Source organism: Heteronotia binoei, chromosome 21 (assembly GCF_032191835.1).
Source record: "Heteronotia binoei isolate CCM8104 ecotype False Entrance Well chromosome 21, APGP_CSIRO_Hbin_v1, whole genome shotgun sequence".
NCBI lineage: Eukaryota > Metazoa > Chordata > Lepidosauria > Squamata > Gekkonidae > Heteronotia > Heteronotia binoei.
In genome coordinates, this window is record NC_083243.1 from 168,445,791 (window position 1) to 168,567,686 (window position 121,896).

General features: G+C 44.8%; 2 protein-coding genes across 2 annotated transcripts; one reads left to right on the forward strand and one right to left on the reverse strand.

Annotated features, from left to right (window-relative positions):
- Positions 1–28,232: 28,232 nt before the first annotated feature.
- LOC132590086 (sphingomyelin phosphodiesterase 5-like) lies at positions 28,233–35,118 on the forward strand. The gene is made up of 7 exons (XM_060262933.1): positions 28,233–29,232; positions 31,406–31,478; positions 32,808–32,948; positions 33,048–33,137; positions 33,520–33,583; positions 33,939–34,089; positions 34,975–35,118. Exons 1-7 carry the CDS (start codon positions 28,264–28,266, stop codon positions 35,077–35,079), a joined length of 1,593 nt encoding a protein of 530 aa, XP_060118916.1. The 5' UTR covers positions 28,233–28,263; the 3' UTR covers positions 35,080–35,118.
- Positions 35,119–60,770: 25,652 nt separating this feature from the next.
- On the reverse strand, positions 60,771–120,702 carry LOC132589680 (membrane-spanning 4-domains subfamily A member 8-like). The gene is made up of 11 exons (XM_060262412.1): positions 120,475–120,702; positions 118,311–118,433; positions 99,390–99,446; positions 93,394–93,513; positions 87,420–87,533; positions 87,174–87,201; positions 79,003–79,232; positions 78,285–78,413; positions 69,498–69,554; positions 65,269–65,385; positions 60,771–60,896 (listed from the first exon to the last, which is right to left on the reverse strand). Exons 1-11 carry the CDS (start codon positions 120,700–120,702, stop codon positions 60,771–60,773), a joined length of 1,329 nt encoding a protein of 442 aa, XP_060118395.1.
- Positions 120,703–121,896: the final 1,194 nt, after the last annotated feature.

The following is a 121,896-nucleotide window of genomic DNA, read 5'->3' on the forward strand; positions in this document are numbered from 1 at the left end:
CATCTTTTCCTTCTTTACTTTAACACCTTTAAATAGTTTAGCATAGTATTTTAAAAATTCTCTCTTTATTCCTTCTTGATCTACCATCTCTCTTCCATAAGCCACAATTTTATTAATAATTTTACTTTCTCTCTTTTTCTTCAATTGCCAGGACAAATATTTTCCAGGTTTATTCGCTCCCTCGAAAGATTTCTGTTTTCATTTTTTCAAATTCCATTCCAATTCTTTATTTAACAGATGTCTCATTTGTGCTTGCAATATTGTAATCTCCCTTATAATTTTCTTTTTCTTTGGCCTTTTCCTTAATTCACCTTCTCTTTTCTTAATTTCATTTTGAATGTCCAACGTCTGTTTACCTTTTGCTCTCATCTTTATTATTCAATGTTATTAGTAATCCTCTCATTACTGCCTTGCAGGCATCCCATACCATCTGAAATTCTATCTCCTCTCTGTCATTTATTTGGAAGTACGCTTTGGTTTCATTTTCTAGAGATGTCACTATTTCTTTATTTTGTAGTAAATCTTCATTTAATCTATATCTTCTTGACTTTTTCGACAGTTTTGTAATCCACATTATTGGGTTATGAAAAGCTCCTATTTTAGGTAATATCTCTATTTTCTTTGTTATAAGCTCCAAATCTTTAGTACCCCACAACATGTCAATTCTAGAGAAACAGCTATGTCTAGCTGAAAAAAAGGTATAGTCTCATTCTTCAGGATTAAACTTCCTCCATATATCTTCCAAACTCTCTTGTTTAACCAATTCAAAAAAAGACTTTGGCAATTTCCCTTTATCATTTTTTTTTCTCCCCAGATCTATCTATCGTATTCTGAATTGTTCTGTTAAAGTCCCCCCATCAATAAAATTTGCTCATAGGTCACTTCATCAAGATGTTGTGTAATATTTTTAAAGAAAATGTCTTTAGCACCATTTGGAGCATAAAGTCCCAACAACAACTTTTTTTGGCATTCAAAGTAATTTCTACCGCTATATATCTTCCATCCTTATCTTTAAATACCAATTTCGGGTCTAATTCTTGTTTAATATAAAAGACTACTCCTCTCTTCTTCTGTTCAGCCAATGTAAAAAATTCTAATCCCAATTGTTTATTCCATAAAAATTTATAATCCCTTTGTCTAATATGCACTTCTTGCAAACATACTATATTACAATTTTGGTTTTTTATCCAATGAAACATTGCCTTTCTTTTTTGTGGTGAATTTAGTCCATTTACATTTCAAGATATCAATTTGTAATCCATCATGGTGCCAATTCTTTATTTTCTTCATAAAATCTACGCAGTTCCTGTGTATTTGCGATTGTAATCCTTTTCCCTTGAAGTTCAAAGCTCAAACCTTCAGGTATTATCCATCTGTACCTCATTCCATCGTCACATAGTTTTTCTGTCAATTTTTTATATGCCTTTCTGTCAGTTAACACTTGTCTTGGCAGTTCTTTCATAATTCTTACTCTACTGCCTCCCACTGTCATTGACTTTTCAAAATTTTTATTCATGATTTTTCCCACCATTTCTTTTGTCATAAATTTTATGACCACATCTCTTGGCAGATTATTCTTTTTTGCATAGAGTGAATTTACTCTATACATATAGTCATACATATTTCTATTCCCTTCAGGATCTTCCTCCAAAAATTCTGCAATTATTTTTATTATGTATTCTTTCAAGTCTGATTCTTCATCTTCAGGTACACCTCTCAGACGGATCTGAGTTTCCATCAGTTTGCAGTCATGAATTGTCACTTTTTCTTGTAATTTTAACAAGGTGGAGTCATGTGTTTTCACTCTCTCTTCCACTTCTTGTACTTTCTTTGTTATTACCACAGTGTCATTTCTGAGATTCTCTATTTCTTTTTTGAATTCTTTCTTTGAGTCCTTAATATCCTTTCTTATTTCTTTTTTAGATGCAGTTATCATTTCTTTCACCCCCTTCATTATCCTAGCTTCCATTCCTCTCAAGCTCTGTTTGTGATGACCCTACCTTCAGAGGTGAAGTGCATGGGTGACTATAGATAGAGTACTTTCTGTAGTGACACCTTGTGGTGAAACACCCTTCTCTTTGAGGTTTGCCTGGTACCTACTTTGTTTTTTTTTAGGTGTCAGGACAAAAAACATGCTTTTACCCTGGCTTTTAAACAGGAGTTTTTCTTACCATCATTTTATTGGCCTGTGTCTTGTTTTATGGATAGTTTTTATTCTGTTTATGCTCAATTCCTCGATTTTAATGGCTCATGATGTTGTGATGTTTTAATTGTAACCTGCCTTGAGCAGGACTCTGAAGCAACAGCACAGAAATATCCTATCTAAAGAAATCTTTCTTGCTTGGCCAGCTCACCTCATGTGTGTTAACATGCCATCAAGTCACTTCCAATTTATGGCAACCCTATGAATTAATGACCTCCAAAATGCATGATCATTGCTCAGACCTTGCAAACTGAGGGCTATGGCTTCCTTGAGTGAGTCAATCCATCTCATGAGTCTTCCTCTTTTTCTACTGCCATCAAGTATTCCTAACATTATTGTCTTCTCCAGGGAGTCTCGTCTTCTCATGATATGACCACAGTAGGATAAGTTCAGTTTAGTCATTTTAGCTACTAAGGAGAATTCAGGCTTGATTTGATCTAGAATCTACTTTTTTATCTTATTGATGGTCCATGGTAAGATGAGCTCATCAAAGGGTTTTTCAGAGCTTTTCTTGAGCAGGAAAGCACAGGAACACAGTTTTGGCTGACTTGGCATCAGGGGGTGTGGCCTAATATGTAAATACGTTCCTGCTGGGCTTTTCCCTACAAAAAAACCATGTGTGAAACAATGGTGACATCAGGGGTGTGGCCTAATATGCAAATGAGTTCCTGCTGGAGTTTTTCCTACAAAAAAAGCCCTGGGGTTTTCTCATACCTTAAAAACACTATGATGAGATCACCTTAGGACAAGAGTTATAGATTCTCCTGATTACCAATTCCAGCATTGTGGAAGCTTTGGTTGGACTACCTTCCTACACCTCAGGGTGACACCACACCAGTTTCACTAATCCAAATCCAAAGCAGTCTTTCTGAGGATTTAGCATACTAATTAAGGCTATTAGTTGGTAATAGAGATTGCCTGAGAACAGGCTGTCCTGAATCCTTTAAATCAAGAATCTCTTCCCCTTTTCTGCATATGTCTGTCTGTCCCCTCTCACAGGAGGAAGGGGCCCAATGGCACTCTGCACTTGCTCAGTGACATAGTTTGCTTAGCTCCTGTCCAAAGTTCCCTCTAAGCTGCAGAGTCTTGTGAGCAAAAATTCTACTTTGTGAACTACTGGCATGAAAGCTGTGAACTACTGCATAAATTAGTTTGCTCTGGGATCATTTTTTCTGAGCTAAGACAAAAATGTGTGAGCCAGAGGCTAAAAAACTGTGAACTAGCTCACACTAACTCAGCTTAGAGGGAACACTGGGCATGTCAGATCTCATTTTCTGATGTCAGTTGCAACAGCTGGAAAACATGGATCTTGGAAAATATCATCCACCGCCAGATTTGATAAGCAGTTGTTTCTAATATTCTGTGCAATAAAAATGGCCCATATATCAGAACATGTGTCCATTGTAAAAAGCTGATGGGAGACTGTATCTGAGGGGCAGTCCAACAGAAACAGCCTTGCCATTAGGATCTGGATAAAGCGGAAAACTTGTGTTCCAGAGTGAACCTTATATTAAATGTCCCGCACCCCATTCTCATGTTCTAAAAGCTGTCAGATGTTGAAATAATGCATAAAAGTTGTGAGCTACTGCATAAATTAGTTTGCTCTGGAACCATTTTTCCTGAGCTAAGACAAAAATGTGTGAGCCCGAGGCTAAAAAACTGAACTAGGGAAGTGGGACTTGCTCTGCCATGCCCTTAGAAGTCCATTTGCTTTCCAACTCCATTTTTGTCGTCAAATATCAAAACAGATCCAGTGGATGCTGTCACCTGCCAAAGACATTCAAGCTCTGAGGGACTGATTTGACTTTGTAGTGAATATCCCGGCAGGTAAAGTGATTCCTTGTTTCCACCTCACATGGCAACTGTGCGTTGTTTACCTTGCATTAAGCAAGCGGGACTGAATTTGACATGCCCTGGGAAATCTGATTGCTCCTTGCCCAGTTTTTGCAATTCATATCCTGATAACAAAATAGCTGATCAAACAGCTCAAAGGCACATGTTCTGAGGCATGGCTCAGATTTTTGCTGTTTACATCCTGCCAGGCAAAGTACCTACTTGCATAGCCCAAAGGCACTCTGTATAAGAGTCTTTGTTTCTTCAACACATGCCAGGTATGTAGTGAGTGCCCTCTTTAGGCATCATGCCCTCAAAGATCTGATTGCTCTGCACCCCATTTTTGTCGTTAATGCCAGCCAGGTGAGGTGACTGCTCCTCCTAAAGACATATGCTCTGAAGCAGTTACTTCATATTGTGGTAGCTGTGCAACATGAACCAGTATGTAGGGCTTACTGTGCATGCCTTGAAAGCACACCAAGTTTTTATAGCTAGTACTTAGCCAGATGATTGCTGTCAGCTGCCAAAGGCATTCTGCATGTGATCTGAAGCATTGTTTTCCACTGTGGGGAAACATGCACATCACACAGGTAAGCGTTTTGGTGACATCCGACAAGCAGTTCTTTTTGTTGATCAGTGCAACAAACAGCCACCCTCTATTAAGCAGGGGAGGGACGGTGGCTCAGTGGTAGAGCATCTGCTTGGGAAGCAGAGGGTCCCAGGTTCAATCCCCGGCATCTCCAACTAAAAGGGTCCAGGCAAATAGGTGTGAAAAACCTCAGCTTGAGACCCTGGAGAGCAGGGGAGGGATGGTGGCTCAGTGGTAGAGCATCTGCTTGGGAAGCAGAAGGTCCCAGGTTCAATCCCTGGCATCTCCAACTAAAAGGGTCCAGGCAAATAGGTGTGAAAAACCTCAGCTTGAGACCCTGGAGAGCAGGGGAGGGATGGTGGCTCAGTGGTAGAGCATCTGCTTGGGAAGCAGAAGGTCCCAGGTTCAATCCCTGGCATCTCCAACTAAAAGGGTCCAGGCAAATAGGTGTGAAAAACCTCAGCTTGAGACCCTGGAGAGCAGGGGAGGGACGGTGGCTCAGTGGTAGAGCATCTGCTTGGGAAGCAGAGGGTCCCAGGTTCAATCCCCGGCATCTCCAACTAAAAGGGTCCAGGCAAATAGGTGTGAAAAACCTCAGCTTGAGACCCTGGAGAGCAGGGGAGGGATGGTGGCTCAGTGGTAGAGCATCTGCTTGGGAAGCAGAAGGTCCCAGGTTCAATCCCTGGCATCTCCAACTAAGGGTCCAGGACAATAGGTGTAAAAAACCTCAGCTGAGACCCTGGAGAGCTGCTGCCAGTCTGAGAAGACAATACTGACTTTGATGGACCGAGAGTCTGATTCAGTATAAGGCAGCTTCATATGTTCATAATTCTTGACAGGTTACACTGAACAACAGAAAGCTCTCCCATGATACAAAAGCTGACAGGATTTTCCGACACAAGTACCAGTCCAGTTGGAATGGTCAGGCTGCACTTTGAGGAATCTGTGCCTTGGATAAAATGAACTCCGATATTCCTGCACGTTGCCTCTGGCTGCAAGTAGTTTAGCCTCTCGACCTCACATGTCAGTGTGCAAAGCCATTTCCTGTTCATTGTGTTCTGTTTCCTTTTGTACATTGAACTAGCAAGACAAAGTACATCTCACTTGAGCATCATTTCCTCTCACTTTCTTGTGAAGTGCGAAGTCCCTGTCTACCCAGCTGCACAGTACACTTGGCAGTGGTGCTGCCGGCACCTCTGGAGTCTGGAGCCAGCATGAAAGCTCATCAGGTGCTGCTCCCTAAAGCAGTTCAGTCAATGACAGGCACATGGGTCACTCAGAGCCACTTCTGGTGTAGTGATGTAACAGTTACTATTTAAAAAGATGGACTCCTCAAACAGGTATCCTGCCAGTATTGTTGGGGGCAGAAGGAGGAGGTGTATTTTGCAGACAGTGTAGAACTATTCAAGTTCAGCACAGAATGCCAAGTTTAAAGAAGCTCCCGTAACAGTTAATGAAGAAATAGCAACCAACCTGCAAAAAACAACTGACAGATGACAACTGGAATAGAATCTGGGATTCAGCAGGATTTTGATCCAAATGTTTTTTTTCAATTAGACTACAATCTTTAGAACTAATTAAAGGTAAAAGGTAGTCCCCTGTGCGAGCACCAGTCGTTTTCCAACTCTGGGGTGACGTTGCATCACAACGTTTTCACGGCAGACTTTTTTTTACGGGGTGGTTTGCCATTACCTTCCCCAGTCATTTACACTTTCCCCCCCAACAAGTTGGCGGCTCATTTTACCGACCTCAGAAGGATGGAAGGCTGAATCACCCTTGAGCTGGCTACCTGAACTCAGGTTCTGCCGGGATTGAACTCAGGAGCAGAGAGCTTGGACTGCAGTACTGCAGTCTGCAGCTTTACCACTCTGTGCCACGGGGCTCCTTTTAAAACTAACTACCAGATGGTATTTTTCTCCTTTAACAATGAACCTTATCAAATCCTCAAATACTAGATTATAATACAAAAACTGTGGGATGCAGGCAGACTATTTACATTGCTGATGGTCGTGCCCCTCATACAGGAATTTTGGCGACAAATTATAGAAAAAATTCAGACAATGTAATCATTAGAGATCCCTAGGGTTCCAGAGACCATATTACTAAATCATTGAATTACAAAAAATATGGATACATATTAAAAATATATGATTGTATTATTATCTATCACAGGGGTGGCCAACGGTAGCTCTCCAGATGTTTTTTGCCTACAACTCCCATCAGACCCAGCCACTGGCCATGCTGGCTGAGGCTGATGGGAGTTGTAGGCAAAAAACATCTGGAGAGCTACCGTTGGCTACTCCTGATCTATTACAAAGACTTGAAACTGTTGAAACTGTCATAAGACAAAATAAGTTTATTACCTTATAAACACTCACTATCAAAGGTATGCTAATTTATTATTATTATTTTCTGTTTAAAAATTGTTAGTATTGTTGGTAACTATTATTGTTATTGACAAAAAACAATAAAATTATAATTTTTTAAAAAAGAAAGAAATAGCAACCACAAACCGGCTCAGGGTGGAGGGACACCAGGGAAATAATCATTGACCCCACACTGCAAAAAAAACAAAAACAAGAAAAACAGCTCAAAATGTGCAAGATTAAGCATAACCCCAAGAAATATCATTGTCTCTGAGAAACCTGTGAGATGTAATGCCATGGAGCATGGGTGAAGCAAAGAATATGGCAAGATGCACAGGAAAATGCGTCCCCCCCAGCTTTACGTTATTTGATAGGATAATCAAATATAGCCTTGCGGCGGAACAGGCACCTGCCCTCAGTCCTGCTGCTGCCCCTACCCACCGCCTAGTGCAGGGGTCCTCAACCTTTTTAAATAGGGGGCCAGTTCACTGTCCCTCAGACTGTTGGAGGGCCGGACTGCCGTTACTGTACAAGGCCGCAGGCCGTCAGTTCTCCGTCTTCTGCATCTCTCTCCCTTCCCCACACCACACACCCTGGCCTGGGAACTCACCTCACCTTGGTATCACCTCACACTCTGTCTCCGCCGCCTCAGCCCAGTGCCGGAAGTGTGCGTTGCTAACGCAAGTTTAGGTCGAACGTCACTTCCGGTCTGATTTTGCCATAACCCGGCGGGCCGCATAAACGTCCTCAGCGGGCCGCATCTGGCCCGCGGGCCGTAGGTTGAGGACCCCTGGCCTAGTGGGTGTAACCTTTCCTCATTTCGCTGCCACCACTCACTGAATTTGTCACTGCCGTCGTAGAGGGACAGTGAAACCCCCCTGGCTGAATCTCCTTGTTTGGGGATGAAATCTCTAATCTTTGGGGTGGCCCTGGAGAGTTGGCAACCCAAAAACCAGGCCTCTCCTTTCTCTTCCCAGGTTTCCCTTTTCTTTCTTGGTAATGTGCAGAGTGGGGAAGACTAAGTGGTCAGAGCACTACTCCACTAGTTAACTCAAAAGAAACTATAAGGTCGTTTTCGCACTCACCTTAATCAGCAGCGACGACCCTCTTCACCGCGCAGGATCTGCGCGGATTTCGCACTAATTGCCGCGGAGCACCCAGAAGAGCCGGAAAGTCCCGGCGCTTTTGCGGCGCAAACGGAAACTGGTTTTTGGCGGTTTCCGTTTGCGCCGCAAAAGCGCCGGGACTTTCCGGCTCTTCTGGGTGCTCCGCGGCAATTAGTGCGAAATCCGCGCAGATCCTGCGCGGTGAAGAGGGTCGGTTTCCGTTTGCGCCGCAAAAGCGCTGGGACTTTCCGGCTCTTCTGGGTGCTCCGCGGCAATTAGTGCGAAATCCGCACAGATCCTGCACGGTGAAGAGGGTCGTCGCTGCTGATTAAGGTGAGTGCAAAAACGACCTTTGTCTTTATTCAAACTATTCATTATAAACAGGGAACACATAATGGATTTGGTAAGGCACACTACAAGGGAAAGCTTATACTGGGGACCAACAGGGCACAACTAAAACAGAAGAAAAATGCAGTTTTCTATCCCTACACACTTCCCTAACTACCTCTCTGCTTGGGAGGTTGCAGTGCAGGGCAGGGTCTCTTCTCCACTAGGCCTCCAGCTCCCCTTCACCTCTCTCTCTCTCTAGAGAGAGCAGGGAAACCTCCAGTCTACCCCCAGACTGGTTGCAGCTGAATGCCTTGGGGTTCCAACTCTGACTTGCAGGGTTGTCCACCTCTGTGGCTTGGCCACCCTGCACAGTCCTTTCATAGGAGGCTCTCCCACTCTCCAGTAGAACAAAGACTGCCTGCTTCCTGGTGGGATAGGAGCCTATATCCAACCCTTGCCCTGCCCCTTGGGGAAGAGCACTGAGGTCAGCTGGAAAAAACTTGTTGACCACCCCCGGACCGAAAGAGGTGAAGCTGCAATGCACCCGTAACCGGGCCTTCTCCTCTGTAGCCCCGAACCTATGGAACCAACTTCCAGAGGAAATGCGGGCCCTGCGGGACCTTGAACAATTCCGCAGGGCCTGCAAGACCTTCCTCTTCCGACTGGCTTTCGCTGACGAAGAAAGAAATTGCTAATGATTATCGCCATTATAAAAGCGCAACTAGCATTAGCACTTTTATCAATTTAATTAAGTGATTTTAAACTTATCAGAATTTTTAATGTTTAATGTTAATGTAACCTTGTCTTTTGTATAAGGGAAATTGAATGATGTTGTTAGCCGCCCTGAGCCTGCTCCGGCGGGGAGGGCGGGATATAAATAAAATTATCTAATCTAATCTAATCTAATCTTTTTCCCCGCACTTTTTAGGCCCAAGGGCTGCTGGGCCTTGTAGGTCAGAGGAGGACATTTTAACATCTAAAACAGGGGTGGGGAACCTCTGTCCCAAGGTGTGGCCCTCGGGGATTGCTGGGCCAAACTGAGCCATGTGGTAGCTTCCTTGGGGCCTGGCTGGCCAGTGAGAATCGTGGGGCGCAGCCGCGCTGTGCAGCAGCCTCCCCAGGGCCAGGCAGGGATCACAGGGCCCGGATGAACTGTGCGGCAGCCTCCCTGGGGCCTGGCTAGCCGGCCAGAATTGCTGCAGTTACTGGAAAAGTTACTGTCACAGTTCAGTTTGCACTTGATTATCCCAGATGGTGTGGCCTAATATGCTAATGAGTGTGTGACCTAATATGCTAATATTAGGTAGGGTTGCCAAGTCCAATTCAAGAAATATCTGGGGACTTTGGGGGTGGAGCCAGGAGACTTTGGGGGTGGAGCCAGGAGACATTAGGGGTGGAGCCAAGATCAAGGCTGTGACAAGCAGACTTGAACTCCAAAGGGAGTTCTGGCCCTCACATTTAAAGGGACGGCACACCTTTTCAATGCCTTCCTTCCATAGGAAATAATGAAGGATAGGGGCACCTTCTTTTGGGGCTCATAGAATTGGACCCCCTGGTCCAATCTTTTTGAAACTCGGGGGGTATTTTGGGGAGAGGCACTAGATGCTATACTGAAAAATTGGTGCCTCTACCCCAAAAAACAGCCCCCCCCAGAGCCCCAGATTCCCGCGGATCAATTCTCCATGATTTTCTATGGGAATAAATCTCCATAGGGAATAATAGAGTTCCCAGAAGACATTTCCCTCCCCTCCCCCCGCTTTCTGATGACCCTGAAGCGGGGGGAGGGCCTCCAAACCGGGGGATCCCCTGCCCCCACCTGGGGATTGGCAACCCTAATATTAGGGGATGTGGTCTAATATGCTACTGAGTTCCTGCTGGGCTTTTTCTACAAAAGAGCCCTGGACCTAGGCATTTGCCTAGGGCGGTGGGCCGGATCTATGTGTGTGTGTGTGCCAGATTAGGCTCTCCCCACATGACCAAATAGAAAAACAATTATTTGCATTAATTTTGCTGGCCTGAATCATTCGCCCTCAGCGGAGCACTGTTTTTTAAGTTGATAATTTTTTATGGCCCACAAATGATATTATAAATATCCATATGACCCTTGGCAGAAAAAAGGTTTCCCACCCCGATCTAAAGCTACAAAAAGCAGCCATTTTAAAACCAGCCAAGTGCCAGCACTTTAACCATATAGTTACAAGCCTCAACCTCTAATAATGAATTAAACATAAAACAAAGGTAGTGTTAATTATTTCAACATTTAAAAAAACATTGCCAAAGAGAAATAACTTCTTACTGGGGGCACCTTCCCAGGGGGTCCCGAAGATCAGAATTTTGTAAGTGAAACCTCTGAAATGTCCCTAATAAGATCTTTCCAAAACATCTTAAACTGAGAGCAACAGAACTGCCATTTCTTCCTTATTATCCAGAGCCCCAGTTAGCTTCAGACTCTCCTGGGCCACCTTTTACAAGGCTCCTGAGGCAGGGATAGAAGAGAGAGAATCTCTTGAGGAGCATGGGCCTGGAAATCACCTGCTCAGCAGCAAGGGTTTAATGCTGCTGGTTAGCTAGCCTTCTCCTGGAGGAACATCATCTTCCAGAGACAGTGAGGGAGTTGTGCTGGTGCTGATGCAGCCCGGTGTGTCCTGCAATGGCAAGGAAGAGACGGGGAGTGGAGTGGTGCATTCTCAGCTGGACGGCTGTGGGGGCATGGCCAGTGGAGCCCCTGCTCCAGCAGTGTGTGTGGATGTTGGGACAGCCTCTGGGAGGGAGAGCAGATGGAGGAGGAGCGACTGTGAGGAACTTCAGCACCATGGGGATTCCCCAGGTAGACACTTGGACTAGGAGAGGGAGAGGGTGGGGCAGTGGGAAACCTGGCCCCTTTAAACAAATGGGACCCGGGGGCAGATGGAACAGGGCGAGGGGTCAGAACCCTTTAAATGGGAGGCCAAATTACTGTCCTTGAAAGAAGGTGGGCTGGGGTGTTCCAAGCAGGGAAACAAGCCAGTCAAGACAAAAGAGATCAAAGGTGACTCTATCTCCTCCTTGGCCCACTCTGAGGCCAGCTAAAGTTCTCTGGGAAACAGGCATCATGATAGTAGAAGGGCAGTTGTCTGGGTCTGCATTTGGCTCCCTGGAGAAGAGGTGTCATGTTGGCAAAAGAGCAGTTGCCGGGTCTGCGGTGGCGGGAGGCTCACAAGTTGATGGGGAATGCAACAATGAATCCATTATGAGGCCCCATCCTTTGTGACTACCCACACTGCCCGGCTGGACAAGTTCCTGGCCCGTACTGAGTATCTATTCTTGGAGCTCCCCCACTGGGAAACCCAGGAAGCCTAAGGCTGTGAGTTCCAGAGAGAGGGAAACTCTCAGTTGCAGCTACTCCAGCAAATAAATTGACACAGGAGGTTCCTCCATGGGCCTGGTGTTGGATAATCCACAGCAAACTTGATATCCACCAGAATGCCATAATCTTGCTTGAAAATTTTGGGCCAAATAAGATAAAAACTATAGAAAAAGTTGTAAATAAGATAAATACTACAGAATAAGATACACAAGAAAGTGATTTCCTCAGAAATCCTATCATTTCCACTTAAAAGCCATCAGTCTTAAAAAAAGCAATGAAATGTTTGACACTGGCTAACGTGGACTGGCTTTGGGTAGATGAACTTATTCTTTATGCCTACACATCACTGAAATATTAGAGGACTGAGTTTGCATGACTGTTAAGTCAAGTAAGCAATTTGATGTGAGGATTTTGTGCCATTTCATGTGCAACCCATAAGAAGTGCCTGAGTACACTCTTGTCTTATCTTATTGCAAACTGCTTAGAATCAGAGGCTTTGGAATGTCAATTGGGCCCTTGCTGTGGGCTCACTCCTATGAATGAGTTGTAATATTTACTAGTCCTTTAAACATACTGAGTTTTTCACATTACCCTGTTATAATTTTCCTGCAATAAATGCTTTGTTAGGATAGTCAGTGTTGGTAGTTTCACCCTGACATTTCTTCTATCATGAAAACTTTGGGCAGCAGAACTCCACAACAGGTCAATTGGAGGGGAAAGGATGAGGCAGGTCCAAAGGCCTCAAGTCTTGGTGGGTGTTCTCCAGTCCTCAACAACGTCTGGTGGGCTCATTGCTACAGTGGAAGGCCCCATCAGACAAATGGAAGCAAGTGATCCCTTGCTTTGAAACCATCCCTCTGGGGGAGAAGGAACCCCATTTTCAAAAGAACCAGGAGGTCCAGGACCCTAGTATACATGTGGACAATAGGGCCACTATCATCACACATTTTGGGCTTCCAGGGAAGTCATCAGACGGTTTATCTCAGAACTGATGAAAACAGTTATGTCAGATATATGGGAATCAGGTCAGTATTTATATTTACAATGGTTACCCTCAGGGCTTTGTTTGTAGAAAAAGCCCAGCAAGAACTCTTTTGCATATTAGGCCACATCCCCTGATGCCAAGCCAGCCGGAACTGCATTCCCGTGTGTTCCTGCTCAAAAAAAGCCCTGGTTACCCTCCGTCAGACAGATGGGTTAGTGGAGGAATTCAATGAAACATGGAATCCATGCTGTGGAAAGTGACCTATGAGAAACCTACTCAGTGGGACCTCTTTCTGTTATTTGAGTGCATGAACCATCACCCCTCCTGTGCAGCCTCTACCAGCTCTGTACCCTTTGAGCTGTCACACAGGTGGAAGCCCTGAGGTCTTCTGGATTTGGTAGAAGCTTGGTGGGCGCCTCAGGGTTAGGAAGGGCTCCCACCCACAGAATATTATAATATTACTGTTACAGGAGCAGTTGGAGCATGCCTGAGTGGAAGTGAAATGCCACCTCTTGGAAGCTCAGAGCCTAGAAGTGTAAATATGATTGGGGATCACAGGCCTGCATGCTGGGAGCAGATGTTCTTCTATTGGTGAATAGACAGAAAGGGGGCTTATGACAGGGATCCTTCCCAGTCACACAGATTCTAGCTCCCCTTACTTATGTGGCCCATCACAATGGCAAAGGAACATCTTGCACATTAACGATTTTAAAAGATGGTATGATGGCTGTCAGTTGGCTGATGACCCCCCCCCCCAAAAAAAAAATCTCCCTGAGGGAGGGGGAGGACATGGTCAACCTCATGCCACATAGGGTTGCCAAGTCCAATTCAAGATATATCTGGGGACTTTGGGGGTGGAGCCAGGAGACATTGGGGGCGGAGCCAGGAGCAAGGGTGTGACAAGCATAATTGAACTCCAAGGGAGTTCTGGCCATCACATTTAATGGGACAGCACAGCTTTTAGAATGCCTTCCTTCCATAGAAAATAATGAAGGTTAGGGGCACCTTCTTTTGGGGCTCATAGAATTGGACCCCCTGATGCAATCCTTTTGAAACTTGGGAGGTATTTTGGGGAGAGGCACTAGATGCTATACTGAAAATTTGGCGCCTCTACCTCAAAAAAAAACAGCCTCCCCAGAGCCCCTGACACCCGCGGATCAATTCCCCATCATTCCCTGTGGGAATCGTTCATGGAAGTGCATAATGGCTGTGGGGGTGGGGCTTCCCCCGCCGGCCAGCTGGCTGGGGGAGGGGGGAAGCCTGTAAAACCAGGGGATCCCCCGCTGGGACCTGGGGTTTGGGAAGCCTAATGCCACAGCTGGCCTCTATCTGGAAGAGCACTGAGGTCTGGAGACAGTGAAGAAGTTGCACTGGTGCTGTTGCAGCCCAGCATCTCCTGCAGTGGTGGGGAGAGAGCTGGAGTGGGGTGCTCTCAGCTGAGTGGCTGCAGAGGTGCATTCAGTGATGCCCCTGCTCTGACAGTGGCCATGGCTGAAGAGGCTCAGTGAGTGTTGGTGCAGCACTGGGGGAGAGAGCTCACCCCGGACAGAAGCAGAGTGTCTGGGAGGACAGTTGGCCTGGTAGAAGGAGGGTAGAACAAATGGGCCTGGTAGAAGGAAGGTAAAATAAATGGGACTCATAGGCAGGTGGGATGGAGAGGAGGAGTCATAATGCTTTAATGGGAGGCTAACTCACCAGCTGGGGAAGAAGAGAGCTGGTGTGTTCCAAGTAAGGGAACAAGCCAGCCAGGGTGAAGGAGACTAGTTCCTCCTCAGCCTGTTCTGAGGCCAGCTAAAGGGTAAGAGGCATCCTGATGGCAGAAGGGCAGTCATCCAGGTCTGTGGGAGAACAGCCTCATACTTAAATTTCTGTTGCTACATTTTAGGCTTTCGTGTACAAAAGGAGATATGGCAGAGGCCTGAGATGGTAGGCAGTAATCTAAAGTTGATTGTACTGTTTTCAGAGTGTACTGGGTCTGCCTTCAGTTCCTGTCGCTCTGGACATTAGAAGCACAGAACTTCCAGAGATTTTTAAAGTATAATTCTCAGGTGGGTGGGGCGTGATTTGGATCAGGGCTGAAGTGTGTGGTGAGAGGGGCTTAAGCATCTGCCTGGTTGCTTTCTAGATCTAGAAAGGCCCCACTGAACCACCCTCATTGGAGAAACTTACATGTACTGATGAGGTACATGTACTTTTTGCTGGTAGGGATAACAGTGGCTCCTTGGAGCCTTTTCTGGTTGGGAAACTGATGCCGGGACCCTTTGCCCATGTAAGTTAAGTTCCAAGCACAGAAATCCCAGAGCACATAGATTCACTATACTGAGGCAGGTGCGGGGAACACAAGGTCTTAATAAAATGTGAAGCACCCTCAGGACTAGATAGGGTTGCCAAGTCCAATTCAAGAAATATCTGGGGACTTTGGGGGTGGAGCCAGGAGACATTGGGGGCGGAGCCAGGAACAAGGGTGTGACAAGCATAATTGAACTCCAAGGGAGTTCTGGCCATCACATTTAAAGGGACAGCACACCTTTTAAAATGCCTTCCTTCCATAGAAAATAATGAAGGATAGGGGCACCTTCTTTTGGGGCTCATAGAATTGGATCCCCTAGTCCAATCCTTTTGAAACTTGGGAGGTATTTTGGGGAGAGGCACTAGATATACTGAAAATTTGGCGCCTCTACCTCAAAAAACAGCCCCCTCCAGAGCCCCTGATATCCGCGGATCAATTCCCCATCATTCCCTATGGGAAGCGTTCATGGAGGTGCATAATGGCTGTGGGGGCGGGGCTTCCCCCGCCGGCCAGCTGGCTGGGGGAGGGGGGAAGCCTGTAAAACTGGGGGATCCCCTGCTGGGACCTGGGGATTGGGAAGCCTAGGACCAGACTACAGACATTTTAAATGAACAATTTTATAAATACAAAACAGAGGCAGGGTATAAAGTCACAAAGATACAATGCCAAATGTAGGTCACGATACAGTTACACTGTTGTACTCTCCCACCTCTACCCCAGCATCCTCATTCAGAAAAACTGGGAAAAATTGGCCAACATTTATTTCTTTTCTATTTATCTGGAACATTTGTTTTTTTTAATTACATTTTTATTACCATTTTTTTTTCAACAGACAAAACCAAACCAAACAAAAGAGACAGCAATATTTCCATACAGGGGACAGCACAATCTCTCCAGAAGCATAAAAACAAATACAAGATAAATTAGAAATAGTGCGGTGGTTGTAAGCAGGGTTTTTTTTTTGTAGTAGAAACTGCTTTGCATATTAGGCCACAAACCCCTGATGTAGCCAAACATCCAAGAGCTTACAGTAGGCCCTGTACTAAGAGCCCTGTAAACTCTTGGAGGATTGGCTACATCAGGGGTGTGTGGCTTAATATGCAAATCAGTTCCTGCTACAAAAAAAAGCCCTGGTTGTAAAGTAGATACTTACAACCAGTCACTATTTGAAACCAGCTTACAGTCCATAATTTCTAACACATGCCAGCAGCTCATTATTTTATTTCAACGTTCCTTAGATTTCTTAATCACAGATGGTTTTTAGTTGGAATTTTTTTTCATTCACATACAAAGAAGCTTTGCTGAAATTAATGGGGTTGTCTTTTGAGTAACTGCCACAAGTGTAGTTCCTCCCAGTTAGTTTGAGCTTAATTATTCTTGGCTTTGGCAATCCAATGGAAGGAGATGCCTTTGTACCCTGGAGAGCAACTTCTTTCCTTCTGATCATAAATTTCTCGCCTCCACCTACTTGCCAGTGCTCCAGCAAAAAAACATTGCCTGCCCCTCCCTCCTTCCTCTTGTGTTGGGCAGGCCCACAATTAGACTGGAAGCCTGGAGGCAACTTCTGGCATTTTTTAGCTGCTCATAAATTAATCTATAATAAGTCAAGAAGCTGCAGGAAGCAAGATGAGTAGCTGACAGAAATAAGAGGGTGCTTTGGAATCTGGATTCCTCTATAGAGCAGCTCAGGAATGCCTTTCCAAAGCTCTCTGGAAAATCAGGAGGATCATGATAGAGCATGATTAATGTCCTTACTATTTGGAGCACAGGACAAACTAATGGCAAACAGCTGGATCATTTGAGCCCAACTTTGCCTCTTCTTCTGAAGCCCCTGCAGAGTTATTCCCAGGAAGAATCCCTCTGAGGGCTACCATGTCAAAGGTGAGTGCTCTTTAAGGGGATAGCAGGGTCAGAAAAGAACCTGATGAGGAACCAGGGCTGCTGCCTTCACAGTTATATGGTGGCTTATCCCAGCCTCAGACAGGAGGAGGAAGGGAAATTCCTCTTTCCCTTTTTGACAGCTGTCACACCTCCAGGGACCCTGCTCTAACTAAATAAGCCAAGCTCAGAGCAAGAAGATGTCCATCACTTGGTTTCAGCCTGTAGGTGGCAGAGTGTGGATGCACCCAGCAAGAGGTTCTATCCTGATGTAGCCAGTGCAGCTGGAACTATAGGCATGGCTTCTCAAAGGAGGCTGATTCTCTGGGCGCGTCCTCAGTGTGGTTGGATATGAGGTAACACAGGCACATCTCCTTTCATTGTTCTTTTCTTTGTCCTCTTCGTTTTAATTCTGTTAATCAACTGCTGGTGTTTTTCTTTTTCAGAGACTGCAAAACCGTTTCACTTCCTTTGCTTCTTTTCTTCAAAGTTCATCTTCCCAGCTGATCAGCAAATTCTTGTTGCTCTTTGACATGCTTGAAAATGTTCTGCTTCTTTCCTGATTTCCAATTAGGTTTACGCTAACCCTCTGCCTTCAAGTGCTAGAACTTCTTGTTTGTGTCAGTTATAAAACCTGTGGTTATCCATTTACATATAATGTAATTGGGAAAAGGTGTGTTACTACAATATGTTCTCAAATTCATACGACAATGGTGTGCAGTAAGGACAAAGCAGTTGATTTCTCAGCAGTTTCACCAGTTCTGTACACGTCAGGAAAATGCTGGAGCACCTGACCAAAGTTCAGCCCAGAGTGGGGGTACGCTTGGATTCAACAGGCTTCAGCACACCCAGCTCCAGCTTGGAATTGTCTTCTCCCTGTTTAACAGCATTCGTGTCATATTTGTTTCGAAAGCATGTATGATGTTGGAATTGCTTTGCTTTTTTCTCATGTGAAATGGGCCACCTCGCTGACTCTGGAACTGCAGCTGAAGCATAGTGACATGACAGGTCTAGTTTCAGCCCAACATTGCTGTCACACTGTGGCACATCTACAAGAGAGGGGTTTTTCGGCTAACAGTGTGGTCCTTTTCTGCCTGTGCAGTAGACTGATACAGGTGATACCATTTGTGTACCAAGCTGCCTAGTGTGAGGAGAGTATACAGTTACAGACACAGCCCTATTTTTTGCCTGAGGTGTTGCGGGGGGGGGGGGGGGGTTCTGTGGAGAAGGTGAAGGATCCTACTAGAGGAGGTGACTGCAAGACATCTCCTGTTAAGAGCACTGTCCTAGAATGATGCACAGAAAAACCTGGTTCATCTTACAGAATCCAGGCATCTCTCTTCAGAGCACAGTCCTCAGAAGTCAGACTCCAAGGAGGCCAGGTAACAATGCTAAGTATCGTGACTGTGTGGGAAATGATTCATCCTGTTCACTTACAGGAAAGGAGAAGGCTGAGATGCTGTACTAAGTGAGTAGAATTATCAGTCTGTGGAAGGAAGGCAGCTTGTTGAGCTCCTCCCTCTGCTTGAGCAAGGCCAAACTGAGGGGATGTTAAGTGGCCTCCTCAGATAAGAAAGTTAGTATGAAAGATACAAATAAATCTCTTATTGTCATCTTCTAGCCATGCCTGTAGCCAGGCTCTGTTTCCTTTCAGTGTTTATTGATAAGAACTGTTGCTGTGAATGAGGGAGGGGAAGTGAACTGGGGAGGCAGAAAGTCTCTCACACTGATGTGGAAACCCCAGTACCAACTTGCTGCAGTTCAGGAAGAGGGGCTGGGGAATTCCAGATAGACTCAGGCAGGTCCAGTCTACCTGTTTTAAAGGTGGGTGGCCCCAGCCTACTTAGTTATTATTATCTTGGAATCTCATCCAAGATAGTAATCTGTGGAAATGATCATGTGATTGATATTGCTTGTGGCACAGAGTGTTACTCAGGATTATGATTGACTGATAGCAGTGCTGGTGGGTGTCAAGTTTCATCCTGAGTCAGAATTTCACTTTTGCTCCAAGTGGAGAAGGTCCAACAGCTGAGGGTCAGAGCCTTTTGAAAGACATATTCTGGATGTTCTTACAGCAGAAAAGTGAATTGCCAGGGGACTAGGGTTGCCAGCCTCCAGGAGAGACCTGGAGATCCCCTGGAATTACAGTTATCTCCAGATTTTAGAAGGAAGGTCCCCTGGAGAAAATTGCTATTTTGGAGAGTGGACTCTATGGCATTATACATCAACCCGCCCCCCTCCCCAAACTCTACCCCACTCTTCCCCACACATCTCCAGACATTTTACAACCCAGAACTGGCAACCATAGAGGGCACCTGATTTGGACTGAGATTACAGCCTCCTGTTGAGGAAATGTACATACAAATGATGGCTATGCGTAAGTTTCCCCAATAAGACAAATAGTGGCTCTCTAGAATGATTCTGGTTCAGGGAAATTACATGGGGGCAGGATTGAAATCTCTTCTCTCTCCATGCTTAAGTTCTGATCTGACTCAGACCCCTGCAGCCCCACCCACTGTCTAAAAACACTTGGCAGGTTGGGTAAACCTGCATTAACCACTACACCACTCTGCCAGCCTGCAAGGTAGGTTAGGCTGAGAGTGCGTGATTGGCCCAAGGTCACCCAGTAAGCTTACATGGCAGAGTGGGAGTCTGAACCTAGTTTCCCAGATCCTAGCATGACATTCTAACCCAGGAGTCCTCAGTCTTTCTGATCCCTTCCCTACACTTGAAACCACTGCTGAGATTCACTGTATTTATACAACTAATTAGTGGGGGGGATTCTGGAGCTTTTCTGAAAGAGGCATCTCCTCACATATCCTCCTCTTTTAAATAAATAAATAATAATAAAAGAACCAAAACATATAAAGTAACTTAAATGATGTACTCAGAAAATTAGTATTTACTTTAATGCAGTAGGTCTACATTTTCATAATGCCACATGTAGTGTATTTGAACGTCTATTAGGTGATTTCAGTTAACATATTGATTTTGTTCCTGATATAGCTTTTTGTCCATGATTTTGTTCCTGATATAGCTTTTTGTCCATCCATGTCCATATCCTCCCCTGTGAGGAACTGTTGAATAACTGATGCTTGTCTAGTTTCCTCTTGAAATGTGTAGCCATGTGCCTTCTATTTCATTTGGGTTTGTGCCCATCTGATATGATTATGCCTTATAACTGAGGCACGACCTCCTGGGCCACAGCAGCTTTTTATGATTGCTGCTTGCTTGTCATAAATATGAACACTGTAATTGTTATGTAGAGGTGGAGGTTCATTGTAACATTTTTCTATTTGGCCTGATATTTCCTCTTCTGTTTATGCACATCTGTTACCCCCTCCCTGGCAACCCACTGAGTAAGGCAGGCAGTATTGTCTTCAGTTCTTTGTTGTACAAAGTTCATCAGGAGATGGCCCATGTTTTAGTTAGGCTACTCTTTAATTCAGCATGGCCATAAAAGAATCGGTTCCGGACCCTGAAACCTTTTGTAGCATCTGTTTTATTACTTGGTTTCCTGTTTCCACAAGCCCATTATAATGTGGGAAGTGAGGAATTATTGTTGCCATCTCAAAAAAGCACTGGGGAGGAGGAGGAGAAGAGCATATCAGCCCGCCAGGTTGTTGCATCAGGCCCTAAAGACATTTTAAAATTACTTTAAAATGGCAGGGGTAACTATGGGTCAAAACCACGGATGCTGTCACATCTACTTTGGCCCATAATGCTCCCAAATTGCAAAACTGTCCCAACTAACTTCAAATCAATTAAACTGTTGGGCTGGGTCCAGACAGGGACAGCCCACAGGTGGATTAAAAATCAAGTCCAGATGCGAACATTTGGAGACAGTCCCACTCCCAAACTTACCCTGTCCTCCAACGTCCTTAAAGCGACTGAAAAAGCTACTACTTCCAAAGTGGTAACAAATTGCCACAGCACTTCCCTGCTGCCTTTCCTGGCCATCTGAATGACTGGGGAGCACCTGGGAAGCACCACTCAAGTGCTTGAACAGTCTGGGGAGGGATGGTGGCTCAGTAGTAGAACATCTGCTTGGTAAGCAGGAGGTCCCAGGTTCAATCCCCAGCATCTCCAACTAAAAAGGGTCCAGGCAAATAGGTGTGAAAAACCTCAGCTTGAGAGCCTGGAGAGCCACTGCCAGTCTGAGTAGACAATACTGACTTTGATGGACAGAGGGTCTGATTCAGTATAAGGCAGCTTCATATGGCCGCTGTTCCAGCATGTGCGCAGCCGTCCCTGTCCCGCCAGCGGGCCGAGCACCATCTGACTGCCCCGGGGGAACTGGAGGCTGCTGCCCCAAGCTGCTGGTCTGTACCCAGCCTTAAACTGTTTTATATTCCTTTTGAACTCTGACTGTAAATGTACCTCCCAAATTTCTCATTTTTACAACGGCTACCTTATTTTTCTAACACTTGCAGTACATATTTATAATCCCCCTCTGTTAATTGTAGGCTGTTGGAGACATCAAAAGATTCATGTCTGGCAACCGGGGCTCTTTTTGTAGCAGGAACTCCTTTGCATATTAGGCTGCACACCCCTGATGTAGCCAATCCTTCAAGAGCTTACAGTAGGCCCTGTAATAAGAGCCCTGCAAGCTCTTGGAGGATTGGCTACATCAGGGGTGTGTGGCCGAGTATGCAAAGGAGTTCCTGCTACAAAAAAACAAAAAAAGCCCTGCTGGCGACTGTAAGAAATAAAGCTAGGTTTTGTGTGTCTTCTGCATAAATGGTACATACTGCAAGAAATACAATGAAAAACAAGCAGGACTTGCATGGGGGATCTCATTTTCCCTCCCCCACTATTTCCTCTTTCCCTTCCCTGCAAGCCCCAATAGCCTCTTCGCTATTCTTTCTTCTTCTTATCCTTCCCACTCACCAGCCAACTTCCTTTTTTTCTAACCCCAGCTTCAGTTTTTTCCTAACCCCAACTTCAGTTTTTCCTTCTTGGAAGCCTCTTTCTGGGAAAATGCTGCATGGTTCCAGCCACTGAGCTAGGTCTAGGGTTGCCCAGTTTCTCATTATAGTGGAAGTTTGTTGCCCACTGGTGCTTCAGTGGGAGAAAATAGGGAGAGGGAAACGGGGGCATACACTGGTGTTGTGTCAGTGCATTGACATAACATTCCTTAATAACCAAAAGTGACCTATTGGGACACTCTAGGATTTGCAAGAATATGATGGTTTTACTATAAAAATGTAAAGGCAGTCCCCTGTGCAAGCACCAGTCGTTTTTGACTCTGGGGTGGCGTTGCTTTCACAACGTTTTCACGGCAGACTTTTTACGGGGTGGTTTGCCGTTGCCTTCCCCAGTCATCTACACTTTTCCTCCAGCAAGCTGGGTACTCATTTTACCAACCTCAGAAGGATGGAAGCTGAGTCGACCTGGAGCCGGCTACCTGAACCCAGCTTTCGCTGGGATCAAACTCAGGTCATGAGCTGAGGGCTCTGACTGCAGTACTGCAGTACCACTCTGCACCAAGGGGAGAATACTATGGAATATTGCTAATCTAGACCACACCATGATGGCACTTCCATCTGCAACCAGAAATTATGTCCGTGTGCCAGCATGACAATGGTGCATATGTTCCCAACCTCAAATGCTCCAAGGGGGTGCTAGCTACAGCGGGGACCAAAAATAGTTTACATATTTCCCCTCTCTTCCTTTTTATCCTCACAAAAACTCTGTGAGGTAGGTTTGAGTGTGTGAATGGCCCAAGGTCATGAGCACCATGGCAGAGAGGCAATTATTTGAATCTGGGGCTTCACGATCCTAGTCTGAAATTCTGATTTCCATTGACTTTTATGGGGTAATAAGGCCTCATTTTAGGCAGGAGCTCACAGGAGCAGAGCTCCGGAATCTCTAAATTTTATTGTGCTCTTTCTTTCTCTCCCTCCTCCCCCCACCATACTTGCTTCTGAGCTCCATTGTTCAACCCCCCCCCCCCCGCCCGTGAGAATTTTGTTGAACTCTAAGATTTGACAACATTTCTAATATTTTTCACCACACACAAAAAAGGGGGACTATAATCAAAACATATAAAACAAACAGATGAAAATCTTCATCATGCCACTGTGACCCCATAGGAGAAAGTAATTTAAAAAGTATGACGGGAGTAAGGTTTTATTATGACAATTATGATTCAGGAAGCATTTTAAGGTAGATGCTGAGCTGATATAATTTAGTTCACCTTCGTGTGATGTCAGGGGTGTGTGGCATATGCAAATGTGTTGTGCTAATGAGCTCCAGCACCTCTTTTTCTACTAAATGACCCCTGGGAGTAATTGACATTTATGAGGTAATACCAGGCATGGGTATTAAGCAATTTGGGTGGTAGCAATAGGGTTGCCAGCTCTGGGTTGGGAAATACCTGGAGATTCTGGGTGGAGCCTGAGGAGGGCACTTCAGTAGGGTATACTGCCATACAATCCACCTTCAAAAGCAAACATTTTCTCCAGGAGAACTGTTTTCTGTCACCTGGAGGTTAGTTGTACTCCCAGGAAATCTTCAGCTACCACCTGGAGATTGGCAACCCTAGGAAGCAAGTAGCCCTGTGGTTGCTGCCAGGCCTGGCCCCAATAAGTCCAGTCTAAGAACAAAACAGCTCTGGAAAGTGCACTGCCACTTCCTCTGCCCTTTACTCACAGAATACAAAGGTTAAATACACAGAATACAAAGGTTACTCTTGTGGTTGCCTAGTAACAGCCACTGAGGATGTTCATTTCTTAAAGCTATAGGCACTGCTTCTATTATTTTGGATTTTTAAACAACAACCCCCCGCCAATGTATATTTTTTAAGATGTCAGATTTTTTTTGGAAATCTGAGGTTTTTCTCAGGTTGGTGAAATATACGTCTTGCCTCTTCAGGCTGTCACCTCTAGATTTAAGTATCCACAGATGGGATCACATTGAGAATTAGATATATCCATGTTTGAATCTTTTACTTGTTTCATTATTCAGGCTGGTGTTTTGGAATGTTCAGTATAACACAGAGCACTCAGACAGTAAACTACAATTGGTATATTATACAGCTATTATTACACTAGCCCAAGCCAATAAACTGGAAAACGAAACAACGCAAAGGGAAACTTGTTGAGACCAGTTTTGATGAGGCCCTAAGTGATGAGCATCTCTTAAAGAAACAGCTCCTCACAGTTTTTCTCTATGTGTGGTGGTGGCAGTTCAGTTTTATAGGCAGTTTCTCTAGCATGGCTCTCACCCAGCACTCATCCAAGTCATAGCATAGAATCTGGTGCTCTTGCATAATATCTCCACTACTCCTGCCCCCAAGAAAAAATCAGTCACAATATGTGCCTAGTTTCAAACTCAGCGGGACCTCCAGGTATTTCAGTCATCCCTCCCAATTCTGTAACATCCAACTCTCCTTACAGCTGAGCTGATGCATACCAATATACACCCTGTGTTCTGCTCTTATTCAGCTTCTGAGCCTCACAATCCCCTGCTCTCAATCGAGTACTGCGGGTCTTCTCCCATCTCCCCCAGCATGATCCTGTCTGGTCTTGTATCTTTTTGCTTCTGGCCACTATGACCAGTCAGTGGATCCCCAAACTTATGGATCCTTTGACCCCAGCTAGGCATTCCAAACTCAGGTCCAAGAGATATATTCACAGTAGCTTCCATTCGGAGTTGAACCTGAAGGTTATTAAAAACCCAACTCTTCCAAGTCAGCCAATGGATCAGTCTTTGAATATATGCATATGTGTGACGAAGGTCCTGTGTTCTGGACTATAGGGAGCTTAGAGAGCAGCAGCCACATGGGTAAGTTACTCTAGGCACTCTTTCCACTCAAAGGAGGAAGTTTTACAGTTTTTGTTACTAAGTGCAGGTAGTATAACAAATATACAGAAAAAGTGAAAAAAAATACAGAAATACAGTTAAAACACTCCGTTGCTTACTATCTAACCCTCAAAAGTCTAAAAGCATTCCTTCTTCTGGGAAACGCTTTAGCCTCTGTCAGCACCTGGGCTTGGCACCTGTGACCAGACTGAAAAGCTGGCTGGTCTGGTGGGCTGACAAAGTGTTGCCCGCTTTTGTAGAGTTTCTCCTGGGCTGGGAGTTCACTGCTTGGATCAATCAGAAAGTAGGGTGCCAGTTTAAGACTGTTGCCAAAGGAAACTTTAAGCAATAAAAATTTACTTCATGGTCCCTTGATGCCTGTACATTTAGTTCTTTAAATGGTTCTGAGAGAACACAGAGGGAGGGATCAGCCTTGAGAAATTCATGTTTGACTTCCTTCCTTGACAGGAAACAACAACCAGAGGTGGTATCCAGAGTTGATATCTGTATGCTGTTTTCTGCCCCCACTCCAATGCATATGTACTGCCTGGTGCTTTATTTTAAGTTGAAAATGGGACAGGCCTATTCCATCAGAACAGAACAACTGCCATGACTTGGAGGCCAAGATCCTGCTTTGTTTCTGAAAGTAAGCAGAAACTGGCTACGTGTTAATTTTCCTCCCAGAGTGTGAGGGGCTGGGCAGCTGGACAACTCCTTCTGTCCTGCTTAGCCTTTTTCAAATAAGCAAAGAGGAGATGGGGCATTAGCACCAGCCCCAAGCACATCAGTAGGTTTATAACTTGTCAGTGACTTCACGGACTGCTTTGCCTTTGCTATATGTACACATACCTCTTTTGGATCTACAGGCTTCAGAGAATGTGCCCTACCCCCAGGCCAGCACCTGGAGGTTGGCTTTCAAAATATGCAGTGGATATGGGCTTGTTTGTTGTAAGAGCCAAAGAATGGGGCTCTTCTAACACTTCTGCAGTCCTAGGCCTGCCATGTAGGAACAAGCTCACATTGGCAGAACCTTCATGGATTGTGCGAATCTGGCCACCAGTCTTGCCTCTGTAGCCCTCCAAGGCAAGGAGGAGATGCTTGCAGGACATACCCTGTGGAGCTGGCAGAAAGGGAAAAGCTACTGGCATGTCAGAGGATGCTTTGGGGGGATCCTTCTGGTCAAGAAATAATAAAGGGTGGTGGAAATTCATCCTTTACTCTCTTAGTGAGGGGATTATGGTCTGTTTCCTGGAGTAGCAGGAAATATGAACACCATATTGGGTCAGCCTCTGGCTTGGCTTTCCTGGGGCAGTTGGCTTCCCTTCATGAGACCATGAAGACAATTAGCCACTTCGACAGCTGGCATGTCAGAGCACAGGTTTAGGACTGGCCGGTTCAAATCTCTGGCAAGGGGGTACTTAACCCAGCCATTCCCTATCAGGCCCCATCTGCCATGGGAGAGGACCATCACGATCTGCTTTGCAAGACAGTTGCATGGATTGCAGCCAGAAAGTGTTTGGCACACACGGTGGTGGAGGAGCCACCCCTGGAATGCTAGGAAGTGGAGGAGGCCACCTGCCTGCCCTGATGCAGCTGCTCCATCCCACCTGCTGCTGGCCACCACTTGCAGAGGCTCCTTCAAAGGGACAGGAACCCTGCCTGGCCAGAGGGAACCATAGTGGAGGAGCAGATGGGTGGCCATGCTAATTCCAGACTTACCCTTTGGGGGGAGGAAGGATGGAAAGAGGAGGAAGAAGAAGAGATTGGATTTATACTCCACACTTCACTTGGAGTCTCAGAGCAGTTTACAATCTACTTTCCCTTCCCTTCCCTTCCCTTCCCTTCCACACAACAGACACCTTGTGAGGTAGGTGGGGCTGAGAGAGCTCTTCAAGAACTGCTCTTGAGAGAACAGCTCTGAGAGAACTGTGACTGACCGAAGGTCATCCAGCTGGCTGCATGTGGAGGAGTGGCAAATCAAACCCAGTTCTCCCAGTTCAGAGTCCGCACTCCAAATCACTACAACAAACTGGCTCTCTGGAAAGGAGGCTGGAGGGGCTATGAGGCCTTCCTGACCTGCTCCCCACTTAGTTGCTGGATGCGCCAGCAAGGTACATGTGCACCTGCTTGCCCCCTCCTGTCATTATGAGTTATGGCCCATTTTTATCCTTGGTTAGGATCTTTGCTCCTCTTTTTGAATCCTGAGAATTTTTGAATGGCCCAGAATTGTCTGTGTAGAACTTCTTTCTCTGAAGTTGAGGAATGCATGACAAACAAACCTGGCATCCAGTTGTTGGGTCAGAGTTCTGTCATCCCAGACAAGCAATTTGTAGCTAGCCTAGGGTTGTCACACCCCCACCAGGAGCAGGGGAACCCCCACTTTCGGTGTGCTTCCCCACCACGGGCCAGCTGGGGGGAAAAACCTTGCCCCCATCTGGCCTGAAAGGTGATGTGATGACATCATCTGGAAGTGACATCATCCCGTCGTTGTGGCTACGCTCTAGTTTTTAGGCAAAACTCTATGGCAACATTGACTACAAACCGTAGAGTTTTGCCCAAAAATGAGATCATCACCCCTGACATCGGTGACATGATGACATCACTTCCAGGGGATGTCATTGCACTTCATGCACTTTATGCGCACAGGAGAAGCTTCCAAAGAGGACCAATAGTCGCCACATCAGCTGCCAGGTAGGACCTGGCAACCCTAAGCTAGCCCCTGCTGGCCAAGTCCAGGAGAGGATGCCAGCAAAGGGAGCCCCTGTAGTCTCTGGACACTCTTCTGTCTGTGCCTCACCAAGCAGTATGTTGTGTGGCCTGGCTATTCTAAAACCAGCCCAGCCCTTCTTGTTATGGCACCTGAAGAACTATCTTGTCTATGGAAACCACAGCTTTGGTTGCCAAGATCCTCCTTGTTCCCATCCCATGACAGGCACTAAGGCAGGTAGATCAGCGCAGGGCCAGGATTGCATCCCCTCCCACACACCGTATATCACACACTTCACTCGTATTAGATGCAGAAGCCAAGAGGGTTTTTGAAAACATGTTCATTATAGTTAAACTATTTATATGTCACCTCTTTGCAGAATTGTAACTGAGGTGGCTTACAGCATATTAAAACAATAACCAATCAAAACCTTTAAAGCACCATTTCCTAAAAACAACCCTACCTCAACTCAGACCCCATCAGACTAAAAGAAGACACACACACACACACCCCAAAGAGAGAGAGAGAAGCCTCCCAACAATACAACACCTTGGAATAAAATGCTACCTTTGAACAATGAGGGCATAGCAAAGCAGGCTTAAAACATTTTAGGTTTGGGAGCTGGCACTACTTCAAAACAACCACTACACCCCATTCCTTGCTTAGAGTTGAGGGTATAGGTCCCTGGTGCTCAACAGGAGACCCTTCCACTGCTGCCCTAGCCCTCACTGTTTCTCTCTTGCAGCATCTGTGCACAAAGTGACCCAAACACCAGCCTTCCGTAGACCACTTGGTGCATCTCCTCCAAACAGCCAAAGGACAACATGGGTCTGCGAGAGTCACCCTTCTCCAGCTGCTTCTTGGGGAAACTGGATGCTGTGGTCAGAAGAATCATGTACTTCAGCTTTTGGTCCTTCAACAAGCTGCTGGCCTTGAAGCAAACCACAGCAGAGAAGCAGGAGTACCAGCGCCAGCAATGCCTGCCATATGCCCTGTATGCCTTACTGAATGGCCTCATCTTCCTGTTGCTCCTGCTAGCCTCTTTACCTTCCACTGTGCTCTGCCTGCCAGTGTGGCTTCTCCTCCAGGTTGCACGGCGTCCTTTTGCTTACCAGCATGTGCCCAGGCAGACTTCCCCAGAAGAATGGATACTTCCTGGTAAAGCAAAGGTCTTCCGCTTTGTCAGTTCCAATGTCTGCCTCCTGCCTGATGGCTTGGCCAAATACAGTAACCTGGGACAGACGCAGAAGCGTGCCAAACAGATTGCCCAAGGACTTGTGCAGGCTGCAAGCCGCATTGTTCTGCCCCAGGAGGCAAGCTCCAGAGGCAACTTCTGGAATGCCTTTGACATCTCCAATGGGAAGAAGTACAGGGCCACTGAATCAAGCTCCTGTAAGATTGACATTGATATGGCCATCCAGATGCCCCTTGATGAGGAAAAATCCACTTCACCACGGGAGATCACGGCTTCCTTCCCCCCCAATGCTGACTTTTTGTGCCTGCAGGAGGTTTTTGACCAGGATGCCGCAGCCTGCCTGCTCCAGTCCCTTGGCCCCTACTATGAGCACATCATCTATGATGTGGGCTTCTATGGCTTCATTTGCTGCTCTGCCTTGAAATGGCTCAGTTGCCTAAAACTTTGTAGCTATTGGAAACGGCTCAACTGCTTCAAACTGCTCAACAGCGGGCTCTTCCTGGCTAGCCGCTACCCTGTGTTGGCTGTGCAGTACCACTGTTACCCCAATGGCAAAAATGTGGATGCCCTTTCTGCCAAAGGACTGCTCTGTGTTCAGGTGAGAGGCAGCATCTGTGGGGGGGGGGGGCAGGGACATGCATAAAGCTGCCTTGGACCAAGCGAGACCATTAACCTATCAAGGTACGTGTTGTTGATACTCAGACGGGCAGCAGCTCTCCAGAATCTCAGGTAGAGTTTTCCCACACCATCTACTATTTATTTATTGCTTACTTCTTTCATATCCCATGGTTCTCTTCCACTCCATTTTATCCTCACAACAACCCTGTGCGGTAGATTAGGCTAAGGTCACCCAGCAAACTTCCATGGCAAAGTGGAAATGAACCCAAGACCTTCTGCATGCAAAGTAGATGCTTTAGTTCTGAGCCACAGTCTCTCCCACACTTCCTATTAACAGTCCTACAATTGTCAATGGTTGCTTAGTACCTAGCTAACTCTGGTGCAAATGGGACTGGCATTGATGCAGGGTGTTTTTTGGGGGGAGTGGGTGTGTAGGATTGTCTTGTGTCTTCTCTCCCAAGGGATTATACCAAGGTGCTTAAAGTACTGCCTGACACACTATCTGGGAGATTCCTTCAGCACTAATGGGTTGCTTGAGTGTGGCCGTACCCTTACTGGTAGGTGGCTAAGGAGAGCTCGCCGCTCTGTGTGTTGCGTCTCCAAAGAGGGATCCTTGCTTCATATCTCCCAGCACTGGATTGCAAGTGGAGAATTTGTTGATTGCCCATGAAATCAACAACTTTCTTTGTCACTGTAAAGGAAGGCAGGGGTGAAGCCAAGTCCTTTGGATCTATTTGCTAATACTCTGCCCAGTCCATGGGCGAGTGTGAGAATGGTGGTTCAGGGAGTGGGTGGCATGAGCATATCTAGCTTAGAACCCTGTTTTACACAGTGACTAACCAACTGCATAAAGACCAGGGCTTTATGTTGAAGTTGCCTCCTAGCAACTTCAGAGGTTTACTACCTCTGGATGTGGAGGGTCCCTTTAGTCCTCTTGGCTAGTAGCCACTGATGAACCTGCCCTCCATAAATCTACCTATTCCCCTTTTACAGCTGTCTACAGTAGTGGTCATAAAAGGGAGGGCAACATGGTGTAGTCATATCTTGGAAGATAAGTAGGGTAAGTACTTGGATGGGGGGCCACTGAGGAAGACTCTACAGAGGAAGGCAATGGCAACCCCCCCTCTGTTCCTCACTGCTTTGAAAGGCCCTTGCTAGGGTTTCCGTAAGTTGGTTGCAATGGCACATATGTATGTATTTTAGTGGCCATCACTATGTCCACTGGCAGTGAATCTCACAATAATCACATGGTGGGTAAAGAAGTATTTCCTTTTGTCCTTCCTGAACCTATTGTTCATTAACTTCATGGGGTGCTCCTGAGTTCTAATATTACTTTCTTCAACCCATGCGTCATTTTATAAACTTCTACCATGGTCCCCCTTAACCATATTTTCCCCATACACTGGAAAGTCCCAGAATCTCAGGGGCTCAGTCCCTCTCTCCACTCCTCTTTGAGGAAGACAAGCGCTGCTTTGCTGGCCAGGGCATTTGGGGAAGTTGGAAGCCTGTCATGCTGGCACCTGTCAGCCACTTCCCCATCCCAAACCCACAAGCCTGGCCTTTCCCATTCATCAGATTCCTCCCACCATTAGCCTTTCCTGGGCTAGTGGCAGATATGGAAACAGCTCCATTTGGCCAAGGATTTGTGCTCCCATTCCGAAAACAGGCCTCTTCTAGCTGTGCTAAGCCTGATTCTCCTTTGCCAGAAGCAAAAGGCAAAGCTGATAAAGGCCTGGGAACCTAGGAGCTATCCTGAGAGGAGCTGAATGGGGACTCACTCTTCAACCCAACTTCTTGGACTCCAGTGAGGTCATAGCCCAACAGAGATTCCTGTTCTGTTCTTGTCCCAGAGAAAGGTGGCATGACAGACCACTAAGTTACCACAAGGGTAGGCTGTTAGCCCCCCTCCTCCCAAAATTTGTGCTTAGAAACCAAGAATATAATGTTGGGGTAAGATTGGCTGCTCTTTGCTTCCACATGGCTGGTGTTGGAGGTGGGTATTTGTGTTTTTCTCCTTATAATGTAAGATCACAGCATGTCCTTCCTTCTGCACCAAGTCCACTGAGGTAGCTTGAGGTGCACATTTTTCACACTTTGACTTTTCCCCTGGATACTATTTTGCCTGCAGTTACTTCTTGATTTGCATGTCTCAGGTTCAGCTGGGAGTTTGCCAAGGGCAAAGGATTGTGGGATACATGTACTGCACTCATCTTGATGCCAACCCAGGTAAGTGTGAGTTCTTTGCTGGAGTGGACAGACATATATTGCTGACTAGATGACTGATGGTTGTGAGCTAGGAGGCATGTTGGCTGTTCCTAGAAGCTGCTTCCCAGAATTGCTGTGTCAACATTACTCTTCAGCAGATCAAGCCAGAACCTGGCTCTTATGAGCCTAAGAATAGCTATGCCAGTGTCAGGACAAATGTCCATTTTACCCAGCACTCTGCCCCTGATGGTGGCTACCCAGATGCCCCCGGTAAACCTAACTATCAGGACAAGATGGTGATAGCCCTACCATGTTGCACCTGATGGTCAGAAGTATGCTGCCTTTAAATATGAAAAATGTACTTTTATCCATTGTGGTTAATAGCCACCAATATGGTAATGTCCTATTTAAAGAGATAAAAAATATGGCCAAGTCTGATGTTGGAAAATATCAGTAGCCAATGCTCTTTTTGAAGAATCACTGCAGGACTAACAGATTTCGCTGAAGAAGCCCGTTGGCAAAACTCAGAACTACGTAGTTTGGGGGATTTAATTGAGTAATAAAACATATTTTTACTTTGTACCATTGGCTTGGACTTACTTTTTATCTCTTAGTGACTGGTGCGGCTCTTTTCTCCAACATCCTATTTAAAGTCTTTTAAAAGCCTGTTTAATAGCTATTTCAAGCCATATAAATTGCTAGTTCCCTAAACTGCAACCATAATCTTTGTAATGTAACATATAATTTTTAGCCTAGTTATCCCCCACTGAAGAAGAACACATGAAATAGCCATAGAAAGTCCATCTCTCTCCAGTACTGTTTGTGGAGATGAGTAGCAGCTCTTCAGAGTCTCCAGAAGAGGAAAGCCAGCTCTACTATCCAGCCATCTTTTCAGGAGAGTTTTTACACATTTTTGTATAAATATTTTTAAATAGTGACTGAACCTGGCATCTCGAACATGCAGTGCATTCACCTCTCCCACAAAGTCCCCTTCCCCTTACACACAAACTTGTTTTCCACAGGGAGCCTGAACCTTTCTCTTGGGTATGGGGCAAGAGCATTCTGTACCTGTTTCCTATTCATCAGGTTATAGACAGGAACAACCTGGCATTGTGGTGGAGTAGCACTGGTGAGGGGCATGCCTGTATCCATCTGCCCCCCAGTAAAGAACTGTGAACCTGCTTCTCACCTTGTCAGTCTCCAGGAGAAGGGAAGGGTTGCTCTGGGTCTTGGGGTTCTCCAAGGATAGTTTGGAACTGCATCCATCTCTTCCCCTCCCAGCAATGTTTGATGAGCACGTTTGTGAAGGGTGTACCAATATACTAACGCAACTCAACTTCTACTTCACAGATGGTGATCAGATCCGGTGTGACCAGCTAAAGCAGGGTCTGCACTGGACACAGCAGTTTCAGGAGACAAATGCTCAGCATGGAGATATTGTGGCCTTCGATGTCTTCTGTGGGGATTTAAACTTTGATAACTGCTCCTCAGGTGGAAACTGGGCAAGGAAACCAGGAGGGAGGTGCAACAGACAAACTAAGATGTCTGGTGCTGCTGCCTCACTTTAATTTCCCTTTCCTTTATTGCTAGGTAATGAGATGGAGCAAGTCCATGAGCTCTTCAATGTGTACACAGATCCATGCCGCATTGGGCCACAACAGGACAAGGCCTGGGCTCTTGGTGGGTGTCTCATTCAGGCTGCAGACTCCCTTCCCCAGGATTCCCTGTTCCTCATCCTCTCTAATGTCCAAGGGGTGGAAGGCACATAGTACCACAGAGGCTCTCTGTGGGAGATCTGGTACTAAAACATCTTGTATTCTACAGTGTGACATCCCTGTGAGATCCTTATATGCTGCATGGCCTGGAAGGTGGAGTAGGGAGAAGAGGCCTTGACAAAGGGGTGGAGTTGGGTGGAACCTCCTCTCCATCTCACCCCCATCACATCCTCCTTTCTTAACCAGAACTTTCTCATTAGCCATGTGAGGAAGAGCATGAAAATGTAGGGATGGTGGGGGGGAAAGTATCATGCTAGAGGCTAAAATGATTGCTCTGAATTCCACAGGCACTCTGATGAACTTCCTCAAGATATATGATGAGGCAGTGGCAACCCCAGAGAATATGAAGAGGTGAGGAGGAGGCCTGGGAAATCTGCAAATCCCCCTCAGGCTAACAAAGCCTCTTCACTTGCTGGGGAAGGGCACCACATCAGCCTCTTCACTTGCTGGGGAAGGGCACCACACTGGGGACACGAGAGACATGAACATTGTTTCTCCCATACTGGTTTTAATTAATTGTTAAAACATTGCGGTGGGGGTGTGTGTCTTCTTTGGGGTTTTCTAGTTCTTTCTTCCAGAGCAGCTGGGGTGGTAGGCCTTTCTGGAGAAGATTGTAGTGGGGCACCATCAGGAAAGCTGCAGGGCCACTGACAACTGTTTTTCTAGGCAGCCTCTTCTTTATATACACTTACTTGTTTTCTTCCAGGACTCTGGAGGATGAAAAGGAGCGTCAAAAGTACCTGGCAGGCCCCATCCTGGCAGATGGGCAGCCTGACCTTTCAGCAAAATGGAGTGAGGGGCGCCGCATTGACTATATCCTTTACCGGGAACACCTTGGCCCTGTGGAACTGAAAGCGGTGAGCGGAGAAGTTGTGTTAGGCTTCCCAACCCTCCCGCCCTGGCGGAGGACCCCAGGATTTCCACCCTCTTCCCCCGCTCCTCCACATGCACCCAGCTGGGTGACCCTGGGTCAGTCACAGTTCTGTCAGAACTTTCTCAACCTCACCTACTTCACAGGGTGTCTGTTGTGGGAAGATGAAGGGAAGATGATTGTAAGCTTCCTTGAGACTCCTTCAGGTAGTGAAAGGTATAAAAACCAACTCTTCTGTTGCCTAAGAAATAGGAAGGGCCCAGAGTGCTGGCAGACTTTCCTCTCTCTGGATGCCTTTTGGAGCAGAGTTCTTCTCTCGAGATCTGGGCAAGTGCAGAGACCTAGAGGAGGGACCCTGGGGCAGGAGGCAGGCTCCTACTGGGCCTTGCTGCAGTGCCAGGGAGTAAACAAAGCTATGCAGAGTGAACCCAGGGCAAGTATGAAGGAACCCCAGGGAATCGCTGGCTTTCACTCCCCATTCTTTGAAGCTGGGAGGGGGAAGAAAGACCCTGATGAATTCTTTCTTATAGTTCCAAAGAAGAGCTGTGGGTAGGGAAGTCCCTAGTTTAGTTCTCCCCTCAGCCTTGACTTGGGCTGGGCATACTGCTCTCCCTGAGCCTCAGGGTAATGCCTGTTGCCACTAGACCCACATGCTGAGGGGAAGATTAAACAGTTATATGCCATGTGGGGGCTGCCTGCCTGTCAGAAGGCCTTCTTCCTGGATCGAATTGCAATGGCACCAACAGTGCATGAGGAGAGGACCTGAGGTTTCAGCTGTTCTCCCAGCCATACACTTGTCCTCTCCTTTTCCCCTGGCACACTTCCTCCTTGCTCAGTTCTTCAACTTCACTGCCTCTCTGTTTATTCCCAGGCTGTGGAGAAATTCTCCTTCATCACCAAGTTGGCCCGCTGCTCTGACCACCTGCCTGTGGGTCTGGAACTCTCAGTGACTCCTATGGTGCATCCTGGAGTGTGAACCCGCCCTGCTGCCATGCAAGGAAGGTGGGCATGTCCATAGGCACGGAGGACCAAGATACTCTCTCTGACTCAGAACTCTACAGTAGAAGAGCTGGCACTACATCCCCTTTGGCAGAGTATCACCCCTGCTCCAGCATGTGGGCAACAATTGCCGTTGTCTCTTTTGGCAGATAGCAAGAGATTGCCAGTGTGGCAGAGCAAGAAAAGTGGTTTTGGGGCCTTGGCAGTTGCTGGTGGGTCACTATAGTGTGAGGAAGGAGGCACTCATCCTGTCTCCCTTCTCAAAGTGGCCCTTCAGGAAAGTTAGTAGCTGAGCAGGGTAGAGAGACTGCCTGAATTGACCTTCCCAGCCTAACTTTAGAACATTACCAGTCACAGATGTGACATTTATGTTCTATGTACTGGGCTGTCCTAAACTGATTCAGATTTTTTAACACCCACGTTCTATGTACAGGGTTGTCCTAAACCCATTCAGTTGTCCCTCCACTCCTCAATCTGTGAGTCAGGTTGTGTAAGCTGAGACCAACTAAATCACCATCTCAGTGTAGTCCAACAAACTAGGGGAGGGACGGTGGCTCAGTGGAGGGGAGGGACGGTGGCTCAGTGGTAGAGCATCTGCTTGGGAAGCAGAAGGTCCCAGGTTCAATCCCCGGCATCTCCAAAAAAAGGGTCCAGGCAAATAGGTGTGAAAAACCTCAGCTTGAGACCCTGGAGAGCAGGGGAGGGACGGTGGCTCAGTGGTAGAGCATCTGCTTGGTAAGCAGAAGGTCCCAGGTTCAATCCCTGGCATCTCCAAAAAAGGGTCCAGGCAAATAGGTGTGAAAAACCTCAGCTTGAGACCCTGGAGAGCCGCTACCAGTCTGAGAAGACAATACTGACTTTGATGGACCCAGGGTCTGATTCAGTATAAGGCAGCTTCATATGTTCATATGTTCAAACAGCCTCAGAGTGAAAGAGGTGATAATAAGGTACTCTCTTGGAGTACCATCCAGCCAAAGACAAGCCCTTAGGTGCCTCTGATTTCATTAGGAGAACTTGAAATCAATGGGACTACGACACAATGTGCACTGTGACAACTTCAAAGTTAATTAAACTGATCTTCATTTTCAGGCTGCAAGATACAACTGTTTATAAAGAACCTGAAAGACAAATTGCTCATCATCAGCTTTTCTGCTTCTCAACTGGCAGGTCTTCCTGACTTACAGGCAGCACACACCCCCCCCCCCCAACCTAAAACAACTTCTCACTAACAACAATGGGCCCCCTAATAGTGATACAGACTTAGGAACCAAAATTAGACCCTGCAACATACCAAGGCACCAGCTTTGCCATCATATATACTCAGGACACTCACTAAGTATTCTGCTGTGCTATTTTGGGCTCATCAGTTTGCCGATCCTCTAATGAATGGACACAAATCTGATGTTAGATATCAAAATATTCAGAAATCAGTAACTCATTTTAATCTTCCAGGGGCATTCTGTTGATAGTCACTAGTCTCCTGCCAAAGAACATCAAAGGGAGGATAAGAACATAAGAGAAGCCATGTTGGATCAGGCCAATGGCCCATCTAGTCCAACACTCTGTGTCACACAGTGGCCAATTTTTTTTTTTTAATATATATATACACACACACACACACACACAATGTGGCTAATAGCCTCTGATGGACCTCTGCTCCATATTTTTATCTAACCCCCTCTTGAAGCTGGCTATGCCTGTGGCAGTGAATTCCACATGTTAATCACCCTTTGGGTGAAGAAGTACTTCCTTCTATCCATTTTAACCTGACTGCTCAGGAATTTTTTTGAATCCCCACGAGTTCTTGCATTGTGAGAAAGGGAGAAAAGTACTTCTTTCTCTTCTTTCTCCATCCCAGGCATAATCTTGTAAACTTCTATCATGTCACCCCGCAGTCGACGTTTCTCCAAGCTAAAGAGCCCCAAGAGTTTAACTTTTCTTCATGGGGAAAGTGTTCCAAACCTTTAATCATTCTAGTTGCTCTTTTCTGCATGTTTTCCAATGCTATAATATCCTTTTGGAGGTGCGGTGACCAGATTCGTACACAGTATTCCAAATGAGACCGCACCATCAGTTTATACAGGGGCATTATGATACTGGCTGATTTGTTTTCAGTTCCCTTCCTAATAATTCCCAGCATGGCATTGGCCTTTTTTATTGCAATCGCACACTGTCTTGACATTTTCAGTGAGTTATCTACCACGGCCCCAAGATCTCTTTCTTGGTCAGTCTCTGCCAGTGCACAACCCATCAACTTGTATTTGTAGCTGGGATTCTTGGCCCCAATGTGCATTACTTTGCACTTGGCCACATTGAACCTCATCTGTCATGCTGACACCCACTCATCCCTTTGGAGTGCCTCACAATCCTCTCTGGTTCTCACCACCCTGAACAATTTAGTGTCATCTGCAAACTTGGCCACTTCACTGCTTACTCCCAACTCCAAATCATTTATAGATAGATAGATAGTTAAATTTATTGTCATTGTTCTCAACAAAAAGAGAGCAACGAAATGAGGTGCTCTTCCACAAACATACCAACACATCAAACACACATATTCATAAATTATTTAAATACATCTAAAACCATTAAAACCATTAAAACCATTTAAATACATCTAAAACAGATAATCATTCATAAAACCATTAAAACCATTTAAACCATTTAAACCATTTAAATACATCTAAAACAAATAATCATTCATAACCCTGCATTTAACCTAACCACAGCACTTGGATAGAAACTGTCCTTAAATCTGTTTGTCCTAGCCTTCAACACTCTATATCGTCTACCTGACGGTAAGATCTCAAATAGCAAATAGCCCAGATGTGAAGGGTCCCTTAGGATCATTTGTATCTTCCTTTTACATCCCATATTATACAGATCCACCAATGAGGGGAGAGAACATCCACAAATCTTTTGTGCTCTTCTCGTCACTCTTTGGAGCACCCTTCTCTCTGCTTCCGTGCAGCTCCCAAACCACACGCAGAGGCAATAAGATAAAATGCTCTCAATGGAACTACGATAAAAGGCAACCAGCAGACTCCCTGACAGTTGTAGTGATCTTAAGAGTCTTAAGTAGTATAGTTGTTGCTGGGCCTTTTTCTCTAGAGCTAAAGTATTTGCCCCCCATGTTAGATCCTGTTTCATGGTAATTCCCAGAAACTTCCATTCTGTCACCTGTTCTACCATAACACCATCAATAAACAACGGCTGGATGTCCAAACTACTCTTCCTGTAATCCACTATAATTTCCTTCGTCTTATTTATATTAAAAATAAGATTACTTGCTTTACACCAAAGGGACAGCTGTTGAACTTCCCTCCTATACGCAGACTCATCATTCTCAGAGATGAGCCCTACCAATGTTGTATCATCTGCATACTTAATGATTTTGTTACTCAGACTGCTAGAAACACAATCAGACGTGTAAATAGTGAAAAGAAGTGGACTCAAAACACATCCCTGAGGGGTGCCAGTATTTATGAACAAGTTAAAAAGCATGGGACCCAGTACTGAGCCCTGCGGCACCCCACTGCTTACCATCCTCCACTGCAAAGACTGCCCATTTATACTCACTCTCTGCTTCTATTAATTAGCCAGTTTTTGATCCACAAGAAGACCTGTCCTTTTACTCCATGACTCTTGAGCTTACTAAGGAACCTTTGATGAGGAACTTTATCAAAAGCTTTCTGGAAGTCAAGGTAAACAACATCTATTGGGTCTCCTTTGTCCACATGTTTGTTCACCCCCTCAAAGAAATGTAACAGCTTAGTGAGGCAAGATCTTCCCTTACAGAACCCATGCTGAGTCTTCCTCAATAACTTGTGTTCATCAATGTACCTACTCATTCTGTCCTTGATAATGTTTTCTACCAACTTTCCCAGTATTGAAGTCAGACTGACTGGCCTGTAATTCCCCAGATCCAACAGGAATTCATCAAGTTCAATGTTCAGTGTTATCTCCATGCCAGGTCTCAAAGAGATCATGGGTGCTGTCACACTCACCATTAAATCCATCTGCCACGCGCCTCTATTATAATCTGCACAACCAATTTTCCGATCAGACAACAGCCAGGCTCCCATTCTATCCCATGTGGGTCCCATCGCTGGTCGATCAGAGTGCTCTACCGGACCTCGTTTCATGAGACGTCAATCTGCATTAGCGCATGCACAGTGATGCCCGCTATCTGCAGCGTGTCGCTTTTAAATGGGTCGGATCACTAACAGTTTTGCTAGTCCGTTGGCACTACTTTTCCAGCATGAGCACTACGCGTGCAGAAAAAAACCCAGGAATTCAAATCAGTTCACATCTAGTTTCAAAAGTGAGTTTTGTTTCCGGACATAGGGGTGGATAAACGATTTATCGACCCAGCATTCGCTCGCTCATTCACTGGCGCAGTGATATCACTTGCAGGGGGCTTTGGGAGGGAAGTGGTGGTGTGCTTCCGACAAGTCACCAACTATGGAGCGTTCAAACAGAGAAATTCCGCTCAGGAACCGTCAGAAGAATTTTGTTCCAGATTTAAAGCAGTATCAAATTAGTCCGCGCCCCAGTCGTCTCAACACGGGACTCGAATGAGCTAACCACCATTCGCAGATGCTGATGTTTGGACAACCACTTAAAATCTGACATGCTTCTGGACTCCACTCATGCCCGTAGCAGGATTTTCTGAACATCTGACCTCACCCCTGGTATATCTCTCTCATTATACTGCTGATATTTTAGCACATCCTACTCCTTATAAATGTTAGTTCAAAAATCAAAAATCCTTCAATAGTTTTGTAAATGGATTTGCTTATCACAAACTAAACTTGTTTTCTGTTTCTCTTACTTTGTCTGTTAACTGTTGGGAGTGGTCTCCTCACCTACTAAGTGGACTGATTACTCTTCTGAATGTATATTGCTTTAAATTGGTCTCTTTGTAACATTTCTCTCCCCCATACCTTTCTGTGTAGTCTGCAGTTTTGATTATAAATGCATGTGCCTAATGACTGTACATCTCATGCTTCTGATGAAATGAGTCCTGACTCACACTGCTGGAATAAATTTTTGTTAGTTTTTAAAGTTCCATTTAATCCTGTTTTATTCCCAGTAGGTAGATAAGTGTGGAAAACACTGCCCTAAAAATTCACTTCATTGACAACCATTGTTTAGCTTTATTTGTAAATACGAGTTCTCTGTGGCTCCTCTCCTTCCAGGCAAGAAGAAACATGTTATCTTAAGTGCTTCCCCTAATTAAAAACAGTAATAATCAATCAAGTATATCACTTACCATATTGTTAGAGTGACCCTTTTCTGTGATTCCTAGCCAGAGGCCAATACAAAGAAAAAAACAATTTCAGCTAAAGAAATTATTAGGATAAGGGAGTATGTGAAATGGCAGAGGTATTCCCTTTGCTCTAGTGATAACGACTGTTCAAGTGGTACTTCTCTTTGCACAGTTGACCATGAAGTTTGAAATACCTGAGAGAAGACTGAATTTATCATGCATTGTGTAGTGGGAAAGGTTTTAGTTTGTCTGGGTTTCTTTATGGCCGCCTGTGTATCTGTAAGGAGAGAGAGCCTGAGGGGTACATGAGTACATTCGCCAGATTTCAAATGTAATAAAATGTGATTTTATTACAGCAAGCTGCTTTGTACCCAAAAAGTTCTGTCGAAACAATGATCCAGAATTCCAAGAAGGTCATCAAGAGCAGCAGGACTAGATGTGGGCAAGAACCGCAAACCCACTGGGAGGTTGAACTGAGTGGTAGAGATTTGTGATCCTTGCTTTCGGCTCCCTGCCACTTTTCACAGGGAGCAGAAGGCAGGGGGCTAAATTGCTCTGAGCCATTTTGTCTCAGTCTAGCCCACATCACAGGTTTCTTTTGAGGACAGAATGGAAAACAGGAAAGCTGTATATGCTGCCTTGAGCGAGAGTCTAGTGTATGCACAATGTTTTGATTTGGACCAGGATCTCTGCAGGAGCAAGCACTTTCCTCATTCACATCAAATACCAAAGGATGCTTTATGTGATGAAATTACTGCTATTTGCTCAGAGCTATTTGCTCAAAGGCTGAGTGTGTATGTGTGTTTTCATCTATACATCTATGATACAACTGACCATGCTTAAGACCATCAAAACTCTTAAAAAGTCTCAAACTGTTTAGCTTTTTCTCATAGAGAAAGTGTTCCAAACCCTTTATCATGTGTGTGGTCTTCTTTTGCACCTTTTAATATGGGTCATTTTTTTTTCTTGACATTCTCACTGCTGCTAAATACTGAGCTGACATTTTTACTGAGCTAGTCACAGTGACCCAAAATCTTTGTCCTGATCAGCTACTACCAGTTCACAACCAATTTAAAACTATGACACACACACACACATGGTGTGCATCACTTTTCATTTACTAATATCGAATTTCCTTATTGCCCACTCATCCAGTTCAGAAAAATCTTTTTAGTGCTCTTCACAATCTGTCAACCTAAATAATGTATTAAGTTCCTTCATGACTCAGATCATTGATGGATCAAAGTCGCGGATGTCAGTTCTGATTGGCAGCAGCTGTCCAGTGTCCAAGGCAGAGATCTCTCACTACAGTGTTTAAGGCAGAGATCTTTCACTGATGAAGAGAGCTGTGTTTCTTGAAAGCTTATGCTACAATAAAAATTTGTTGGTTTCAAATGTACTACTGGGCTCTTTACTATTTTGCAGCAAGAGACTAACCCGGCTAACTCCTCTGGATCTATTCTCTACTACAGTATCCTTTTAACTAAAGATCCTAGGGGACTGAACCTGGGGCCTTCTGTGGGAAAAGGAAATGTATGGCGACATGTATGAGAATGAGGAGTGTTCATCTTCACACACATGTCCTTTTGCTATCCTGGTTCTGTCCGATTCAATACCAGTCCCCTGGTAAATGTGTGACAAAACAAGGCGCCAACAACTTGTAGGTCAACTCTATCCCAAGAATTCCAGTCCCTAAAACTCTGAGATCAGGGTTTTTTGAAAGCTTTATGGGTGGATGGATATGTTTTAGAATAGCACAGCTTTACCTGTTTGAAGTGGGAATAAGAGCCCAAGCTATGTTACAGGAAGCGGTGTGTGTGTGTGTGACATTTTTATTTTGATGTTGAGCTGGAAAGCACCAGAATTAATAGGCTAAGTTTGGCCTGATAAAATTATTCCTGGTCTTCACATTTTGTGTCCAGTATAAGAATTTACACATTGTGCTGGTGTGAAGTGCAAAACCCTTTTAATCTAGAGTTTGGAAATGATTGGTCAATTGGAAGGAATTTTTCAACCTACACCTCAAGTTCTCATTGGCTCAGGAGGGCAACTCAAATACTGACTGACTTGCCTGGGATGCATCTCCATGTCAAGTATTGGTGTCTGATCTTCAGCAACTCAGTTGGACAAGTCTAAAATCCTAAACCCATCCCTAGAAACAGGGATATGTAAGCTTTGTGTGATGTCCTCTGGGGGCAAGGGAACAAAATTCAGGAAACACCATCCCAGTCATTGATTCCTTGCATGGATTATTTTTATTTTCAGTTGACTACTCCAGTTATCTTCACTCACCTCAGGGGTAAAATACATTACAAAGAGCCACAATTCTGCAGCTTGCCTCTCTGTCCAGGAACTTTCCTGAGACAATTCCACTCTCTTTTTCTGCAGGCTGGCTTGGATTGGCTTTTCTCCTGCTGCGCTCTAGCCAATCTCCTCCCATTTCCCTTTCCTCTCCTTTTATAGCCCCAGCTTCACACTTGGCCCATGAGATAAACTCCACTCTTCTTTACTCTGTTTCCTGGTCTATGTAGCCATGCCTGCCTCAAAATACCTGGGCCCAGAGAGCCACTATTTTCCCATCTAGGTTTGCTTACTGTCTCCATATGTTTTGTGATTCCCTGGGACAGACTGCCAAAGCTGCTCTGTTGCTGAGGCTACTATGGCCACACCCTTCTGCCCCTGCTCCCATGTTGTTCCATTCAGGTGAGTCCTGCTGCTGGACCCAGGGGTGTGTTGTTGCCAGGTAGCTTGCCACACTTTGTAAGAAAAGATTAGCTACCAGGGCTTTTTTGTAGAAAAACCCCCAGCAGGAACTCATTTGCATATTAGGCCACACCCCCTGATGTCAAGCCATCTGGAACTGCATTCCTGGTACCTACCTTCCTTGTCCTTTTTTAGTGTTTTCCCTTAAGTGTACTTGCTTGGATATTTTTCTCAAATATCTATGCTTTCTTGAAGATATGTGTAGTCAATAAAGCACATTTTCAAGGAAGGGTCGACGAGGGGCAGCTTAGGAAAGGGCATGTCAAACAGAAACTTCTGGTGGTGGCAAGCTGAATTCATCCTGAGGGAAAAGGTTTTTAAAACAGAGATGGCTCCTGGCAGCCTCAGCCTGTGGAGGTGAGTAAGAGGAGTTAGTAGCTGGGAAAAATCAGGGACTGTTATGGTACTATCTGAAATAAAGAGAGTTTAGCTAGCTTTGAATTAACCAAGAACACTTTATTGCAGGAAGAAACAGTCACAAACAACTCAGGCAACTCACTCAATACATACACTGTGACTGAGTTAAACACCCCCCCCCCCTTTAGTTGGCTGTAGTTACTCCTATTGGCCCACTCCAGAATCCTTCAGTTGCATCACTTTGTTACAAGTTGTTACATGCCTAGCATCCTGTTTGGCCAGTTCTTCCAGGCTTCAGGATCCTGGTTTGCAAGAAGTGCCTGTCTCAAGCTCAAGCAACAAGACCCCAGTGAGATGCAATATATATCATTTTGTTGGGAGGTCTGTGGCACAAGCTCCTCTGTGGTGGAGTTATTAAGATTTCCCACTGTTCTTGACTACTGTATCTTATGAATTTCTAGGTTGCTCATGAATAGTTTCCAGTTGGTTCAACAAGGTTTTCTCTCATTGTAATTACTGGAATCTAAATGCTCCTCCTGCATGACATGACAGTAAGCTGGTCCTATGGTAACTCATGATGACAGTAAGCTGTCCCCATGGTAATTAGCAGGGCTTTTTTTTTCTGCAGGAGCCCACAAGAATGGAGATCCACCTAGGCTGACCAGGGCTCTGGCTGGCCTGATCCAGCAGCTAACTATAATCAACATCTCACATGAACGCACACATGAAGCTGCCTTATACCGAACTAGGTGTGTGGCCTAATATGCAAATGAGCTCCTGCTGGGCTTTTTCTACAAAAAAAGTACTAGTAACTAGACACTGGATACCAGGAGACACAAAAGTGAGGTCTCAGAACAGGGTAAGGAAGATGGGAGTCCTTGTCCTCTCAGTGGACAATACCTACAAAGGCCAGGTGGTGGAAGTGGTTGCCCAGATACTTTGGAGGTAATGTTGGAATAGGGCCTGCAGGTCAGAACAGGACTGATCCACCACATGTACATGGAGCCTTTTGGAACCACTCAGGGAACATCAGACTCCGCAGGCGAGCCAAAATAGGCTCTCCGCCCAAATGGACTTGACAAGTAAGGCTCCAGTAGAACCCCCAAGCTCTTGACCTTGTGTGCCACTTTCAATGGTGCACCGTCAAAAACTGGAAGGGGGATTTCTCTTCCCAGACTGCCACGACCCAGGCAAAGGACCTCTGTCTTTGTTGGATTCAGCTTCAACCTACTCAGCCTGAGCCAACCTGCCACGGCTTGCAATGCTAGGTCCAGATTTTTTGGGACACAGGCCGACTATCCATTAGTAGATAGAGGTGGGTGTCATCCTCATATTGATGACACTCAAGCCCATAACTCTGGGTAATCTGGGCAAAGGAGTGCATGTAGATGTTAAATAACATCGAAGAGAGCACTGCCCCTTGTGGCACCCCACAATCTAGTGAGTGCCTCTGGGACAACTCTCCCCCAATTGTCACCCTTTGTCCCCATCCATCAAGGAAGGAGGAAAGCCATTGTAAGGCCAGCCCCCGAATCCCTGAGTCGGCGAGCTGGCGGGTCAGCAACCGATGGTCGACCGTATCGAACGCAGCCGATAGATCTAACATCAGCACTGCCGCACCACCTCGATCCAGATGCCTCTGGAGATCATCCACCAAGGCGACCAGCACTGTTTCCGTCCCATGACCCGGGCGGAAGCCGGACTGGTGAGGATCTAAGACGGAAGCGTCATCCAGAAAACTCTGTAACTGTAACGCTACTGCCCTCTCAGTGATTTTACCCAAAAATGGTAAATTTGAGACGGGCCGATAATGTGCCAGTTTGGCAGGATCTGATGTAATCTTTTTCAAGAGAGGGCGGACCACCTGTAAAATGGAGCTGTTCCGCCAGGCTTTTAGTTGAGACTGTGGGCATCTATTCTTGATCTGGTTGGCCTCCCCTATTGGCACTGTCGCCTGTGCTATAAAATGGACTAACATCTGCCATCTCTATGAGATATCATGATGTGAGATGGCCAGGTTGGGCAATATGTGATGATATGGTAAAGTTTTTTTTGAGTGCTGTTGAGTTGTCTGTTTATAAAATGTTTTTATTGTATTTTATTGTTTTATCATATGTTGTAGTCCTCCCTGAGCCCTATGGGGAATGGGCGGAATAGAAATATATTAAAATAAATAAATAAATAAGGTGCTCCTCCTCCTGCTTGCCTGCTCAGATGCCTTAACCACCCTGGGTCACCAAAGTCTGCCTCTTCCTTGTGCTACTCTTCTTCAAGCTGTGGCAGCAGTGTTGTTTGTGTTAGTTTGGAATCTTTTGACTTTAATGTTAAAAATGGGTATCTTTGATTGCCTCAAAATAAAGGGGGGGGATTCTGTCTGAAAGGTGATAGTGTGGGTGTTCTAATAATTGTCCATGAGGAATACTATAACCCTCCAAGTTTGTCCAGTTTGTGAAAACATGCAGGCACAGACCTGCGAAATGAAGGGAATCAAGAAAAGTGAAAGGAACAAGAATGAAACACCACATGAAAAAACCCAACAATGAAACAGTCCCTTTTGGCATTAAAAACAAAATAAACAAAACAAACTGCTATGCACAAATCTAGAAAACAGAAAACAACTTAGCTGTGAGGTATTTCAGTCCCATTACCACACATCCCTTCTGTGAATCCAAGTCATAAAGTTAAAAGTATTAATAATTGTTCACTTACATTTGTGTTTGCGGATATGATATTCATACTCAGTTCTGAGATATGTAGAATAACACCAGTTAATGCCATTGCAGCACTTGTGATGTTCATTCCCACGCTACATTTCACCTGAAAGAGTCCAAAAATCAATCAAGCAGTTTCAAAGAACACTGATAGATTTGAATTCTAGTGTAGTAGTCCCCTGCACAAGCACCGAGTCGTTACCGACCCATGAGGTGATGTCACTTCATGACATTTTCTTGGCAGACTTTTTATGGGGTGGTGTCGTGAGTGGAGCTTGGACTGCACTACTGCAGCTTACCACTCTGCTTCACGGGGCTCTTCTTGTACTCTACCATTAAAATAAGCTCTAGTCAGAGCTTACAACTGTATCCCTGTGGAGAGTTCTTGTAGGTAGTGTGATATAATGATTAGACCAGGGATGTCTAACTCGTATGTTCTGAGGGCTGGTTCTGACATACGGGCCAGGCCATGTATGTCATAAAATGTAATGCCAGATAGTGAATATGTAAGCACGTTTAAAGATTTTTTTTTAAAATCAAAACATTCTTAAAAGATTAGTACTCTTCCTTCTGTTTATTTTACAATTTCTGATAACTGACATGTCTTGCTTAGAATTATTGCATCAAAATCTCGAGACAATGTCTTGTGCTGTAGCAATCTTGAGTAGGCTGTTCAGGTGTTGTTCAGGTGTGTATTTGTAAGTTGCAAACCCACTTTTGATTTATTGACATTCATTACAGCATTCTCATGATCAGTGCTTTGAGCATAAGACCCAGGGGAAAACATGAAATGTCTGGGCATTGTGAGCTTTTGTACATTAGTTGCTTTGTGTGATGGTCATCCAATGGAGAAAATAGAGGCTTTGCTCTGTAGCTCCTATGCGATTGAGTAAGACTAGCAAAGCAAGCTATGATGTTCAGATGTCTACCACTAGGGCAAGGGCTTTTTCGGTGGCGGCCCCTACCCTCTGGAATGCTCTTCCTGAAAACATCAGGGCCCTGTGGGACTTGTCACAATTCCGCAGGGCCTGCAAGACAGTTCTGTTTAAACAGGCTTTCAGCAACTAATGGAGGCACCCAGTATTTCACCTCCTCATAGCCTTAATATCTATCCTGACTTTAGACAGAAACATAAGGCGCTTAATAACATCTGATGACAATACAGCAAACAGTGCCAACTAAGGATTAACAACAGCGCCATCTAGTGACTAAAATTGTACATGTTAAGATGTTTTTATGATTCTATGATTTTATTGTAATATTTACTTTGTGTGTTTTAACTGTTGTTAGCTGCCCTGAGCCCAATGGGGGAGGATGGGGTATAAATATAATATAATATAAAAATAAATAAATAAATGATGCAGAAAGAACCAAGAGAGAGAGAGAGAAGGAAGTAGATGACAGTGAGTTGTTTGTGGGCCTGATGCGAGCCCCCCAGGGGCCTGATCTGGCCCTTGGACCACATGTTTGACACCTCTGGATTAAAGTGTACTAGAGAAGGCAGATAGGAAAGAAGTGTCATGTCACATGAGAATATATATGATGTAAGATTTATATATTGTCTCTTTTATATGGATAATATAATTTGGGGACATAAGTGATGGTTTTTGTACACAGGGTTAGGTCTCTATCAATGGGATGGACCCTGCCAGATGTTTCCACTGATGTAAAGGGTGATTTTTACTGATTCCTCCCTCTCATAGCATCTCACTACTGATGCAGATCTGTCTTCGGTTGCAATTGTAACATTGAGTAGACTTATCAGTGTAAGTGTGAACTATTTTTGTAAAATTGCTGAAAGTTTTTTTAAGACTGAGGTTTATTCTTTTTGTCTGAATATTGAAATGTATGTTGCAATGAATACTGTATTGATAAGCAATATTGTATGACAACCTATATATCAGAGTGGTCAAATTTGCTTAATGCAAGAGCCACAGAGAATCAAGTCAGATGTTTGAGAACTGCAAGACATAAATGTCTGATGTTTGAAAGCTGCAAGACAGGAAGGAAGGAAGGCAAGCAAATAGATGGGGGAGAGGGAGGTAGAAAGAAAGCAACTCTAACTTTAAATGCATTCTCCAAGCCATCAGCTGGTTTGACTTGGAGAAGTGAAAGAAAGAGACAAATTCCTTCTCCAAGCCAGCTGATGGGGCAGTGGGGACTTCAAGAGTCACACAATATAGACTTCCGGGCTTTGGTCATGGAGGATTGAGCTTCTTCTCAGCCAAGGAGCAGACCAGAGCCTCTGTTCTGGGCAGAGAAGGTGATCTTAACACCTGCTGCCTACTTCTTCCAGGCAGGGAGAAGGCCAAGACATGCATATGAAATTCTGAGGAGATTTACTTTGGCTGACGAGGAATTCCAGTGGGGTTCCTTTTTGGCTTTGAAGAGTCCCCGGAGAAGGATTGCAGCCCAACAGCTACAGATGATTTCTGTGGTCATTAAATTGACTTAAATTCACCAGGATTCAAAGCTTCGTTGGAACTGATTAACTTCTATCTTTGAAAAGAGCAGTGTTTAAAAGGATAGCGGCTTTAAAGGTAAAGGTATCACTCCGGGACTAATATAAGACTAATTTAAAATAAAAACAAAGGTCTGGATCCAACTACGTCATTCTAAATTAAGGAAGATAAAGGAGGGGGTAAATTTGGGACTGATGAAATTCAAGAAATAAGGTTAAAAGAGGAAAAACAAACTTTGTCTTGAATACCTGTGGTCGGGTCAGACAACCCCCTCCAAAATAGAACTGCTGACTTGGTGAAGACGTCACAGGAAATGGTGCCATAGAAACAACGCGAGACTTCTTAACCATTGAAAACGAGACTTCGTGGCAAGAAAGGAAGGAAGAAGCCATTAAGAGAAGGGGAAATTGCAAGCCTCCCAGCCCTCTCTAGGACCATAAATCATAGAGAAGTACCGGTGGCCATTAAAAGAAGGTCAAATTTTTTAAATTTATTTAAGGTAAGGTAAGGTAAGGTAAAATTTTATTTGTATCCCACCCTCCCCGCCTAGGCAGGCTCTTTAAACGGGACTTTAAAAAATAGTGGAGCCGGCAGATATCATAATTAAAAGGTGAAATCTATTGGATTATATGCTTTGAATTAATTTTGGTGCACTCCAGGAGAAAAAAGGAACATTTTTTAAAAAGGGGCAGAAAGGAACATTTTAAAAAAAGGGACAGAAAAGCCACGGATGCCATTTTGAAGAAAATAAAACTCACCTCTCCTCTGCAAGGTGCACCGGGATGGCCAACGCCAGGCCCTGCAGCTTAGCTAAGTGAGCTGTGGCACTGATAGCAATAGGGCTGCCAAGCCCCTGGTCCAGGCGGGGGTTCCCATGATGGAGATGATGGGGACATAAGGATTTTGTAGCAGACCTAGCTGATGGTGGTGTGGGATGGCGACAATGAGTGTACCTTGCCTGGGGCTCAGGATTGTCAGCCAAGGGCAGGGAAGCCCCCTGGAGTTTCTTGGAGCACCACCACAGCATCACTTTGTTAGGTGAAATTCTGGAGTGGAGTGTTTTCCAGAGCTGTCCCACCCCACAGAATTGGCCTGCACTGGGTAGTCCCAGCAGTCAACACTGCAGCTCAAGGGGAACTCACTTGCAGCAGCCTCTGTTGCGGTGAAAAGGCCAGTTCTCACTCAAGGGAGAGGGCAGGGTTGTGCACAAGAGATTCCCACTGACCCTTTCAGCCCAATAAACACAGAGACAAATTCACAGTTGAAGCACAAGTTCTTGAGGAACAACAGGATAGACAAGCACTGAAGTAAACGTCCTGTCTCCTCAAGAGGCATGAGACCAACTCCCTTCCAAGGGAGCCCCCTATATCCCCTGAGGCAGGGAAACAACTGCCACAAAGAAACACACACAGAAAGATAGGTATAGCAGAACTTATTTGCATATTAGGCCAGATCCCCTGACACCAAGCCAGCGAGAACTGCATTATCGTGTGTTCCTGCTTTTAAAAAAGCCCTGGGTATACCTGTCCTATGGAGCTCTCCTTGGTGACTTGGTTTTTCAGGGGTTAATAGCTCCCCCCTATTCTCCAGGACAGAAGGTCAACTATGACCACACTAAGGGTCTATCTTTTACGGATTGTTCAAATCAACCTCTTCATGTCTCTGTTATGTCACTTAGAGCATGCTGAGCATGTGCATGTCTGCATGCTCCCTGTGGGTTCAGTGTGAATTTGCATGCGCATGTCTGCATGCTCCCTGTGGGTTCACTGTGAATTTGCATGCGCATGTCTGCATGCTCCCTGTGGGTTCACTGTGAATTGCAAGTATTTTTGAGGATGGGCCAGAACAGATCCTTCTGGGGTCTTATCTGGACTCCTGCTTGCTCATTTAAGGCAGGTTTCTGGAGGGTCCCACTCCATTGTAATGAATGGATGACCTTCAGGCCTGATAAGCCAGTGTTCTAGCTATCCCATTGTGTAACTGGAGATGACATGATGCATCACTGCAACACTCGAGCAATTCCCACAAATTCATATGTTATGTGGGTGTTTGTGTAAAGCCAGTTACCTCAGCAGAAGTTTTGTGTGCAAGTTTAACGGTCAGCCTACATCTGTTCAATCCTAAACATTTAAGTATATACCAATGCCCTTCCCTGCCACTTTGTTTTAATAAGCCAACTTTTTGTTTAATCCATCCCTATACTGGGCCATTTTCTGAAAGGTAAATTTTTAATACAGAAGCAGTGACAGGGTGATTTATTTTAGTGGAGTGCTTATTAAATTGGTCATGCCCATCTTATAATCGGCAGCAGTCAGGATTCAAAAATCCCCCCCCCCCTTGTCATAATTGGTGGCAGTGGTTGGGATTCAAAATCCGCCCCATGTCATACAGGGGTTGTCTCTTTTGCCTTCAAGAAAATATCTCTTTGGCTGCAGATAATAATTTTCATAAATCTTAAGAAGCAGAGGAGATCAGTCTTTAGTCTTTATCAGGATTCCAAACACAGCGACAAGCAAATTTGTAAATTCTAAGACCTCAGATCTCTTTAACTTGAGAGGTGTCTGTAAAGTTACTGCTCAGCAGAAAACACCCAAGGAGCAAAGAAGAGGTACGCATGGCTTATCTCTTTGATCTCCCTTTTATGTAGGAGATTTTGTTGAGAGCCCTCCTAGTTGACAATTAGTTGCATTGTGTCTTCATTTCCTGTGAAGACATCAGCCTGACATTGCAAGTCCACTTGAAACTGACATGTATTGACCTCTTATTGGTCTTTTCTCTTGGAACCCTATAACAGATATTGGATTTAGATTTATATCCCGCCCTATACTCTGAATCTCAGAGTATCAGAGTAGTCACAATCTCCTTTACCTCCCCCCTCCCAAACAGACATTCTGTGAGGTACGTGGGGCTGAGAGAGCTCTTACAGCAGCTACCCTTTCAAGGACAATTCCTATGAGAGCTATGGCCGACTCAAGGCATTTCCAGCAGGTGCAAGTGGAGGAGTGGGGAATCAAACCCAGTTAAGAGTCCATGCACTTGACCACTACACCAAATTGGCTCTCTTGATCCATCAACTTCCTAACTTTCCTATTCTTATTGCAGGTGACCTCAATGCTAGAATTGGCCAAGAACAATGCTCCCTCTAAACTGTGGAGTCTTGTGAGTAAAAACTCTACTTCGAGGCATTAAAGTTGTGAACTACTGCATAAATTAGTTTTTCCTGAACTAAGACAAAAATGTGCGAGGTGGAGGCTAAAAAACTATGAGCTAGCTCACACTAACTCAGCTTAGAGGGAAAACTGGCCAAGATGATGAGTGTCTGATCAAAAAATGGTTAGGCTTTGAACCAGAAAAAAAAAATATTTTCTCCAATTAATGCTGCTGGTCTTCAGTTATTTCATCTTTCCTTGCTAAGAGGGCTGGTCATCCTAACAGACAAAAGGGAATGGATGGAAAAGGTGATTTTACCTTTTTTAGTCATAAGGGACAGGTTGTTTGATTATTTCATTATTGCACCAGACTACTTTAATCTAGTTGAGAGAGTTGATGCAGAAGAATATATAGGGGGGACCATCTCCCAGTCTCTCTTAGCCTTTACACTTCTGCAGTCATTCGCACTATACACGGCCGAGGTCAGACACACATAAACTGACGGGATGGGCATGGATGAAAGCCAGATGCATGTCGGATTTTATGCGGTTGTCCAAACATCAGCATCTGGCAATGGTCGTTGGCTCGTTCGTGTCCCGAACTGCCACGACTGAGATGCGGACTTTTTTGATAGTACATTAAATCCGGAATAAGAATGCTTCCATTTGTGTCTGTTTTAGCTCAATTAGAATTTCCAAGAAGCTGAGGTTGTAAAGTCATTACACCACTGACTTTGCAGCTCAGAGGGAAAATCACACATAGATTTATCACCCCATTCATACCTTTGAAGCCCCAAGTCCTGTGTTGGTTGTCTGGAGGGGGCTCAGCCCCCACTGGGAAAATCCAGGGGGGAGGCTCTAGCCCCTGAGCTCCTGCATAGTTTATGCATATGCCATTAGCGTTTTCTCATCAGTGGCAAAGCTGTACACCTCATACTTATACCTTGAGTTAGAGGAATGGATAACCCCTAATAACATACTTGGGTGGGTGCAAATTAGCTTCAGAAAGGGCTTTGCTATTTGATCCTAGCCTATCTGAAAAATTTACCTCTCCAGTTAGAGATAAACAGAGGCCGATTCCGCACTAGACTGCAATAGAAACAGATTTGCCTGTGAAAAGATTGTCATGCATAGAGCATGCAAACTTTCCATTAACTCAAGAAAGAAGACCTTTTGTTAGACTAAGGGAGGAGTGGAACAAGGAATTAGTCAGGAAATGGTTTTTGTATTGTAATAATGTAGCCAGTATGGACTGCCCATCTCTGGCAATGCTCTCACCTATGTTAATATAGCCAGTATGGACTGCCCATCTCTGGCAATGCTCTCACCTATGTTTGAATGTGTCATCCTGATCACCCCTACCACAATAAGTTGCTTGCCATAAAAGTACATGAGCTAATTCATTATATAGTCTAACTTGCCTACGTATGTCTCATATTGCACATGCTCGGAATTATTACTTTTCCTCTCATTGGCATATGTCCCTCATTGTTGCTTATGCGCCTAGAAATTGAAATGATAGCTAGTAATGTTTATTGATAAAGAATTGTCAATACCAAGACACATAGCTTTCCCTCATGCACGTAGAGCTTACTTTTTGGTGGTTGACATTCCTTTTGTCCCAACTGAGTCTCAACCCTGGTTGTTTGAAATCTGAATGGCAGCGTATCATGAAAAGTGGCACACATCATCCAAGGATTAGGGAGTACAAAAAAGGGGGGAATTGATACCAGAGTGCTGCCAAATAAAGAGGATAGCCCTGAAAGACATGGTGGGCCCTCTCAAGCTAGTCTGTGTGCCCAGAAAGGCCCCATGATGGAGACCAGAAAAAACTCCATGCTGGAAGGCTGGGCTGCAAAGCCAAGGCATGTCTCTGAGTGACTTTTTCCCCTACACACACACACACACACACACACACACACACATATCTTCTCTAAATGGAACGATCCTGAGATGTGCCAGTGTAAATGAATAATCCCATCACTGTATCTCTCCTCCTGTGGTTCATCTTTACCCTTACCCCATTGTAGTGTCATTTCACTCCCTTCTGGGAATGCTGAAACCAAATTGTCACTTAACTTCCTTTCCTGAGTGGTCACACAGAATTATGACCACACAAAATTGCCTTAATAAAATAAGCTTTCAATAAATAAATAAAAAAGAGTGGAATGTGGGGATCATGTGGTTGTAATGTTATCTGACCATCTGCACCCCACATAGTCTGGAAACAGGAGCGTGGGAGGATCATGTCTGGCCACCCAGATTCCGTTACATCTGCAGACACAAGAGCACAAGATCCTTACATCCGTGTTCAACTTTATTTCTGCTCCCTCAGATAAATCTATTCCTGATAATTGCTGAGTTTGCATTAGTAGACTATACAGACACAACCTCCTGGTAACTGGGCAGATGTTTCCTGTTTGGGTGACTTCAGTGTGATTGCAGCATGCTTAAAAATAAAGGAACCTTGCTGAGAGCAGAGGGCTTCTTCTCCTCTGAGCAGGCTTTTTCTCTCAGAACATGTGTCGAGTGATCATTCCTACAGCCAGGTGTTAGAGACACATGTATGTAGGAGATCCAGTTTTGACATAGCAGTGGGTAGCAATAGAGGGGAAAAACTACATGGTTCCTGGTAGTCTTGGGTGCTGCTGTACAGTCCTCAAGATGTCCTACTACAGGGGTGTTAAGCATGCAGGACGGATCTGTCCCTTGCAGGGCTTGAATCTGGCCTGTGAGCATCTGGCTGTCTCCTGCTTCTTTCCCTGAAGTTGCTGCTATTGCCGCTGCATTACAGCGCACTTTTACCCAGCTTCCTCTAGGCTTGATCACTCACTCTCACACACAGCTCCCTCATTTGCTGCTTCCTGCTTGCATCCCTCCATTGGCTGAGGTCTCTTCCTTTGGTAGGGAGGGGCAGGAAAGAGCAAGAGAAAGCAATGTCCCTGGCTCCTTTAAGATCAGCAAAGTTTAATCTATGATTAAATGGGCACAGAATTTAGGGTATAGTTTTCAGATGTATCAGTGGGAACAAATTTGGTTAACAAATATGAAAATAACTAAATCGGCAGCATTCAAGGAAAATATTTATAAAATGTTTTTTAGGTGGTACGTAACACTAGTTAAACTATCCAGAATGTTTAAGGGGTTATCTGATTCCTGTTGGAAATGTAAATGTAAGGAGGGGTCTTTCTATCATATATGGTGGTCCTGTAGGAAAGCTTAGAGGTACCGGTGCACGAAATGATGCAAGAAATCTATAAAAATACAATTTCATTTAAGCCAGAAATTTTTTTATTGAATGTAATGCCAGATATAGCAGCTAAGGATGTTAAACATGTATGTATACATTTAGTAACTGCTGCAAGAATCCAATATAAGTTTTGGAAGAAAACAGAAATACCAATGGAAACAAAATTGATTGCAAAATTCTTCGAACTAGCCAAAATTGATGTATTGTCAGACATTGAAAAAAGGCAGCAAAACCCCCCCCCCCCTTTTTATACGTGGGTTGAAAGCTACAAAAAAGATGCTGTGCAGTAGATAGCTGAATATATAATTGACTTAAACTGGATTCAGGGTTTATTAACTTGAAGTTGGAGAACTGTTACTGGATAAGAGCTGAAATTGGAGAAATGATTTGGCTTGAAATATATTTTATGTTTTGATTCTTTCCCTCCACCCTCATCACCATATCTTCACCTCTTCCCTCCCATTAACCTTTTATAATATCAATAAATTGTTAAAACACAAGATTAGCAAAGTTTTATTTTGGGTATAAGCTTTTGTGTACATATACATGTCTTCTTCAAGGGAGGGAGGATTCTTCTGACAAGCACAATTTACATTGAGATCATTGTGCTCTGCTTTTTCTTTGAGACTCTCTCTCTCTCTCTCATGCGCTCACTCACTCTCACACACATGTGTATGTGTGTTAAAGGCAGAAGCATGTTGTGCTAAGGGGAAAGGAAAATTAAAAGGAAATTATTTTTATTTTTATTTCAAAAATAAAAAGGAAGTGGCATGTTAGGATGAGGGGAAAGGAAAATTAAAATAAAAGCATTTTTATGTTATTTCCAAAAGACCCTGATTAGGAATTAGGACACTTGGATTGGATTCCATTGTTTGATGACTGGAGATAGATGGCTAAGTATTAAAAATACATCTATGGTTCCATATGTCCCAGTTCAACATGTCTTCCATTCTTCCCTCCCACCTCACTGGCTGTTTTTCTTCACTCCCCCTTTGCTCTTTAAACTGTTTCATTATTATCACTAGCACTGAGTGGATTTTGCTTAGTCTGAAAGCAACGTATTATTTCACTTGGAGAGACCTCCTCTCCAGTTTAAACAGATGACAAAAAAGAAAGAAAGAAACTAACAGCACAGTTTGTAATCCTTATTAGTGGAAAGGAGCAAGAGTCCAAAATCTGTGGCAGGGCATGAGCTTTCATTTGTCACTGCTCATTTCTTCAGATACTGCTAGAATGTGAGTCCATTCGTTCTTATAACTTGAAGAATGGAGTGATTTCAGATGCTAAACGTCAATAGCAATGTTGGTATGAGACAGGAAACCTAGGTCTCAGTTCAGTCCTAGAGGATGCATTGTCTTAAGCTTCATTATCAGTTGCAACTCAGCAGTCTCTCTTTCTAATCTCCCTTTGAAATTTCTTTGTAAGAGAGCTGCTACTCTTAGGTCAGCAACTAAATGTCCTGGAGGGTTAAATGTTCTTCCACTGTTTTTTTTTTTAATGTTGTTGTTTCTAAAGTCAGACTTATGTCCATTTAGTCTTTGCATCCTCCTGACCTGAATCCTCCTGGACGGAACTGAAACCTAGGTTTCCTGTCTCCTTATCAATGCTGGTATCTCCATACATACTACCCCTCTCCTTATCAGACCTAATCCAATGAAACCTGCTATTGTCATTCACCTCCAATTGTCATTTGGCATCTGAAATCACCTTTATAAAGTTTATATCTCCGGTACCTCATATTACATTTTATAGTATGCATGGCCTGGCCTGACAAAGTGACGTTTATGTCAGATCCACCCCTCGTAACAAATGAGTTCGACACCTCTGCTCTACTACTTATGGAGTCCTCACTGTCACTGCTCCTTGTTTTTAATAAATTTTGGGAAAGTAGTAGCAGGAAAAGACCCAGGGTCCTTGCAGTATATCTTTTTAGGTTAGCTCATATACCACCACATCTGGTTTTCAACACCCTTCCTGCAATTAAAACTATTTCTATCATTTCTTAAAATCATATAAATTATCCCAGAAAAAAATTGTAGCCCTGTCATGTGCTCCTGACCAATCAATTCCTCTGCAAAAATTATAGGAAATAATTTGCTGTTAACTTCTATAATATCTCCTTTGGTTTCTTGACCAAGCCTGTCTTAGGGACAGAAAACCATTTTGTCATGGGCTGGAGGAGAAAGGTTGGCTTCAGCGGGAGTATCTTCATCAGGACAAAAAACCATATTGTCATGGGCTGGAGGGGAAAGGTTGGTTTCAGCAGGTATGTCTTCAGCAGAAATCTCATCAGTCCTGATGACAGCGTAGGGCACAACAACTATAGTCTGAAACAAAGAAACATCATTAACTGCTAAAAATATTCTCACTGGCATCACCTCTGTCATTATAAACACTGGTGAGGAATAGGCCTTTTTTCTTTAGATAATTTTCACTCTCTGTAACTGGGAACACACAAAAGATTATTATACTGAACTATTATGCTTAAACTATTTTAGAAGTACCATATGTCATTTGGGAGGTAAGAATAAAGATTTGCCTGCTACTGACAGTGCAATCTTAAACAGAGCTACTTCCTTCAAAGTGTGTTGAAGTCAATGAGGGGTATAACTGTGTTTAGGATTGCACTGTGAATGATCAACATGTTTGTCTTACCTCTTCTTCTATGTCCTCTTCACCCAAGATGGTTGCTTGGATACACTTGCACTTCCCTTTAGCTATTGCAGAGGTGATCCTCTACTATGGAGCAGGTTTATCTAGTATCAAGCATTTTTTTTTTACTCATTGCATTGCAAGCAGAAATAAATTTTAGGAATAAAGCCATGTTTATGAGTTTATTAATTTGGAACTCACATAGCACACTCATTTTCAATTTTTGCTCAGATCACTTGCATGGATGGGTGTGTGTGTGTGAGGCAAACTGACAAGGAAGGAAGCCTTTCTCTGTTGTTTCTGCAGATGTTTTGCTGAAGGACATATTGTCAGCTGCCCTGGATTTTGCAAGAACTACCAGTAGAATTTTTTGCTTGAGATCCAGCAGTCATGCTGTGAACTGAGACAATGTTGCTCTAGCAAGAACAGCTGGAGTTGAAATTAATGCAATACTGATTCAGTTTGATTTCCTATGCAGGGCCCTTGAGTCCCTATATGAGGATTTTTATGTTTGGCAATAAAGGCTGATAAGCTGATAAAAAAGGATGAGATTAATGACCGGTACACATGGAAACATATTTGGCCATGTCCCAGTGAATGGGAAGTCATGCTTGCCCCAACCACACAGCAAGCAATATGCCTACAATCAGCTTTCAGGCGGCCATTGCTGTGCCTCTAAACTATAAGCCTTCAGAGCCCAGTTTGTCAGCTTCCATCTTGTGGCCAGTTTGTTGTGTTAAACAAAATAATACCAGGATAAGAGTTTTGCACATTTTCTGTGTTTAAAAGTAAACATTTTTCTGTACTCTTGAATTACATGTTTTGACTTTGGATTTTCAGGAGATTGCATCCATATTCTTGTTGCTCAGTATTATGCTTTTAATAGTTTCAGGTTCAAAATGTGCAAACTAGGCAGGCCTGGTCTGAGCCCTTCCGATGCCCTAGGCAGCACAGCTCTGCCCGCCCCTCAGTCCCTGTGCCTGCCGCGGGCCTACTCGCGAGTAGGTGTGGGCGCTACTCACGAGTAGGCAGCAGGTGTGGGTGTTTTGAAGAGACCTCTTTCTTCGGAAGAAACTTCCTCCAGAGGTCTCTTCAAAACACCCACAGACCTCTGGAGGAAGGTGTCCTCATGGCAAGCGAGGGGGGGGGAGCGAGCGGAGTGCCGGGGGGGGAGGGAGGGAGCTGGCTGTGGGGGTGGCAGGGCAAGCTTCGGTGGACGGGATGGAGGAAGCTCGCAGCAGCGGCAGGGTGAATTTTGGGGGGACGGGAGGGAGGGAGCTGGCGGCAGTGGCAGGGCAAACTTCAGGGGGGGATGGGAGGGAGAGAGCTGGCTGTGGGGGTGGCAGGCAAACTTCGGGGGCAGGAAAGAGGCAGCTGGTGGTCGCAGCAGAGCGAATTTCGGGGGGACGGGAGGGAGGGAGCTAGCTGTGGGGGTGGCAGGACTAGCTTCAGGGGCGGGCGGCGGCAGGGCGAGCTTCTGGGGGGGTGGGCGGGATCACAGCAGGCCGGCGGGAGCTGGCCACGGCGCTGGGGGGGAAGGCAAATTAGACAGTTGTCTTCAGCACCAGGAGGGGGGGGGGGAAGCCTGATTCGGCGCACCCTCACTCCCAGCACCCTAGGCAACCGCCTAGTTTGCCTAGTGAGAGAGCTGGCCCTGAAACTAGGAACCACAGTCTGTTAGGAATCAGCATTTGTTTTTATATGAATCAGATGATATAGAGCAGGGGTGGCCAAACTGTGGTCCGGAGCCACATGTGGCTCTTCATGCATATTGTGCAACTCTGGAAGCCTCCATCGCCCCATTGGCCAACTTGGAGAAAAGCCAGTTTGGTGTAGTGGTTAAGTGCGCAGAATCTTATCTGGGAGAACCGGCTTTGATTCCCCACTCCTCCACTTGCATCTGCTGGAATGGCCTTGGGTCAGCCATAGCTCTGGCAGAGGTTGTCCTTGAAAGGGCAGCTGCTGTGAGAGTCCTCTCAGCCCCACCCACCTCACAGGGTGTTTGTTGTGGGGGAGGAAGATATATGAGATTGTGAGCCACTCTGAGACTCTGAGTGGAGGGTGGAATATAAATCCAATGTCTTCCAATGTCTTCTTCTTCTTTAAATCCCTTTTTCAAGTCAAGCCAACCAACATGGGGAGGGGGGGCTTGGAGAATGCATTTAAAGTTAAAGTTGCTTTCTTTCCCTCCCTCCCTTCTTTTACATTTATTCTATGCAGCTCTTTCTTTAAGCAAGTTTGGCTACCCCTGATATAGAGATACTAATGCTCATTCTTATTTTTGCAGGATGCAAGTGAGTCATGATTCAACCTAAACATCTTTCTCATCTTTTCAAAGTTTTATTGATTTTCATACAGGGAAAATTAGAAGTTGGGGGAAAAGGAATAGGGGGAGAAATACAAAAGGGAGGAGGAGATAGATTACAATTGTTTCTATTTTAGAAAAATAAGAAAAAATCTACTTCATTATACCTGCAAGTATTCAGAAATATTACATAAGTAACCATGGGAACTTTAAATATTTAATTTTTGATATGGATTCTCTATGGTTCATAATTTTAATGAACCTGAAAGTTTTGAAAGTTAATCTCATAATTTGAAAATTGAACTCATAACCCTAGAGCTATTTTGCCTAGCTTTCTCTTTTTGCTTTCCCCTTTTTTCTCCACATAGTTTTTGTGTATGCAGCTTCTTTTAAATTTTTTAAACATCTTGTAAAACCATTTTAAAATTTAAAATACACTTCATTGGAAGGCTAATAGGATAAGCTGTTCAGCATATCTTTCACAGTTCTTTAATAATTAAAATTCATTACATATATCTTCAATAATACATCATGATCATGGGCACTTTAGCTAAAATTAATCATATATATATATACACACACATGCATACACAACATAAAAAAGGAAAAATATACCTTGAATACTTCTGCTCCTTTTTTGAATAGTTGATGAAAGTAAATTCCTTTGAATAAATCTGCATACACCGAGATATAACACTGACTAATTAATCCACTGTTTTCTCAATCTTCCAGGAAGGTAGCAAAACATCAAATGCTTACCATGTCATTTTTGCAGCAGGCTGCCTGGCATCCAAAATGAGCAGTTGAAACAGTAATGCAAAACTCCAGCAAACTGAATATGAGAAGAAGGAGACCAAGACCAAAACCTATGAACTGCAGAACATAGAACCATTTAGATCAGCTGCTAAGCACCACTGGCAAATTAGTTCTGCTGACAGATCAAAATATTAATGAGTGGCCCAGAAACCACAACCTGGCGTAATTGATCTCAAAACAAAAGTGAAAAATTCATCAAGGGAAAACATGGGGGATGTAGTGACAATCTGAATAATCTGACCAAAGTGTCTGTGTGATATATGAATGACTATTTGAACACAAAAATTTAAGACCTGTGATAGTCAGAACCTAGGCAGGGACCTTCCTAGCATATTTGCAGTGCAGCCCAAAGTAGAGTTACACTTGTCTATGCCTGCCAACTTCATTAGTGTTTTCCAATGTTTCACTGCAAGCCTGTTGACACAGATGGAACACAAAAAAGACAATGACACTTAAAATGCCCACACCCTGCCCATTGGTGCCTCCTTCATGCTTTCACTGTGACATAAAAAGCATGAAAGAGGCACCAGTGGGCAGTGTGTGGACATTTTGTGTCATTGTCTTTTTTGTGTTTCATCTGTGCTTTGAGACATTAAATTTTATTTTTGTATTTTATCTACCTCAGGTTAAAAAAAATCCCCTTTATCTGCACACTTGGCCATTTGGCTGAGAACAGATATGATTTTTTTGGTGAGTCATGATGGGGTCCTGCAACAGAGCAAGTAACACCTGCCAGAGCCCTTTCAAACTGGGAAATGACATGCAGGATAGGGTGTGGGAGACGGAAAGCCCTTCTTCCCCCCACAATGTGGTCCCAGTTCAAATTGGACCACTGTAGCATTTGGTGAATTAGTCCCACCAGTTGCCATCTGACTAGCTCACTGGAACTTTCTCTACATTTCATCATGAAGAAGAAATGTGAAAACATAGCCGTTAAGTAAGTATTCTGGGTTTTTAAAAATTACCTAGTCAGCATCAGGAGTCATTTTGTAGAAAAATAGGTGGTGGAACTCATCCAGGGATTGTTATGCAGCTGCACCTACTATTCAGTGGACAAGGTGGGAAGGAGGAGGTGGAACTCTCAGAAAGGTTCAGGAGCTGCACTCCTGTGAGCTCCCACTGAATCTGAGGCCTGGTCAGAATGCTTAGCACCAAATGGATAAATCCCCTTCTATAGACTCTACAGTTAGAGCCTGAACAGAAAGACATTTTTGCCCAAACTTCAGACAAAATCCAAAGATGGGAACTTTGTTGTTGGAGAACTATGTCTGCCACTTGAGCTTTTTGCCCTTTGCCACTTTTTACAAGTCCTGTTCACAAGTAATAGGGAGTGCATGCACAATCCATGGATGGCGTACACTTGATTTTTTTTCTTTATAGAAGTATTGAGTAATTCTCAAGTTACATTCAATGTGCATACAGCGGAACATGTGCTTGATACGGCACATTTCTCCAGGTACTACTCCCTGGTTCAATTTGTAAAGTGAACACATTGTCATGGTTGGCCATAATATAGGGTTGCCAGGTCCAATTCAAGAAATATCTGGGGACTTTGGGGGTGGAGCTGGGAGACATTGGGGGTGGAGCCAGAAGAAAGGTTGTGACAAGCATAATTGAACTCCAAAGGGAGTTCTGGTCATCACATTTAAAGGGACGGCACGCCTTTTAAATGCTGTCCCTCCATTGGAAATAGAAGGATAGGGGAACCTTCTTTTGGGGCTCATAGAATCGGCCCCCCTGGTCCAATCTTTTTTGAAACTTGGAGGGTATTTTGAGGAGAGGCATTGGATGCTATGCTGAAAATGCAGTGCCTCTACCTCAAAAAAACAGCCCCCCATTATACCCTATGGGAATCAGTCTTCATAGGGAATAATGGAGTGCCCAGCAGACATTTCCCTCCCCGCCCCCACTTTCTGATAATCCTGAAGCAGGGGGAGGGCCTCAAGATTAGGAGATCACCTGCCCCCAACTGGGGATTGGCAACCCTACCATAATATGATGCCTTAGAACATCTAAGATGTCATGACTACTCTGTTTTTTAAGGACTTTAAAGCAGGGTTGTCGAACTTATTTGTCATGAGGGCGGGATCTGACATATAAATGAGACGTTGTTGGGCCAGGCCACGTGTGTCATAAAATGTAATGACAGATAGCAGAGATATAAACTTTATATAGGACACAAACACAAAGATTTAAAAAAAAAATTGAAATAAAACATGCTTAAAACATTAGCACTTGTTGATCTTAATGGTGCTTTCTTTGTATCTCTCCTGTGTGATCCAGGGAACTGGACAAAGGAAGCTAAGACTCTTTCCTTCTTTCCCCAGGGAACCAAGAGGGGGAGGATCCTCAGCCAACAAAAGGAAGAGAGGCTTGGCTCAGTAGCTCTGCTGTGCGATTGAGCAAGCCTGGTAAAGCAAGATGTGAAGCAGAAGGAAGCAAGAAAGAGGGAGAAGGAAGCAAACGACAGCCAGTTGTTTGTGAGCCTGATAGGAGCCCCCCTGGGCTGCATGTTTGACATCCCTGCTTCAAAGCTTTCAGCCTTGCTCAGCATTTCTGAAAATACGACCATGGAGTTTTTGGAGGTCAGACTGTGCTTGTCTTACATATAAGGTTACCAGCCCCTCCCGTGGAGGCAGGGGACCCCCTGCCACCAGGCCCCACCCCCAATCAGCTGGCTGGCAGGAGGATGTACCAAGGGAGGGAGGGAGGCCCAGGTGATGTTGCTGATGACATGGCTACATTACTTCCAACATGAACTGGAAGTGATGTCATCATATTGGCGACATCACAGTGATTCTCTGGTATTTGGTCAAAAACTCTGTGGTACAGCTCATTTTTCCATGAACCTTTGCCCAGATACCAGAGCATCACCACAAAGTCACACATGATGACATCATTTCAGGTTCATTCCAGAAGTGACAAAGCCACATCACTGGTGATGTTGCCTGGGCTTTCCTCCTGCTCCTGGTAAATCCTCCCCCATCCCTTTCTGATTGCCTACAGAAGAAGAAGAAGATATTGGATTTATATCCTGCCCTCCACTCCGAAGAGTCTCAGAGCGGCTCACAATCTCCTTTACCTTCCTCCCCCACAACAGACACCCTGTGAGGTGGATGGGGCTGGAGAGGACTCTCACAGCAGCTGCTCTTTCAAAGACAATCCCTGCCAGGGCTATGGCTGACCCAAGGCCATGCTAGCAGGTGCAAGTAGAGGAGTGGGGAATCAAACCCGGTTCTCCCAGATGAGAGTCCGCTCACTTAACCACTACACCAAACTGGGTCTCCTGGCAGCCCTACTGAAGAGGCTGATCATGCATGCCAGTAATTATTTATGCCAGCAGAGTCACATTATCTTAGTATGTTGCTCTGTGAAGCTTTATAGAAGCTTTTCATGAACTTTTAGGTTAAAATAGAAGGTGGAATCATCTAGAGGGACAGAAAGCCTGAAATGATGCAGAATAGTTTGCTGTATTTTATCGATGCTTAATCCTTAAAACTTGCTAACTATTTTTAAAAACATATGCTTTTAAATTAAAACAAACACAAAAAGGATGGAATGCTTTGGATCTTTTAATTCTGTACGATTCTTTCCTTTTCTGGCGGACTAAAGGTTGACCACCAAGGTAAATGGATAGTTTGATGGCTTCCTGGATCCTGGCTAGCCTCCCCAGAAGGGACGTCTGTGACAACTTGTTGGCTCTTTCTTATAAACAGACAGGGGGGGGGGGGGGTTGAGCAGAAACGAACAGGAATGCAGTTCCAGCTGGCTTGGCATCAGAGGGTGCGGCCTAATATGCAAATATGTTTCCACTGTACCTTTTCTATTAAAAAGGCCTATATGAAACAATGGTGATGTCAGGGGGTGTGGCCTAATAATGCAAATAAGTTCCTGCTGGGCTTTTTCTACAAAAAAGCTCTGCAAACAGATGTAATCACATACAGACAGGATGTATATGTGTTCACTGTAACATGTTGTAAGGCAGCACTCTTTGCACTTGCAGCTAGAAAAGTTAGATCCAAGGTGGCTCCTACTAATGCATCACACTGAACTCTATAGTTCAGCATAGTTAATATTATTTAACTATTTAAAATGTAGTATGCTTGAAATTTTAGAAGCGCCATACAGTTTTAACCTGAAAACTTGGCTTTTAAGCTTGGTATTTTGAATGTAAATTCTATATAGTGTTTTTTATAATGTAATGGCCAATGGCCATGTACAATAAACTATTCACTGTAACATGTGCACTACAGGGCTACTGTCTCAATGAGAAAGTGCCTTATGAAGTTCATGCTAGTGGAAATTGCTGCAGTAAAATAAACAATCACAGTTCATACTGTTTGTAGATTTCACTTCTGTCTACATCTGTGTGTCCCTTCTTTGGAACCCATTCCAACAATCAAAGATCTTTGTAATATGTGTCACTTACCTCTGTCAAATTGTAATCTAAATCATATAAATTTATAATCAGCTCTGCTGTATAAAAGACTGCACCAATTAATGCCATGATAGCACTTGTGATGTTCATTCCCACACTGCATTGCACCTGGAGGTCAGACACAAAGAAATAGGTTACCTCCTTTGATAGTGAGAGGTGGTGCACAGGTCTACTTAAATAACCCAGAGTAAGAGTCACACCCAGTCAACATCTAGCTAAACCCACATTCAACAAGAAGCCCAAGCTGAGAAATACCAAAGTTTCATTGATATTTTGTCACCACCTTTTCTTTTCTTTTCCCTTTTTCTGTACTTGTATTGTTTGTTTTAAAAATTCTACAATAAAAATTTAATGGCAAAGAAGCCCAAGTTTTAAGTTGCATTGGTGTTTCCCTCAAAGACAATTTAAGTCCCAAACTAAGTTCACTTATACATGGGTTGTTTGCTTCAGGTTGGACAGTATTGGGAAATGGATTGATTTCCTGATTCCCCACAGCATTGTGGTATTTCTGAGCACCTCGTGTGTTTTCCCATCTTTCCTACGATCTTTCCAAAGCCTGCTTTGATGAGCTTTTGTGGGAAAGATGGCAGCAAAATTGGGGTGGCACCATGCCTGTAGCTACGGTGGGGCCTGGAGGGGAAGGCTGAATTATTCAACCTCCCTTTCGATCTATATGGCCCCTCCATTGGAGAGCCTGCCTGCCTGCCTTCCTGACATCCTGGACGGCGGTAAGCCCATGTGATGTGATTTTGTGCCCCCCCCCGTCTAAAATTCTAAATCAGCAATTTAAATCAGCACTAAATGCACAGCAGCCAAGAAGGACTGAGCGCCTGCTCCGGCTGCAATGCCACTGAGGATGTTCTCCGCAGCTGAGAACGAAACGTCTGGAAGGAAAACTTTCTCCAGTAGAACACGGCACTTGATCCCGAAAGATTCTACAAACCCTAGCAATTTAATGTCGTTAGAGCATGATATCACAACAATCAGCCTATCAAATGCACAGTTTTCATTTTAAGTGATGTCTATAAGCCTTTTTGCAGAGATATGCGTTTCCACATATCTCTGCAATGAAAGGGGCTTTTGTTTTTGCCACCAAGTCGCAGCCAGCTTATGTCAACCCTGTCAGGTTTCCAATGCAAGAGATCTCTCTCTCTCTCTCGGCTTGGCTTCGCGAACGAAGATTTAAGAAGGGTGCAATAGTCCATGTTTGCTGCAGGCTCGCTGGTGGCTGACAAGACCAATGTGGGACAGGCAGGTCCGCCCACAGCGGCTGCAGGGAAAAGTCTGATTTAGGGTTGGTCCTGTAGCAGTGCGATTCTTCCTCAATCTCCTTTTGTCCTCAAGACCAGCTATGCGTGCGTTCTCAAAGGAAGAGACAGCCTGGTGGATGGTGTGCCTCCATGCTTTGCGATCTGAGGCTAGGTCAGACCACTGGTGATGGTTGATGTGACAGGTGCTAAGGGATTTCTTCAAGGAGTCCTTGTACCTCTTCTTTGGTGCCCCTCTATTTCGATGACCGGTGGAGAGTTCGCCATACAGGGCAATCTTGGGAAGGCAGTGGTTTTCCATCCTAGAAATATGCCCTGCCCAGCGCAGCTGTGTCTTCAACAGCAGTGCCTCAATGCTGGTAACCTCCGCCCGCTTGAGGACTTCAGTGTTGGTCACAAAGTCACTCCAGTGGATGTTGAGGATGGTGCGAAGGCAGCGCTGATGAAAGCGCTCAAGGAGATATTCAGAGGTGATTTGCCATTGCCTGCCTCTGAACAGCAACCTTAGACTTTCTTGGTGTCTGAGCTAACCCCTACTTAGCTTCTAAGATCTGACAAGATCAGACTAGCCTAGGCTATTCAAGTCTAGGCCTTAAAGTTTCCCATCAGGTCGCAGCCAACTCATGGTGATCCCGTTGAAGTTTCACATCATGGGACTTTGAAGGCAAGAGACGAGCAGAGATGGTTTGCCACTGTCTTCCTCTACATAGCAACCCCAGTATTCCTTGATGATCTCCCATCCAAGTAGTTGTTGGTAGAGCGCCTCAACAGCAATCAGGACAATGAGCTAATTAAAGGTGACAAAAGCTTTATTTGTGGAACTAGCAAACTGGATAGGAAAGAGAAGAGATAAACTTGACTGCCTAGCTAGCTTCGAAAGAGAGTTCTAGAAGGAAAGCCTAGGAAGAGCATTCTGCTTGTCTTTTGAGTGTTTAAATCTTGGTGGCTGTTCCATGCAGACTTCTTCCTGTATTTCTCCATGCAGGAAACCAGTCTTTGTGTGCATCTTCCTTGCTGCTGCTATTCTCATTGAAGTATGTCTTATTATTGGTGCAAAAATCTCATCATGGTCTTTTCCATATTTTTGAGTGTAACCTTAGCAAATAATCTGGCTAGATATCTTTGTATTTTCTCTGCTGCACCATACATGGTTTTGAAGCTCCATTTGCATCCTACTGCCTTCTTCCCTGGCAGCTGTTTTTTTTTTTTTTAAATTAGATATTCAATTTCTTCTTCTTAAGCTTTTCTCCATATTTCTGCTTCTTTTGCAGACATATTTACAATATCCGGAAGGTTCAGGTATAGCTTGTCCTTTTGCTAGATAGGAAAGTCTTCATGGTATGGTCAGGGACCTGTCTATCTACGGGACCGCCTTTCCCCATATATCCCCAGAGAGCACTGCGATCAGGGACAAAAAAATCTGTTGTCCGCCCCTGGGCCAAAAGAAGCCAGGTTGTGTGTAACGAGATCTAGGGCTTTTTCGGTGGCAGCACCAGAACTTTGGAACACTCTTCCAGAAGCCATAAGGGCCCTGCGGGATTCGTCTGCGTTCCGAATTGTTTAAACAGGCTTTTGCTGTTTGATTGAAAAAGGGCTGCCACCGGACATCATATAGAATTCTGGTGATCACAGTCGAGAATTCAACACCGCTTATACTGTACTGAAGCAGCGCCATAGAATGGTTTTAAAATTGAAATAAGTAAATTATGGTTTTATATGTTTTATTGGATTGATTGTATTGTACGATGTTGTGAGCCGCCCTGAGTCCGCTTGCGGAGAGGGCGGGATATAAATTGAAAGTAATAAATAAATAAATAAATAAATAAATAAATAAATGGTACTCCTTTGTTGTCCGCCCACCCCTTGAATGAACCATGCATATTATGGGTTAAATTTGGAAATTTTATTTACACATAAGCTGATCTGTATCATTTCATTACATTTTAAAGCACAGTTTGTATTGTGTTTGCAAAACAAGCTTCCTAACAAGGGCAAACCCATCCTACTTGTCACAGCCCACATGCCAGTGTATAGAGTGGAGGGAGAGCACATTCCTGCCCATGACTGCTAAGCCTTAAGGTTTGTCATATGCTCCCACAGATCCTAAAGGGCCCCCCAACTGAGTCACCTGGACTGTCAAGCCTCTAGGTACCAAGTTTGAGGACACCCTCCGCCCCCGATATCTCAGGGTGCTTGCCAGCTCAAAAACCTCCTCAACCCATGTTTTTCCCACCTTCCCAGTAAGGGTCTAACCAGTTTTATCAGGCCTATTCAGGGCTTTTATTTAAGCAGGAATGCACAGGAATGCAGTTCTGGCTGGCTTGGTGTCAGGGGGTGTGGCCTAATATGCTGGGCTTTTTGTCCAAAAAAAGCCCTGGACCACTTTATGCCTCACCCCCTCAGACCATGGGGAGCAGACAAAAAAAAAAAAAAAAGGCCTCGCTCTGAGTGAGGCCCAAAAAATTCTTGCTCAGCCCTGCAATCAGTGACTAGCTAATCCTATATGTTCTTTAAAAAAGAGGGCATGCAGGTGGGAGCTTGTGGTGGGCTGGACAGCAAAGGAGTACCACAATCTGAAGATAATGTCAGAAAGGCCCAGTGTGTGCCTCGTTGCCTGACTGGGCCTTGAAAGAGAGCAAACCGGCCAAGAACTGATGAGCAGAAGGCTGCTCCTACATTTTTTTTTCCATTAAGGAATATTGTGATTCGAGGCAAAACATTGTGTTTAATCCCAGAAGGGAACAGTAATGGGCTGTGGCTGCTGCCTGAATTCTAAGGCATGAGTTGAGATCCCTGAGCATCAGTCATAGAAACAACCTTCACTTATGGTCACTGATGTTCAGTAAGCATCTGGGGACTCTTGATATGGCTCTGACTGCAAAGCAAGAGGGAAAGCTACGTGTTGGCACTTCTAGCTTTACAGGAGAGGAGAAACAGTTCTGTAGACCTTACCAAGCAGGTGTTCCGATGTCTGTCAGCTGATACTGAAAGGGATCCAGAAACAATGAACTGTCCAAGAGATGAAACAAGAGAAATGCATTAAACTTCTGCTCAACAGTTTCTCCTTTTCAAAGATTATATCCTTTTAAGGCTGAGTGTTATGTCAATAGAAGAAGCACCTTTAGCTTTTGGATTATTGTAGATTTCTATCTCCCACTCTAATTAAAGTTATACAAAGATGTATTCTTTTTAAACTGATTTGCTCCCCTCACAATATATAAATATCGGTGTCAAGCGGAAAACAGCTCTTTGGAACATCAAAGTTATACTATTATCTCCATAGGTAATTGCCAAAATAACAATATGTGAGGTGTCTTCATTGGGCTTTCACTCTCTCAGAAAAGTATTGCCAAGAGATATAATTCAATAAGCTATTTTTTTAATTTATTGGGAAAGCCTCCTCTAAAAGTTATGACACATAACATGGGACTTGGTCTCTAATTATGATCAGAACCGTCATGCAGTTGGAGAATGGGCTTCAGCCTTCCCCTATGCCATTTCCCCATCTTCAAACACATGCGCTTCCCCAACAAGCCCCCAAACCATAAATGGGATGCAGGTTTAGGTGCTCCATACTCCACCCCCACGCATATTCCATGATTCACATTTATATCTCACCCTTCCTTCAAGCTGCTTGTGAAGTTCCTCCCTACTAGGGTTGCCAGCCTCCAAGTGGAGTCTGGTGATCTCCCTCTTTTAAAACTGATCTCCAGCTGGCAGCAATCCCCTGATGGCTGCTTTGAAGGGTGGATTCAATGGTATTGTGCCATGCTGAGGCTTCTCCCCTCCCCTTCCCAAACCCCACCCTCTCCCAGATTCACCCCCAACATCTCCAGATATTTTCCAATACAGATTTGGCAACCCTACTTGGCAGCACCCCCTGATCCTCAGCCATCACACTGCTTTCATTCTCTGGAGCCTCCCCAGGCCTCATAATAGAAAGGCGGGAAGGATTGCATCACCCCAAGCCAACCCTCTCTTTCCTGGAGACTTGGCCTTGTCTGGGCAGTACAATACCCCCTGTCTCTTCCTTAGCCTGGTTTTGCACCTGCCATTTATGCTTCCTCCCCATCCCACCAATCAACCTCTGCCCCCCTCCCCCATAGGCCTGATGCCATTGTCTGGGTCAGGGGCTGAAGCACTACTTCTCCCAGTCTCCAGCTCTAATCTTGATGGCCCTTCCCCTTTCTCTCCCTGGCCTGTTCCCAGAAGGCCTTCAGTCAGGCCTTTCCTGTCTGGCTCCTCTTAGGTTCTTGCATGACTGGGCCACTTCCATGCCCCACCCGGGCCATCATGGTTGGGCTTCTGCTGCTGTCTCCATGCTTGCTATCTGACACCATGCTGGCCTCTGAGACTAGCTGTTCCTCAACATTGCCTTTGTTGGTCCAGCACCAAGAGATGATGTCATCAGCCAGCACCTGAAGCTTCAGGGCCCAGAAAGGAGGTGGTAAGACCCATGTCCTGTTGCTGCTTCCTGCCACCCAAGATTCTGTTCTGGAAGATCTGACCGAGTTGACAGTAGCTGTCTGAGGTATAAGGAAGGTGGGGGGGGGGGGGCGTTCCCACTTGGCTTCTGTAACATCTTTCCCCAACTTTTCTTGTCTAAAGACATAGCTCAAGGCAATATATACAGTTCCCTCATATCCTCACAGCAACCTTGTAGGGGCAGGAGAGACTGAGAGATTATTACTGTTCCAAGATTATACTTCCCTTCACCTCAGTATAGGGCTACTGAATTAATAGCACCTTGCCCAGCTCTCTAGGTCTTCAGACCAATCTCTGGAATTCTGTCTCTCAGTCAGTCCTGTAGCCAGAAGTTTTATGGTAAGGGCATGAATACACTGGGAAGGTGCTTGCAAAGTCTCCATCATCCCCAAATCTTGGGATTCGCTGAACACAATTCAGCTTCACGATGTCATGGATGGGTCCAGGGATGTTATGGGGTGGGACTGAATATCATATTTTTATTATTGTACTAATAGTAGTATTTTTTATTCATTGCCAAAACTGCAAACACACTGAGCATGTGCAGATCACTTTCTACAGATATCTACCTGCCTGGCATTAGGAAATAGATTTCTAGGTAGGAAGGAGTAATTTCAGGCAGATTTAACTTGAGTATCTCCCATTTTTCTCATTAAATTAATTAGTACTAATCAGTAATTAATTACCTTTTAATCTTACCCTAGCTTTATGCACTGAAACATTTCTTGAGAAAAACACACACATACTAATTAAATAAATGAAGGACTCATAATATCATTATACGTAGTCTGATTACAAGCATAAGTTTGAGTATAAGCATATCATTTTCCCCTGGCCAGCTGATGGTGTGTCATATCAGGTTGTATTAGCTTTGTACTCCCTGTGACTTCTAGGCTTCCCAATCCCCAGGTCCCAGTGGGGGATCCCCCGGTTTTACAGGCTTCCCCTCTCCCCCAGCCAGCTGGCTGGCGGGAGAAGCCCCGCCCCCACAGTCATTACGCACCTCCATGAATGATTCCCATAGGGAATGATGGGGAATTGATCCGCGGGTATCGGGTGCTCTGGGGGGGCTGGGTTTTGAGGTAGAGGCGCCAAATTTTCAGTATAGCATCTAGTGCCTCTCCCCAAAATACCTCCCAAGTTTCAAAAGGATTGGACCAGGGGGTCCAATTCTTTGAGCCCCAAAAGAAGGTGCCCCTAGCCTTCATTATTTTCAATGGAAGGAAGACATTTTAAAAGGTGTGCTGTCCCTTTAAATGTGATGGCCAGAACGCCCTTGGAGTTCAATTATGCTTGTCACAGCCTTGATCTTGGCTCCACCCCAATGTCTCCTGGCTCCACCCTCAAAGTCCCCAGATATTTCTTGAATTGGACTTGGCAACCCTAGTGACTTCACAGCTCTACAGGCCCATACCTTTCAGGCTGAAATCTCTATCAGCCAGCCTGCACACTTCATGTCTTCTTCTAAGACTTCAGAGCCTGCCTGCTTGTGGCAACTACTTCATAAGTAAATTGGGAGTTGAGAAACAATAATCTTGACTGCATTTTGAATATATGAAGCTGCCTTACACTGAATCAGACCCTTGGTCCATCAAAGTCAGTATTGTCTTCTCAGACTGGCAGCGGCTCTCCAGGGTCTCAAGCTGAGGTTTTTCACACCTATTTGCCTGGACCCTTTTTTGGAGATGCCAGGGATTGAACCTGGGACCTTCTGCTTCCCAAGCAGATGCTCTACCACTGAGTCACCGTCCCTCTCCTAATTTTACATTGAGCACACAGTTAATTTCTATTTTTTTTTTAGTCTGGTAAATAGCTCATTCCTTCAAATAAGTCCCATGATTGTGACTATGCGCACTGACAGCCCCTACTAGGGTTGCCAGCCTCCCTGATGGAGACAGGGGAGCCCCTGCTGCAAGGCCACACCCCCACCACTAATCAGCGGGCTGGCAGGGAGACTTTGCAGGAGAAGGTGGGAAGCCCAGTTTATGCTGCCAGAAATGTGGTAGGGTCACTTCTGGAGAGTACCGGAAGTGATGCCATCACATCAGTGACATCACAGTGACACTCTGATATTTGAGCAAAAACTATGGTAGAAGCCATTTTTACCATAGAGTTTTTGCTCAAACACCAAAAATGACAGCAATGTCACAGCATTACTTTGGGTACAAACAGGGAGCGATGCCATCACATTACCATTGACATAGCATGGATCTCCATCCTGCTGCTGTTAAGGAGGGACTTAGCAACCCTAGACTCCACAAGGTTAAATTCTTAGTAATAGGTGGAAGTGTTATCATTAAGACTGCTATTCAGTGTAGCATCACCAGGTCTTATACATGAGGACATCATCAGGGTCTCCTGATAAAATCTCAAGGTTCAGACCATGGGCCTTGTCAGCCCTACTGAATTACTAGGCTCTTCCTCATAGCATTTCTGCCTATAGGGCGGCCTCCTGGGAATATTTACATTTCACATGATCAAGGGACAGTGTTATCCAGCAGGGAAATGATACAAAGCCTTAAGAAGCGTCTTACACACTTTTAATGCTAGTGCAGACATTTAAATCGCATAGGGTTGCCAAGTCCAATTCCAGAAATATCTGGGGACTTTGGGGGTGGAGCCAGGAGCAAGGTTGTGTCAAGCATAATTGAACTCCAAAGGCCACCGTATTTAAAGGGACCGCACACCTTTTAAATGCCTTCCATTGGAAATAATGAAGGATAGAGGCACCTTCTTTGGGGGCTCATAGAATTGGACTCCCTCATCCCATCTTTTTGGAACTTGGAGGGTTTTTTGAGAAGAGGCACTGAATGCTAGGCTGAAAATTTGGGGCCTCTCCCTAAAAACAAACAAAAAAACAGCCAGAGCCCCAGATACCTGCAGATCAATTCTCCCTATGGGAATTGGTTTCCATAGAGAATAATGGAGTGCCCAGCAGACATTTCCCTCCCCCCCACTTTTTGATGACCCTGAAGCAGGGGGAGGGTCTGCAAACTGGGGGATCCCCTGCCCACAACTGGGGATTGTAGAACTAAGAGAGAACTCACTGTGGAGATAATCAAAAACACAACCACAAGGTTATAGTGACAATTAACTAACAATTGTATTATTAACCATAAAAAACAAAGAAACATATGTCCCTAATAAAGTCCTTAGAGTAGATACATATGGAAAAAGTTCAACATGAGAACATCTTCACATAGTGATTTCTTCACTGAAATTTCCATCAATGAAATATGAATTTCCAAAGGTTGCTTGAAAATCCCTGGACAGGTCGTCGACTTCTTCCCCACCTGTTTCCAATTCTTTTTCAACAGGGGATATTCCACAAATTTTCTAAAATCATGAAAAGAGACCTCATGCTACCTGATAAATATTAAATGATTAATAATTAATACAAAAATAAATCCCAATATTCACAATAACAAATATAAGATTCTTGCATAACACTAATAAGGACCATAGTCTCCACAAAACCTTCACTTATGGCAATGGCTCAGAAAGGCTCTAAACGGCAGTTCCAGTACCTTGCTTGTATGTTTTTGAAGCTTAAACAACCAACACCCGTCTGTCCCCTTAAAGGGACCTAATACCACATTCCATGGATGTCCTGACCTATTACACAATATACTTTACAGAATCATATACATATGATAATCCCATATAAGCTACAAAATTATAAGACCAAACAATAACATGAAATTATGTATACAGTAATGACAACCTACAGACTCATATTATTATAAAAAACAAGAAGGGTCCAAACAGGTATTCAAACCATTTGGAGCTACAGTATTTAACTTGTGTATCCATTTACACTCTTCCTGTATCAATTTTTTCTGAACATCAATAAATTCATTACATCTTTCAAACTTGGACAAGACAACAAAACTATCAAAAGTGTGCATTTTGTCTCAAAAATAGCTGACAAGAGGAGCATCAAAATTTTTATTTCTTATTCTGCTGCGGCGCTCCAAAATCCTAATCCTGACCTGTCTTGTTGTGTTACCAATGTAATACAATCCACAATCACATTTAATTAGATACACGACGGCACGAGTGGCATATGATGAGACATTACTAAGTTTTATGGAGAGCCAGTTTGGTGTAGTGGTTAAGTGTGCGGACTCTTATCTGGGAGAACCGGGTTTGATTCCCCACTCCTCCACATGCACCTGCTGGCATGGCCTTGGGTCAGCCATCGCTCTGGCAGAGGTTGTCCTTGAAAGGGCAGCTGCTGTGAGACCCCTCTCCAGCCCCACCCACCTCACAGGGTGTCTGTTGTAGGGGAGGAAGGTAAACGAGATTGTGAGCCGCTCTGAGACTCTTCGGAGTGGAGGGCGGGATATAAATCCAATATCTTCTTCTTCAATATCTTCTTTTATAATAGGACCCTCAGGATAAGGTTTAAACTCCGACACTTCTAATGATTGGCTACAAACCAAACAATGTTGGCAATCTTGATGACCCGTGGCTGTATATACTGATTGACCTGTTAAATTCTTGCCTGAATGGACCAAAATGTCCTTTATATTGCAGTTTCTTCTGAAACCAATGAATGGTGGAGCACCACATCCTGGGATTTCACTGACTTAATGCCAATGTCATAATAATATTTTTAATCTTATTCAATGTTCCCTTTAAGCTGCAGAGTCTTGTGAGCAAAAATTCTGCTTTGTGAGCTACTGGCATTAAAGCTGTGAGCTACTGGTATTAAAGTTGTGAGCTACTGCCTAAATCATTCTGCTCTGGGATCATCCTTCCTGAGCTAAGACAAAAATCTGTAAACTGGAGGCTAAAAATCTGTGAGCTAGCTCACGCTAACTCAGTTTAGAGGGAACACTGATATTAGATAGGAGAGTGTAATCTAACCCACAAGATAGTCTTTTAGCTACTGATCTTTTTTTCTGTTGGAATAATATATCCCTTGTGATACTGTCTGACTTTCGTCTGGCTGTTTTCACAACTTGATCAGGAAAACCCCTGTATCTACAACTCACTGCCAACTCTTCACTATTCCTTCTGTAATCTGAATACTCCGTGTTGTTCTGTCGGAGTCTAAGAAACTGACCGTATGGAAGGTTTCTACATAAATGCATTGGATGGAATTATTTAAAATGTAGGAACGATGTCCTATCAGTGCTCTTCCTATAGTTACAAACTGCCAATTTACCAGTGGTTTGCCTATACACTTCCGTGTCTAAAAATGCCACCCTTTCTTTATGATATTGATGAGAAAATTTAATCTGCGGATGGATAGTATTAATCCACTCTATGAAACCTGTTACACATTGCAACACCTCTAGTCTGTATAAAGAAATCATCCTGATATTTAAAGTAGTTCTTCTCCAATATAATCTCAACTAATTCTATGAGAAAATATGTAGGAGGAGAAAAAACAGCCCTCCTATTTAAATGTTTTTCAACAACCCTGCGCGCATCTTCATGTGGTATACTAGTGTACAGGGAAGCTACATCCATGCTAACTAAAACTGCCTCTTCTGGTATCTGCATACCTTCAACCAAACTAATGTAATGTTTTGTATCTTTAACAAATGATCTCATTTTAACCACAAAAGGCTGGAGGAAGGAATCTACATACTTAGAGAACAGTTCCAAAACTGAATTAGAATCTGAAATAATTGGGCGCCCCGGAGGGGGGAAGCCCGATTTATGTATTTCCGACAGAATATATATTACCAGAACTCGAGGATCTAAATTCCTAAGATATCTATACACATCCTGAGTTATAATGCCCATAGTCTCAGCCACATCCAGCATGATCTTAATTAATCTCATTATGTTGAGTCGGATCACTGGCAACCGTAGTAAAGCTATACCTATCATTCAATTGGCACTCTACTTCCTGGCAATAGTCTGTTTTGTTTAAAACTACCACCACCCCACCCTTATCTGCGGGCTTTATAATGATATTAGTGTCCTTTGAAAGATGCCACAGGGCCGCCGATTCCTCCTTAGTCATATTACTCCAATTGTAAGAAGAACTACTCTCGAGTATTTTTATATTCCGAAGGACTACTCTCTCAAAGGCAAGAATTTTGGGGTCATACACATTTGGGTAAAAAGTTCACCACGGCTGAAAATATTCCACTTCCTTTTCTGTGTTATCACCAAACAATTTTTTTAAGTTTAATTTGTCTTACAAGTTTAAACATATCAAATCTCGATGCAGTTTTTTAATTTTTACATCCCACACCTTATTTTCAAAATCCCTCAAGTTTTGCTCAATATCCTTAAGAGTTAAAACAAATAATGCCCCCCCCCTTTCTTTCATTAATATATCAAATTATCTACATGGCCGAATATAGAGGTTTGAATTGGAGAATAGGATATGTGAGACCCAGAATCAAACCCACACTCTGCCATGGAAGCTTGCTAGATTACCTTGGTCCAGTTCCTCCCTCTCAGCCTAATCTACCACAAAGGTTTGTTGTGAGAATAAAATGGAGGAGAGAAAGCTGCTGAAAGCTGATTTGGGTGACCATTGTGGAGAACACTGGGATATAAAGAAGCAAATAAACACTAAATATAGTTGAAGATCGCGGGCGGATTAAGGTAGGTTGATAGATGGATAAGAAGGAGAGAAGGAAACAGAGAAAGTGTGGATATGGAGGAGGGAAAGGGCAAATAGTGTGGGGGAGGGATAAAGGGGGAAGTAATTTGCCCCCCACACAAGTCTTGGCACTGCACAATTGTGCCAAACTCAGCAGCCTACACTTTGCAACTGGGCCTGGCCTAGCAGCCAGCACTGCACAACTGGGCTACAGCTTCTTGGGCAGAGTCTACCAAGGGGAGGGAAGGAGGGAATATTGAAGATAGGGGAGCAGATAAGGTAAGTTGGCTAGTTGGTGGGAAGGGGAGAAGGAAACAGGAAAATTGGAGAGGTATGTGGACTTTCAGGGAAAACAAAAAGGAAATAGTGTGGGAGGGGAAATGAGATCCCACCACAACTTCTTGTAGGTCCCCCATTTGTCTTCATATAATCCTATTCCTATTGCATGCTACAGAGGGTGACAGTCAATCAGCCACTTTATTTGCTATAACCAAAACTCATACAAGAAAGCTGAAGCGTAAAAGCAATTGATTTTTGTCAAATACAAAATAAGTGGCTGAACAGGAATAGGAATGTGGATCTTCTCTGAAACACTGGAACATACTTGGGTCTCCAGTGGGCATCATTAGATTTAGAAGGATGTAGCCCTGTTCAGATTACACTGATAACATAGTACTTACAAACAGTCCACCCCAGAATGGGTAAGCTCCATAAGTGACCAAAGGGATGTAGTGTATGTGTTGATCCCAAAGAACAGTTGAAACACTGCCAAAGCCAATATGTATCAGTCCAATTATGATCTGGACAGCCTATGGGGAGAAAATACAAAAAACAGGAGGAATCAGTTCCTGAGAAAGATACAAGTTCAAATCTGCTGTGGTAAACTACCCTCTGCCAAGTCGGCTTGTGGTTGCCAGCTCCCAGGTCCTAGTGAGGGATCCCCTGACTTCAGGGGCTTCTTTGCTGTGGACCAGCCGGCCGGTGGGGGAAACCTCTCTCCTGAACATACCCAGAAGTGACATCACATCAGGGATGTGGCCACTCCCAGAACCTCCCCTCAGATCTCCCTGATGAACTGGCGAGGGGACCTGGCAACCCTAAGTCTGCTGCTGGTTGCCAGCCCATGCTTGGCAAATCCAGTGGTAAATAACATCTCATTAAACTTCATTAAAACGTTGTGATCTGATGTCACCCCAGGGTCGGAAACGACTGGTGCTTGCACAGGGGTCTACCTTTAACTTTTTTTAAAAAGAGAAAGGACATATTTTCCCCACGCAGCTCTACTTTTGGATGAACCCCTATGATTTCTTTGGTCCTTCCTACACAGACACTATTCCTGTAGAGAAACCACTGAAAATCTAATGCACTGGTACAAGAGTAGAAATCCAATGCACTTACCCCCAGAGTTCTGCTCTCTACTTTGCGAAGTTCTTCCCATAAGCCAAACTGAAGGTTCTGTTGAGGATGGTTGTTCAAGCTTCCAAGAAGCTGGCTTGTGCATAGTGTTGCCATTTTGGGTTGCATAACAGTATCATGGGTTACTTTGCCTGCCTGGATTACATTGGCATCCGTTGGGGGAATGAAAACCATTGTGTTAGTAGCCTTTTCCTCTTGATGTGTTGCTGCAGCTAAGAGAAAGAAAGAAAGAAAGAAGGAAGGAAAAAAAGAAAGAAAGAAAGAAAGAAAGAAAGAAAGAAAGAAAGAAAGAAAGAAAGAAAGAAAGAAAGAAAGAAAGAAAGTCAACATTTCTCCATCAGATCTGGACAATTATTATACATTATGTCCCCCTTCAGCAGTACATGAAATACGCTAGAACCCCTGAGTGTTCCTTACCGGTATATGAACACACAAAAATAAGCACTTAATGGGATAATTACTGAATAGTTCTGTGCTCTACTTTGTATATATGAGCTGGAGCCTGTCTGGGTAACATGAGATTAAATAGGGAGGGGTTCCCAACATGGTACCCCTGGGCACTATGGCACCTGCAGAAACCAATCCTGGCACATATCAAGAGTTTTTAGGAAGTGGATGGAGCCAGCAGGGCTCCTGACTGACCAGTGAAGATCTGAATTAAGCAGCTGCTCTCACGGCACAAGGATGTTTGCTGAGTGATGGAAGATCAACTGTATGTAAGCAAGAAAATGTTTTAAAATAACATATTAATTTTAAAAGGCACCCTGTTAAGTGGAGCTTCTGCCTGAAATGTTGAAAAGTTATTTGGGATATGCCTAGCCCCACTCTCTGACATCTCCTGCAGCAGACATTTTGTGGTCGTGCTCACCACCTTGTTTCAGAATTCCAGAGGTGTTCACAGGCTTTAAAAGGTTGAGGACCCCTGAAATAGGGTTTGCTTTTTTACGTCCAAACAAGAAAGGAACAGATATGAATAAAGCCAAACAATCTGAGTGAATCACGGTTTCTGAAAGGAGAGAGTGGCAGTCTGGTCACCCTGTAACAGGCTACCATCCTGAACATCAAGTTTTTGGGTTCTTTTGCAGAGCAAAAGCTTCAAGGCCATTGAGGTAGCCACGTACTTAATACTGTATGTATCCTCCATGCAACCCTGTGTGGTGTAACTAATGCACGTGTAACGCAGAAGGGAGATGATGTTCTGAATGACAGCTTACTGATCGCTTACCCTCTTGAGTGTTAAATTTGAGTCCAGCAGCACCTAAAAGACCAACAATTTCCAGAGCATATGGCAAAGGGAGCTTTGACTCTCAAAAGCACCTGGGAAAATTTGTTGGTCTTTGAAGTGCTACTGGACTTGAATCTAGTTCCTGTACTCCATACTAACACACCTGAAACTACGGTATGTTAACTATCAACATTTTACAACCAGCCTCCCTACAGCTTCCCTCCATTCCTCTGCAAAAGGCAGCTCCATGAGACAAGACTAGCACTGTACTTTCCATTATGTGAAAGCAGGTATATCATCTGATGTGGCTAGGGATAGTAGAAGAAGAAAACCTGCAGACTTTCCACACTGTATGTTCTGGACGTATACCTTCTGCTCTAGAGGTGGGTTCTGATTATTCAGTAGTTAAAGAGGGGTTCAGAAACATCCTGGCATTCCTTCAAGCCGGGCTTTTTTTCCGGGAAAAGAGGTGCTGGAACTCTCAAGAAGGAATTGAAGGAGAAACACATGGGTGAACTTTTAAACATTTTTTGAGAACTTTGTTTCCACGAAGAGGTTCCGGAACGCCATTCCACCGCATTCCCCCAGAAAAAAAGCCCTGCCTTCAAGTATTTCAAAGCTGATTCCTGTTTCAAACTGAGCGCTGCCCTCAAATATTTCTAACTCACCCCCACAGTACTTACATTTCACTCTGCGCTGTGCTTGTTCTCAGCCTACCAGCAGGTCTGCAACTTCACCAGGAAGCGATAATAAATGAGAACAACACAGGCAGCTTTCAGACTTTGACTGTTGCCCTGCTCATTTTATTGCATCCCCGCAATGCCATTATGTTATGACATTTAAACCATTCTTACTCTTCAGATGTTCTCCTCTTTAAAAGGGCTTATAGACTGTCTTTCTCAGTTATTCTGTGTCTTGAATTCTATTCTGAGTCTTGACTCAGGACCAAACTTTATGGACACTTATCCTTGATTTTCCCTTAAAATGTGATTATAAGCTGAAAGAGAGAGAGAGTTTTGCCCTCCAAAGCTGCCTCACATCATGATGAGGGCTATGGAAAAGTAAGAGGACAGGATGGCAGCAGCCGTGTTAAAGGATATGCCTAGCAAAGGCAACAATATCGACGATGTTTTGCCCCTCTCAGAGAATGTTTCTTCCTCTTGTATCATCCTCCCCTTATCCTCTTCCCTTTTCTGCCTTCACTTTTATACTATGAGGCAGATTTAGGGGAGAAACAGTCCATGCACCATCCTTCTATTGCTCCCCTTCCTCTTATCCTCCTCCTGTTTCCACTCAGGGTTTCTCCTCTTCTAATAGTAGGTTTTGTACGTCCCTCTTTCTAAGCAGCAGGCCTGCCCTGTCTGTTTCATCACTCAAAGATATACTTTTTTTTTCTTTTTTAAAAAATGCTCCTTTTATACTGGCAAAGCAACAGGCTTTGTGCTGAGTGGCCATAACCAGATGGACATGATACAAGTTACCTATTAGCGTGCATGTAGAAAACATCATAACTGGTTAGGCCTTGAATGCCTGCATGAACCTACATGGTTTGGACCAGACATATAACCACAATCCCATTCAATTTTGTGATTTGTTAGTTTTGGTGTTAGTTGTTTTAATAGGAAACACATTTCTATTATGTTTTATTTTCTGTATTTTCAATTAAATTTGATTAAATATTTAGGGCTTGTACTCCATATCCCAAGATTAGCACTGTGAAATTTCAGACAGATTAAACCAACAATATCAGACAATGGTCAGATGTGCATTTATACCGAATATAGCCATGGATGCCTGTCAGATTTAAAGTGCACATCCAGAGCCAGTTTGGTGTAGTGGTTAAGTGTGCGGACTCTTATCTGGGAGAACTGGGTTTGATTCCCCACTCCTCCACTTGCACCTGCTGGAATGGCCTTGGGCCAGCCATAGCTCTGGCAGAGATTGTCCTTGAAAGGGCAGCTGCTGTGAGAGCTCTCTCAGCCCCACCCTCCTCACAGGGTGTCTGTTGTGGTGGAGGAAGAGAGCCAGTTCGGTGTAGTGGTTAAGTGTGTGGACTCTTATCTGGGAGAACTGGGTTTGATTCCCCACTCCTCCACTTGCAGCTGCTGGCATGGCTTTGGGTCAGCCATAGCTCTGGCAGAGGTTGTCCTTGAAAGGGTAGCTGCTGTGAGAGCTCTCTCCAGCCCCACCCACCTCACAGGGTGTCTGTGGGGGAGGAAGGTAAAGGAGATTGTGAGCCGCTCTGAGACTTTTCGGAGTGGAGGGCGGGATATAAATCCAATATCTTCTTATCTTCTTCTTCAGACAGCAACAACTGGGAATGGTCTGAGAGTTGCAGGCAACCTGTCCTATTCCAACTCAGTTCTAGACTTATTTGACAGTGCAGAAAGTCTGGCCCTAAACACTTGATGACAGGCCACAAATGGATTTTCCCTGTCTGATCGCTCCAGCGTTACCAAGCCGTCACAACTTGCATCCCCGTCAATCCTGGTTCAGTGCCATTTTTTTTTAAACCTTAGCGATCTGCACATAACTGCATCATTGGCAAAAGGTGGCAGGGGCCTGTGGGTGCCTTAAGCACCACAAGAGAAGCATTCTGAGCCACCATGAACACTTTTTTGAGGGGTTTTTTTTTTGGTTGAGATGTGTGAGTTTAGTTTACACTCCTAGACAATTCGGCCACCTCACAGCCAATTGGCTGCTAAGGCTGGGGGCCGTCTTTTACCTCCCCTGGAGGGAGAGCAGGCAGTGGATCAGCCCGGTCATCAGTGAGCTCAGGGGGCGGGCACAGGCTTATAAGAGCCAGCCCCGCCCCCTGTGGCGCAGTTAGACGCTGCTCTTGGGCCCGGAAGGATGGCTTTCGGCATCTCTCCATGGGTGAGCAGCATGGGGCGGGACTCGAGGCAGTGGAGGAGCGCGGCATTCGTGGCGGCGGTGGAGTTTGGCGGCAGCCTGGCAACAGCATGGGGGCAAGGCTGCAGCAGTGAACGTTGGGTGATGCGGGCCACGAGGGAGGTGCCAGCATGGCAGGCAGCTGCTGTTGCTCTGAGAGGGCTCAGGCCGTCCCGATGGGGGGATAGTTAGGGCCTTGGTGGGGGGCATACCTTTCCATGGGTTCCCCCCCTGCCCCAGAGTGTTTAGGCAGGGGCATTCAGCGGTGGCCGCCCAGGGGAGTAGGGGGGCCGAATAGAGGTCTTGGGCCAAGGCCCCTCCAAGGGCAAGCAGCCGGCTAATAAGCCCATCAAAATACCCAGCACAGCACAGCCCCAGCCCTAAGAGGATGAGGCCCATACACAGCGGGCCATATTGGATCAACTGGGGGTGCTTGAAGAAGCCAGAGGTGTGGGTGGCAATCAATGCAGATTCATGGGCCTCATGGGTTTGGGGCAGGTAGCCACGGTGTCATTCCAGAAGGAGGTGCTGGCCTGTCTTTCTGCCTTGCAGGAAACTGAGGACGGCAGCAATGGCGTTGGTGGGGCCAAAATGGCGGAAGAGTACCAGTTTATGGAGCCAGTGGTGCGGTGGTGCCCTCCGAAGGGGAAGGTAGGTCATTCCCAATACAGCAGGGCCTTTCTTGGCCTTGGGGACCACAAGGACCTTCAACGTCCTCGCTTTCAGCCGTGGCAGGTAACGGGGGAAGGACCTTCTACGGGTCAGCCTTCATTTGGCAGCACCCTATCTGCTCAGGTTACCACCCCAACACAAAGCCCATCGGGCGGGCAGTTCCCTTTGCATATGCCATCTGTCCCAAGTGGCCAGGGTGGGAGTTCAGTGACTGTGGTAGTGCAGCCAATGCAGGGAGTGTGGCCTTGAGGTTGGCAGCCTGCAGCTTCCTTCTCCCCGGCCTGGATAACAGGTCAATGGGGAGTTGGGGGAATTTCTTCACATACCCCAGTCCCTTACAGTTCAATTCCACTTCACGCCCTCCCCTTTGGGGACCCAGCTATGCCATTGGGTGACCATCCTAGCCATCCTACGCCCTAGAACAATGTGTCCCAATGGTCATCTATTCTTATTGGCACTTTGTGGGTTTGTTCCGTGCAAGGCTCCCCTCTCATCACTGTCCCATCCATTTGTTCGAATTGTATGGGGTGTGGTAGGGGGCTTGTAGTGAGTCCCAGGGCTTCCACTAATTTGAGCATGATTATATCTCTAGTGCACCCCGAGTCTAGTAAGGCCCAGGCATGCATAAATCGTTTTAGTTTAGGGTTCAATAAAGTCAATGGGATGAAAAATAAAGTCCCCGTTATTCTCACCCTCAATGGTGCCGTTAATTCCATGACCTGCTGCTCAGCACCTCTTAGTGCAGGTTGTCCCCGTTTCCCACCATTTCTCACACTTCTTCCAGACCTGATAAGAGCTGTCTGTGTGAATGTGGGGGAGAGGCACCTCACAGCCCGGTTGCAGCGAGAACATCCTTGGGCTAGATGGAATTACTGTTTGCCCAACCTTTGGAACAAAAGGGAGGGAGGCGGTGGATACAAACGGCTTCCTTTCTGTTTAAGAACCCACCATTATGCTCAGAAATATGCATGCTTGACACCCAGGCTGTATGGTTTGGGGAGGGCGGAGTTCCGTTAAGTGGGGATCATTTGGGCCCTGCCGGCCGGATAGGAGCCAACAGACTTGCTCCTACCCGGGGCTGGATGCTCGCCCAAATCGGGTCAAGAGGGTGGACAAGCGACTGTCCCCTAGCTTGACCTGACCCATTAGTTTGCTCTTGCCGTTGATGTTTAAGTTAATAAAGTGGCCCTTTAATCCCAAAACATGTCTCTGTCTCATCATTCCAATGGGGGGGTGTGTGTGTGTGCAATGTCAGCAATCCCTTTCAGTCCTCCTCCCAGCCAAAGTGGGACCCCATAACTCTCCTGCATGGGAGCAGTTTCATCTGTACAGGGGTCCCCATTTGGCAGTTGACTTTGGGGCAGGAGGGAAGGAAGGTGGTGAGGAAGATGGTTGTAATATAATAGGGACTGTTGCAAGATCAGGCAGCCACTAGCAAGAATGCACTGATAAGAGTGCACTTAACAGGCACCTCATGTCACCAGCCTTTGCCCACCCAGTACAAATTTTCCAGAGCAGCACATTTAATAGGAACATGCCTCCATCTCTATCCCAGACATGCAGAGGTTGTGTGAGTATTTAGCTGGCCAAGGCAGCAGCCCAATGAGGCATGTTGTATCTTCCCTTGTGAGATTCTGGAAATCATATAACTATGCATTCTTGTTCTTGAATACTCAGTTTTGACAGCTGAAGGAGGTGGGAATGATTTGTAAGGATACAGGTAGGCCCCGTTCCATACTTTGGTTCTTGACAATAACAATGAACCTGTCAGTAGTCTCCAGACTATCAGTGGTATGTCGGGAGATCGCAGCAGATGATATCACGAGAGGGTTAATGGTGGCATATTGTGGCAATATATAAGTTCATGCTGGAGATAGTGAGGGATGGCAAATTTGTGAATACGCAGATACCATTTGACCATAGAAATTATGGCAACTTGGCATGCCCTGTTCAAGGGTGACTGCAAGATAATCAGTGTTATCACCTCTGTCTTGACCCAGATCATCTTCATTCTGCTGTTCGTGGAACAAAAGCCTTCTTTCCTAGGTATAGATCACAGTCAGAGGCATCCTCTACCAAGGGCAGATGTTGGCTATTGTATGTGACCACAAGGTGAAGATGTATGCCTCCCTCACCAGCTGAAAGCATGAACTGATGCAGATGGTGCATAAGACACAGAAGTAGAGGTACAGATAAGAGGGAGACGCCATCCTTCCATCAGCACTGTCAGCAGAAGCTATGTTCTACTGAGTCATACCACTAGTTTTTCAAGATCAGGAAGTGTAGTTATGCAGGGTAGAATTCCTTCTTACAAAAATATTTCTTTTTTTGATAAAGCAATTGATTTATCTTGTTCCCTTTTTCTAAAGAGGATTTCTTCCAGTTCTCTTTGATTTCTCCTTGTAGTCATCTGTTATACCACACAGTGGTGCTCTATGATCCCTTTTGTAGATAGATATTTTATTATTACAATCTCTAGACTAGCCATATACATGTAGCTATAATAAAAAAACTTCTGCCCTTGCAAGACTGGGAGGATGTTAAAAACCACAGGGCAATGTTGCAGCAGAAGCATCCAGAAGGTCTGGGAAGATGTTGCTTGCGTCTGAGCATCTGCAGAGTGAAATTCTACAAAAGCTTTGTTCCTGTCCTTCCTTTCATTCCACTGGGAGATCAGCGAAGTGACAGGGTTCTGGGAGGGGTGTGGAAGCCTGCCTGAACAATTCAGATATTCCGTCCAATAGCAACAGCACAATCTCGGGGGATTTAAGGGATAAGCATTTTTAATGGGCATATAGCAATGTCCGTCTACTAAAGAATTCTTAGATGATGATGATGATGATGATATTGGATTTATATCCCGCCCTCCACTCCGAAGAGTCTCAGAGTGGCTCACAATCTCCTTTGCCTTCCTCCCCCACAACAGACACCCTGTGAGGTGGGTGGGGCTGGAGAGGGCTCTCACAGCAGCTGCCCTTTCAAGGACAACCTCTGCCAGAGCTATGGCTGACCCAAGGCCATCCCAGCAGGTGCAAGTGGAGGAGTGGGGAATCAAACCCGGTTCTCCCAGATAAGAGTCCACACACTTAACCACTACACCAAACTGACAATCTGACAATCATATGGTTTATAAATTTATTAATTAATTACACCTACATGCTTTGCATATGAATAAAGCAATTATTTAAAGAATTTTTAAGGAATCGACATTTTTCTTTGCTTTTGGATGATGCACGCATATGTTGTGGCATCTTAAAAGACTCATTCCCTCCTATGCAAGAAGACTCTCATTTTGTTGAAAAGGCCTCATTATTATAGGCTGGAGGAGCAGGATTTGCTTCATCAGGAGCCGCTCCATTTCCACTGATGGTGCAGGGCACAACAATCATGGCCTGAAACACAAAAACACACATACAAAGTCATTTATTATACAAAATATTGTCATCACCATGACCTTTGTTATTGTCATCATGGTGACCTCAAAACAGTAAATGGTAGCTTGTGAAAACAATATATGGTAGCTTGAAGTGAAATATTTCTCCTGTCTCCACCTTTCTTTGGCCTTTCAGCATGATCTGTTTAAACTCTGGGCAAGGTAGAAGATGCTTACCATCTCATTTTTGTAGCAGGTAGCCCGGCACCCAAAATGTGCAGTCCAAACGGTGATACAAAACTCCAGCAAGCTGAACAAGAAGAGCATGACGCCAAGACCAAAGCCTACAGCCTGCAAAGTACAGAAGCATGTGGGTCACTAGTTACACAACTCTTACTTGTTATTTCTTACTAGTTATGCAACTTTGTCTTCTTACTTAGAGCCAAACTAGATATGCTTAGGATGGGGGATGGGGGACAGGGAGAGGCAGAACATTCAGAAGTGCCAAAGATATTTCAAATGCCACACTGCAGTGATTCAGAAATCACTAGCAACCAGCAGCTAAAATTGTTTATAAAAGAAAAAGAGCCAAAGAATTGTGTTTGGGTTGCCTGGACCCAACCTGGGTTCCACACAACCACACAGCAGCTTTGGGGAATGGTTTTAAAAAATAAAAGAAGATGATGATGAAGATGATATTGGATTTATATCCCACCCTCCACTCTGAATCTCAGATCTCTGAAACTCAGAGCAGCTCAGAATCTCCTTTACTTTCCTCCCCCACAACAAACACCCTGTAAGGTGGGTGGGGCTGAGAGAGCTCTTACAGCAGTTGCCCTTTCAAGGACAACCTCTGTGGGCGCTATGGCTGACCCAAGGCCATTCCAGCAACTGCAAGTGGAGGAGTGGGGAATCAGACCTGGTTCTCCCAGCTAAGAGTCCGCACACTTAACCACTACACCTGGGATGGCCAAACTGTGGCTCAGGAGTCACATGAGGCTATTTCATACATATTGTGTGGTTCTTGAAGCCCCACCACCCCATCGGCCAGCTTGGAGAAGGCATTTGTCTGTTTAAATCACTTCTCCAAGCTAAGCCAGCCGGCAGCTTGGAGTTTACATTTAAATTTAAAATTTCTTTCTTTCTTTCTTTCTTTCTTTCTTTCTTTCTTTCTTTCTTTCTTTCTTTCTTTCTTTCTTTCTTTCTTTTCTTTCTTTCTTTTCTTTCTCTCTCTCTCTCTCTCTCTCTCTCTCTCTCTCTCCCTCCCTCCTTTCCTGTCTTGCAGATCTCAAACATCTGACATTGATGTCTTGCAGCTCTCAAACATCTAACATTTATTCGATGTGGCTCTTACATTAAGCAAGTTCAGCCACCCGTGCACTACACCAAACTGGCTCTATTTAGGTTTGGAATGCTATTGCAGAGGATCCAGGACTCAACTCTTTAAAAACAAGGGTGTCTAGTTTGGCCCCTATCTGAAGCATGGAAACATTAAAAAATGCCTATATATCTTCTGATGCAATTGATGGATAATCTGAATAATTTAATCAAGGGTCTTGTTGCATGAATGCTTCTTTGAACGTAACATTGTGAAACCTATGACTGGATTAGAATTTGTCAGGGACCATCCCGGAATCTTTGTTTTGAAGTATCGTAAAGGAAGATTATAGACACAGATTTTCAAATAACAAGAAGGTGATGGCTTTAAATGTATTTATTTATTTGGTTCTATTTATATCCCCCCCTCACTGCCAAAGCAGGCTCAGGAAGGTGAACAGGGCCAGTAGGCAAATGTAAACACAAGCCTAACCGTCTCACTTCAGCATATATCTTTGCCTAGGGTTAAATACTGGGTTCCATGGTAAGGCTGAGGACACCAAGCATAGGGATCAGTTCCTTTTATTGTGATTCCAGCAAAACTAACTTGGAACACAAAGGCCTCAGCTGGTTATATACACTAAAACTCCACCCACTCCCCAAACTATTGGAAGGTTTAAACTGACCCCAGGTACCTGATTAGCTGCTTGTAGCAGCCCGTCCAATCAGCCTGTGGATTCCACAAACCTAGTGCTCTATTGTTCTAAAAGTAACTGAACCCAAACAAATGTAAAGGAGGAGGAGGAGACTGGATTTATGCCCTGCGCTTCACTATCTGAAGGAGTCTCAGAGCAGTTTACAATCTCCTTTCCCTTCACCTCCCCACAACATACACCCTGTGAAGTAGGTGGAGCTGAGAGAGTTCTGCAGAAACTGCTCTTGAGAGGAACAGCTCTGCAAGAACTTGTGACTGACTCAAGGTCACATCAGCAGATGCATGTGGAGGAGTGGGGAATCCAACCCGGTTCTCCCAGATAAGAGTTCACCCACTTAACCACTACACCAAACTGGCTTAGCTTGTTTATTTATTTATTTTTGTTGACTTATATTCTGCCCTTTCCTGTAAACGGGCTCAGGGCGGATAACAACATAGATGATAACTTAGCTTATTATTCCTGTTTTGTCTTTGCACATCTTAAGACATCTTCATCATGTTGCATACTAAATTTGCTGGTCGGCCTCTGTTCATATGTTTGAACTGTTTATTTATTTACTTTACTTTCCATTTATATCCCGCCCATTCCAAACGGACTCAGGGCGGCTAACAATCATATAAAAACCAGCTTCTCAATTTCAAATATAAAACAATAAGACAGACAATTATAATTTAAAACAAAGTATTGGTGCTATACAGAGTATACAGTTTATCTGTTGGTGGTCCTTCCGGTGGGGTTGCCCAGTAGCATAAAAGCGGCAGCCTTCTCCCCTAGTTGTTATAGGCCTGTTTAAAAAGTTCGGTTTTACAAGCTCTGAGGAATTGGGAGAGATCCCGCAGAGCTCTTATGGCCACGGGTAGCGCATTCCACAGCATTGGTGCCGCCACTGAGAAGGCCCTGGCCCGTGTCACACCCAGTCTGGCCTCCCTTGGTCCGGGGATGGACAATAGATTTTTTAGTTCCTGAACGCAGTGCTCTCTGGGGAACATATGGGGAAAGGCGGTCCCTTAGATAGACAGGTCCTCAGCCATACAGGGCTTTAAAGGTCAATACCAGCACTTTGAAATGGACTCACAACACAATTGGCAGCCAGTGCAGCTCTTTCAGCACTGGTTTAATGTGCTCCCATATCGGGAGTCCCATTAACAACTGTGCTGCAGCATTCTGCACTAGCTGTAGTCTCTGAGTCAGAGTCAAGGGCAGCCCCATGTAGAGGGCATTACAGTAGTCTATTCTCGAGGTGACCGTAGCATGGATCACCATTGCTAAGTCGCAGTGCTCCAGAAAAGGAGATGGAAAAAGGCGGACTTGACAGTGGTTGCTACCTGGGCCTCCATAGACAAGGAGGACTCCAGGAGCACTCCCAGGCTCTTGACCTTTGTGGCCGAAATTAGTGGCACCCTATCAAAAGCCGGCAAGGGGATCTCCCTTCCTGGGCCACCGTGGCTCAGTTAGAGAAGCTCCATCTTCGTCGGATTCAACTTCAGTCGACTCAGCCTGACCCAAGATGTCACGGCTTGTAATGCCAGGTCTAAGTTGTCTGGGACGCAGCCAGATCGGCCACCCATCAATAGATAGAGCTGGGTGTCATCTGCATATTGGTGACACCCCAGCCCATATCTTCTGACAATCTGGGCAAGGGAGCGCATGTAGATGTTAAATAACATCGGGGACAGAACTGCCCCTTGTGGCACACCACATATGAGTGGGTGCCTCCGGGACGATTCTTCCCCTATCACCACCCTTTATCCCTGACCTTGGAGGAAAGAGGCCAGCCATTGCAAGGCAGACCCCCGAATCCCCATGTCGGCGAGGCAGCTAGACAGTAGATGGTGGTCAACCGTATCAAATGCGGCTGACAGATCTAACAACAACAGCACCGCTGAGCCGCCTCCATCTAGATGTCGCAGGAGGTCATCCATAAGGGTAACCAGAACTATCTCCGTCCCATGATCTGGACGAAAGCTGGACTGGAATGGATCCAGTGCAGAAGTGTCATCCAGGAACCCTTGTAATTGGGTCGCCATAGCCCGCTCTATAACCTTACCCAAAAAGGGTAGGTTTGACACCAGCCGATAGTTCGCCAATTCGGCCAGGTCTGCAGTTAATTTTTTAAGAGGGAGCATACTACAGCCTCTTTCAGAGGTGTGGGAAAGATCCCCTCTGTTACCTTCTATTTCAGTGTAACTGAGGAAGTGTGCGTGCACACAAAAGTTCATACCTTGAATAAAACTTCGTTGGTTTTAAAGGTACCACTGGACTTAAACTCAAACTCAAATTTTGTTCTACTGCTTCAGACCAACACGGCTGCCCACCTGGATCCACTTAGAAGAAAGTACCATGATCCTCGATTATTACTATACTAGAAATGTGTCTTTGCCAACACAATTACTGTGCTGTTATTGAACTGCGTCAGGAGTTGGAATGGCTTTAAGACCTGATGTTGGTCTCATTGGAGGAAGATGAAGAAGATAAAGATATTGGATTTATATCCCGCCCTCCACTCCGAAGAGTCTCAGAGCGGCTCACAATCTCCTTTACCTTCCTCCCCCACAACAGACACCCTGTGAGATGGGTGGGGCTGGAGAGGGCTCTCACAGCAGCTGCCCTTTCAAGGACAGAGTCTCAGAGCGGCCTACAATCTCCTTTACCTTCCTCCCCCACAACAGACACCCTGTGAGGTGGGTGGGGCTGGAGAGGGCTCTCACAGCAGCTGCCATTTCAAGGACAGAGTCTCAGAGCGGCCTACAATCTCCTTTACCTTCCTCCCCCACAACAGACACCCTGTGAAGTGGGTGGGGCTGGAGAGGGCTCTCACAGCAGCTGCCCTTTCAAGGACAACCTCTGCCAGAGCTATGGCTGACCCAAGGCCATGCTAGCAGGTGCAAGTGGAGGAGTGGGGAATCAAACCCGGTTCTCCCAGATAAGAGTCCACACACTTAACCACTACACCAAACTGGCTCTTGTAATTGAGCCAGTTTGGTGTATGAGCATGAAAGTAAAAGAGTTTGCAGTTTATAGGGTTTCCTTTCCTGTCTACTTAGTTTGAAAAGACAAATATGGGTTGAGTCATGTGCACATTGCTTATGATATTTTTACCTTTGTAATGTTCAGATTTTAGTATGGTAAAAAAATAATAATGAATGAAGATGTCATCCATTTTCACTTGGTGTGATGAATGAATGTGTTCTTTGATGAATGATAGAACAGTTACTGACACTGATTCGATTACTAAACTGTCTTTCTCAGCCTACAATGAGTTGTGTGTAGAGCGCTCTCCTTCCTTGGTAAGGAACTATGTTGGGGAACCAGCATGAATGTTCATGTTTTTGAATGAGAGGTGTGCAAAACTTTCATGACAAATGTTGATAATTTTATTTAATTGTTTTTAACGATCATTAAAATACTCAAAGAAATGTCATATGATTAAATGTAGTGTCAACCTGAAGTTTTGTCAAACTGTCAAGCTTCGTTGAACTTTTAAGAATCCTTTTCATTTATTTCAGAGTTCCCACAAATGTTCCGGTTATACCAGATCTCCTATGGCAACCCTATTTTGCCATTAAGTGGCAAAATTAAGGACGACCTTACATTAAATGACAGCCTTATTTAAAATCATAATGGAAGATTTAAGAAAGGAAACTGGTTGTGACACGGCTTGTAACTACAGAGGCCATTTTCAGAAGCAGTATGCTACTGAATACTTGTTCCTGGGCAGCAACAATGAGGAGGGATATTGCCTTCAGTCCCTGTTTATTACTGTGGGAAGCAGGATTCTGGACTGGATGGACATTAGCTCTGATCTACCAGGATTTTCTAATGGTGTTATCATGGAGAAGAAGCCCTGAAAAAGAGTAATTAAATAATTGTGCATTTGTCCCCCGCCCCGTAAGCCCGCAATGGTTGTAAGAATTCCAAATTTTGAAAGCCAACATTTAAAGGAGAACCCTGTGAACAATCTAAGATTTAATTGTTGTTTTCCTACAGTTTCAGAGGTTAGACACCTTTAAAAGTGCAGAGCTGTTACCTTTTTTGGCTGATGCAGCAAAAATCACTCAAGCTATGGTTTCTCTCCTTGAGGTATTCCCATCCTTATATCTGGTTCATAAAGTCAAAGATCTTAATAAACTTAAATTTTTTAAAAAAGTCAAAGATCTTTGTGAAACGTGTTCACTTACCCCTGACAAATAAAGATGAAAAGAATACAGTGAATTTATAGCCAACTCAGCTATATATAGAATCATGCCAATTAATGCCATGACAGCACTTGTGATGTTCATTCCCACACTGCACTTCACCTGAAAATCAGACACAAAGAATCAGGTTACCTCCATGGACAGAAAGCAACAAGGCACACGTTTGTTCTAAGAAGTCACCCTGACTTCTTTGTCAGATCTAGTTAAATATGTAAGGCGTCCAGAACGTTTTAAGCTGTAGGGTATACCTGAAGCATCCCCAGACTCTGTAAAAGGATTTTTTTAAAAAACTGTAGAGACTAATATGCTTTGGCATCTCTCTTGATTAAGAATACAGCTCAGAGGCCTGGCACACATGTACACATTGGAGGTTGAGTATGGAGTTTTCCACACTGTATCCTGTGCTAAAGTCAGATTTGAGCTACAGGTTCTTCTTGATTCCTGCATGTGGGGTGCCCAATTTGGATGGTGAGTGTGGTACACATGATGAAGGGCTTCAGCCCACCCCCACCCTGAAATTGCACTATTTTCCCAGGTGGCTAAACCTATGAGTGCACAGATGAGTTTCTACAGTGGGCCAAATACCACCCTCCAGACCATTTCTGGTTGAGAACATGATGTGTATGTGAGGTGAAGCCCTTTCTCCACACACGCCAGAGTTGTAATCCAACTTGAGTATCTTGCATACAGAAACTGAGGAGAACCCACAAGTCATATCTGATTGTTTCTAGGGGTGTGCATTCAGCTTTCCCGAGCTGAGAAAAAAATTGAATAAATGCTGGAAGCACTTTAGAGAAGTTATTTGTCTAGATGAGTAGCGATTCTAATAGCATCTAATAGCAGCTAGAAAGTTAAGGGCTATATTACCTTGCCTTATTTGGTCTCATTCCCACTGTTTGATCTGATTTCCATGGCAACAAGGGGGAGGGGGAAAGGCATTTCTGCTGGGTCATTTGCAAAAGCCCATTTGGGGGAGTTTTGAGCTAATCATTGCAGTGTTTATGCTTTTGCATTGGTTTGCAAATTGCTTTCCCAGTTACTTGCAAACTGGTTTCCAAAGGCCACCTAATTGTCTCACTGGAGGGGGGTGGGTTGGATTGGAGAAACTGGCTGCCAGGCTGGCTTTTTGCCTCAGCTTCTGCTCTCTGCCTGAGAATCTTCTGGACTTTGGATCAGATCCTGTCCTGTCTGAGTGGAGCAGCAGACAAGGAGGAGGGTTTGGCTTACAGCATTTTAAGAAAGTTTTCTTCTTACTGTTCCTTGTTCTTGGGTCTTGTGGGTAGGTTGTGGGATGTGTGAAGGAGGCCTGTGGGCTAGTATGTGGCCTCAGGCAGAGTGTCTAGTTCTCTTTGGTTAGGTTCTCTTATTCCTGCTGGGGGGGCTGTGGGAGGAAGGAAGCCTAGTTATTTGTTCCATTTAGTTTGGTTCTAGTAGGCAGACTTCTGGTTTCTAGTTGTTGTACTTGGAGTTTGGAGTTCTGCCTTGTTATATGGCATGGGCCTGGTGATTGTGTGTGTTTGTTGGGGGGGGGGGCGCTGTGGCCTAGTCTGAAGGTGTGGGTGTGGTATGAACTACTCAAGGGTTCACTCAGCAAGGCACTCAACAGCCACCCCAAACCAAAATTCCATGCTGAAATTAAAACAGCACCACAAAAACTGTCATTCATCTTGATGAGAGTAGAGTTATAGAAGTGTGTGAATTTGAAACCATCCCATGAGGTGGGAGATGTGACAAAGGGAGAGCCTGTGATGAAGTGCAGCTGCAGCTCCTAGGCTGCGCTCAGTTTGTGATGGTTGGTGTACTGCTCCTACAGAGAGAGGAGGATCAGGGTGGACATACAATTCCCTCCCTCTCACTTTCTGAGGCCTTCCCTGAGGAAATGCTGTATAAAGTTTCTCACGTTTTGCCCTTGGCTTTGGAAGAAAACAAAGCATTATTGGTTTTCTGTGTACTGGCTTTGCCTTGCTTCAGTTTCTAGTTCAGAGATTCTGTGGTTTGACCTAACTACTCCATTGCCTGGCTATTTTCCTCCATTGGAAACAATGAAGGATAGGGACACCCTCTTTGGGTGCCCATAGAATTGGACCCCCTGGTCCAATCTTTTTGAAACTTGGGGGTTCTTTTGAGGAGAGGCTCAAGCAGCTATGCTGCAAATTTGGTGCATCTGCCCTCAAAAGTAGTCCCTCAGACCAAATATACCTCAGGGAGGATTTGCCATTTGCTTCAATGGCCCCATAGGTTATAATTCAGGATTCTGGAATTTTGCACAAATATAAATACCATACTGGAATTGGTACTTGGGAAATTCAGTATTTAAGTATATTTTTCAGATCCGATAAACCCAAATCTGAAAAATACTTCTTCTTTTTGCACACTCCTAATTATTACACAGGATTTGTGCAATTGCTTTCTTCAAACTTTAATGTTCCAGTTAAAGAAAATCCTGTTTTATTTATGTGGGACAACTGTATAATCTAAAAATAGGGTTCCCAAATCCCCCGCTAGGCCTGGAGACTCCCGATTTGGAGCCTCCTCCCCCCGCTGGCCATAAAAGGGAAAGCGGGGGGAGGGGAGGGGGGAGAACGGCAGCCCTTCCCACCCAGCCCCGATCGCAGCAGCCAGAGCTCTTCCGTTTTCTCAGGCTGCTTCCCGCCCCCAGTCAGCTGGCCGGTGAAGGGAGGGGAGCCCAGCCACGCCCCCAAAGGACCATGTGCCTTTGCACCTCCGGAGGTGAGTGAGTTCTGTCCCCTGCATCAGATTTCCCAGAAACGGGGGGGGGGGGGGCGGGGGGAGGGGGAGGGGGTGGAGAGGGAAACGTCTTCTCATAGCGTATAATGGGGAATTGATCTGGAGGTTTCGGGGGCTCTGGGGGAGCTGTTTTTTGAGGTAGAGGCACCAAATTTTCAATATAGTATCTAGTGCCTCTCCCCAAAGTATCCCCCAAATTTCAAAACGATTGGACCAGGGGGTCCAATTCTATGAGCCCCAAAAGAAGGTGCCCTTATCCTTCATTATTTCCTATGGAAGGAAGACATTTAAAAAGGTGTGCTGTCCCTTTAAATGTGATGGCCAGAACTCTCTTGGAGTTCAGTTATGCTTGTCACACTCTTGTTCCTGGCTCCACCCCAATGTCTCCTGGCTCCACCCCCAAAGTCTCCTGGCTCCACCCCCAAAGTCCCCAGATATTTCTTGAATTGGACTTGGCAACCCTATCTAAAAAATAAGCTAAAAACTGAATGTCTCTTTAGTAACATATTGCAAAGAAACATTCTAACAAAATAAAAAGGAGTGAAAAGAACTACAGAATGACACTAGTTACTTAAGTATAAACTCCCTCATTCTGCCTCGTTCTCATTTCCCCATGTGCCTACCTTTTCCATTTCTTCCAGAACTTCTGTACAATCACCTGATTCACTATCTAGCTAATACATACATTTATACTTTTTTTTTTGGTAGGGGGGGAGGTTACCACCAAGACACAGCCAATTTATGGCAACTCCCTAGGGCAGGGTGACAAACTCATTTGTTATGAGGGCCGGATCTGACATAAATGAGACCTTGTTGGGCCAGGCCATGTATGTCATAAAATGTAATGCCAGGTAGAGGAGATATAAACTTTATAAAGGACAGAGACAAACAGGGGCAGTATGTGGGAGTAGGTGGGGTAGGCAGCTGCCTAGGGTGCTAACCCGCCTGAGGGTGCCACCAGGCACCCCCTTACTCCCCTTGCCCAGCTGGAAGGCACTGCTTGGCTGCCATGCTCTTTGGAGGCTTCCTTAGAAGCCTCTGAAGAGTGTGGCGTTTTAACACCGCCCGGTCGCTTTCAACCCGAAACTTGGCTTGAAAGCGGCCAGGCAATGCAAGGGGAAAGTGGCGGCATGGCAGCACTCTTATGTGCCACCCATCACCCTCTCTCCCCATGCCACCCTGCATGATGATGTCACTAGTGACATCATTGTGCCTTGCACACACACACGCACACAAATTAAAGGGCGCTTGGGGAGGGGTGCGACGCAGGGGTCTGCCGAGAGTGGCAGAACCCCTAGCGCCAGGCCTGGAGACAAACACAATTCAAAATTTTGTATCTCTCCCGTGTGATCAAGGGAACTGGCCAAAGGAAATGCTAGCTCTTTTCCTCCCTCCCTAGGGGATGAGGAGGGGGTGGAGCCTCTGCCAATAGAAGGAAGAAAGGCTTCTGCTGTGCAATTGAGAGACATCAGCAAACAGCGGGACCACGGAGGTACAATGAACTGGGGAAAACAACAAAATACTCTCTCCATTTACAAAACTGTTACCCAGTGTAATATATAGTCACAACAATTCATAACAATTTTGCAATACAAATATTCAGTTAGAAAGCCATCCTGTGCACAACTGTCCATAAATCATAATGTTTTCTGAATCCAGTTCAACGATAAAAAGAACCGGTCCAATTTCATTTCGGGTGTGAGCCACCCTTCTTCTAGGGACCGTCTTCCATATTCATAGGTTCAGTAGACTTGTAGTGCTACAACAATTCCACAAGAACTAAAAATACTTTAAAAAAACAGAAGAACCCAGGAATTGTTGTAGTACCACAAGTCTACTGAACCTATGAATATGGAAGACAGACCCTAGAAGAAGGGTGGCTTATATCCAAAACAGTAGCTACGTCATGCACAGGATGGTTTTCTAACTGCATATTTGTATTGCAAAATTGCTATGAATTGTTGTGACTATATATTACACTGAGAAATAGTTTTGTAAACGGAGAGAGTATTTTGTTGTTTTTCCCAGTGCAACTGAGAGAGCCTGGCATAGCAAGCTCTCTCCCTCCTCTTCTTCCTCCCCAAGGGAGGAGCCTCAGCCAATGGAGAAAATAGAGGCTTTGCTCTGTAGCTCTTGTGCGATTGAGCAAGCCTGGTAAAGCAAGCTGTGAAGCAGAAGAGAGAGGGAGGAAAAAGCAGACTTGCTCATGGACCTGATAGGAACCCTCTGGGGGCCTGATTTGGCCCCCGGGCCACATGTTTGACACCCGTGCCTTAGGGCTTTAAAGGCAAGCAACATTCAAAGGTAGTTGCTATTGCCTGCCTCTGCATAGTGACCCTGGTGTTCCCTGGTAGTTTTCCATCCAAATACTCACCCGGGCCAACCCTGAGTACCTTCTTAGATCTGAGAAGATCAGGCTAGCCTCAGCTATCCAGATTGGGGCAACTACATTAGTACACTTTTAAAAGGGCGCTTGGGGAGATGCAGATGTCAGTGTAAACAAAAGAGGCAAGAAGGGGTATAGATCATCCTCTGAGCCTAGTAAAGAGAGCTGTCTCTAACCAGACTGCCATTTTTTTCAGATGGACCTTTGCTAGTCTTTTCTATGATGCCTAACAGGATCTGATTCATATGCAACCCCTGACCTATACTCATTCTTACAAAATTAGATTTTCTAATGCTGGGCACTAGATAGAGTGGACAGCTTGTGATGTGACCATCAAATTATGTGAATCAGTGCAGTGTGGCAGCTTTTCATACTGAAAAGGTAAAAGTTAGAGGTGCAAAGTCTAATGAAAGAAGTTCACAACTTGCAGCGTCCCACACTTCTGACACCAGCCTGGAAATGAGCTTGAATAGGAAGGAGACACACTGGGGACTCCCTGATGGAAATTGTAGGGAGGGGCTTTCATGCTATCAAGGTAAAGCCAGAAGTCACCAGGAGTGCTCTGTTGCCTGTCTGATCCTTGAATGAAGGAAGCTTCCAGGATCTGACACAGGATTGCCTCAGATTTTTCCATTTTTGAAGGAAGGTCTCAATGTCATCATTGGCTGTGTTTAGGAAAGTAGGATTTGATGGGTCATAGCTTCCCCTTGCCTCAGTCAAGCAAGGTTTATAGCAAATACATTATCTGAACAGTACAGATCATTGCTATAGTTGTAGATAAAATAAGACTTTTTTTGTACTCCCAAGATTTACAAAGGAAATGAAAACATTAAATATATCTCACCAAGGAGGCACCCATGGGATTCTCAGCTGACACAGAAAGGGAGCCAGAAGCAATAAACTGTTAGAAAGAAAAGAAAATGCCTTAGATGATATTTCTCTGTTAGAGAAGTGCAAAAAAAAAAATAAGGCTACTTTTGATTCATTGATTTACAGTTGATTCATTTAAAAAGTGATGTCTAATTATTTAATATTGAAATTAAATCCTGTTGTATTAGGAAATCAATGTGATAATTGTTGTTTTTCCCCATTGGTTTTAATGGAAATTTTATGTCTAGGCATTACTACCCCAGAGCTGTAATTGCAGCCCTTCTGACTAATAGCCCTAGACCTAATAGTGGTGATGATTGTTCCCCATCTCATGCAACTATACAAGCTTAAGCTTCCTTGCCCTGCGCACTTGTTTCTCTCTCCTCTCCAACGCAAAAAGTAGACAGGCAAGAGGGGGGAGCTAATCCAAAGGGAAGGGATTAAGGATGGGCAGGTGGAAGCTAAAGTGAACAGGAAGAAGGAGAGAAGGAGCCAAAGCAATTAGGGGAGTTACAAGAAGGAGCTGGCATGTGTGACAGTGGGCAAAGAGTGGCGAGGCAGAGATGGTGGGACAAGTCAGAGGCAGCAACAGAGAGGGTCATGGTGGAGAAATGGAATTTTCACTTCTGTGAGATTCCTGCAGGGCCCCCACTTGTAGATAATATAGCTGTAATAATTTCCAACATTCAGTGGATGTACAGAGCAAAAGCAGAGTTACATGCTTTTGTTTTATTTATTTAAAACATGAGTGTACCAAGTTTTCCACCAAATCTCTATTAAAAAGGTTCAGGGGTTGTTTTGTAGAGAAATAGGTGGTGGAGCTCATCCAGAGATTGTTATGCAGCTGCACATACTATTCAATGAACAAGGAGGTGGAACTCTCAGAAGGAAGAGGTGGCACTCCCAGAAGGAAGAGGTGGAACTTTCAGAAAGGTTCAGGAGCTGTGCTCCTGTGAGCTCCCACTGAATCTGAGGCCTGCATAGGTTGCTACAGAGTTATCTGTTGCTATATATATAGCCATATTGGGGACAACTCACCTACCCTCCTTTTGGCTGAGCCACATGACACTCAAAGAGCAACCTCATCCTCCAGCCCCAGGACTGATGAGGATTGGGCCACTGGGGAAGCTGCTAGGCAGTGGCTGTTGCTAGGTTCTGTCAGTAAAAGTGAGGGGAGACCCTCTCCAGGCCTATTTTGGCCTTTGAGGGAGAACTCATTGGGGCCAATCAGAGCCGGATTAAACCCTGTGGAGGCCCTTAGGCAGTCAAAATCTCAGGGTCCCTCTCACAAATTATCTCTTAATATTTCCTGCAGGCACCTTCTCAAAAGCCCCTTTGACAAAGCTGTGGGAGAGACGCAGAGAAAGGCACAGGGTCGGCCCTACACTATCTGGCACCCTAGACAAAGCTAACTTCTGGTGCCCTCCCCCCATCCTGATAGCCAATTTTCGAAAACAGATGAATTGTCACCATGACTTTCAGGCACTCTTGTGGTGGAAGAGGCAGCCTGTGCAACCAGCCCCCCCCCCCCATTAAAAATACCAAGACAAGCAAAAGATGAGGAAACCCAGGGGATTCTGTTGCTAAGGCTTAAAAACACCTGTACAATTGTGTTTAAAATGAAATCATGATTTGACAATTGCTGTACAATTGGGAAGCATTTTCATGATTTCATCACCTAGCATCTGAAAAAGTAAGTGAACTATTCCACTTGCTAAATACTTAATTTCAACCAATTATTTTACATTGCACTTGAATTAATCCCATTATCTATCGTATTCTACCTTGATGAGCCTGCTCAGATCCTCACTCTGCCGTGAAGTTTTCTAGCTGACTTTAGATCAGTAACTGCATCATATTAATGTAATATACAGTGTTGTTTTGAGGATAAAATGGAGGAGAGAAGAACCATGTAATCCACCTTGAGTACCTTGGAGAAAGGGTGGGATAAAAATCTACTAAATAAAAATGTACTTAAAAATTTATTAATTTGCCACCTTGCCTCAGATTTCCTTTCTCTAATAAAGTCTCTGTGATACTTAGATCTTGATCAGTAAACATTATCAATTTACCAATGATCATAAGCAACGTTTCTTCTAAGCTGCAGAGTCTTGTGAGCAAAAATTCTACTTCGTGAGCAACTGGCATTAAAGTTGTGAAATACTGCATAAGTACTCTGGGGTCATCCTTCCTGAGGAGCTGAGACAAAAATGTGTGAGCTGGGGGCTAAAAATCTGTAAGCTAGCTCATGCTAACTTGCTTAGAGGGAACACTGATCACAAGATACAGTAAATGCTGCTCATTTCTGATTAATGCAACTCAGCTTGAATCATTTGAATCAAAGCACTTGCCCTGTGGACAACAGAGCACAGGGTTGCCAGATCCAACTCAAAAATAGCTGGGGACTTTGAGGGTGAAGCCAGGAGACTTTTCCATTCCCTAAAATAAATAAAAAAAATACAGCAGGGAAGTTCCCTTAAATAGAATTTTTATTTCCTCATTCGCCCCCAACAGCTGCCCCCCCTTCTCTCTCTCTCTCTCACACACACACACAGCAGCCAAAATAAGAAGTTTGCAAGCCCACACATCTGTAATCTCACTGGGGCAATTTACTCACAGGAATTGGTGAATGTAAGCTTCTGTTGCATTTCCACAACTTCTCCAGACTAACAGGAAAATCTAGGGGGGCAGCCTAGGGTGGAATTTTACTCCAAACAAACACTTTTCTTCCTTTCTCATACATGCTTCACAGAGCCATGTTGCTCTGTCTGCTTGCCCAGCCCATACAGCTCTAGTCAGTGAGATTTAAAGGCACACACACACCTTCCAGAGACAATCTCCCTGGGCTTTTACAAGGCAAGAGAGAGTCTTTCCTTCTCCCCACCCCAGACTAGCAGAGTCAAGGTGCAAGCAAGTCTTTTTCAACCCCTTGAGCTTTTGCAAGGAAACAGACTGTCAATCTCCCTGGGCTTTTGCAAGACAAGGCAAACACACACAGTGATCTCCTTGGGCTTCTTCCCACGGCCCTGGAAAAGCAAACCAGCGCAAGGGCCCTAAAGTCATGGGGGCCCATAGGCCAGTTCCTACTCTGCCTAATTGTTAATCCAACCCTGGGGCCAGTCCTGACTAGGGTTGCCAGTTTCAGATTGGTGGAAAATTCCTGGAGATTTTGTGGTGAAGTCTACAGAAGCCAGTGTTTGGGAAGGGGAGAGACCTCAGCTTAATATAATGACATAGAGCCCACCCTCCAAAGCCATTATTTTCTCAAGGGGAATGGCGATCTGTCATCTGGAGTTCAGTTGTGATACCAGGAGATATACAGGCTCCACCTGGAGATTGGCTACCCTAGGCCTGGCAGTATCCTCTGGGAGACTTGATCCCACCTTATTGGCATGACTTAACTAGGCCTGGCTGCTTGCTACTGTTCAGCAGCAGCACCTCCTCCCCATGCCGGTCAGTGTGGCACAGAAATTAGCACTTCAGAGCAGGGTCTGCCAGACCCAGGTTCTTGCTGTGGAAACTGACTGGGTGATTTCAGCCTAATCCACCTGACAGGGTTATTGTGCAGAATTAAAGGGGAAGAGGAGAATGATGTAAGCTGCTCTGGTCCCCACTTTGGAGAAAGACTGTCCTTTTCCTAGGTAGAGGCAGCAGGGAGAGGGGAGGAGATGGAAAACCTAAGTCAGAGGGGTAAATAAAGTTAGGTTGACTGGTAAAGAGATAGGATTGCCAACTCCAGGTTGGAAAATTCCTGGAGATATGAGGGGTAGAGCCTAGAGAGGGTGGGGTTTGAGGAAGGTACAATGTCATAGCAAGGTACAAGGTTTGAGGAAGGTACAATGCCACAGACTCCACCCTCCAAAGCAGCCATTTCCTCCTGGAGAACCATTATTGCTAGTCTCCAGGTGAGGGCTGCAGATCACTCAGAATTACAACTGCTCTCCAGATACCAAATCTTCAAATGGTCGCCACCCGTCTCCGTCGGCTGCTGTCCACTTCTCTCTCGGATCCTCCAGGCTCCACGGGGCTTCAGCTTCAGCTTTATTATGGAAGGTTAGTCTTAAAACTTCTCAGTTTGTACGTCTCTCCAGCCTCTCCTCCTCTTGTTCTCTATCAAGTGCCACCCTCCAAAGTACAAAGCGTTTGCTTGCCGGCACTACGCCGGAGCTCTAAGCCGCCCACGATTCTTTTCTCAAACCTCCCTTCAGCTCCGCGTCCGCGCCTCCGTCTCTGCCCGCGTCTCTGTTTCCTCGTTCTAAGGAACCATACCTTTTTGTATTTGAGTCCAGGTATGTTTTCTATTGGAGTCAATTTTGGCTTTCTGTTTCTTCTTGTTGGGAGTCTCTTACAGAGATTTTTCGCTCACCCCGTCTGCTCCTTACCCGGTGGCCCGGTTAGGCACCGAAGTGTTGGAGGGCATCGGCCAAAGGGACAGAATGGGGCTGAAAGAAGAGCCTCTGCTTCTCTTCCAGTCCCCAAAAAGCTCCCCGGACTATGAGGTATCCCCTGATACCTCTTAGGAGTCACTTCCCATAGGAAAGCTCTCTCAATTGCCCACCAAAACAGAACTTTCCCCCAGAGCTTGGGAGATTCGTTCTGCTTCACCACGCCATTACACTGGAAGTCCCATTTTCAGTCTAGTATCTAGTGTCTCTCCCCAAAGTACCTCCCAAGTTTCAAAACTATTGGACCAGGGGGTCCAATTCTATGAGCCCCAAAAGAAGGTGCCCCTATCCATTATTTCCTATAGAAGGAAGACAGGTGTGCTATCCCTTTAAATGTGATGGCCAGAACTCTCTTAGAGTTCAATTATGCTTGTCACACCTTTGTTCCTGGCTCCACCCCCAATGTATCCTGGCTCCACCCCCAAAGTCCCCAGATATTTCTTGAATTGGACTTGGCAACCCTACCAGACACCGTGCAGATCTGTACAAGATATTTAAGAGGACTTTGCCTATTTGCTATTTTTGTTGTTGGATTCTACTAATTTTTATATTATGAGAAGTGAAAGGCGTTTTTTTTAAACATAGATCTACAAATTGTCTATGACATTGCCCAATTTAGAATATTTTTTTAGCTTTCTTCCTGTTCATGGACAATAGACCCAATAGAAATAAAAAGGAAGCAATCTATAAACATTGATTTATCTTTGCCTTTATTAGTTCCTTGAATTTGAAAGTATTATTTGAAGTTTTATTATTGTTGAATGTAGAAATGGTATGAGCATTTATTCAGTTTAATAGAACCTAGAAGAAAATGAGATGTATTTTGTAATTGTTTTCAGAGACAAGTACTGTTGGGAAACCTTATTTAACCAATAATATTGTCATTATTAGTATCAATATGCATGGGTATTAATATTATGGGTCAAAGTAAAAGATAGATTCCCTACTCCTGTGCCATCTGAACACACTGTAATTTGATTTCATAATAACTAGTAAATTTAGCTTTGTATTTTATTGTGACATGGATTTCTGGGCTGGGTTTTTGTATCATGGCCTGCTCCAGCTCCCCTACCCATGTATGAATCACCATGTAGTAAACGGACCAAATTTTGTGAATGAGGCAGAAGACTGAGCCTCAAAGGGGGGAAACTGTTCTGAACTCATCAGATTTCGGACGCTAAGCAGAGTTGACTCTGGCAAATACGTGAATGGGAGACCTCTTTGGAATGTCAGCAGCCAGGAGGTGGGGGCAGGATTTATTCAGCCACCTCTATGTATATCCTCCAGGCCACCAGTAGGGGTCAGTCAGCAGAGGTCTCCATGACTTCCAGGTGCAGACACAATTGCACATACATGCATACACACATAAATACAAAAGGGGGGGACTGTTGTGGAATTGGGGCCTCAGATGAGCCTCAGTCCCCTGCTAAACCTGTCACTTTAATTTCTATAATAAATTAGCCTCTGTTGTTGAATCTTTGGTTCTGTTTCCCAGGAAGCTTCAGGACACTGCTGGTGCTGTGGCCTTCTGGTACAAATAACTCTGCATGATTTTTGCCTTAGAGGATATTTATACATTCCAGGAGTTAGTGGTGCCAGTATCAAAGTCTTAATAGATAGAGTATCAGAACCTAGCTTCCTTAACTATCTGAGAGCTTCCTGACCCCAAAGATAGAAAAAAGGGGAGGGATTTGGGTCTGTTCATTGGATCAGTTCTAGTTTGGCTTGCATCACATCCATGGAAGTCTTACAGGATAGGTGCATCAGTAGGTACATTAGTATCTATAGCTACAAGAAAAGTATATACCTCTGGTAGTTTACTAATTGTTGGGGCTGCACATCAATGCCAAGAACCCTTGATGTATTTCTAATTAGTCTGGATGTATACTGTGGATTTTTGTATTTCTTTGTCCATTGTATCCATTCTACTTGGTATCTTTCTCTCCAGCAAGGAAGTTCCCAGGCAGCCCTACCCACCAAATTGGAGCTTGGGTCTGGGAACTGAGGGGGGAGCGGTTCCAGGATAACCCCATCACACACATCCTTGTTGAGAAGTTTCCCAGTAAAAAATAAGGCCTATTATGTTTTCTCTCACTTTCACCATACATGTCTGTTGAGTTTTCTTTAATTCTACATTGATTTTCCTCCCTTCACACTCAGATTGCTCTGTGGTCACTCTGGGTCACTCTGGGTTTTCTGAAAGTGTATTTGTGCCAATTTTCCCCTTGTTCTACTTTCAAGCTGAAGGTAATTCAAAAGCATACAAATCCCCTTGTATTCCCCACCCCTTTTGTCGCCTTTCAAAGATCACTCCCCAGCCCACACTGAGGTCATTCTTCCCGTTCTGCACCTTCTGCCATCCTCCCCCTTCATTGGTGTACAAGCTCCATTTCCTCTTTGTTTTTTATTTTTTTTACAAGCGACATGAGTTTAGCAATATGAGACTATCTCTAGTCTCTGATATCTGAATTTTTAAAAAATAAAATGATGGGGGAAGTTTAAAAGGAGCTGCATGAGGTTTAGTTCCCTGCTGGTATTGACTCGAAAGGGGGATCAGGAAACAGCAGCATCCCAGTGCAAAAGAAGATGACTACGAAGGATTGCAGTGCTGCATGCAAACAAAATAAAGAGAGGGATTGTCAGCATGAAATGAAACTGACATGAGATTTAAAGAGAGAGAGAGACACTGGAATGGGAAACCTAAAGCTTTGGAAACACTTGTCCCTCTAATCCTTTAGGGAACAAAGTTGGAGCAGGACAATGTTGGCAGTCTCCAGAAGCCTAACCTTAAAATGGTGGCTGAGACACATGAACCTTCTGCAAACTGCCAAACCTAAGAATCACTTGGAATTGAGCCATTTGGAAGACAGAGTGCAATCCACACAGGACATACAGTAAAAAACTGCCAAGATCACAACCAATCTCCAGGATCCAGCTAGAGAATCACAAATAAAAAAACATGCAAAATTGCAAGGAGGAGCAGGGAATTAGTGTTGTTATGCAGCTGCAATAGGGCATTGACAAAAATACTACCCCCATTTTTTCCCCCAATTTCTTGGCACAAGACTAAAAAAGCTCTCCAGGGCTTCTTCCGGATGACTTCTCCCCCATATAAATTACAGCCCTGTGCAAAGCATGGTGGAGTTGCAGCTGGCTTTGCACATGCGCGCGTGCACACATGTTGCCAGTGATCACAGCTTGTAATGCCAGTGTCAGCAGCTCCTGTCATGCACTCTGTACAGTCAGCATGTTCCTCCATACTATAATGTGACTCCAATTTTTCACAGTGGCTTATAACACAGCAGAGAATCTACTGGTGCCAAGCCTCATTTTGGACAGGAGCTCACAGGAGTGGAGTTCCAGAACCTCTAAATTTTATTGTGCTCTTTCTTTCTTACCAACGCCCCCCCCCCCCATACATGCTTCTGGACTCCATTGTTCAAACCCCCCTGTGAGAATTTTGCTGAACTGTAAGATTTGACAACATTTCTAATATTTCTCACCACACACAAAAAAGGGGAAAATAAAGAAAGCATATAAAGCAAACAGATGGAAATCTTCAACATACCACTGTGACCACATAGGAGAAAGTAATTTTAAAAGTATGATGGGAGTAAGGTTTTATTATGACAATTATAATTTATGAAGCATTTTAAGGTAGATGCTGAGCTGATATAATTTAGTTCACCTTCCGGTGTGTGTGTGGCATATGCAAATGAGTTCTGCAATTGAATTGTATCTATGAGCTCCAGTACCTCTTTTTTCTACAAAACGACCCCTGCCTGATGCTCTGTAGTATGGAAAACTGGGCTTCACAGCTGCTTGTCAGGCTAAAAAAAAGTTTTGTCAATTTCAATATCAGGTTTTTCCGCTTTGCCTGTGTTCCTTTATGTTTCCTTTCAGACAATGAACTAATGCTAAAATACATGAGCAAAACCTGAACCACAAGGGTTAAAATGGAAGGATACTGGATACTACTGTACAGCTGTGATAGGGCAATTTTGTAATTTTTTTTTAAAAAAAAACTTTGGACATCTCCCCCACCCCATCACAAGTGATGTCCCAGCCCAATTTAGAAAAGTGCATTTTAAAAACTGTAGCTGCAGAATAAATACATGAGGGGAGAAGAATGGTGTGTAAGGCAGTCGCAGAATCGAAGTCAAGAGTAAAGGCTTACTGCTCTGAAAATCTGCAGTAAAATCTGTGCGTATCATGGGCCTATATCTCTAGTTCTTTTCACTACAGAGGTATAACAAGAAAGATGCGTCTCTACAATAGGAAGGGGTAGAGACTTTTTTTAAAAATGAAAGCTGAGAATTCAGAGGAACTTGTAATGTTGCAATGGGTTGTTATAACACTATAGCAATCGAAGAGTAGCAGATTTTTTTAAGCCCCCAAAGCTCTCCAGCAAAGAGAATGGTGGCTATGTGAAGTAGGGTTGCCAAGTCCAATTTAAGAAATATCTGGGGACTTTGTGGGTGGAGCCAGGAGACTTTGTGGGTGGAGCCAGGAGACATTGGGGTGGAGTCAAAATCAAAGCTGTGACAAGCATAATTGAACTCCAAAGGGAGTTCTGGCCAACCTTTTCAATGCTTTCCTTCCATAGGAAATAATGAAGGATAGGGGCACCTTCTTTTGGGGCTCATAGAATTGGACCCCCTGGTCCAATCGTTTTGAAACAAGGGGGGGGTATTTTGGGGAGAGGCACTAGATACTGTACTGAAAATTTGGTGCCTCTACCTCAAAAAACAGCCCCCCTCAGAGCCCCAGATACCCACAGATCAATTCTCCATTATTTTCTATGGGAATAAATCTCCATAGGGAATAACAGAGTTCCCAGCAGACATTTCCCTCCCCTCCCCCCGCTTTCTGACGACCCTGAAGCGGGGGGAGGGTCTGCAAACCGGGGGAACCCCTGCCCCCACCTGGGGATTGGCAACCCTATTGCTGCTGGTCTTTTTGCTTTTTTCTCTCCCCTTCCCTAACACAGCATGCAGAGCAAGGGGGCAGGAGGGAGTCACAAGGTCTCTCTTTGAGAGAGGGGCACATAAGAAAGGGGTGGGGGGGAGCAGAGCTGCTGTGACCGTCCAGGCAAAGGGGGGTTAGATTGTAAAACTCAGGGCAGCTTACAATGCTAAGAGCGCAGGGCCCCCAAACCAGGTGGCTCCTCGCACCCACCCCCCCAACAACAAATCCTGCGGTGTGCCCACCAAATGTGAAACCCTGGCTACGGCCCTGCGCGGTACCAGGCCTCATTTTGGGCAGGAGCGAAGCTTCAGATCCTCCAAATATTATTGTGCTCGCTCTTTCTTACCCCCACCCCAACTATTAGCTCCTGGGCTCCATTGTTCAACCCCCCTGTGAGAATTCTGCTGAATGCTAAGATTTCGCAAACTTTCTAATATTTCCCCCTGCAAAAAAGGGGAAATAACCAAAACATATAAAGCAGACATTGTGGCTGCATAGGAGAAAGTAATTTTAAAACTGCATACTCAACATAGAGGGGTAATTTGCAGTTATCCTGTCTAGATCAAGGTTGTCAAACATGCAGTTCAGGGGCCGAATCAGGTCCCCAGAGGGCTCCTATCAGGCCCCTGAGCAACTGCCTGTCATCTGCTTCCTTCTCCCTCTCTCTTGCTTCCTTCTGCATCACAGCTTGCTTTGCCAGGCTTCCTCAATCACACAGGAGCTACAGAGCAAAACCTCTATTTCTCTCCATTGGCTGAGTCTTCTCCCTTGGGGAGGAAGGGGGGAGGAATAGCTTGTTTTGCCAGGCTCTCTCAATTGCACAGTAGAGCTGCTGAGCCAAGTCTTTCTTCCTTCTATTGGCTGAGGCTCCTTCCCCCCCTGCCCAGTCCCCTGGGGAAGGAAAGAAAGAGCCAGAGCTTCTTTTACCAGTTCTCTGGATCCCATGGAAGAAATACAAAGAAAGCACCTTTAAGACCAATGAGTGCTAATGTTTTAAGCATTTTTTAAGTTTTTAAAAAACATTTGTGTTTCTATGTGTTCTTTATAAAATTTATATCTTTGCTACCTAATCTTAAATAGTGTCTCGGCCTGACATGGCTTGGCCCAACCCAACATGGCCTGGCCCAACAAGGTCTCATCTATGTCAGATCCAGACCTCAAAACAAATGAGTTTTACAACCCTGGTTTAGATCATCAGTAGTAAATACAAAAAAAAATTGTTTGTCCGTCATATTCCTAAGATAGGAAATAAACCACCGAATGGAAACACGGAAATCAGACTAGTAATGAAAATAACCACTGTGTAAACTGTACTAATAAACCTTCAAAAATCTGTATGCAACCAACAATGTATATAATCAGGGCTTGTTTTGCATATTAGACCACACACCCCTGATATAGCCAGTCCTCCTGGAGCTTACAGTAGGCCTTGTAATAAGAGTCCTGTAAGCTCTTGGAGGACTGGCTACATAAGAGGGGCATGGCCTAATAGACAGAGGAGTTCCTGCTACCAAAAAAGCCCCGTATATAATTATTTCTTTACATTTTTGTCATTATCAGTGACAATGATCATACTTATACCCCAAACCAACAGGTCTCAAAACTGCCTATGGGGGGAAAAAATCAGTCACAATGAAGCCAAGACAGCCTCTACGATGTCATAATGCTCCATGTTGCTTAGGAAATCAGACCATTTCTATAAAAAGCCAGGATTTCTGGCCTATCCTCAGAGGCACCCTCCCCGCCGTGGCCTGCTGGACTGATCTCAGTCCTCTCCCATCCCCCTCTTGTTAGGAGAGATTACCTGCCAAAGGTAGAAGATGGCAAAATGTGTAACATTCCCTTTCAGGATCCAGGTGCACCCTCATATTTGAAAGAGGCCACCTGACAAACGTAAGTCAGGTAAGTAGATTTCTCTTCCAGCAAAACTATCCTCCCATTTACAGGACGATTCTCCCAGATACGGGAGCCATTCATTATGAAACCTCATAGAGAGCGGCTGAAGACAGAAGACGCCACGGGCTTCTCTCTCAAGACAACCTTGCCGAAGACACCCTCAAGATCCCGAAGACAACGGCTGTTCATGACAAGTTCCTTGTCCTCACTGCAGTGCCCACCTGCAGAAGGTAAGTTAGGTAGGTAACTTTTCTTCCAGCAAAACTATCCTCCCGTTTACAGGACGATTCTCCCAGATACGGGAGCCATTCATTATGAAACCTCATAGAGAGCGGCTGAAGACAGAAGACGCCACGGGCTTCTCTCTCAAGGCAACCTTGCCGAAGACACCCTCAAGATCCCGAAGACAACGGCTGTTCATGACAAGTTCCTTGTCCTCACTGCAGTGCCCACCTACAGAAGGTAAGTCAGGTAGGTAACTTTCTCTTCCAGCAAAATTATCCTCCCATTTACAGGACGATTCTCCCAGATACGGGAGCCATTCATTATGAAACCTCATAGAGAGCGGCTGAAGACAGAAGACGCCACGGGTTTCTCTCTCAAGGCAACCTTGCCGAAGACACCCTCAAGATCCCGAAGACAACGGCTGTTCATGACAAGTTCCTTGTCCTCACTGCAGTGCCCACCTGCAGAAGGTAAGTCAGGTAGGTAACTTTCTCTTCCAGCAAAACTATCCTTCCGTTTACAGGACGATTCTCCCAGATACGGGAGCCATTCATTATGAAACCTCATAGAGAGCGGCTGAAGACAGAAGATGCCACGGGCTTCTCTCTCAAGGCAACCTTGCCGAAGACACCCTCAGGATCCCGAAGACAATGGCTGTTCATGACAAGTTCCTTGTCCTCACTGCAGTGCCCACCTGCAGAAGGTAAGTCAGGTAGGTAACTTTCTCTTCCAGCAAAACTATCCTCCCGTTTACAGGACGATTCTCCCAGTTACGGGAGCCATTCATTATGAACCCTCTGAGAGAGCAGCTGAAGACAGAAGACGCCACGGGCTTCTCTCTCGAGGCAGCCTTGCCGAAGACTCGGGATGCAGAAGACAATGACTGTTCATCACAATAAATTTCTTGTCACTGCAATGCCCACCATTTTAACCCGACAGTGCAGGATTGTTTTTCTAGTTGCCGCTATTTGGAGCTGAGAAGGAATTTTTCCCTGGTGGTCCCAGGTTTTTCGCCTTCTCTGCACTGCCTTCATTTGACAGATGGCCCATCTTGATGGCATCCGACAAATGAGTTAAACTGTGGGCAATCAAAACATTATCTGATAAATGTCATAATTCAACCATATCACCTTGGTCCTGTGTCTTTACTGCCTGGAATTGTCTCTTTTGTGACATATTGAGGATTCTGTCCTTTGTTGGGACAAAAGATCCCTTAAAATGAAGCACCTCATGAGGAAAAGTGGGACTTAGAGAGGCCTGATTAGAAGAGAAGATCAGACTCAAACCTGGGTTGTGTTTGGGGGGAGGCAGTGATGTATAGTGGTTAGAGTGCGGGACTGGCATCTGGGAGACCCTGTCAGATTCCCACTTGTGCCATGGAAGCTTGCTGGGTAGCCCCGGGCCAGTCACATGAGGGCTGCCAACCTCAAGGTAAAAATGGCTGCTTTGGAAGGTGAACTCTATGACGTTATACCTGCAGAGTCCCCTCCCTTCCCAAAACTCCACCCTTTCCAGGCTCCCCCCCTCACCACCAACTCTCCCAAGTATTTCACAACCCAGAGCTGGTCACATCCCACCTCACAGGGTTATTGTGACAGGGTTATTGTGAGCAGAGCGCTTTTTTTCCCTTTGTAGCAGGAATTCCTTTGCATATTAGGTCACAATCCCCTGATGTAGCCAATCCTCTAAGAGCTTACAAGGCTCTTAGTACAGGTCCTACTGTAAGCTCCAGGAGGATTGGCTACATCAGGGAGGTGTGGCCTGATATGCAAAGGCGATACTGCTATAAAAAAATGCCCTGATTGTGAGGTTATAACAGAGGATAAGAGTATGGTGTCCGCCACTCTGGGTCCTCTCTGAGGAGAAAGGTGATTATCGGTCAGTCAATGGATACATGTTTTTAAAAGCCTACTACCTTGCAGGCAGGTGACAAAATACTACTGCTGTACCAGTGTTGCAATTGATGCTAGTAGCTTAAAAATTGGTAGACAAGTTTAAAAGCCAAGTGTCTCACAGAAGAAAAAGAACAGGAGCGCATGGAAAAGAATTCAGATTTCAGTATGCATGAGAAAAATGTAAAATACTCTGGTTTTATAAAAAATAAAAACATGCCAGTATCCAACACGGCAGTGGACATCCAGTTTTAGCAGCTATTCCACCAGTTGGCTTCCCTTGTTGTGACACCATGCTTTACAGCCTTATTATGGTGCTGAATCTTATTAACATCATTTTCCTTGGGTCAAAGACTGCTGTATCTTGTGAAATGCCTGCCGATAATGCACTATTTTGTTTTATTGATCTATTGTTTTTGTTTTTTATTAAATTGTTTCAAATTGAAATTGTAGGTTTTTATTGTTCAATTTATGTTGTCATCCGCCCAGAGCCCGTTATGGGAAAGGGCGGAATATAAGCCTACTAAATAAAATAAATAAAAAACACACAAGCTTTCCCCTCTTTGAATTCTTCGGTGGGGTTGGATGGTAAAACAAACGGGAGGGGAGCACCTCTCAAGCAGTCTAATGGGGGAACTAAGCAATCACCTTTATGGATCACTGTCAACAGCTTCCCATCTGTCCCCTATTTAGGGTTGCCAGCTCTAGGCTGGGAAATTTTGGGAGATTTGGGGGGCAGGCAAGGTTTGGAAAGGGGAGGGGCCTCAGCAGGGTCAAGCATTTCACCTCACACAGTGGTTGGCCAGTTTCTCTGAACAGCCAGCAACTGGGCACTGAGGTCGCAAAGGGTTGCTACAGCACGTTGAAAACACAATATCTGGTGAGTGTGAAATTAACCTGACGCAGTACCAGGCCCGAAGCTACAGGGGGGCCTGGGAGGGACGAGGCCAGGCCCATCCTTTCAAACCCCTTTTCCAACTGTTTGGAGGGCTCCACCCAAATCTGTCTCCTTTGCTCACTGCCACTCTGAACAAGTAGCATCATTGCTGCTGGTCTTTTTGCTTTTTTCTCTCCCCTTCCCTAACACAGCATGTAGAGCAAGGGGGCGGGGGGGAGTCACAAGGTCTCTCTTTGAGAGAGGGGCACATAAGAAGGGGGTGGGGGGAGCAGAGCTGCTGTGACTGTCCAGGCAAAGGGGGGTTGGCTTGTGGAACTCAGGGCAGCTTACAATGCTAAGAGCGCAGGGCCACCAAACCAGGTGGCTCCTCGCACCCACCCCCCCAACAACAAATCCTGCGGTGTGCCCTAGGGTTGCCAAGTCCAATTCAAGAAATATCTGGGGACTTTGGGGGTGGAGCCAGGAGACTTTGGGGGTGGATCCAGGAGGCATTAGGGGTGGAGCCAAGATCAAGGCTGTGACAAGCATAATTGAACTCCAAAGGGAGTTCTGGCCATCACATTTAAAGGGACCGCACACCTTTTCAATGCCTTCCTTCCATAGGAAATAATGAAGGATAGGGGCACCTTCTTTGGGGGCTCATAGAATTGGACCCCCAGGTCCAATCGTTTTGAAACTTGGGGGATATTTTGGGGAGAGGCACTAGATGCTGTACTGCAAATTTGGTGCATCTACCTCAAAAAACAGCCCCCCCCAGAGCCCCAAATACCTGGGGATCAATTCTCCATGATTTTCTAAGGGAATAAATCTCCACAGGGAATAACAGAGTTCCCAGCAGACATTTCCCTCCCCTCACCCCACTTTCTGACGACCCTGAAACGGGGGGAGGGCCTCCAAACCGGGGGATCCCCTGCCCCCACCTGGGGATTGGCAACCCTAATGTGAAGCTGAGGGAAGGAAATAACACAGAAGCAGGTGAGAATTTGGATAATGTGCACCTTCCCATCCAGACCATTTGAAAATGCTCTTCAAAAAGAGACTGCAAAAAATGAGGTTTAGGAAGAAACGTACTGAGGACTGGAGAAAGAATGATTGGAGCATGGTTGGACCCTAACACCATGTGGATATCCCCCCAAAACTGGTGAAGTCTGTAGCTGAAACAGAGATAAACCTCAGTGAGGAAGGAGACTTTGCTGCTTAGAATGTGTGTCTGCTAGGCTAAGACCTAAATTTGCTTGTACCTATTGGCAGGCAGCAGGTCTACACAGACTGGGGCAGGGAAAGGGTAGAAGCTCAGGATCCTGCCCCCCCCCCCCCCCCGCACTGATAGCAGCCTCTGCAGGAGGCAACATAAGCAAACACTCTGCTTTTACTAGCTGGCAGGAAAGTGGTCAAGAATGCAGAGTCTGGAAGTGGATGGAGACAGAAGAATAAGGTAGGCCCAATGGAAACTGAGCCAAGCAAATAGAATAAGTAAAACAGTAGAAAAGAAAATATGAACAACAATGTGGGGACACTTTTGTCTTACATATTTCTACCACTGAATCTCCTTTCACAGCGATGTGGGTGAGATTGGCCCCCTAGAGCCATGATCTAAGAGGCTAACAGATTGGCAGGGGAAAGACAGATAACCCAACTTGCACATCAACTTCCCTGCTAACAATACATTAATTTACTTTAAATTTCCTGCAAAACTAGCAACACAACCATAATATAAAATAAACAGATAGCACTTAAGTAGGACATCAGTCAGTAGTAGAAAAAGCAATGAAGAGGATTCTACTTCAAGTTCCCACGAAGGAGTTACATGCTGGTAAATTAACTTCTAAAAGTAGTAGCATAAACATAAGATCACAAGATGGCAGCAGAGATCATAGAGAAATCACATCAAGTGTGCTGCTTAAAGGAAGCATTTGGGAGTCCTCAACATATGTTTAAGTATTAATGTATTTACTTTATTTATAGTCTGCCTTTCTTAGTGAGACTCAAGGTGGACATGAAAGTGATAGCTGGATCCATGTTTTCTGTATTTGTGGGGTGGGAGTGTGGAGTCTGAGAGCCACTTGCCCTTAAGCATCTTTGAGCACTAACCATATTGATTCAAATCTTGCTTTCCTGTCACATGCAGGGAGCTGATTGTTTGGCATGCTGCTCAAATGTGCCTGAATGAATTTGGATGAGTTGTTTTGCATAATTATATGCTGCTTTTTCACATCTTTGTAGTAGCAGCAGCACACCCCTCCCTCTATTTGCTACTGCCTCCAATGTTAAAAAGCACGTAGTAAAAGGGGAAAAAATATGTTTGAGTATATGCTCCTGAGAGCACAAGCACAAAAGGCAAGATTGCAACATAGCTGATATTGGTCATTTAAAAGATGCATTCAACTCTGCAGGTACAAAGAGTCTCCCTGCTTTACAAGATAGGCAGGTCATGTAATGATCCAACTATGATGCAGAGGGCCATGTGTCTCAATCGTCAGTCAAAACCATTTAGTTCTCTATAGGCAAAAGCAGCCACAAACTGCACGCACTTGGTGCTATCAAACAAGGGCAGGTGCAAAGCCAATCAAAATAAAGTTCTGTAATAAACATCAAGGCAATCTGATTAGAAGCTGCCTTCACATGGAATCAAAGGTGTTGAACATGGTAAGTTCAGTTGACAATCATGTTTGTGTCAAGAGTCACAGCAGGCATGTTTTCTTTTGGAAGTGAAGGCGCCATCCCCTGTATCATCTCCAGACGTCATTACATCAGAGTAGATAGCTAGATAGTTACACTGACCTTTCCTTCCTGTGTTTACTCTTCTGCCACTATCCCCTTTGAAATGTAGATCACGGGTGTCAAACATGCAGCCCGGGAGCCAGATCAGGCCCCCAGAGGGTTCCTTTCAGGCCCACGAGCAAGTCTGTTTTCTTCTCCCTCTCTTTCTTCCTTCTGTGTCACTTTGCTAGGCTTGCACAATTGCATAGGAGCTACAGAGCAAAGCCTCTATTTTTTCCATTGGCTGTGGCTCCTCCCTTGCGGAGGAAAGAGGGGAGGGAGAACTTGCTTTGCCAGGCTCTTTCAGTTGCACAGCACAGCTACTGAGCCAAGCCTCTTTTTCTTCTATTTGCTGAGACTCTGCCTCCTCCTCATCCCCTGGGGAGGGAGGGAAAGAGCCAGAGCTTCCTTTGCCCAGTTCTCTTGATCACATAGGAGAGATACAAAAACTTTAATTGTGTTTGTCTGTGTCCTTTATATAGTTTTTATCTCTGCTACCTGGCATTACATTTTACAACAAAGACGGTTTGGCCCGACAAAATCTCATTTATGTCAGATCTAGCCCTCATAACAACTGAGTTTGACATCCCTTTGTGTTCTCAAGGAACAACTTACTTCCACTCACTCTCTCGCACAAAGCTTCCCCCTCTTCCTGCACACATCAAGAAGGATGAAATGTTCTCTTTTGGTATGAGGCAGATGGCCCTTTTTCCATCTGCTTCCATCCTTAGCTAATAAGCTATTACTCTTTCCTGTCTCCACTCTTTCCTATCTAAAAGTATATTTTGCAAGTAAAAAGTATTTCTCCTTTAAATTTGCAACATGCCTCTGTCAGCTGAGTAACCTGGTAAAGTGACGTTTCTGCATTTTGTAGCTTTATTTAAGCACTCTGCTAACTAATGGGAACTGGACTAACAATACCAGTTAATCCCAACATTGTCCTCTTCCACCTGTTGCTGACCCCCAGAACTTGTGGATTTACCTCTCTCAGCATGCAGCAGTCCCTTCTTCAAGGCAGAAATCTGTCATCTTTATGGGTGATTCTCAGCTAGTATGGGTAGCCCTAACAGTACGGCAGATTGACCTCTCTCACAGAAGTCCCTGAGGCTTTTGGCTCTCAAAGGCTTCAGTATCCATGCTGAGGATCGCTTGGCTACTTAAGAACCATCTTGTAAGATGGCTGCTAGAGTGGTTGCAGTTAGGGACCGTAGGTTCATGTTGCATAATACGTAAATGGATATGGTGAGTTTCTTCAAAAGAGTTTTTTGAAGAATATCTTGGATCCTTGTAAACTCCATTACAACATGGATGAGGACTAACAAACTCAATCCAAATAAGCAGACTTATTGTTTTGAGAGTCAATGCTGTCAATCAAGGACTAAGGAGTCAGTCTGTTGTAGATTGCAGTGTGCTCACTTTAAATGAACAAATTTGTAGACTGATGGTCCTACTAAATCTGCGCTTACAGACGATGGCAAATAAAGTCTTTGTTAAAGTTTAATTGGCACTTTAAATATATGTCTTTTAGAGGAAGTAAGATGTGGCCACAATTACCTATGTTTTGATTAGATCTATATTGGACTTCTGCAATGAGTTGTACATAGAACTGTCTCTGAGGACAGTTTGGAAGTTTTAGTTAGTGCAAACTGTGGGAGCAATATGGTCCACTGGCACTGGAATTGCAGCCACAAATTCTCTGTATGCAGAAAATCAAGACTTTGAGCAACTTTCTTCCAGTGCTTGTATTAAAAAAAAAGCAGCATGGGCACTCAAACACATGAGTTCTCAAAGACAAACAATATATAACTTACAAATAGTCCACCCCAGAATGGATAAAGTCCAACAATGGCCAAAGGTATGTAGTATAGACCAACAAGAACAGCTGAGACTCCCCCAAATCCAATGTGCATCAGCCCAATTATGATCTGGATGGCCTGCAGAAGAACAATACAGGAAACAAGGTAACATAGTTCCCTGAACAGTGGATAGATATGTATTATAACTGCAGGCGCATTCTAGAAACATCACTTTAAAAGTAATGAGAACCAGCTAGTTCATTTGGTCCATTTCCCACCGCAGTCTCTTCCTTGTTGATTTAATTGGTGGAAAGAACATTAACAATTTGAGATCTGCAGATGACACTACATCACAAGCAGAAAATAGTGAAGACTTAAGACAACTACTGATGAAGGTTACAGTAGAAAGTGCCAAAGCAGGATTATAGGTGAACATTAAGAAGGCAAAAGCAATGACTATTGAGGAATTACACAACTTTAAGGATGACAGTGAAGAAACTGATATTGTAAATGTTTTCTGTTTCTTTGCTCCATCATCAACCAAAAAGGAGACTGTAACCAATAAATCAGAAGGAGATTGTGACTGGGAAGGGCAGCCATGAAGCAGCTAGAAAAGATGCTGAAGAAGAAGAAGAAGAAGAAGAAGAAGAAGAAGAAGAAGAAGAAGAAGAAGAAGAAGAAGAAGAAGAAGATATTGTATTTATATCCCGCCCTCCACTCCGAAGAGTCTCAGAGCGGCTCACAATCTCCTTTACCTTCCTCCCCCACAACAGACACCCTGTGAGGTGGGTGGGGCTGGAGAGGGCTCTCACAGCAGCTGCCCTTTCAAGGACAACCTCTGCCAGAGCGATGGCTGACCCAAGGCCATTCCAGCAGGTGCAAGTGGAGGAGTGGGGAATCAAACCTGGTTCTCCCAGATAAGAGTCCGCACACTTAACCACTACACCAAACTGGCTCTCCTTAAGTGTAAGGATGCGTCACTAGCAACCATAGGGTTGCTAGGTCCCTTCATTGCGCTGGTGAGGGGATTTGGGGGATGTTCCGGACGTGACATCTTTATGTCAGTGACATCAGGGGTGATGCTCTGTTTTTTTTGCGCAAAACTCTATGGTAAAATTGGCATCAATTTCATTATTTGGGGGTGAAATTTCCCCCACTGGCCAGTAGGCCGGCGGTTTGCAGAAGTCGCCAAAACCAGGGGATTCCGTGCCCAGACCTAGGGAATGGCAACTAAGATCAAGATAATGAGGGATGCCATCTTCCTGGTCAGGGTGGGATCTCCTGGGATTACAACTCATCTCCAGACTACATCAGCTCCCTGGAGAAAATGGATGCTTTGGAGGTTGGATTCTATGGCACTGAGGTCTCTGTGCTCCCCAGGCTTGACTTCCAAATCTCTAGAAGCTTCCCAACCTGGATCAACTCTGCCCTGCCTCCCCCTGCCAGTGGCTGGGGGGAACTAGCAACTCTAAAAATAATTCATATAATAGTATCCCCCATTAATATGTACAGGTGTGGAAGTTGGGCAATGAAGAAAGCCGATGGGAAGAAAGCTGATTCATTTGGTGCTGGAGGAGAGTTTTGCAGATACTATGGATCCCCAAAAAGACAAATAAGTGAGTTCTAGTTCAAATCAAGCCTGAACTCTCCCTAGAAGCTCAAATGACCAAATGGATGCCTATTGTACTTTGGTCACATTATGAGAAGACAAGACTCACTGAAAAGACAATAATGCTAGGAAAAGTTGAAGGCAGCAGAAAAAGAGGAAGCCCCAAAATGAGATGGATTGACCCCATAAAGAAATTCATGGCCCCTGGCTTGCAAGACCTGAGCAGGCTGTTAACAATAAGATATTATGGAGGTCTTCAGTTCATAGGATTGCCGCAAATCAGCAGCAACTTGATGGCACTTCACACACATTAACTGCATGACACTACAGGTGCTGGAAACCATCAAAGTTGACAATATAAGGACGGGAACTGAAGTGCCTTCAGCTTTTGCTTCAAAGTTTATCACTAAAGGTATGCAGCCTACTGCTCTGTTACATTATCCACAACCAGAATAATTTGACGGCTTCCCTTTTTAACTACTTAGTCTATTCTGTACTGCCATCACTGCGCCCCGGAAGTTACTGAAATTACCATACACTAGACTGTGAGTGGAAATCAAATATACTTACCCCCAGAGTCTTGGTCTCTACTTTGCGGAGTTTGTCCTGTATCCTCTGCTGAGGGTTTTGCTCAGGTTGGCTGTTGGTGTTTCCAGGTTGTGGTCCTACATATTGTATCATCCCCTCTGACTGGGTAACAGTACCAGGGAGTAGTTGTCCTGCCTGGATTACATTGGCACTATTTGGAGGAATGAACAACATTGACCCATTGGCCATTCTCAATGGATCTGTTGCCATTACTAAATTGTCTGCAGGGGAGGGGAAAAAAAAACTCTAAGGAAACAAACAATTGAAATAAAATTTGCAAATTCCTCATACTTGACACAGACTGTAATCTGAAACAATGTGAATGAAGGTGAGCTCCCTGTCAGTAAATGGACCTATGTAAACAATCAGGTCAATTACTCATGAGTAATCTTTGTGCAGATCTTTGTGCTAATGGAATGCATGTACACAGAGTACTACCAGAGTTTGTATGGGTAAGGGAAGATTAAAGAGTTTAGCCCTTTTTTTAAGTGGATATAAACAGGGGCGTAGACTTTTCAATTTCCTAAAGGAGGCTGGGGCCCAGCCAGAAGCATTTGATCCAGTGACGTCATAGGGAGAAGCCAGTGACATCACAGGGAGGGGCTTCCATTATCACTACCTATAAATTTATGGAGAAGCTCCCTCCCCATAAATTTAGGGAGCACTCCCCCAACAATGCCCATGGACCAGGCCAAATCCAGGAAAAGGTAGGAGTTGGCCAGTGGTTATAGTGGTATCTCAGAGGTCTCTTGCTGTGTCCTGTTTTTGAAATTCACTTTTAGAACAGTCACTTTAAGATCTGCAAATATACATATCACATGCTCATAGAATTGGATCCCCTCGTCCAATGTTTTTGAAACTTGGATGGTGTTTTGAAGAGAGGCACCGGATGCTATGCTGAAAATTTGATGCCTGTACCTAAAAAACCAGCCCCTCCAGAGCTCCAGATACCCACAGATCAATTCACCATTATACCCTATGGCAGGGGTGGGGAACCTCCATCCCAAGGGCCATATACGGCCCTCGAGGTCACTTGGTGTGGCCCTCGGGGATTGCTGGGCCGAAACAAGTCAGCCTCCCTGGGGCCTGGCTGGCCAGCAAGAATCCTGGGGCCCTGCCACGCTGTGCAGCAGTCTCCCCAGGGCCAGGCAGGGATCACAGGGCCCAGACGTACTGTGTGGCAGCCTCCCTGGGGCCTGGCTGGCCGGCCAGAATTGCTGCAGGGCCTGGAAAAGTTACTGTCACAGTTCAGTTTGCACTTGATTATCCCAGAAGGTGTGGCTTAATATGCTAATGAGTGTGTGACCTAATATGCTAATATTAGGGGATGTGGTCTAATATGCTACTGAGTTCCTGCTGGGCTTTGTCTACAAAAAAGTCCTGGACCTATGCATTTGCCTAGGG

Coding starts and splice junctions, on each gene's coding strand:
- LOC132590086 (XM_060262933.1), top strand. CDS start 28,264: ATGGGTCTGCGAGAGTCACCCTTCTCCAGCTGCTTCTTGGGGAAACTG. Junction 32,949..33,047: donor CTTTGATAACTGCTCCTCAG/GTGGAAACTGGG, acceptor CTTTATTGCTAG/GTAATGAGATGGAGCAAGTC. Junction 33,138..33,519: donor GGACAAGGCCTGGGCTCTTG/GTGGGTGTCTCA, acceptor TGAATTCCACAG/GCACTCTGATGAACTTCCTC.
- LOC132589680 (XM_060262412.1), bottom strand. CDS start 120,702: ATGGCAACAGATCCATTGAGAATGGCCAATGGGTCAATGTTGTTCATT. Junction 87,534..93,393: donor TTCATCTTTATTTGTCAGGG/GTAAGTGAACAC, acceptor TGTACTTTGCAG/GCTGTAGGCTTTGGTCTTGG. Junction 78,414..79,002: donor TAGAGAGCAGAACTCTGGGG/GTAAGTGCATTG, acceptor TTCTCCCCATAG/GCTGTCCAGATCATAATTGG.